At 45.5% G+C, this 142,374-nt stretch overlaps 2 protein-coding genes and 1 long non-coding RNA gene across 7 annotated transcripts in view; 2 read left to right on the forward strand and 1 right to left on the reverse strand.

Moving 5' to 3' along the window:
- The first annotated feature begins 1,173 nt into the window (after window positions 1–1,173).
- On the forward strand, window positions 1,174–110,591 carry Pcnt (pericentrin). 4 transcript variants are annotated; one of them, XM_059243821.1, is made up of 43 exons: window positions 1,174–1,363; window positions 3,428–3,640; window positions 9,047–9,142; window positions 9,612–9,867; window positions 11,624–11,679; window positions 12,122–12,296; window positions 12,876–13,012; window positions 17,416–17,527; window positions 19,876–20,116; window positions 21,123–21,210; window positions 31,403–31,860; window positions 34,234–34,798; window positions 36,265–36,471; window positions 48,763–48,914; window positions 49,391–49,542; window positions 49,800–50,032; window positions 52,224–52,386; window positions 52,968–53,180; window positions 57,192–57,421; window positions 58,143–58,259; window positions 58,369–58,389; window positions 60,969–61,172; window positions 62,489–62,659; window positions 67,107–67,970; window positions 69,557–69,736; window positions 71,149–71,832; window positions 73,033–73,129; window positions 73,424–73,584; window positions 75,007–75,171; window positions 77,694–77,861; window positions 79,538–79,730; window positions 80,761–80,983; window positions 81,156–81,306; window positions 85,515–85,964; window positions 91,404–91,648; window positions 92,809–92,911; window positions 93,186–93,359; window positions 104,565–104,684; window positions 105,398–105,630; window positions 106,571–106,647; window positions 107,395–107,536; window positions 108,461–108,588; window positions 110,181–110,591. In XM_059243821.1, exons 1-43 carry the CDS (start codon window positions 1,307–1,309, stop codon window positions 110,219–110,221), a joined length of 8,916 nt encoding a protein of 2,971 aa, XP_059099804.1. In that variant the 5' UTR covers window positions 1,174–1,306; the 3' UTR covers window positions 110,222–110,591. The 4 variants fall into 4 exon arrangements, with proteins under 4 accessions (XP_059099804.1, XP_059099802.1, XP_059099803.1 ...); XM_059243819.1 differs by lacking the exons at window positions 1,174–1,363; window positions 3,428–3,640; window positions 9,047–9,142; ... (5 more) ...; window positions 19,876–20,116; window positions 21,123–21,210 and adding exons at window positions 27,372–27,587; window positions 86,067–86,195 and having other exon boundaries at window positions 58,366–58,389; XM_059243820.1 differs by lacking the exons at window positions 1,174–1,363; window positions 3,428–3,640; window positions 9,047–9,142; ... (5 more) ...; window positions 19,876–20,116; window positions 21,123–21,210 and adding an exon at window positions 27,372–27,587 and having other exon boundaries at window positions 58,366–58,389.
- On the reverse strand, window positions 64,920–71,907 carry LOC131893711 (uncharacterized). Of its 2 annotated transcripts, XR_009374740.1 has the most exons (4): window positions 71,749–71,878; window positions 71,194–71,298; window positions 65,204–65,290; window positions 64,920–65,026 (listed from the first exon to the last, which is right to left on the reverse strand). It is a non-coding gene; the product is annotated as an uncharacterized LOC131893711 (long non-coding RNA). The 2 variants fall into 2 exon arrangements; XR_009374739.1 differs by lacking the exons at window positions 64,920–65,026; window positions 65,204–65,290 and having other exon boundaries at window positions 71,097–71,298; window positions 71,749–71,907.
- Window positions 110,592–120,738: 10,147 nt separating the features above from the next.
- Dip2a (disco interacting protein 2 homolog A) overlaps window positions 120,739–142,374 on the forward strand; it is an 87,137-nt gene continuing 65,501 nt past the window's right edge. Inside the window, exons 1-2 of the mRNA XM_059243896.1 lie at window positions 120,739–120,900; window positions 142,104–142,175. Of these exons, the coding sequence (XP_059099879.1) occupies window positions 120,810–120,900; window positions 142,104–142,175 (163 nt within the window). The 5' untranslated portion in view covers window positions 120,739–120,809. The remainder of the gene's footprint in view (window positions 120,901–142,103; window positions 142,176–142,374) is intronic.

Consider the following 142,374-nt stretch of genomic DNA (forward strand, 5'->3'; position numbering starts at 1 on the left):
AATTGGCCTCGGTTAAGAAAAAAAAAATTGCATTGCTCAAAGAGACCAACATATCCTGAAGGACAGGTCAGCCCAGAGGGAACAACCCACCCTACCAGCACTTCATCAGTGTGAGAAACACTTCATAAGATTCCTGGAGACTCTGAGAAAGGAAAGTGAAGCAATTTATTAAGTGAGAAGGCAAAAATGGCTGGACGCAGATTAGGTATAAAGTAGTTTTTATAGCCCAAAATGCATTTCCCTGTGTCCGAATTCTTCATTGCTGAATCCTTTAGGGAGGTACAATCTTCCAAGTGTTATCCTCTCTCCAGATTCCCCATCCTATTGATGCAGGACGCAAAGCCTTATCTAACGTATGTACAGGAGCTCAAGATCCCCTCCTTTTTCAAATACATTGGCTTAGTCCCATAACAGCCTGTTACTTTTCAACCTAAAGATGAAAAGTGTTCAGCAAGCAGGCACTAGCTGTTGGCTAGGGAAGACAGGGCTCTTATTTAAAGTGGACCATAATTGATTTATTTTCTTACACCAGGGAGACTGTTTCCAGGTAGAGTCGCAATCAGGAGCCTGAACCCAGTGATGCTGTGCATGAATACACAACGGCCCTCAGTGGCAACTCCGGGCCCACTGGGGACACCAGTCCAAGTTTTAGGTGTTATTCAGTGAATAACTCCGGTTGTACTCGGCTCTTTGGGTCTAGTGTGAAGACAGAGGTCAGTATTCAGGAGGGGCAGAAAAGGTCAAAGCAGGGCCAGGGAGGTAGGAAGAATCTAAGCGAACCGACAGACTGTCTGCACCAGTGGACCAATGCTGAGGAACTGTGGGGCTTAAGGCGACAGGGGATTCGAAAAACGACTTTTGCAAGTTCCGCGGAGAGAGTGGAAGGCGTGAGCCCCAGGCTTGGACGGCCGCTCGCGTGTGAGTCCTCCTCCTGTCGGGAGGGGGCGCTAGGCAGTGCCGCCGCCGGGAAACGGTCTGCGCGAACCTTCCCGCCGGACGGTTGACGAACAGCCCCGAGTCCCGGGAATACTGCATCCCGCTTATTGGTGTTGCTGAAAAGGGTGGGAGCGTCAATGCACCAATTGGAGGCCGGAGAGAGGGCGCTCCGCCCTCGCAGCGTCACGGGAGGGCGCGTGCGCAAGGCGGCACACGGCTCCGGATTGGCGGTGCAGCGGGGCGGTGCTGACAGTTGCGTGTGTGGGGGTGGGGACGCGAGTGGGTGACGGGAGGGAGTGTAAATAGAGCGAAGGAGGGTTCGCGGCTGTCCTGCCCCCTCCGAGCGACTCTCGAGGAGCCCCAGTTGGAGATGGAAGAAGACGAACAGGAGCAGCGGCGCAGGAAAGTGGAAGCTGGGAGAGCCAAGGTAGCGTCCTTCTCTCCGCTTTGCTGTGGAGAGAAATCCTAAGGATGTTCTGGTGCTCACACTGCCGCTTGACAAAAGCGGTGGTGCCGGAGCAGTGGAAGCCGCCGAGTGCTTGCTCTTCCCGCCGCTTCTCCGGAATTCACTTCCTAGCCGCCGCCATCTTGAATCCACCGCCCTCGGTCTCGCCCCGCCCCGCTGCAGCCCCAGCCAATCAGCGTCTGAGACGCACAGGCCTCGTAGGCGGGCCGAGCGCTGTGGGCGTGCCCTGATCGCCTAGCATTTCTGGTTGTTGTCCTTCCGGTGGCCGGGGCGGACCTGTCCGAGGCTTTTTAAAAACTGCCTTCAGACTTCGTTTTCCCGGGAACCAGGAGCTTGTGCTCCCGTGTGGTGTTCTGGAGCTGTGTTTAGTTGTTCGCTCTCTGGCAGGGCCCTGCAGCTGCGATACTTCTGATGGTGCTCTTTTTATCTCCCTCTGCTCCAGATTTCGATTTTGTTTGATACTCTATCCTGGGAGCATCTGTGGCTGTTAAGACAGTTGTTTGAAAAGTGATGGGGACCTAGAGGAAGAGAAGGTGCGAACGTTTTGGAAGTAGATCCCTGGCACCAGCCATGGCTGTGGCACCAGAGGATAGTTCCCCATTCTGTCAGCCCAGGACTAGGTATAACCACCATGAAACGGCTGTGTTGATTTTGTGGTTCGCCTAGTTACCTAGTAGGAGCAATCCTTCATTTGAATCAACCTGCCCCCTTACACACACACACACACACACACACACACACACACACACACACACACGCTAACATACAAAATACATACACAGTGGAAATGATAGCACAGCAGTGTCAGCACGTGACAGCCAGAAGACATAGTGGTCTTTTCCCCTCTGATAGGCGGTAGGGTGTGAAGAGGGATGTAGAGATCCCCTCTTCTTTTTATAAGCCAGACGCATGAGAAATGAGGGAGTACCGAGTTCAGCATTTCAACTTGGGGAACTGGTGTCTACGCTTGAGTGGTTTGTGAACACCAGTAGATAGACTTAAGGGAGAGGGAGACTGAGGAGAAGAACCAAGAGGCCACCGTTCAGTGACCATAGCCAGAGAGCAGGTCTGTGCTGCAGAGGAGAACTTTGTAACAGATCGTTGCATTTGATGGAAGACGGCAGTGGATGAGAACAGGGTTGGTACAGCAGGGTGTGTGGTCCTTCAGATTTCTTTTCACACAGATAAATGACGTTGTTTATTTTCTCTGCCAATGAAATCCTGTGTTTCCGTGTTCATTGACAGGGCACATTTGCTTGTACGGCCATGGCTGTTTCTTGAGGGACTTAGGTGTTCCCCTGTGAAAAGCTCAAGCTTCGGTGCTTGCTTTTTGAGTGGGGTATGAGTGGGAGATGGTGCGTGAATGCAGTCGAAAATCTCGTATTTGAGGCACTGAAAGAAGCTAGGCTGTGCCTCTGACTGGCAGGCGACATTCCCTGATGGTCCCTAGTGCTTTGCTGAGCTGTGTCATGAAAAATAGAACATCTGATTCCATAAAGGAAGATGCTAGAGTGACCTGGCTTGATTAAGTTTTTGCTATTTCTGTACCTTGTCTCAGAATCTATGGCAAGGAAGTTTTGGCTGGGCGATATATTTCTTCGATTAGAGAAGAATGGGGGCAAAGAGGAAATGGGGGCAAGGAGGGAGCTTTATGTAATAGTTTGAAGGTTTACATATTCCTTAATTAAGCTCTCGGTGTATTAAATGGATGCATTTTTAAATTTTCTATAAACTGCCAAGTATTAGAGCAGCTATTCTTCTAACCAGCCTTATTTTTTTCTTTTGTCTGCATCTAGGCATAACTAATCGTCATTAGTAGACTAAGTATAATTTGGAGCTTAATGCCAAGGTCATAGATGTCAATGAAGGCAGTGTTTTATGGGAAAGTGGTCCCTTGGCCTCGCGTGGCCGCGTGGACTGAGCTAGCTCAAACCCCATGCTCCCCACCAGCGTGCTGACTCTGTGGTTTTGTTACTTTTTTCTCGTCTACCTCTGTTTCTACTACTTCTCTAAATTTTTCCGCAGCTTGCTAGCTTCCGACAGAGAAAAACAAAAGGTGACTGTCCGAATTCGAAGAAAAAGACGGCGAAGAGGAAGGGTTCGGCTGTCCCTGCGCCTGTCCAGGAGGAGGGTCCGGTAGCCACTCCACACAGTGAGCGCCCCCACGGAGGGGCTGCTTGTGAAAGCAAGGCATGCAGCAGCACCCTGGAGGGGACCAGAGGGGCCTTTGCAGCTCAGGTAGATTTACTTCTCATTATGTTAATGTGTTGTCTATCTCGTAGTTATCGCTGTAGTTAATTTACTAAACGTGGCCTAAAGTGAACTCAAAGAGGTATTGTTGTTCATAAAAGATGATACGTAGATGAATGGCTTATCTTTAAAGTTTATTTTATTTATTATGGTGTGTATGCGGACACCCATGCCGTGCTGCTGTGCATGAGAATGACTTCGTGGAGTAGGTCCTCTCCTTCCACCTCTGTGAGTTTTGGGGATTGAATGTAAGTTGCTTGGTTTGTACGGCAATGGCTTTACCCAACAATGGCTTTAACTCGACAGCCCCAGTGACTCACCTTTAATATGATTTTGAAGAGTTGGGACAACCGCCGTTTAAAGACAAATGTCAGTTTGGTGCTTTGCTAAGGGACCTTTACAGGGGACAGCTGTTTGTGTGTGTGTGGTGTGGTTCTGTGTGAGTTTTCTGCGTGTGACAATCCTTTACCTACTTTTGGATGCAACATGCGTTGTCTTTCTACTTTACTAACTTCCTGAAGGTAGGATTAGGAGAAAGGGAGTGGTGTGGCAGAGATGGTGTGTAGCCAAAGGAGCTGGCCTCTGGCTGCTTAGGTCTATGAGTTGTGGGGAGCACACCCCGTGACTCCTTCATCCCTCTAGACCTCCAGACTACTCCTAGGTGGGCGGGCATTCCTTGGAACTCCTGTGCAGACTGTAAACGAGGCCTTGAAATCTTGAGGGTCCCCGATATGTGCTGCTCAGGCTAGTAAACTCAACTTTCTCTTAATCAAGTAACAATATGTTTTGACTGCCGTATTTGATCATTGCCAGCACATCAGATATGTGATCTACCTACAGATTTGGAACTTTATTTCTTTTGAGAGCTTTAAGAACTTACTTTGGTGTACCCTCGTGCTCTGGCAAACTGGAGCTCTCTAGGGGTTCCTGCTTGTGCCCGGCTTACCTTCTCTGCATGGTGTGTTCTGTGGGCCTGGCTTGGCTATTAGCTGCCATTCATTGTAATTTTTCCCTAGCCTTTCTCAATGGTAGAGAAACTAGAAGCTGTGTTGACTGGCCCCTGATTACTTACTACCTATGGTACTGTTTTGTATGTCTCCTGTTCAGGCTCTTTGAGGAGAAGCTCCTAATGTATAGCTAACATTTTCTAGTTTTTAAAATGTTTAAATCAGGGCTGGAGAGATGGCTTAGTGGTTTGGAGTACTTGCTGCTCTTGTAGAGGACACAGGATCCTAGCACCTACGTGGTGGCTCACAACCATCTTTAAGTCCAGTTCCAAGGGATATGGCTCCCTTTTCTTTTTCTTTTTTTCTTCTTCTTTTTTTTTTTTTTTTTTTTTTTTTGGTTTTTCGAGACAGGGTTTCTCTGTGTAGCTTTGCGCCTTTCCTGGAACTCACTTGGTAGCCCAGGCTGGCTTCGAACTCACAGAGATCCGCCTGGCTCTGCCTCCCGAGTGCTGGGATTAAAGGCGTGCGCCACCACCTCCCGGCCTGGCTCCCTTTTCTTAATCTTCATAGGCACCAGACACATACATGGTGTATGTACATACATGTAGGGAAAATGCTTGCATACATAAAATAAAGAAATCTAAAAATAAAAAAAAAACCCTTTAAACAGAGAAACTTAAAAAAACATAGCATACTCCTTTAATTCCATCACTTAGGAGGCAGAGACAGGTGGATCTCTGTAAGTTCGAGGCCAGCCTGATCTACATAGCGAGTTCAGAGCCAGAGCTACATAAGAGAGACCCTATCTCAAAACAAAACAAAACACCACAACCAAATAAAGAAAAACAAAATAATCACCACCACCACCACCCCCCACCCCACCCCCCCCACCCCCACCCCCCGACACACACACATCTAAGCACAGGATACTCAGTAGCAGTTGTGTTTAAGGCCAGGCTGAGACATGTAATTAAGACGCCGCCATCTCAACCAAAGCCAATAACAGCAACAAGTTGTGCTAGTAGTGCTGGAGCACACACTGAAAGAATGCTGTGAGCTAACTAAGGAACTGTGCTCAAGTCTGCCCTCTGTCTTCCTAACCCCTTTTTCTGTCCAGAACTGATTGATGTTCTTCTTGTATTGACTCCCTGGTCTCTTCCCATCTGTGATAATCTCCTAGTCTCATGAGACACTCTTAAGGAGCACCAGCAGGTTATTTTGTAGAATACCTATGAAATGTCAGTTTGGATCTGTCCTCATGATTAAGTTCAGCCAGTGTTTCTGTCAAGAACATTCCTGTGTATCTTTTCAGGGACTGTGGGTACTTAACTCTACACCCATCTGCTAGTATTTAAAAAGAGGTTTTATTTTATCATTTTGTGTGTCTTGAGTGTTTTTGCTTGGAATATCTGTTTGCCACATGTATGCAGTGCCCTTGGAGACCAGAAGAGGGCATCTCATCCCCTGGAACTGGAGTTTCAGACAGTCGTGAGCCACTATGTGAGTGCTGGGGATCAAACCTGAGGTACAAAAAAACAAAAAACAAAAACAAACCCAGTGCTCTTAACTGCTGAGCTACTGCTCCAGTGCCTGCCATGCCAGCTCCCCCCCCCCCCCCCAATAAATATGCGGCTTTTATTTCCCTGTGTTCCTGGAAGGCAGTTACAGGTACGTTATTAGACTGCAGGTTGGCGTTTCCTGCTATGGGATTGCCAGTGTTTGCTGCCTGTTGTGGTTCCTTGCCGTGGTTACCTGAAGCCTTTTGTCTTGGTGCCATGCACATGGTGGTGTGTGTTTTCCCTGTCTTTTCATGATCCCTTTAACTCTGTCTAGGTTTTGAGTTTCACAGAATATGGATGAGCCATTCTTCTTTTCTTTTCTCCCTTCCTTCCTTCCTTCCTTCCTTCCTTCCTTCCTTCCTTCTTCTTCTTCCTCTTCCTCTTCTTCTTTCTTCTTTTTGAGACAGGTTTCCTTGTGTAGCCCCCGCTGTCTTAGAACTCACTCTGTAGACCAAGTTGGCCTCGAACTCACAGAGATCTGCCTGCCTCTGCCTCCCGAGGGCTGGAATTAAAGGCATGTGCCACCAAGCCTGGCTGGATGAACCATTCTTGATTGTTGCTGCTGGAATGCTTCTAAACTGTGTTTCCAGATACATAGTCTGTTGTTTTTCTATCCTTTTTCTTTTCCTCCTTCCTTCTCCTGTATTTTTAAAGTTTAATATAGAGTCCATATAGAAAACATGCACTTTTTTTCCTTCTGGGTCTGATTTATTTCACTTAATATTTAACATGATCTCCATTTTTTTTTTTTTGTTTTGTTTGTTTGTTTGTTTGTTTTTCGAGACAGGGTTTCTCTGTGTAGCTTTGCGCCTTTCCTGGAACTCACTTTGGAGACCAGGCTGGCCTCGAACTCACAGAGATCCACCTGCCTCTGCCTCCTGAGTGCTGGGATTAAAGGCGTGCGCCACCACTGCCCGTTGATGCTCTCCATTTTTCTGAAAACAGAATTGTATTCTTTATTGATGAACAAAACTCCACCGTGTGTATATACCACATTTTCTTCGTTCATTTGTTGGTGGACATTTTGACTATTGTAAATAGTACTACCCTAAGTAAGGGTGTCCAGGCACCTCTGTTGTTTGTGTGTTGACCATGGGTCCTATAGGTATGTACCCAGGAGTTGCGTAGCTATAGTTTTCTTTGAAGACCCTCCATACCGATTTTCATGATTACTAATTTATATCCTCACCAACAAAGTAGAAAGGTTCTTCTTCCCTCACATTTTCAAGAGCATTTTTCTTTTGAGATATGGTCTCTCTATGTAGCCCTGGATGTCCTAGAATGCTCTGTGTAGACCAGGCTGTTTTTGAACTCATAGAGATCTGCCTGCTTCTGCCTCTTGAGTGCTAGGATTAAAGATGTGGGCTACTGTCCCAGATTCTATTAATTTTATGTGTAGGAGTGTTTTGCTTTCATGTATGTCTGTGCACCATGCGCATCCTGATGCCTGTGGAGGTTTGGAGAGGGCATTGGATCCCCTGGATCTATGGACGGTTGTGAGTTGCCAGGTGGCTGCTGGGAATTGAACCCACGTGCTCTGCAAGAACAAGTGCTCTTACCTGCTAAGCTATCACTGTAGTCCCTGTTTAGTTTTTTAACTTTTCTTCTAAGCCCAGATCTCTTCTCTTTACTAGATTTCTCATTCGGATTGTTAGATTTCTGGTTGCTTTCCAGTTGGCTTTTAAAAAAAAATCCTTTTTGAGGTAATTCTTTTTCTCATCCTCAGTACTATTTAAAAAAAAAAAAATATGCCGAGGGTAGGGTAGGATGGTGGTGGTGGTATACACCTTTAATCCCAGCACTCTGGAGGCAGAGGCAAGCAAATCTCTATGAGAAACCCTGTCTCAAAAAAACAAAACAAAACAAGATTTTCTGGGGTTGGGAGAGCATGTGTGTGCGTGGCTCAGAGTGTGAGGGTCGGAGGACAGCTTTTCAGGAGTCAATTCTGTCTTTCCACCTTTGGGAGATGGTGTCACTCTTGTTTCTGCTGCTGTGCTGCCCAAGTGAGCTTCCAACAGACTCTCTGCTTCCTGTCCTGCACAGCTGTTGGCATTACAGATGTGAGCTGCTATATCTGCCTTCATAGGTTCCAGGGATAGCACTCTTACCTTCTAAGCCGTGGTGCTGGCGCTCCCAGGTCCTCTTTTATTTTGGTACTGAGTCAGGGTTTGGCTGGCTTTGAGAGTGAGCAGCGCCCCTGCCTCAGCTCCAGAGAGCTGAGATTGCAGGTGTGTACTGTGCTTCGCTTTTCTTCTGATTTGCAGATGGAGTCCAGCTGTACAGCCTGTCCTGGTCCAAGCTCTGTAGCCCAGGGCGGACTTGGACTCAAGATCATCCTGTCTTTCCCTAGAACTCTGTCTGTCTTTCAGTTGGCATGTTTTCACAGTTTGCCCATATTGTAGTATGTGTTAGTGTTTTTCCTCTGTAGCTCTGTAATATTTCATTGTAGTGAAGTCAGCTTTCCATAGCAACAGATTCAACCAAATGTAGATTGAAGTATTTGGGAAATATTGCATTTGTATTGAATGGGTGCACATTTTTTTCTTTCCCAAACAACACAACAAAACTGTTTACATAGCCCTGATATTGTTAGGTGTCACGAGTAACCTAGAGAGACACCTGGAAATGATTTGTCATTTGGAGAATATAGGTAGGTCACATGAAAATACTGAACTATTTTGCCCGTTCCTGAAGATGAGACAACTGTAGGCTGTTTTGTTGATGTATTCATCTATCACAGGCTGTTTCTATACTTTGTCTGTCAGGAATAGTGCTGCTGTGACTATTTATGTACTGTCTTTTTCAGTTCTCTGGTGTATTAATCATTTCTTAGATACTGTTTTCTTGTGTGAATTCTCTAGGCTACGTTCTTTGCTTTGCTTCTCTAGGAACAAGAAGACTGTGAACTGGATGAGACTGACCTGCAGGCACAGAAACTACAGCAGCAAGAACAGCAGCAGGAGCTGCAGGCACAGCCACCCCAGGTGATCTGCCCGCCTGGCTGAGGCCCTCAGCCTTCACAGGGTCGTAGCCTGTGTTCTGCCGTTTGTAACAGGGCACAGTGGGTCCTGGTTGCTGGGGATGGTTGCAGGTGGAAGAGACTTTTTCCAAACTAGACAGGTGGGGGCTGTGGCTAGCTTTCTCCTCTTGTTTTGTTATTTCCATGTTGTCTTTCTGAGTCCATTCCCTAAGCAACTGGAGGGTCATGTGTAGACACCTGGGGCTGGGAGTCTGTCACGGCTGTGATGTATAAGAGATGTATTTTCTGGGCTTGCTGTCAGTCATAGTGTTTTAGCACGGAGATGGGATGGCATCCTTATTGTGTTACATGCTCCCTTTTCTTCTTTGTCTTTTTTGTTTTTGTTTTTTTCTTGCAATTTCTGCTTGGTGTGGCCCTTACCTCCCTGGTTTCTGACCTGGATCTCATCAGGCCTGGTTCCTCTCTGCCTGCAGACAGCCCACAGCCTTGAGCTCGAAGCTCTGCGCCTGAGCCTGAATAACATGCATACAGCACAGCTAGAGCTGACGCAGGCCAACCTGCAGAAGGAAAAGGAGACAGCGCTGAAGGAGCTGCGGGAGATGCTCAATGGCCGGCGGGCACAGGAGCTGGCGCTGCTGCAGAGCAGACAGCAGTGTGAACTGGAGCTGATGCGAGAGCAGCATGCCCGGGAGAAGGAAGCAGTGGTGCTCCGCTGCGGGCAGGAGACAGGTACTGAGCAAGGACAGGACGGACCTGGGTCCCCACTTTCTCGGTTTTTCTGGTTGTAGCCTAGCCTTTACCAGATGAGTCATCTTTCCAGACGACCCCACCCCCCAACGCATACACACACAGTTGAAGCCGCCTGCTGAATTTCCAAATCACTTTTACTTAAGTTCATGCTCCTGTTTTTATCGCTCGGGAGGGAGGTGAGCCATCCAGTGGTTCCTCTGTGTCGGCCAGTCCTTGATAGGGTTGGGACCCAGGCCCCTTCAAGCACAGGGAAACCTGACTGGGTCTGTGTTGCTGGCTGGGCAGTGCTTGGGTTTGGCATGGCTATTCCCCTTAGATGTGATGATGTTGCAGGTCTGCATGCTGGGTCAAATACACTCTTAGTCTGCTGTCTACTGCCCATCGGCCAGCCCTCAGTGGACTTTTTACTTTTAGTTAGTTAATTATATTTTGTATGTATGAGTGTTTTGCCTGCATGTATGTCTGTGAGTCACATGTATGCCTGGTGACTGTGGAGGTCAGAAGAGGTCAGCAATTGTTCCTCTAGAACTGGAATTGCAGGTGTTTCTGAGCTACCATGTGTGTCCTAGGAGTTGAACCCAGGTCCTCTGGAAGAGCAGCCAATGGTCTTAACTGTTGAGCTTTCTCTTCAGCCCCACATTTTTAAAAAAATAAATATCAGCTTTATTGAGAATTAATCCCATGTCACATAGTCTGCATATGTAAGCGGCATGGTTTGGTAGCCTTTGGTGTACCTGCTAAGTTCTGTAGACATCTCCATAGCAGAAGTTGAGAGCATTCATTACTTGGAAAGAGGTCTTACTGCCTACTGGGTGAACTTACTTCTCTGCTTGCTGCTCCAGCTTCCTTGTGACAAACAGAAGCATCATTCCTAGCTGTGGCTCTGCTGGAGAAAGCCTCCTCCCCTGCCTGACTCTCCCCTCAGCGTGAAGGACCAGTTTTCTCTTCCCGATGCCTTCTATGTTTCTTTAGACACTTTGGAACAAAATGAACGAATGGTTGTGTTTTCTTCTCTCTCAGTATAAGATCTTTCATGCTTTTCATTCCAGTTGCAGAGGCCGCTCTTCTCTGTGGCCTCCTGGTTAGGCCTGCTGTCCCTAGGGCAGGAAAGCAGAGGACTCAGTGGTGCTCTGGGGTGTAAACCTTGCTCTCGGAGGATGGATCCCAGCCCGTCAGTCACCCTTAGAGTTGTCTACTGCCCCCTTGTCCTGTCCCATGCCTCCTGTCCCTGCTCTGCCTCTCGGTCCTACCCTCCCTGACCTTTACATCTGGCTCTCCCTAGGAGCCTCATCAGCTCCCGAGGCACTGCTGGAACCTATCGGCTTGTGCTTCTGCTTGAGTTGGGAGCTGTTGGATCATAGGACAGTTTCTCATGTCTTAATATCCAGTACCTTACTTTGACCCTGGCACAGTGGGCACATGAACTAAAACACCCCGGAGTTCTCTTGTCGGATGGTTGGCATGAGTTTGGAGGTGTCGGTGATGGGACCCCAGCAGCTGATCTTCAGCTGTGCTCTCAGGCCCTGAGTGACTGGGAATTTTAATATTCTTTATTTTGATGTGAATACATTTCTTACGTAAACTAACTATCGTCTGGATGTCTTGTTGTCCAGTGTGCAATGGCAACTCTCATGAGTAAATGGCAGGTACTAGATCCCCCTGTCTCCTAGGCAATAAGGTCATGGAGAAGGTTGAGACTCTGTGGTCTGAGCAACTTGTTACGTTTGTTTTGCAGCTGAGCTGAAGGAGAAGTTACGTTCAGAAATGGAGAAAAACGTCCAGATGATAGAGGTGTGTAGTTGATTGGAAATACAGTTCATGTGTACACTATTTTACTTTCACATTCCACTTAACTGCCTCTCACCTTGATGCAGATAAAATCAGTCCAAGGGAATTGGAATGTGCTGGTAGAAAGTGAATTCTTTGTTAACTGTGTTTTTTAGCAGGCTTATTTTTCTGTCTGTGCTGATTCCTGAAATGTGAAGCTTCCCAGCCACTCTTTTACATAGTTGAACCCCTTCCCCATCTTCATGGACTTATATCTGGGGGGTTGGGCGGGGGGAGAGGTAAATATAGCTAGAGGTGTGAGTGTGGTGGATGCACCTAGGTGCTAGCGAAGTTGCCATTGGCCCCTTGTAGGAAGATGGGTTCAGGAACCTTTGAGTGTGATTTTATGAGATACCTAACATTCAGAGATTGGTTGTACCACAATCTACTTTTCCTTTTAAATTAGACTCTGAAGCAAGATTGGGAATCTGAAAGGGAGTTATGTTTGGAAAATCTCCGCAAAGAATTGTCTGCAAAGCACCAGTCGGAAATGGAGGGATTGCAAAACCAGTTTCAGAAAGAATTATCGGAACAGAGGGCTGAGTTGGAGAAGATTTTTCAAGCCAAACAAGAGGCTGAAGGTGAGCGCCTGATTACAGTGAGCATGTTTGCGGGGCTGTCTGCTACGATGCTAGAGTGAACACCCTTGCAATGGTACTTGCCTTTCCCGCCCTTGCCTTCCAGCACAAGCTGCTGAGGACATATGAAGTCACGAGTACCCAGGAGGTGTTATGGCTGCTAGCCACTGCCCAGCCTCTGTTTCATAGATCTCTCTTGCATATTCAGTTACTAAGTTATTACTGAAGCAGTAGAATGGTAGCTGCTCACTTTTGATAGTCCAGATGTTATGTAACATAGTGATTCTTATGAGTTGAGATGGTATCTTCTTGTCTGGGCCTGTGTGCATCTCCCGTCCCTCAATGGGAAGAACAAGCTGGTTCCTGTGGTGGTGTGCGGATGGAGCCTGCTCAGCTTTGCCTCTGTTGTACCATTGCTGTACCCCCCTGTTCAGACCTTCTGGGGTGCCCAGGATGGAATGTGGTGGGCACAGTAGTCTGTGTGTGAACTGTGGGTTTGATATGAAATGCTGATCAGAACTGCTGCTGAAGAAGGAAGCATCGTCTTGTCATAAGCTAGGTGACCTCTGTGCTGCTTTCTAGTTTCCCTGAAGAACCTGGAGACTCAGCACCAGGCAGCTGTCAAGAAGTTACAGGAAGACCTGCAGTCAGAGCATTGCCAGTATTTACAAGATCTAGAGTCGAAATTCAGAGAGAAGGAAAAAGAGAAAGAGTTGGAGGTAGGCGAAAACGTAACTTCTTCTTGGTTGGTTGGTTGGTTGTGGGCATGGGGTATGTGTGTTTGGGCATTTGTAGGTGCAAACATGGGTATGTGTGGCTATTCACGTGTACACAGAGGTTGATGTCAGGTGTTTCTATTGCGCTCTATCTTACTTTCTGAGACAGGATCTCTCACTGAACCTTGAGCTCACTGATTGGCTGAACTGGCTGGCTGGCAAACCGTTAGAGTCTTCCTGTCTCTGTTACCCCAGCACTGGTGTTACAGTACTTGTTGGAGCTCATCTGGGTTTCCTGGTGGCTTTGCCCAGCAGGACTGCATAAAGAGGATGATTGGACCACAGGCCTGAGTGCAGGTGTTTGGAAGGGTCTACACTTGGCTATACCTAGCAAGGGGGAGGTCCTTTGCTCCTCCCCTTGGCATTGCCATAAAAAGCCCTTTGGAATAAAGTTCAGGGCCTGTGGGTTGAGACCCAGGCCCTCCCAAGGCTATCGTGTGTTTTCTGTCTTTCCTCTCATCATCTAGGTATCTTTTTCTAGCTAATATTTCTCACTTCTCTCTACTCAAGAGTACCCTGGGTCATAAAAGTGGTGGCTGGTCTGCCACAAATACTCATATTATACTCAGCTTTTTTTTTTTTTTTTTTGATCAGCTGAGACAGTGAGAAAGATGATTTATATTACACTTGGCCACAAGTGAGAACAGAACTAGTCCAGAATGCCATAGGTCCAGGGCAGAGGGCCAGCGGGACTGTTGTGGGTGTAATAAAGGCAGTCAACTCTCAGGTGGTCTGTGCAGGCAGATGGTGATGTTCCAGGTCCATTGAGACTTACACGGATAGTAGCCCACAGTCCAACAACTTGTGCCAGCGTCCTGGCCTTCAGCATCCCTTGCTTCTGCTCCTTCAACTTCCGTGGGTATGAGCTGGTTCACTTGGACCTCTGCCTCAGCTTCCTTCTCGCACTTCAGCCTGCACATTCTCTTCTTCCTCTACTGCGCTCCATGGTGCAGGAGTTCCAAGGCAGATGGCACTAAGGCCGAGAGTACACCCAACTTTTTACATGGATGCTGCAGATCTGAACTCAGGTCCCCATGCTTGAATAGCTGACCTTTTATATACCAAGCCATTTCCCTACTCCTGGCTATTTGGTTTATTAGAGAAGTTCTAGAAGGGCTTGAAGTTGGGCCACTTAATATTTGATGTCACTGAAACTTAAGTCCTGAATTTGGATGGACTTAATGAGACATAAGGTGTAGAGTCTGCCAGGTCCATGAAATAATGTTCAGTCTTGAATTCAGAAAATACATTACTCTCTACATAGGTTCCTGAGATAAAAATTCTGAACACAAGGAACATAAAGCCACATTCTCTGACTACAGTAAGCAAGAAGTTTCTAAAAACAGGATAACCAAAAACATTTCTCAAGCTCTTTTCCCTAGAGAAATATTACATGTCACACACGAATTTGGGAAGGTCCTACTCAGGCCTCAAGTGTTTTCATTTACCCAACCCAAGACTCAAACTGTCAGTTCAAGCAATTAGGGAAAATAAGCCAGAAGCTGAAGTTTGTAGTGGTGTGTGCAGAGATTTACGGACCTGAGGAGATGAAGTGTTGAGCCCTAAGGGCTTTAGGAGGCCTGTCTGGCCCCCTGGTGCTCCAGGGCCTGTACCTTCCTCATGCAGAGGCCAGTCTTGTGTGTTAAACCTACCTGACCTCACATACCCATTAACAGGGCAGGCCCACCTCACAGTCAGTGCCAATCTTACTGTAACCCAGAGCCTGCAAAGGCCTTGTCTTTCCATATTTGACCATGGGGCCATGGACACATGAAGGTCGTCCTTCAACTCAGCCTTCCTGACCAGCTATTTAGCCCTGGCCTGATTATTGGAAGTATATATCCTGGCTTAGAGAGAAAAACTGACCTGGGCAGGAACAGGAGCACATGTCCCTGAAAGGAAGGCAAAAAACCAGACTCTGTGCAGACATTACTCATTTTTAAAAAATAGAATTGCTGGGCAGTAATGGCGCACACCTTTAATCCCAGTACTCAGGAGGCAGAGGCAGGTAGATCTCTGGGAGTTCGAGGCCAGCCTGGTCTACAGAGCTACACAGAGAAACCCTATCTCAAAAAACCAAAAAAAAAAAGAAAAAAAAAAAAAAAAGAAAAAAAAAAGTGCTAATTAAAATATATCATTTTTACCCTTCCCTTTCTTCCCTCTAACCCCTCCCAAGTCCTCCTAGCCCCCCCTTACTCCCTCTCAAATGTACGGTCTCTTCTTCTTTGGTTATTATTGTTACATACATACATGTATATTTTATTTATCTATCTATCTATCTATCTATCTATCTATCTATCTATTTATTTATTTATTTATTGTGTATACAGTATGCCTGTGTGTCAGAAGAGGGCACCAGATCTCACTATTGATGGTTGTGAGCCACCATGTGGTTGCTGGGAATTGAACTCAGGACCTCTGGAAGAGCAGCCAGTGCTCTTAACCTCTGAGCCATATCTCCTATATTTTATATATATACATAAATATATAAATATAACCTACTGAGTCCATTTGGCGTTGCTTATATTTCAGGGCTGACAACTTGATATTGAATAATTAAGGTCTCAGAATTCTAAAGCTCTCGGTAGTCATTAGTTGCCTATAGTTCTTTGTCTGGTAGTGTGGCCTTCCATGTCCATCAGGGTTGTCATTGTTGGGTCTTGTTTAGGCAGTCATATTCATGAGACATTGAAAGTGAAGCTTCCCTGTCGTTTCTGGGAGACACAGTTTCACAGTGGACTCCTGTTCTTCCCGGCTCTTCCATTCTTTCTGCCCCTCTTCTGCAGTGGTCTCGGAGCCTCCCTCAGGTGTAGAGTTGTGTTGTAGACGTATCTATTGGTGCTGGGTACCCTGCAAATCAGTCATCTGTGTTTGGACCAGTTGTGGTTTCCTGTGATGGTGTCTGCGGGAAGGAGAAGCTTCTTTGAATGGGGGGGATGAGAGAGACACTCACCTGGGAATGTACGGATGAGTCTTTAGAATACGGTTAGGAATCACGCCGGTCTTGTAAAGTGGTGGTAGTGGTAGGTTTTCCTCTAGAGTCCATGACCTCACTAGCCCGGGTAGTTGACTGGGTTTCTGGTACCAGGCGTGTTTTCCCTCCTGTTGAGAAGGTCTTACCTTCAATTAGAGAGCTGCTGGTCACCGCCAAGGTATGAGCACCACTGTTGTACCTTTAGGAGTACCTTGGGGGGCTGGCCATTGTGATTCATAGGTGTCACAGCTGGGTGGGATTGTTGATTGCTTCCCCACGTTGGGAGCTTGTGTGGCGTCTTCTGGAACTCTGAAAGCTAGTTCTCAGGAAGGAGGCTTTCAGGTCAGATCCAGTTGGAACGTTCTGAGTCATGGGTCCAAAGAACATGGTGTCCAACAGTAGTCTCAGTCATTAGTCATTTTCTTTCTATTGTATTGGCAAGTCCTTATGCTGGTGAGGCTGCTAGAGGTGGCCGGCCACTCAGGCTCCTGCTGGGCGCAGCCATCAGCTGGTCGAGGCCTTTGTGTGGAAACTGGAGATGCATATCAGCCTGAACCAGGGCTTCACTCTGGCCTTGGTCCTGGTGACAGCTTCTTTGTTCCCAACACCTGAAGATTAATTCCACAGTTAGGAAATAATTGTGCTGTGTAGATGTGTGAACTCTTTGCAGTGGTTTGTACCCATGTTTAGGTTAGGGGGAACCTACTTCATTAATGTGAAATGGGGACACCTCCTTATTTTGTGTGGGATAGGTATGTGGTTCATGCTGTTTTCTGAAGCGCCTCCAGATAGCTATGGAGTGGAACCCATTGAAATCTTTGCCTTGGAGTTCCACGAGTAGTTTCAAAGTGACCCTGTCGTGCTCTAAGTGGGTACCTGTGGTTTCACAGTGTGTACACATGGGGCATGTGATCTAGAAGTTTACAACCGTAGTCCAGGTCAATAGGCAGGTAAGCATGTTGTTCCTAGGGCATGGCCTGGGTTGAAGTTGCACTGTGAACAAACTTACTTATTTTTAATTTTTATTTTTGAAACAGTGTTGCTTTGTTGGCCAGGCTGGCCCTGAAGTGCTGAGCTCAAGTGATTTTTCTGCTTCAGATTCTTTACTAGCTGGGATGACAGTGTGTGCAGCGCTTTTGTTTTTTAATCTTGGCCTTGTTTGGTGGAAGTTCATACGGCTTTGCTTTGGTTGTTGCTTTTGAGCCTTAGCCGTAGGTTCAGGATCCGAGCTCTTACTCTATGTAGTTCATGCTTCCTTGTGAGCTGTGAAACGCTAAAGTGGCATTTTCAGAGACAGCAACAGTAGTAGAGAGCCACACGTGCTGCCTGTTCATCTCCTTTGCTTCCCTGTGAACGTCTTTCTTCTTCACAGTTAGAGACTCTTCAGACATCCTATGAAGACCTGAAGGCTCAGTCCCAAGAAGAAATCAGGCGCCTATGGTCCCAGCTCGAGTCTGTGAAAACCAACAGAGAGGAACTGAATGGTGAGGAATTTTGTGGAATGTTTAGATCCTTCAAAGCTAAGCTGTGCAGATTTCCATTTCTTTCTTTATCTATCTATTTATCTATCTATCTATCCATTCATTCATTCATTCATTCATTTTTGAGGTGGTGTATTAGAACCTAGGGCCTTGCACATTCTTAGCAAGGACTGTACCACTGGTCAGGTTCTAGCCCTGAAACTGATTTTTGATTGTTGAACCATAGAGTTTCCTAATGCGAGAGAGGAGGAGGGGAGGGGAAAGAGAGAGGAAAGGGGGGAGAGGGAGAGAGAAGGAGGGAGGAAGAACACAAATTTGTGAACTTGCTAGGACATCTTGAAGATGATATATGCTTTGTATACAAATGGAGATTTGGACACTGGAATGCGTTTGCTGCTCTTGCAGAGAACACATCCTTAGTTCCCAGCACCCTCATGGCAGTTCACAACTGTATGTAACTCCAGTTCTAGGGAATCTGATGTCCTCTTCTGGCCTTTATGGGCACTGCATGCACATACATACATGCAGACAAACACTCATAATACATAAAATAAGAATAAATCCTTAAAAAAGGAAAGATTTGTATATAGAGAAATGTTTCATAGTTTTTTTTGCCCTCCAGCACATCAGCTGAGTGGTGATCACATGACTGTGCCCCTGATGGTACAGGTTCCTCTGATAAAGTGTCCCTCATGTGTCAGCCTTACCTTGCGATGTTACTGGGTGATAGGACAGCAGGGTGATTTTTAGCAGGCTTTCAGACTCCGAAACAGGGTCTTTCTGCTCACTAGTACGTGGATCCTGTGAGCTTCCCCAGGGCAGCTGCTGTCAGATTCCTGTGGCTCTAGCTTCAGTTTTGTGAGGTAGCAACTGAGTCTCCAGGGCCCAGCAACTGTGGCTGCTTTTGCTGGAGGCTCCTCCAGTCTCATCCTTCCACAGAGTCGAGCTCCCTTGCAGACTCCGGTCTCAGTTCTCTCCTTTTGTGTCAGGAACGTCTCTGTGTAGCCAGGTGGACATGGCCACTCAGAGAGCAGGCAGAGTCATCTGTGTCTAAGGGTAGAGGTGGCTAGGTCCAGTTCAGGCCCAGAAGCCTTGTCCCAACTGACACTCTTTTCTTAGTGTGCATCTGTAAACAGCCTTTAAGACTGCACATTGCCCTTGAGGATAAATGTTGTTTGGATCAAGGAACAGTTATGAGAAAGGACCAGAAACCGGGACATTTGGCTAATTACCCTTTGTTGTGTGATGGCAAGTGAGGCCAGATTGTAGCCAGCATGTCATTCCCTTAGGGTCCTTCTGCTACTAGAGACTAGAGAAGAGGTGAGCTGATAGGTCTAGCATGTTCTTCCATGGGACTTCATCCTTCAGGGAACTTTGATATAAAAACCTTTGGGGTTATAACTAGTCACTCTACATTGTTTTTAGTGGTTTCCATAGACGAGTTTGTAGCAGGCTTTCTTTTGGGCTACCAACCAGCTCCCAAATTATGACACAGAGACTTATTATTAGTTATGAATGCTCACCTTTATATTATTCTTGTTTCTTGCTAGCCCTTATAACTTAATTTAATCTGTTCCTCTTCATCTGAGCTTTTTACCTTTCTTTGGTTTTGTATGTTCTATTCTGTGTCTGCTGGCTGGCCCTGGGCATCACCCTCTCTTTCCCCCCATTCTCTTCTCTTTCTTCTCCCAGCCTAGATTCTTCCTACTTATTTTCTTTGTCCGCCAGCACCACTTGTTCCTCTACTGCCCACCTGTTGGCTGTTCAGCTTTTATATGACCAGTCAGGTGCCTTAGGCAGGCAAGATGAAACAGCAACACAGCTTTACATAGTTAAACAAATATAACATAAACAAAAGCAGCACACCTTTACATAATTAAACAAATGCATCATAAACAAATGTAACACACCTTTACATAGTTAATATTCCACAACACCAGTTCGTAGCATTTGCTGGTCACAAGCTTACATGTGGTCTTTGCTGCTGTGCAGAAAATTATCACTTTGATAGCCTCAAAATATGAGCTTCAAGAAAGTATGGGATGCTCTGTCTGTGCTCACATCCAGATGTCAGCAGCTGTGCCTTGCTCCAAACCTGTTTGTAGAGTCACTGAGATGGTAACAAGATACAGTTCTTTGTTGCTAGGACCATGTTTCTTGCCACAGCCAGTTGCTCTGATTCCCAGTTGCTTGGCTTTTTAAGGGGTCCTGAAATGCTGAACGAGCCGTGAGGCAGGAGGCTCTTACCTACTCATGAGGGGTAGGCCCTTCTCAGAGTCTGCTCAGGGACGTTGCTGTTTCCTGCTTTGTGTGTTTCACTCAGGGGTGATTATGTATTCCTCCTGTTGAAGGGTCATGGGAGCCGCTGCTGGCCCGAGACTCTCACCTGGAGGAGCTGGAGCATCTGCGGTCAGACTTTGCTCAGCAGCAGCAGCAAGAGAGAGCCCAGCACGAGTCAGAACTGGAGCACCTGAGGGTCTATTTTGAGAAGAAGTTGAGGGATGCTGAGAAGACATACCAAGAAGACCTGACCTTGTTCCAACAGCGGCTGCAGGAGGCCAGGGAGGATTCTCTGGAGTCTACAGAAATCGGGTAAAGGAAATATTATTCCTGTTCAGTGGCTTTCTGAAATGTGGTGGGGCTTTGGGCTAAGTTTGCATCTTCTGGTTGTGATCTCATGCTAACGGAGTACAGCAGAGCTGGGTTTTTGTTGTTGTGTTGGTTTGTTGTTGTTGCCTTGGCTGGCCTGGAACTGCCTGTGCTTCCCTAGTACTGAAATTAAAGGTGTGTACCACCATGCCAAGCCCAGTAGAGCCAACGTGTAGTCCTGTGGTTCAGTCTCACTCTCCCGTGTTATAGTACTGGCTAAGCAGGTTTAGACCTAGCATCATCTGGTCCTTAAATAGATACCTCTGTGTGATTGGGCCCAGGGTCAGGATGGGCAAGAAAAGGGTGCACTAAAGCTTTTATTTAAAAGCAAACAAACAATTTTTTTTCTCTCTCTCTTTTTATTTTTTTTGATTTTCTCGAGACAGGGTTTCTCTGTGTAGTTTTGGTGCCTCTCCTGGATCTCACTCCATAGACCAGGCTGGCCTCGAACTCACAGAGATCCACCTGGCTCTGCCTCCCGAGTGCTGGGATTAAAGGCGTGCGCCACCACCACCCAGCTTAATTAGAAAAATTTTAATGTTTATTTATGTGTTTGAATGTTTTGCCTGCATGTATGTATGTGTACCACGTACCCATGGAAGTCAGAAGAAGGTGTTGGCTCCCTTGGAGCTGGAGCTACAGACGGTTGTGAGCCACCATGTGGGTGCTGGGAATTGAACTCAGGTTCTTTGCAAGAGCAACCAATGCTTTTAACCACTGAGCCATCCCTCTAGCCCCCAAAGCCTTAATTGTTATTTTATTTATTTTTGTTGTTTTTGAGAAAGGGTCTCACTGTGTGGCCCTGGCTGTCCTGGAGGTCACTGTGTAGCCCAGGCTGGCCTTGCACTCACAGAGATTCACCTGCCTCTGCCTCCCGAGTGCTGGAACTCAAGGTATGTACCGCCAAGCCCAGCACACTAAAGCTTTTATACGTGTCTTCTCTCTCTAGTTCATCCTGTGTGTTTCCGGAGGAGACATCTGGCCGAGAAACAAAGGAGCCGCCTGACCCACTAGATCATCAGCTTGAGCAGCCGCAGGTGACAGGCTGTGTGTTGAATCTGAGAGAAGGTTGAGAGTCCTTCGTCTCTGCCTTAGAAATCGGCTGTCTCTCGCCTCATGAAACCTGTTGTTCTGCCCTTGTTGCCTCCTCACACAGAGGAGGACTCGATTTTCCGTCTTCACCACGTCACTCTCACCTCACCTGTGTGTCCTGGCTTGTCTGAGGCTGCTGTGTCCTTCCTCCGCAGTCCTGCTGGCTTAGTCCTGCTCGTTTCCCAGCTGTCACGGGGCTTCCTCTGCCACCCTGCACACCTGTCAGCCTCAGCGTTGACATTCTGACAGGTGTGGAGTTAGCTTGTTGGGTTTTTTTAAACATCTCTTTTGTGCGCCTGTGGAGGTCAGAGGACAATTTTTGTGAGTGTGATTTTGCTCTTCTATGAGCATGTGGGTCCCACAGGTAGAAACCAGGTTGTCAGGCCTGGCAACAAGCATCCCCACCTGCTGAGCCATCTTGCTGTCTTCTGGAACTGTTTTGTTTCTAGTCACGTGTTAAGTATGTTCTCATTAGTCTTTGTTTGTTCCTGAACTGTCACCATGTTTTTATTTCTGTCATTTTGAGCCTCTGGGCTAGCACTATCCGAACATTTCCAAACAGGGCTGATGGGGCCTTCCCTGACTGCAGACCAAGCAGCGGCCTCCAGCACGTACAGCTGTTGAACATTTGCATGCTGTGCGCTGAGGTCGCCTGATTCTCTTCCCTCATGTTCCAACAGCCCCAGAGCCTGCTGTACTGAGCAGTGCAGTCTTCAGCACAGCCCTGTCCTGGCTGCAGGCGTGCTCCGCCTTGTCTGGCACCAGCTTTTGATGTGAATGGCCACAAGTGATTGCTCTCTGTGATGCTGTGTTAGTTGGCTTGAGGCTGCTATGACAAATCATGGACTTGGGACTTAAATATAACATCCAAGATCAAAGTGGTACAGCTTAGTCCTTTGTAGGATGCTGCTTCTTGACTTGCAAATGAAGTGCTTTTCCCAGTTCCTCGTGTGTGTGTGTGTGTGTGTGTGTGTGTGTGTGTGTGTGTGTGTGTGTGTGTGTGTCCGTGTATCCATCCATCCGTTCGTCCGTCCGTCCTGATCTCATTGATCATCATCTCTTCATCTTTTGATTTTCTTGCCTTTATCTCCCAAGTGTTAGGATTACAGGTGTGCATTGTCACACTTGGTTTTATGCAGTTCTGGGGATCAAATCTTATATTATGTTATATATGTTAGATGAGTGCTCAATATAAACTGGGTTACATCCCCAGGTCCTTCATCTCATGTCCTTATAAAGATGTAGTCAGCAGGATTATGGCCTGCTCTAATGTCCTTCTATTTTCGTCACCCTTTACACACCCCGTCTTAAACAGTCCTATCCTGAGGTCCTGGGGATTAGGACTCGATATAGCATATAACTTGGGAGGGAGACACAACTCAACATATAACAGGTTTTTTTCCAGCCCTTGATATCATTTTTGCTATGAATAACTGGTTTCTCCTCGCTCTGGTAAATGTGACAGAGCTCCCCCGTGTTCCATCCTATACCCCATTGGTGTGGCTGCATCCTGTGGCTCTTGTTAATTTTCTGGGGTGTGAGAACCTCACAACCCTGCATGGACTCTTTTTCATGCTAGATGGAAGGTGAGGCCTCTGATTGTCAGGTTCTCCATGGGTATTCTGCCTGGTTGGAGTGTTCATTGGCCTCTGTATTTTCTGTCATCTGTAACTCTTGGGAGCTTCATGACTGACTTCAGAACAAAGCCCAGCATTCTTATGTTTTCTCATTAATCCCATAGCTGTGTGGATTCTATTTTCTGGGTGGATTTTTTGTTGTTTGTTTTCACTTTGCCAGATTTCAGGTAAACTTATTACCATTTTGATCTTATGTGTAGAGGTCAGAGGTCTGTTTGTGAGGGTCAGATCTTTCTTCACCATGTGGGGGTTCAGGGCAAGGTGGTAAGTGCATTTACCTGCTGAGCCATCTCTGGCCTCTCTTTAGTGCTTAAAGATGTCTGCATCCTGCATTGTTTCTATTTTCGGTCTGTCTGGGTCTCTGTTTGGTGTTGAAGGCAGGTGTTCCCTGTGCATGTTGGTGACTGTGACCACTTCCTTCATGTGTACTGTGAATCCCATGTATCCGAGTGAGCTCCGTGTACTAGCTCAGAGGTGCACTAAGGGGACTGGCGGCATTGGTGTCATTCCTGGGTCGTTGGACTCCTCCGTTGAAGGTTCATTTGCCCCCCAGTGGGGGCTTCTGCTACCTTTGTTACCCAGGGAAAGGAGCAGGAGGAAACCACCCCCTGACTCACACACACCCCTCGGCTTCTGTGCCTGGGGACCCTGGTGTGTGCAAGGAAAGAGTGTGCTGTCCACTTGGTAGACTCTGCCCTGAGCCTGCCTTTCCTAGTCTGAGGGCTTCCTGTCCGCCATGAGCGTCCATCCTGGCCTTGGTCCTTCTCTTTCCTGGGAGTCCCAGCTGCAGGGTCTCCATCTGCCAGCGTGACTTGACATTGATTCACTGCTTGATTCACCGCTTTTCTCTGCTTTTGCTTTTCATACGTTTATCAATAACATTTTTCTTAAAATTAAGTGTCAGGAAGGTGTAGAGATACAAATGATGGGTTCTATGTTTAATAAATAAATAAATGCATGTAAGTATGATGTAAAATGTTGACAGGCCACAGTCCTCTGCAGTTTTCCTGACTGGTCCTCCATAGCTGGGTAGTGGACATCACCAAAGTGTGATGCTCCTTGTCTGAGTGACTGTCTCTTGTGTGCACATTTCTTTGGTTATTCATGAAGCTGAGTGTCTTCTCACTTGTGTATCAGCTATTATTCCACTTGTTATGACTGTATTCCATCTCTTTGCTTCTTCTTCTGGTTTGAATATTTCTAGCACTCTTCACCTTTGTCCTCTGATGGGGTGTTTTTCATTCTTTTGCTTACTGGGCCTGACATCTCTTTCCTCAGAGTGGGCCAAGGGATCCTCCGTGACTTCATCCTGCTTGCTTATCCCCTTATTTACCCTCAGTGGACAACACTGTCCCACGTCTACTTATTGTCACAGGGCCAAATCTATCTCATCAGTTTCATGATACTCATTCTCTAACAATGAGAATGTAAGTCTTGTTTTAAAAGGTAATTTGGGCTCAGTAGAAATTCAGGGTGATGACTTTTTAAGTTTTGAGGAAAATAGGTCCAATGGCTACATTTTCAGTATGTGCTGATCCATCCATTCTATCATGATGCAAGAGTGCTCTGAACCTGCAGGGCAGAGCCTGTTCTTAGGGCTGGGGACTTGGCAGCAACTAGAGATCCACTTGGGTTGCCTCTTCCTTTTTGTAGGGACTGTATCCTTGCCCCACATCTGAACAAGTCCAGAATCGGGCTCTGAGAGGGATGTTCAGTGGCAGAGAGGATGCCATAGAAGTTGGAATCAGGAAGTGTGGAGGCCTATCCTACCTCCATGTGGCTCATGGTATGTTTGAAACAGAGAAGTGACAGTTATGGCTCCCAGGGGCAGTCATCAGAGATCTCAGGCCAGAGCAGGTCCTCCCGAGAGACATGGGGGTCGGCTGCAGGAAGGTACTGATTTGAGACTGAGGCTGACACAGGAATGGGACCTGATGTCTGAGGTTGTAGGAAAAATGCCTGTGAGGACAAAAAGTGATTGAAGTGGTGAGCTGAACTTCTGGACAGACAGGCTAATCCTGGGAGGTAAGCAAGAGAGAATAGACTTTCGGAGAACTCTGATCAGGCTGTGGAGGGACTGCTAAAATGGCCCTCCGTGCTCCCTTGAACTGACTTGGGCCAGTGCTCTGAATGATAGGCATCGGAATAGTCATTATTGGGTGACACATCACAGAAGTACAGAGTTTGAGAGAGGCCTAGGCTTAGGATAGGAGACTAGACACAGAGATACCAAGGGCAGGGAGACAACTGAACTTAAGGGTGGAGGGAGGTGCCAACAACAGACAGTAGAGTGGACATCAATAAAGGGAGCCCATTAGATCCTGTAGGCACCTAACTGTGAGGGAAAACCCATGGGTAGGGTGGCTTCTACTTGCTGCCATGGCCTCTTGTGCATGCTGTCCTCGGGCTGTAGCCACTGCTTCTGTGGGTTCTGGAATCTGGTCTGGACAGTGGTGGATGGGAAGGAGTACTGTGGCGTGTCTGTACCAGATCAGTTGTGTGGTCTAGTGAACCTAGCTAGGTTTATGCTTTCCTTTGAACACAGCAGGAAGTGTCTCAAGAGTAGCAACAGAGAACAGGGTGATGGGGCTCACTGACTCACCTGTCCTGTGTGGTCCTTTAGGAGAACTCGACAAGTTTACAAGCAGGACTGGAAGAAGACTGCAGGCATGAAGCCGGTGTGTTGAATTCTTCCCTCGATTTCCAACTCAAGGAGGACAAGTCGCACAGCTTCCACCTGAGGCCCGAGGAAGCTGAACAGAGACTCCCACCTGTGCTTTCCGACCAGCACAGCCAGGGTGCGTCCCATCTGCCCCTCCAGGCTCCTTATTTTCCTGCCAATGCCAGCTCCTGGGGAGTGTCTTGGGAGAAGGCTGCTGCCTTCCTCGTGTTTTATGCCCACTGAGCACCCGGACATGTGGCTGCTTCGGCTGGAGTTAGTGGTATCCATATGAAGACCATGAGCCTGCCACAGTGTAATACAGACCCTTGCTGAGAGGATTCATCCCTGAGCGAGTGCTGTTAGATAGGGCTGAGTTAGGAGAGGGCTGGCCTTAGCGGAGGATACCGGCCTGCTGTGGGCTTGCTCTGTCTACAGAGATGGTTTCTCCAGCCAGGGTTGGGTCTGATGGAGCTGCACACTAGGTATAGGAATTGACGTCTCACTTTCAAGGAGAGACTTGCAGGAGCAGCATGCAGGATTATAAGTGACTGTTCACCTAGGGGAACAGATCTTAGCTTCTGCTATGCTTCTTCTGGCCCAGCACGATGGCTCAGCCGGTCAGACCAAGGTTGTGGGTCACCCAGGGAGCATGAGGGAAGGAGCTCCTGTGGGGTGGCCTGGAGGTAGTAGCATAGAAAGACTCTGGTTATTTTAGAGGTGTGGTCCCATAGGTCTGGATAGCAGTCACTCCCAGTGATTCTAGAGGGGGGCAGCAGAGGCCAGCTGGTGTGAAACACAGTGACTGTCTCCATTGCTGTTCAATGTCTCCATTGCCTCCTGGGTACAGTGGTCCGCCTTGAGGGGAGGTGAGGAAGCCAGGCTGAGGGCCTGGGCTCAGGCAGTGGTGGGATCAGTGTCTATACTGCTGTTGTGTGACATGTTGTGTGACTTGTCCTGGAGCTCCATTCATTGTTGGACAGGGCAGGGTGAGAGGGCACAGTCCCACTTAAGAGCCAGGGACCAGCATGCACCTGTCCCTTACTGCTCTTGTCCTTGCTGTACCAGGGACCTCCACAGCTGCTGTGACATGTTCTGTCACTTGTGCTGCTTTGTCCATGCAGTCCCTGTAGCATGACTTGAGTACTTGGTCTTGCTCCAAACCCAGGGCTTGTGCCTTTGTTTGTATCTTCCGTAGAGGAAGATCCAGGCCTGATTTAGAGGAGTCAGTGTGCCCACCTCGCACACTCACCTCCAAGGTGCCTCAGCTCAGGCTCAGTTCCGATGCTGAAACCTTGAATAACCTGTGCCTGTCCCTGTGTGTCTGATGCTGGGCATAGGGCTCATTCTGGGTGACCAGCAGCAGGTTGCACATCGTGCCTGACCTTAAGAAATACCTTGGGCTACCTACGTGTATGCTGTGTAGACCCCAGGGAATGCCACAACTAAGGGTAGGCCAGGGTTGTACTCTGCAAAGAGGACACTGAAGACCTGGTTCCTCTCCTGTCATGAGTCTGCACCAGATGTTTTTTTTGGTTTTTCGAGACAGGGTTTCTCCGTGTAGCTTTGCGCCTTTCCTGGGACTCACTTGGTAGCCCAGGCTGGCCTTGAACTCGCAGAGATCCACCTGGCTCTGCCTCCGGAGTGCTAGGATTAAAGGCGTGCGCCACCACCGCCCGGCTCTGCACCGGGTGTTTAAAGCTGAGGTGTCCTATTAGATCAAATCTTGAAGGTTGCTGCCATTCTGTTGGTGCCTGTCTGTGGATGACACAGTCAATGATGCTCTTCTCTCTCCCTTGTTCCTCAAGAGCTTGCACAAGTTCATCTCCAGTATGTACAGGACATGGCTTTGGAGGTCGATGCTCAGGTGGCTGCAAGAATCCTGACTTTGGAAGCTGAACACAAGGTTAAACTTTCACTTCTTCAGACTGAGCTCAAGGAAGAAATTGAACTCTTAAAAATAGAAAACAGAAACTTACAGGAGAAACTTCAGCACGAGACCCACCTGAAAGAGGACCTGGAGAGCGTGAGTAGTCACCCTCAGCAAGGCTCTGTTTTCTTTTGGAAGGCTTGTGGTCTGTGTGCACAAGGCGGTCCTCAGGACACCCTGAACTATGTATGGCATTGCTATAGGAGTGTGCGCACCAGATGCTTGAGGAAAGAAATGCAAGTGGGTTTTCCAGAGAGCTTCGTTAAGGTCTGGTACCCAAGGGCAGAGCCAGTTTGGCTCCTTAAGGAAATGGTCAGACATCCTCATGGATCCTAGGAAAGGCACTGGCAATCTTCTGATCTTCATGCCACTGTCTTCAAAGTATGTCCAGATTCTTCACATCCTTCATGGTGATTGTTCAGATACTGAGCCTCCCCCTAGGTATTTGTGAGTTTGAGACAGTCATTGTCGTACCATTATGGGCATGGACAGAATGGGAACTGTCAGCCTCTTCAAAGTTACAAAAGGGCTTCATTATGCAGCCAGTGCAGCTCAAGGAGTGGGAACTGGTATCTCTTTGTCTTTTGCTGCTTGTATGTTAACTAAGCCGTGCTCTCTTCATCATACTTTTAACTTGTCTGAGAACATGTCTGCCCTCAGACCTTCTGCCCTCCTCACGCCTCTGTTCTTTGTGAATGACTTTGGATTTTCATTCTTCATCAGAAAAGAACTTTAGAGGAGTCTTTTTGCCTTCAAGTTTGATCACCAAGTTGCCTTTAATATGAAGGAACTGGTAAGGACTTGGACAAGATAGACCTGAAAGAGCCTTGTGGAAAGCTGTGTGAACCACCCAAGCCAGCAGCTATTCATGTGCTGGCATTCTGTAGTCTGTGGCCTGTGATCTTTCCAGACACTGGACTCAAGACAGGTTCTTAGACAATAGATGCTTGTTTCCCTGTTCACGTTTTTATCTGAAGAATCAGTTCAAGAAAGGAATGTGGCCAGGCATGGTGGCACACGCCCTTAATCCTAGTACTCCTGAGGCGGAGACAGGCAGATCATTGAGTTTAAGGCCAGCTTGGTCTACAGAGTGAGTTTTAGGACAGTCAGGGTTCACAGAGACACCCTGTCTCAAAAAAACAAAACAAACAACAATAATAATAAGTGGGTGTGGAATTCTCCTATGCTAATTTTGTTAAATTTTTGCTTTAAACATTTTGAAGTTCTGTTATACACTTACTTGTTTGTGATTATAGCTTCCTGGAAGATTTAACTTTTTTTTTTTTTTTTTTTTTTGGTTTTTCGAGACAGGGTTTCTCTGTGTAGCTTTGCGCCTTTCCTGGAACTCACTTGGTAGCCCAGGCTGGCCTCGAACTCACAGAGATCCGCCTGGCTCTGCCTCCCGAGTGCTGGGATTAAAGGCGTGTGCCACCACCGCCCGGCAGATTTAACTTTTTATTATTAAAGAAATATCTCCTGATTCTCTTTGCCTTAAAATCAATTTTCTCTCTTTATTGGTATAGTCATGCCAACCTTGATGTTCATTAAAAAAAGGTTCTGGCGTAACAGTCTTGCTAAATTATGGAGTGCTAGGATTACAGGTGTGTGCCACTATGTTGAATAAGCATCGTGTGCTTTTCTTAGCTTTTTGTTTTTATATCTTTTTCATTTAGGTTAGTGAATGTAAAGTGTATTTCATGTAGATTGTATTGTTAAATATTAACTTATTTTGATAATCTCTGCCTTTTAATTATAGTGCTGAGTCTATGAACATTTGATGCAGTTATTTGATGTGGTTAGATTTAGGTCTGCCATTTTATTATTAATTTTCTGTATGTTCCTCTGCTCCTTTTTTCTCACCTTTTGTGTCTCAGTTTCCTCGGTGTTAACGTCCATGTATGTTGTTACCTCAGCAATAACAATGGTATAAGATTTGCTCTGAAAAGGCAGGTATTTGAAAGAAATTAAGGGAGCTGAGTATGGTAGTGTATACCTTTAATCCCAGTATCTAGTACTCCAGAGGCCGAGGGGGGGGCCCTGTGATCAGGAGTTCAAAGCCATTGTTGACTATATAGTAAGTTTGAGGCCAGCCTGGCTTAAATTTTGAGACCCTATCTCAAAGTAAACATAAAAACAGAACAACAACAAAACCCAAAAAAACAAATTGAGAAAACTGAAAGCTATTATGGGAAATAATAGTCTTGGGCTTTCTTAGCATTTCTGGGGCCCTTCATTCCCTCCTGAGGATCTGAGTCCATATGTACATCGTTTTTCCTTATTTTTAGAATTTTCTTTAGCATTTCCTGTTTTTTGGGTCTTTTGCACAAGTTTTCTTTTATTTAAAGTCTTTTTTCCATCTTTATTCTTAATATCTTTGCTGCATTAAAATGTCTTTGGTGACAAGTTTTGTTGTTTTGGTCAGGGTTTTAAGTATTGGTGTAGCAATAATGCCCACACTACCACCACCCGCTCACCATGTCCGAGCGAGGGGCTGTGGATCGAAAAACAGGGACAAGAGACAGCGGGTCATTTGCCTCAGCAGAATGCGAATGCCATTTATTGAAAGAGGGAGGAAACTTTAAATACAGGCTTACAGCACAATGGGAGAACCCCAGAGGGCAGAAGTTCGCTACCGAATGTTCTACATTCTTGCATCTAAGCTGTTAACGCCCAATATGCAGGATACAGCAACAAGGAACTTCCCTTAAGTGTTCAGGAGGGTGGATACCGGCAGGGAATCAGCATAGGGAGGACATCTGGTCAAGGTTGGCAAGCAAGGCAACGGCTTTACTCAATATGGGAGGAGACCAGGGCCCTACATATTGGTTTGCACTCTGTTCTGATGATTCTATTATCTGCCAGCTTGGGACTATTTGGAATTGATTGTATTATCTCTTTAGCACAGGTCCCATTTTCTGGTTTTGTTTGCTTGTTTTATATCCTCTAGTTTTGTGTTACATCTGGATATTGTAGGGGATATCTTGTGAGGTTGGATTCTATGGGCTTTTACAATTTTGTTTTAGCAGGCAGTTATCTTGATGAACTCAGAGTCCACATGCCATCTCTATTTGGGATGAGTGTTTTGACAATTCTTTTAGCTTTAGCCTGCCTGCTCTCAGAGCCTGTTCTACGTCTGCATTAATTAGGGTCAGCCTGAGTTTGGACCATGTCTGGTGTTCTACTCAGGAGTTGGTCTGATTAGATTTGTTTACTCATTACCAGAAAAAAGGAACATTAGGGGGCTGGAGAGGTGGCTCAGAGGTTAAGAGCACTGGCTATTCTTCCAGAGGTCCTGAGTTCAATTCCCAGCAACCACATGGTGGCTCACAACCATCTCTAATGAGATCTGGTGCCCTTGCCTGGCATGCAGGCAGAACACTGTATAAATAAATCTTTTAAAAAAAAAAAAAAAAAAAAAAGGAACATAGGCTTTAGTTTGATGGAGAATCGTGATCACTCTCACATTCTTTTTTGACATTAATTTGCTTCTTATGGTAGAGTTTATTCCATACTTTCTTCTTTAGTGAAATTTAAGGTATCTGCCTATCCTCAGCTTTTTATTTATCTTCCTATTTAAGTGACCTTTAGAATTATTTCATTTATTATAGATCAGATGACTTAAACTTGCCTCTCTTGGGTCCCCCTTGCAAAGGACCTGTCGGTCCCTCTTTGCTCTAGGTGCATGTGATTGCGTGCCTGTGTGCGTGGTTTCAGGAGTTGGATCTTGTGGAGGAAGAAAGCACAGTTTTACTTTTGTTTAATTTTGAGTATTTCCATTCCCATCAACCTAAGATGTATTCCCACTGCTGTGTTTTAAAATAAGTTGTAAAATCTCCATGTTCAGGGGTCCACTGGGAGTCATCGCATTCTCTCATTTCTTTCCTCTTACATAAAACCATGTCGTCTTATAGGTCAGACACAGTCTAGTTGAAGACCATCAGGTAAAACTAAAGACAGCTGAGGAGAAGATTCAACTACTGAAGCAGGAGTTCCAAAAAAAGGAAGCAGAGTGGGAGCATTCACACGAGGACCTAAAGAGAGAAGCTGAAGAGAGATTAACCTCCATGTTTCTTGAGCTAAAAGAAAAGGCCGAGTCTGAGAAACAGTCCATAGTAAACAGATTTGAGCTTCGGGAGTCTAGCATGAGGCACCTGCAGGACCAGCAGGCGGCCCAGATCTTGGACCTGGAGAAATCTCTGATGGAGCAGCAGGGCCGTCTGAGGCAGCTGGAACAAGAACTCACTAGAGATGAAGTTCTGCCCTGTAGCCAGTGTGGCCAGGAGCCCCTTGTGGCCCAGGATGAGGAGCACGTCATGCTCCTCCGTGAGAAGGAAGACTGTGCCCTCCAGCTGATGATGGCCCAGAATAGGTGGGTGATGTTGTGGAGTGGTGGGTTTGGTGTGGAGCCGTTTGCCCAAAGTGCTGGCAGAGGCTCAGAGGGACCCAGGAGGGTGTAGAGTAGATCTTGATTGGGTAGAAAACCTGGAAGGAGGTGGAACAAGGTGTACTATACCCCATTTTTACTACTAAACCAGAAGAGAAGGCTGTGCTCCATAGTAGGTATGCTGGGAGTAGCATGGTCACATTCTCTGTGGAGCTTGAGTGCCTTGCACGGACATGAGTATGCATGTATCCTATGTGTCTTCCTTCTTGTTTGCCGCTTTGTTTTTGAGAAGCAGTCTCCTTTTATTGTCCAAGCTTGTCTTAGAGGTACACTACAGTCCTCTAGCCTCAGCCTCCTAAGTGCTGTAATATAGGTACATCTCATCATATCTAGCTTTTATTTTGAGACATAGCCTTCTTGTGTAGGCTTCAAAGGCCTCATACTCTGTGTAGCCCTGGCTGGCCTCTGACTTCTAATCCTTCCACCAGAGTCTTCTGCCTGCTGTGATTATAGATAGATGCATTGTGCCCATTTATGCTTTTATTCTTTGTTTGCATGTTTTAAAATTTCAGTGACAGATTTTTGTTACAACAAACTGAATTTTGTTTTTTGTTATTTTTAATGTTTTCATGTATTTAGATTCTTAAAAATTATTTTCTGTGTATGGATGGTGTTCTGCCTATATGTATGTCTGTGCACTACTGCCTCTGGAGGCCAGAAGAGGGCATCAGATCCTCAGGAACTGGAGTTACAGACCTTTTTGAGCTGCCATGTGGGTGCAGGGAATTGAACCTGTGTCCTGGAAGAGCAGCCGGTGCCCTTAACTCCTCAGCCATCTCTCCATTCTCTCAGTGACAGACTCTTTTTGTTTGTTTGGTTTTTTGAGACAAGGTTTCTCTGTAGCCCTGGCTGTCCTGGAACTCAGTATTTAGACCATGCTGGCCTCAAATGCACCAAGATCTGCCTACCTCTGCCTCCCAAGTTCTAGGATTAAAGGCATTGCCACCATCCCTAGCATTCAGTAACAGAATCTTAAACCTCACTTATGAGGTCTCATGTGGACATGTCCTTCATTGAGATAAGTGTTTTGTGTGTCTTTTCAACTTAAGCATGTTGTTTTTAAAGGAAACCTTTCCTTCTCAATCACACACTTCCTGAAGTTGCGGATTTAGAACATAAACAAACTGTTCACCTCCACTGTGCCACCTCTTCTGCAGCCCCCAGGCCTCAGGCTGCAGAGGCTGATGTGTACTTGGGGGACTGTTGAATCTGCTGGTGGTTTGGCCCCATTTTGTTCTCCACCTTCCCCAGCTCTCAGCATCAGGGGTGCTAAAGAGTTTGAGATTCGAGTTTAGGTGACCCATTCTTGTCTGGGTCAGATCTCCAACTCCACAGGACCTTCAAGTTCCTGTCTCATAGAATCCTGCAGCAAACTACCCTGTGGAAGACCCATGGCTGAGAAAGTCAAAGCCCTTGGGCCTGGGAGATGGTTTAGTGGGGAAGAGAGCTTGTTGTGAAAGCATTAAAGACCATGAACTTGACTCTCTGGCACTCAGTGTAAAAGCTAGGCATGGCTACACATGCCTGTAACTCCACTGCTTGGGAGTGAAGACTGATAAATCCCCGATGCTCACTGGTCAGCCATCTTAGCTAAGAGTGGGCTGGTTCAGGTTCAGTGGGATACTCTAGTTCAAGGGAATGAGACAGAGATCCATAAAGATACCCAGTGCCCTTCTCTGGCCTCTGCATGTGTGTTTGTGGTACATATGTGGATAGAGACACACACACAACACACATGTGCACGCGCACACGCTCTCTCGAAAGTCACTGCTCGTGTAGGTAAACTTAACAAGCTTACCATGAAACATAGCCTTTTCCTGCCAGGGACCTCGGCACTATCTGATTGGTCACTGTTTTACAGGTGGGATCAGCTCCTCTCCTTCAATTACGGCTTCCTTCTCCCTTGGGCTTTCTGCCCTCCTTCCCCTGGCCCCTTGGACTGCCTTGTGGCCCTGTTAGGTAATAGTCTTCCCTGTCAAGGTACAGAGAAGTCTGGGGTTAAATGCTGTCACAGGTGACCTGTGTTTGAGCCTGCTGTTTGAGATCCTTCCTGTAGGGTTGTGTGTGCAGTTTCCCTATGGGTGCTGCGTCTTCCCACAGTCTTAAGAACTGCTGACTCCATGGCACTTGGCCTTGGAGTTACTCAGGCTTCATATGGCCCCTGGGTTTATCCTAGGGAAGGTTCAAATCCAGAACCCAGGCGTCTCTCTGTGAGAAGTGTATCTTGTGGCTCCGAGGGGCTATGTACAGTGTGGCCATGTGCCCTATTGGCTGTGTTCTCCTTGAGTGTTGCCTCAGGTTTTTGGAAGAGCGCAAAGAGATAATGGAGAAGTTTGCCAAGGAACAAGATGCTTTCCTTCGAGATGCCCAGGAGAAGCATATCCATGAGCTCCAGCTCCTGCAGCAGGGACACCAGCAGCAGCTTCAGGCCCTGAGGATGGAGCTTGAGAGCAAGCACCACTCTGAGCTCGCCCAACAGCTTACCTCCCTGGAGAGCAAGCAGCAGGTACTTCTTGAGACTCACGTGGCTGAACTGCAGGTAAAACACAGCGCTGAAATTCGCGCCTTGGAGATGAGACATTTGTCAAATTTGGATGCGTTGGAATCCTGTTACTTGGCCGACGTTCAGACTATTCGGGATGAGCACAGAAGGGCTTTGGAGCTTTTGCGAGCAGAGCTTGAGGAACAGCTACAGAAAAAGGACTCTTCTCACAAAGAGATTTTGACACGTGAGTTGGAAAAACTGAAACTGAAACATGATGAGGAGCTTCAGTCTGCAAAAGATAGCTTGAGAATCGAAATGCATGCCAGACACACAGAGAAAGTGAAAGGCCTGGCCACTGACTTGCAAGCTCCACAACAGGTGAGATGCCGGGGGCCTTCTTGACTTAGGGCAAGTCTCCCTGTTACTCATGTATTGGCCACATGTTATATGTGATTGGGCATTTGTGGACATGCGTCTCTGTGTCTTGTTTACACATCTGAATGTGTTTGTGAATCACGTACCTATGTCTCTTGGGCCTGTGTCTGCGTCCTTGTGTATATGGGTACATCTCTGTTGGCACATACATGTTTGTGTATGTGTATCTGTACCTCATAGTCGGTTGATAGCAGTGGTGATTTATGGTCTCACTGTAGATGGTAGGTAACAGTCAATTAGGGTTGTTTGGAGCTCAGTTCACATTCACATTGATTGGTCTCCAGAGGTTTCAGGAGCTCCCTGAAGTTGACCTGAGTCCCTTCTAAGAATTTTAGTTTTGAGACCACAGTAGAATGATCTGATTTTTGTGTTGTACATGCAAAGCCTTGGTTCTCTTTATTTTCTGAAATTCAATGGTTTTGGGTGTTCTTTTTTTGTTTGTTTTTTGTTTTTTTGGTTTTTTTTGTTTTTTGTTTTTTTTGGTATGAAGAACAAGGATGTGATGGTCCTTTTGGCTGGTACTTCAAGTTTTCTATGTGAAGAAGGAATTTCTGGCAAACTCACAGTTGGCTTATATGTATTTGCAGGACACAGGAGTCTGTGATCATGAATAAACCATACCTACCAATTTAAAACCCATTTAGTGTGCTTCATACTTCCTTTGCCCTCTCTAGATGGTGGGCTCTGTCTTCCTGAAATGGATTAGGCTGTGGTAATGCATGGAGCAGCTGGGAATGCCTACTGTAGGTGGTGCATCATCCTCGTGTCTAGGTTGACCTAGGGACTGCAGCCATTCTACTTCTCTGGACTGCTTTGGAGAGCTGGTTAAGGCTGCTGGGAGGTCTTCACCTCAGTCTCATACTCTGGAACTGCGACTTTGGTTTCAGTAGATTTTCTGTTCTCCCTTGCCATGAGCCAGTACAAGTTAAGGGACTAGACCTTGTTCTCAGTCCACAGATCTGAACCTGTAGGCCATAGTGATTCATTTGGTTTAAAGAAAATTGAGTTCTGGGCTGGAGAGTGGTTAGTACTTGCTGCTTTTCCAGAGGATCCAAGTTTGGTTCCCGGCACCCAACTCCAGCTCCAGGGGATTCAACACCTCTGGCCTCTGTTGATACCTGCTCTCTATACCTATACCCACATGCAGACACACACTCCATACGTAATTAAAAATGGTAGAAATACATTTTAAAATAAAATTAAATTCTAAGATAATATTTTAAAAGTAGAAACATACAAATCTCACACAAATATTTACTTGAAATCATGACTGAACTTTATTGGTGGCAGAATTTAATTATAGGAAGCATTTGGAATGTTTACCACTCTCTGCAAATCTTATACTCCTTAGGATGGGGAAATCTGGGGTATGCCATGGCTTGACACCTGTGGAAACTCTCTCTGGGCAGGAGGAACTGGCTATGGCTCTGCACCATCAAAGGTACCCGCTAGAGAAGGATGGCAGTGCAGCCTTGGGTAGCATGGGTGCTGAGGTCCTGCTGCACCAAGCTGTGCCTCAGGAGCTGGGAGACACACACGCTGTTGAAATGCAGAAGCCCCAAGCAGAGTTGGCCAAACCTCAGGAGCTGCAGGCATCTCAGGAACAGGCTGCACAGGTAAGCATTCCCATGCATAGTCCCATAGGGTGACACTTTCCAGTGATGCTGCACTCGCTAGGGCAGGTAGTTGATGACCACCGTGGAGCCACACTGGTTGTGGGTGCTGGGGTCTCTGATTGAGCTCAGCTCACCTCAGTGGGGAGTAATGTTTTGGTTTTGATTTGTATGTATTTGTATATGCATGTGTAAATGTTTGTTTGCATTCATATGGATACACTTGAAGAGTGAGTGAGTGTGTGTGTGTGTGTGTGTGTGTGTGTGTGTGTGTGTGTGTACATGTACATGTGGGGAGGCCAGAGGTTGATTGTCGAATGTCTTTCTTGATCACCCCCTTTTATTTATTGAAGTTGAGTCTCTTGTTTGAATCCAGAACTCACTGGTTCAGCTAGTCTAGATGGCCAGGTGGCTCTGAAGATCCTGTCTTTGCCTTCTGCATCCTGGAATTATAGGCAAGCCCTCTTGCTTTTATGTGGTACTGGGGATCTGAACTCACAGTTAGGGCAAGTACTTTACCTGCTGAACCATCTTCCCTTCTTAAAAGCAGTATTTAAATGCCTGCCCACAAAGACAGGACACAGTAGGCATCAATTGAACTGCTGATTCCAAGTGGAAAGAGTAGAGAATGTGATGGAGCAAGCTGCTATACATGGTTGTGACTGTCGACACAGTACACCTGAACACTCTTGGAAATCTGTACACACAGTATGGTTTCTTCTTCAGAATATATCTTATGTGTCTTGTCATATCACATGACGATTTTGAGATGAACTCTAACAAAGCAGTAGGACCCTTCTTGGACTTGTGAAGCTGACAGGAGGGGCCTGGTTGAGGTTCCTGTGATCTTTGTGAAAAAATGTTCATCACCATGGTCTCCCAGTGTGTAATATGCTAAGAAGTCCTGACCCCATCAAGTCCAGTCCTACCTGCTGGGCCTATACACACAGGTCCATGTATAAACACACATGTGTACACAGTGCATACATGTTTGTGTATACGTATACATAGAACACAGTGTATGCACATATTCTGCATTCTGTACCTGTAGGCTCGAAACTCCCCTGGAGTCACCCGAGGACCCTTGAAGCTCACCTGCTTGTGTGTTCTTAGATTTGAAAGGCTGTTGTTTCAGGATCTTCTGGGCTTGGAAAGAGAAGAGTCTGCATTGCGTCAGAAGTCATCGGATGTTTCTGTTAAATGTGCCAGTTTATTGAGATGATTTCTTTTTATAAATACTTTCTCTTGAGATGCTTTTTAAAAACAAGGGTAAAGGCTAGAGAGATAGGTCAGTGGTTAAGGGCCACTGGCTGCTCTTTCAGAAGACCTGAGTTCGATTCTTAGCATGCACATGGAAATTCACAGTGGTCTGTAACTCCAGTTCCAGAGGGACCCAACACCATATTTTGGCCTCCATAGGCATCAGGCACACAACTGATGCACAGACTTATATGCAGGCAAAACTCTGATTACATAGAAAATAAAATTCATTTAAAAATAAAAACCTAAGGAATGCTGAGAGTAGGAGAAATAGTCTTCCACACAGAAGATACCCCAGTTGGTTATCCAGTACCAAGTGGTCAGCCCAGAACACTGACATACAGGTAACAGTATGCAGACTGATTAGGTTATATTTATGCATTTAGGGGTGGGTGTGGGTGTGTGTACATACATACATATATGTATGTAATAACAATGAGTGAAAAAAGAGGCCATGCATTTGAAAGAGAGCAAGGAGGGGTATATGAACGAGTTTGAAGGGTGGAAAGGGAAGGGGGCAGTGATGTAATGATATTATAATCTCAAAAAATAAAATAAATAATTTTTGAAAAACTTTAAAAAAATGTTATTATGAGCCGAGCATAGTGGCACATGCCTTTAATTCCAGCACTCAGTGGATAGACACAGGCAGATCTCTGAGTTTGAGGCCAGCCTAATCTACCTAGTGAGTTCCAGGCCAGCCAGCCATAGAGAGACTCTGCTTCAAAAACAAACAAAAAATTATTATGAAAAGACCAAAACAAGGCAACAATAATGTATTTTTTTAACTGTCAGATAAAGCCCTCAAATTTGCCTGGGTTTGCTAGATTAAAAGCTCACAGTTACTGTGACATGTGGCTTGATTTCTGAAATTAGCATTTGTAATTGTTTATTTACATGAACATTCCCTGATAGGTAATCAGAAGAGAACATAAAAGTAAAAAGAAGACTAGAAGTGAGATGCGCTCCCATTGCTTATTTAAAAATCTAGGCGCTGGTCTCCGGATCCCACTCACGGCGCAGCCCTGAAGGGTTGGCACGAAGTGGCAAGTGGTCTCCAGAAGACCAAGATCTGCGGCAGGGTAGTACTGTGGTTTGAGACCCAGAGAGATTGGATCGGGTTTGGAGGGCAGCCTTGTCTTCATCCAGAGGCTCCAGTCTGCCCACATGCTGTGGTTTCTGGGTTGATTTACACAAGCACCGTCCCTCCTGTCTTGAGGTGCTCTCCTGAGCTGCTGGTGTACTAAGCCAGTGTCTTTGTACTGATTTGCTCTCCTGTTGCCAATAGGTAGCTCTCACCCATCCTCTCTGTTGCAACACATGGAACTGGCTTTCAAAGCGATGTATGAGGTTTGTTTTCCGGTTTTCCTTGCTTGTCTTGGGTGGGAATGCTGTTGAGTGCTGGAGGCATTTGTGGTAGAACTGTCAAGTGGTTGGGGCCATCTGTGGCAGCACTGTTGAGTGCTAGGCAATATCTACAGTGATGCTGTTAGGTGCTTGAGGTATCTGATCATGTCTGGATATGCTGTAGCTTTCTTTGCACCTGTCTCCTTGTCTAGGGATGTGCATAGTTGATGCCTGTTCATGAGGATGCTTGTATACAGCTGATTTCAAAGAAAGGAGCAGTTGGGCTGTGGTGAGGTAGAGGTGCTCCTTTACCATTTTATGTTAACTTAAAAATTATTACGTTTTCTAGGCGGTGGTGGCGTATGCCTTTGATCACAGCACTCGAGAAACAGAGGCAGGCGGATCTCTGTGAGTTGGAGGCCAGCCTGGTCTACAAAGCAAGTTCCAGGGCAGCCAAGGCTGGTTTAAAAATTATTATTACATTTTAGTTGATCTGTGTATGTGTGTGTACAGTAGTTTGGGTGTGGAGGTCAGAGCACAAAGTCCAGAAGCCAGTGCTTGGCTTTCACTCTGGGTTTCAAGGCTTGACTCAATTGTCAGGCTTTATAAAGCACCCTAGTCCACTGAGCCTGCTTGTAAGCCCTTGTGTTAACTTTGTTGTTGTTTGTTTGTTTGTTTTGGAGGGGGATTTCAACATACACAACATTGAACAATTCACTAACAATCCAGTAAACCCCTGATCCTGCTGTGCAGCAGGCTGCATGCTGGCATTGGTGTATCAGCGACCCCAGGGTAGCTTCTCCATGTTTTACTAGCTGGATAGAGCAACAGGAATTCCTCCACCCCATCCCACTTCTAGCTTGAACTTCTGCCTTTCTGGCTCTGCTTGGCTAAATTGGGGTCTGCACAGGGCCTGGTGTGCAGCGAGGCCTTTTCGTTTTCATTCCTGTGAGGGTGATCGGCTCTTTACCCTTTGCCCTGGATCCTCGTGGGCAGGGCTATAAGCAGAACCAGTCTTGTCAGGTGGTCAGACTTGCCTTGGCTGTGAGATGTTTCCTCCAGTGTCTTCTCCAGCTCTGACAGACATTTCAGAGAGCCTCTCAGAGTGCTCCCCAGGATGCCAGGGCCGGTGTCCCAAAATAGCAGGGATGGACGTGCTGTTCTTGCTGTCCTTCATGCTCTGCTGAGCCACAAATATCTTGCACCTGTCTGGAGAGCAGAGTCTCTTCTCTGCAGGCTCATTGACTAGAAAGCCTGTTAGTGGGGCTGGAGCTTTGCAGATTGCCGCCCTTTGGAGTTAGGCGGGTGCTTTCCAGATCACCACCCTTGGGAGTTTGCTTGTGAAAAATAGTCTCTGAAAATGTAAGCTTAAGTTTGTTCCTTCTCTTTTCTTTTCCTCCCTTTCTCCCTCCCTTCCTCCCTTCCTCCCTTCCTCCCTTCCTCCCTCCCTCCCTCCCTCCCTCCCTCCTTCCTTCCTTTCTTCTTGTTGTTTTTTCTATTTTTTTGAGGCAGGGTTTCTGTGTAACCCTGCTGTCCTGGAACTCACTCTGTAGACCAGGCTGGCCTCCATCTCACAGAGATCCACCTGCCTCTGCCTCCTGAGTGCTGGGATTAATGGCGTGCACCACCACTGTCCAGCTTGATTTCTTTTTGCTAGAGCTGTGTATCCCATGAAGATGTCTCCCTGGCTGTTGATACTAAGCAAGGACTGTGGTCCAGAAGTAGCTGCAGAGTGGTGATTGTATAGGGCTGTTTCATATTTTCTTGTATCAAAACCAAACCTGTTTTTTATAGGCTAATCTTAGGAAGTGGAAAGAGAGCTGTAGTCAGTTTTATGTAGTTTGAATGTCTGTATTTCACTATTAGCAATGTTTATCTTCATTTCAAGTGCTGATCTTTGTGCACCGTCTCTCCCTTTTGGTCTTTCCAAAGAGTGTTTGTTCTAGTTTCTAATATGCAATACTTTTCTGTGTGGTTTTTTTTTTTTTTTTAGGTGTTTAGAGAAATCTAAGAGTAACTTTAAAAAAAACATTTCTTGAAAGTTTTATTTTATTTGTGTGTGTGTGTATGTGTATGCCACATGTGTATGTTGCCTGTGGAGCTTCTTGAAGAGGGTGTTGGAGCCTCAGGAACTGGAGTTATGAGTGGTTGCTAGCTGATTGATGGGTGCCGGGAACCGAACTCAGGTCTTCTAGCAGTACAGCAAGTGCTGAGTCGTCTCTCCTGCTCCTAACACATCGTTCTTTACATTGACCATACCAGCAAGTACAGTTGTTTTTTTCCCAGGCTGAAAATAAAAATGGTTGTAAAGAAGGCCAAGGCAGCCCGGTAGGGAGAAGTTGCAGGGGTGGAACTCTTGGTACGTTACCTGGTCAGATTAACTGTCGTGAAACCCTGAGATTCCAGCCACAGACCCGTGAAACTGCTCACCTGTTCTGCACATGTGCAGTTCCCCCAGCTTGTCCTGCTTCATTTCAGGCTTCCCTAGGACAGACAGTGTGTTCTGCATGATGGTTCTGTTCCTGGTGGGAGCGTGGGCTGCCTGCTTTGTGCTGGCTTCCCTCGGAAATCAACGTCCTGTGTACGAGAAGGTGCTCTGTGTGTCTCTAAACTGCCTTCAAGTCCTTCCTGAGACAGAGGGAAAGTGAAGACTGCAATGAGCCATCCTCTAGCCAAGTAGTTCCTGCAGCTCAGCTCGAAGGCCCAATGTTGACCTTTGGTGATCTGGCTTCAGTAGGGCTCCATGCTCTGTTGTTGGCCTTTCCTAATGGGATCCCATGTGAACCACTTTATTTTCTCTGTTCATGGTCAGTGACAAGACAAAGAGCTACAAACTGAATACAGGGGACACAGTCTGCTGGCTCTTCTGTTCTGTTGCCGAAGAAATCCAAAAACAACTTTAAAAGCATCATTTCTTTTCCTTTTTGAAGATTTATTTGTATTTACATTGTATGTATAAATATGTAATTTACAAACTGCTCAGTTTGTATAATGTTACACATACTTTATCTGCTAAGCCATCTTGCCATTTTTTTAATTGACCGTCTTTATAATCTGTAAAAATCTAATGTCTTTTCATACAGTTGATCCTTCAAAACTGAGTGCGTCACATCTCTCTTCTGATAGCTGTCATGCAGGCCTGAACTTGGTGGTACTATGGCAGGGTCAGTGTGCTGGTCTGTGTTGTGTGTGACAGCATGTTCTCATTGCTGTATCTCTTGCCCTTTGCTTGTACGGTGGCTGCTGGGACCAATGGGAGTTCTGTGGTTTTTGAACGCCTGTGGCTACTAAATGTTAGAGCCACCATTCTGTTGGAGGGATTGATGAGATCAGGGCAGTGGTCTGTCGGCAGTGACAGGTCAAAGGGACATTGTCCCAACACGAGACCTGACTTGTGCTGGGACTAGACTGACATGACAGTGACTGCACAGGAAGATGAGGGGCCAACAGGGCAATCAAAGCCTAGGGTGCGGCTCTGGGGACAGTCCGGTCCCAACCCGTGGGACGATATGAGGGAGCAGTGGCCTGTCTCAGAAAGAGGAAAGGAGGGGCAGTTAGCAGAGTTAGAAATCATAAATTGTAAACTCAGAAAGACATTGTAAAGGCAATGTGTAGTGGTCCACCTTGGTAAGTGAGGATCATAACGTGTGTGTGTGTGTGTGTGTGTGTGTGTGTGTGTGTGTGTGTGTGAGAGAGAGAGAGAGAGAGAGAGAGAGAGAGAGAGAGAGAGAGAGAGAGAAAGAGAGAGATAAGGCTAAGCAGGAAGGGCTGTGTGGGAGTACCTGCAGATGTCTGAGAGCCAGTATAGTGTGTGATCCCATGGCAGGTGCATCTGCTCTTCTGCACTGCACAGCTCCGCATGCACTAAGGGCCACCTCATTACCATGTGCACTTGGGTTACACATGTAGCTCAGTGGTTTCCCTAGCTAAGAGAAGGACAGATGTTTCTTTAGGTGAACCACACTCGGAAATTTTTTGTTTTCACTGTGAAATGGTATTACTAGCATCTTTAAAACTGTACGTGTTCAGTTAAAATAACATTGTGGAAAGTAATTATGTTCTATTACCCAGATTCAGTAGCTTATAGCTTATACCTCCACAGTGTTTCTCTATGAGATCATACCTCTTTCCTTTCCTTGAAAGCTACCATCCTGTAGTTTTTTTTGTTTTTTTTTCATTTCTTAATGCATTTCTTTTTTTCTTAATGCACTTCTGAATAATCCGCTTGTGTAACTTTGTTTTTGAATTTTGTACAAGGGACATTTTTATTGCCCCCTCTCCCCCAGTTTATTTACTCTTAGGTAGGTGGGCGTGCATGTGTCACATCATGTATGTGGAGGTCAGGGGACAACATGTGAAAGTTGGTTCTCTGCCATGTGGGAATCGGGTCTTGAACTCAGGTGGTCAGGCTTGCCAGCAAGTGCCGTTAGCCACCGAGCCATTTTGCTGGCTTAGTGGCCTCTGTTGTGCAGCTGAGGACCAGCATGGTCTGTGAAGTGTAGTGCCTCATTTTGTGACGTTATCAAAGTAGGGCCTTTCTACTTTAATCAGTTAAGTTACTGTGATTTTTCCTTTGTGTCTCCCGTCATAAGGGTGCGAAACTTCGCAAGCTCTAACAGTGCTCACTTAGAGTGCTCTGCACGTATCCAACATGATTAGGTCATTCTAGACTCACTACTGAAAGTGCCCGTGCTCTTCCCACACTTCACACCCTACTTGTCTGTTCAGCCCTACTTGTCCTGCTGGTTTTGTGGCTATGAAATGATGTCATGTGCCTTAATTTGCATTTCCTTATTTGCTAATAAGATGAGCATCTCTTCATATGTTTATAGTAAGTTTGTGGTTTTCATATGTGAAATACCTGCTTGTATCTTTTGGTATTTTTTTCTGTTTTTGAAAAGTTTTTTTTCCTTCTTACACACTTTTGTGAATTTTTTTTTTTTTTTTTTTTTTTTTTTTTTTTTTTTTTTGAGACAGGATTTCTGTCCTGGCTGCTCTAGTACTTGCTCTGTAGACCAGGCTGGCCTTGAACTCACAGAGATCCACCTGCCTCTGCCTCCCAAGTTCTGGGATCAAAGGTGTGCACCACCACCGCCAGGTACTTTTGTGGATTAGTTCAGATTTATGATTGTTTTGTTTTGAGTCAGGATCTGGTTTTGTTGTCCCTACTGGCTTTGAATCCATAATCCTCAATGTTCCTCTGTCTCCAAGTGCTGATATTACAGGCATGTGATACCATGCTGGACTTTCTGGGGAAGTGGGCACAGTGCTGAGGCTCATCTTGCCTGATGGACCTTCCCTATTTTATATAGACATTCTCCCTCCATATGGGAGGGCATGAGATAGGGGGGCTGTTTGCCAGGCAGCCAAGGTCTGAGTTCTCATGAGTGCTGCCTTCTGACCTCTCCCATCTCCCTCCCCTTGGGAGCCTCTGGAGTCTTGGGGCTCCATCCCTAGTCATGGTGCTCTGCCCCTCACTCTCATTTGGGCTAGGACTATCCCAGAAGGCCCTGATGGTTGTGATTGAATTGACTTTGACGCGTGGTTTCTTTGTGGGATGGAGGCACTAAGACTTTGGAATGACTGTTTGTAGTAATGTCCCTTACTGAGTTTGTAGAACTCCTGCCCATCTTTTACTAGCTAGATTTGTGCTTAGAAGTGTGGACTAGAGGTTTAGGTGTTTTGTTTCTTTGTTTGAAATAGGATCTTACTTTGCAGTCTATCCTAACTGGGAACCTGACCCTCCTGTCTCTGCCCCTAACATTGCTGACATTACCTGAGCATGTAGGCATACCAGGCTTTTTACTTGGATGCTTGGGATTTGAACTCAGGTCCTTGTAGTGTGCAACAAGCACCTTTACTTACTGAGCCATCTCCTCAACCCTCAATTTAATTTTTTAAGTTACCACATAACTCTTTATAAAAAGTATCAAACTTATTTCAACATCCAGTTTTATTTTTTATATTAAGACTATTTGACAATTTCTGTAACTTAAATTCATTACCAGAGGTGCTGAAAACATTAATAAATGATTAAATACTGAATTGAGTAAAGTTACTGGACCATGCGTGTAGAAAAGCCACGTTTAGTAGTGTAATATCTGTTTACTATTGAAGAAACTCTGTACTTCTGCCATTTTATCAGTTCTCTCAGTTACTACTATACCATAAAGTTGGCCAAGTATAAACAAAGGTTATCAGTTACGGAGTATAACTTAATAAATTTGAAATTGTAATTTTCACTTTGACCCTATATGAGTAAAAAGTACAGAACACCATGACATACCAGTTAAAAATAGATGGGATAAAAACAGAGCAGTATTTATGTCATCAGAAATTATCTGATAAGCCATTTTAACTATTTAGAATTTGTAGTGAGCACCGAAAAGAGAAACAACAACAACAACAACAACAAAAAAAAAAACTGAATCAAAGGTATTAACAGTATTTGGCACCAGGCAGTGATGGCACACCTTTAATCCCAGCACTCATGAGGCAGAGGCAGGAGGAGCTATGAGTTCGAGGCCAGCCTGGTCTACAGAGTGAGTTCCAGAACAGCCAGAGCTACACAGAAATCCTGTCTCGAAAAACCAAATTTAAGAAAACAAAAACAAAAAGCAGCATTTGGCGTTTTCACTGCTAGCTATAAATCACATTCTCCTTAGCAACTCCTTTAAGAAACTGTCAGTGTTGAAGTACAAAGACCAAAAATCATTCTATCCGGTAGGTGCTGTTCTACAGGTTAAGATAATGAAAAGCCTTCATGAAATTAGGTTTAAACATGCAGAGTGTGTTGATAATTGCCATTGGTCTCAAAGGCTCAAACATACTCATCTACTGTTTCTCTTTTAAGCCAAAGTAAACTTTTCATCTCAAAAGGTAATTCTTTTACATTCCTAATATTCTCTATCCAGAAGTAAACCCCATCTTAAACCACCATTTGAATAGGATTCGTAATCTAAAGACTTTTTTTCCACGTGATCTTTTCACTTGAGTAAATAAAGCTCCAGAATGGCAAATTACCGTTAGTTTAAAATAATTTTTACTTCAGGTTGAGGTACAAATATGCTTGGGACTAGTAATATTTTAATTTTTTTTTCAGATTTTAAAGTATTTATACAATATCTTCAGGATGGGATCCAAGTCTAAACACAAAGTTCCTTTATATTTCTCATAGCTTGAAGGTAATCTTTTATAGTATTTTTAGTGCACTTATATTCTGACTGTAACCCACTCACAGGTCAGGTGTAGAATTTCCCGCTTTGGCATCATGTCTGAACACAGATATCTGAGTTCGCAGCACTTTGGGTTTTGAATTTTCACATTAGAGGTGCTCTACCTGCATGATAAATGCTAACTTATAATACCTGTCAGTAGGTACCAACAAACTGCTGTTTCTAACCCTTGAAGTTACTCACTCCTGAGTTAGAACATGCTTCTTTCATGTGGTTAGATTTAATTTTCTTAATAATATTATTATGATTTTCCTCTCCCTGCAGAGCCTGGTCATTTCTTCAATCCTTTTTGGTTGTTTAGCTCTTGCATTTTTTTTTTTTTGGACAGGACCATGTCACATAGTCCAGACTGGCCCAGAACTCCCACAACCCCCTCAGTGCTTGGCCTTTCTTTTTAAAATCCAGTTTTTCTAAGATGTTTGCTTGTACTTCTTTTTTTGACTGATGTTGCTAGAAGGCTCTTAGCCCCCATAACCCAAATGTGAGTGAACAGAATGTGATTAGTAGGTAGACAAAGCTCCAGGAGTATGTCAGCCATTAGTCATGGGTATAGCCACCTCCAGGGCGACTTGTAGGGTCAAACATGGATGTGCCAGGTGTCTGTTGCACACCCGAAGTTGGAGAGCCACAGTTCTGCCTTAAATTGTCCAGCACATAGTTTCATGTGCTGGTAGCATTTGGTGTGTGCTGTTAATTTTCTGTCCCTTGGTCGTTGTTTTCTATCTTGAAACTTAACTTTTCTGTTTTTTAATTCCAGCTACCTATGTATTAGCCTGACTCAGCCAGTGGTTTTATGGAGTCTGGATATTTTTGTGGTCTCTGCACTGACACTGCTTACAGTCAGCTTCTGTGTCGTGAGCTGATACAGAATTACACTCCTTACTCCTCTGCTCTCTGTCCTGCTGTCCTTTCTTCCTTTTTAAGTGTGTGTGTGTGCGTGCAGAAGGCCAAAAGTCTCAAATGTTCTCTTCTATCACTCTACCTATTCTTTTGAGGCAGGATATTTGCTTGAACCTGGGACTCATGTTTTGGAAGATGGAAGCCACCAAGTCCCTGTGATCCTGTTGTCTCTGACTCTCTCGGAGCTGGGTTGTTACATGGGTGCCGAGAACTGAATCCAGTCTTCATGATTGTCCAAATGCTCTTAACTGCTGAGCCATCCTCTCTAGCATAGCCTGTGTAATTTTTGTGCTTTCTAGGCTGTTTACTTCTCGTGGGCCATTGGCCCAACTGTGTCCTGCTGTAGCACTCTTGTGTCGTGGGTAGGTATGCTCCCAGCTTGGTGCTGTGCAGTGTGCAGCTTCTCTACCTGGAGGCCCCTTATCTTTGGCTCCTTGTCTCTTCCTAACCTGGAGTATGTCAGCTGATCTCTGCCCTGACACAGATGTGGATGTGCATTAGGGATGGAGAGGTGCTTCTGTTTGACCAGAGGGCATATCTGCTATGTTCTGCCTGGTGTCTCCACAGGCATGGATGGCAATTGTGGTCTTCTTTATACTTTTCTCTTTCATTTGAGGGTACCCATGTTCATGTCAACAGACCTGTAGTTGGTAGTTTTCCTGTGTCCCGGCCTGTCGACAGTTGGGACAAATCTCTCCCACTCACATCCCCCAAGTAAACACACAGAGGCTTATATTAATTAAAACTGCTCAGCCATTAGCTCAGGCCTACCACTGACTAGCTCTTACACTTAAACTCAGCCCATTTCTGTTCATCTATATGTTGCCACGTGTTCTGTGGCTTTACCTGTGTGCAATTACATGCTGCTCCCTGGACAGCAGGCTGGCATCTCCTGACTCACAGAAAAACCTTCAGTCAGCTACACAGACCCGTGGACTCTTAGAAAGTCTCTGTCACTCACAGCTGGCCCAGGCCAAAGACCCTTGAATTAAGGGTGCTCTGGCTGGTGTCTTTCCCATGGAAGCTAAGCTACATCAGATTACTGGGATCTGGCTCCTGCTTAAGACAACGTAGGAAGCCCATGTAGCCAGCAGTGTGAAAGCGGTCTGCCTACTACCTGTCCTGAACTGCTGAGATGCTGAGCCTCTGTTTTGTTTGGTTTTGGTTTGGTTTTATTTTTTTGAGACAGCATCTCTTTACATAGCCCTAGCTCTCCTAGAACTCATTATGTAGACCAGGCTAGCCCCAGATTCAGAGATACTTCTGCCTCTTGAGCCACCACCCCTAGCTCGCCTCTGTTTTTTGAATTATTATTTGTGAGATGAATTCTATGAATCTGCCCATTCATTTCTCTAGCATCAGGAACAAGTAGAAGTTCTTTACATATACTTCTTTGCTAAGTAATAAATGATGAAGGAAAAACCAATACTTTCGCCTTTAATCAGCCTCATGGTCCTCATTTGTCATTTTCTATTAAATGTAATATGAAAATTGTGATGGCATTTTCTGCAGTTACTTGTTTTAACTGAGCTCTAGCACTTTTTCTCGACAGCTGAAAGGCCAGGTCTTGTCGCTGAGTCGGGAGATAGAAGAGTGCCGAGCTGAGCTGGAGAGGCTGCAGCAGAGGAGGGAGCGGGAGAACCAGGAGGGCGCCACTCTCATCTGCATGCTCAGGGCTGATGCAGACCTGGCTCGGAGCGAAGGGTCGGTGCTTCGCTGTCACATGGCTGCTTAGCTAGCAACATCACCGCTGCCGTTGTCTCCCAGCCCACTGTGCTTGCTGTGGGGTTTCTGAACAGATTGACATCTGGGGTTTAGAGAGAGACACCAGCCATGTCGTTCTTGAGTCTTAAAGACTTAACATTAACTACCTGGATACCTGACACTTTGCCAGCTCTTCACATTTTACCAAACAGTAGGGAAATCCATTATTTAACTGAGGTCCTGTTTTGTTCCCTGTAACCAATCCCCCTCCCCCCCCCCCCCCACAAGAAAAGAGTAGTTTCCTTGTGTAAGCCTTTCCTGTGTTGGCTTAGTGTCAAGGTCAGAGAATGGTGACCTTTGAGACATTGTCTTAGGACTTTGGACCCTACTTGACATTTGTAGTTGGGTGGTTAGCATTTGCGAAGGGTCTGGAGGATTCCCAGGGCCAAGCCGATGACCATTGTTTTCTATCTTAGGAAAGTACTCCGAGATGCTCTGAGGAGACTGCTTGATTTGTTTGGAGAAACACTGAAGGCAGCTGTCACCCTCAAGAGCCGGATCAGTGAGCGCGCAGGGCTCCTCCTGGACCATGTGGATGCTGCAGAGACAAGTGACGCCCGGTTAGCAGGTACGTGCCCAAGATGGGTCTCCTGTTTGGGATGTGTGTGCTGGGAAGGGGTCCTAGCATGTCCCCAGGAGCTGTGCTCGCTGTCAGTTCCCATGCTCTGGGAGGGCAAGGGTCAGGCCTAGGTAAAATTATCTGGTTCTCAGGGTTGGTTGCTATTTTGCTAAGGAAGTGAGTTATCCGCTACCTCTCCCTAAATTCTTCAAGTGGATGATGAGCTCGCTGAGGGAAGATGTGGGTATCTCTTTGTCTGTCTGCAGCCGCAGCCCTTGGCGATATGTGGTCTGACGAGGGTCTACTGGAGGTAGACAGAACTTTGCCTGAAGGGGCAGAGACATCTTCAGTGTCTGAAATTAGCAGTCATGTATGTGAAAGCTTTTTTATGAGCCCCGAGAATACACTGGAATGTGAGCAGCCGATCAGGAAAGTCTACCAGAGCCTCAGCACGGCTGTGGATGGCCTCCTGGAGATGGCCCTGGACTCCTCCAAACAGGTGAGGCCCATACCAGAGACCAGTGGAGAGGTGGGTAGACAGGTGACACCCTGACCGAGCTGGCTGGATGGTTGTTACCGCTGTCACTGTGGTGTTTCTGATTCTCCTTTCTTCCAACCTTCAGGCTACGAAGAGAATCTTCATCTTTCCCATAGATCTGAGTCCATGGCCGCTCCCGCTACCCTTTGTAACACTTAGGTGTTGAGAGGCAGAAACCCCTGACCTTTTCAGGGTGCTGTTTGCTTGCCCTTGTTGATTTTGATGTTTGTTACTACTGAGTGATCTCATCCAGGCTGCTTTAGTTGAAGTCTTTTTCTGAACCAAAATTCTCTCGGAAGTGTCAGTGAGAATGACAGCTAGAATCTTTGTTTATGTGATTGAGTTAAAACAGATCTCTCCTGGGGGTGTGGTTCAGTTGGTAAAGGCTCCGGGTTGATCCTCAGCACTGTGTGGACTGGGCGTGGTGGTGCATGCCTGTGATCCTAGCATGGAGGAGGGGGTGGGAACAGGGATTAGGAGTTCCAAGTCATCTTCTGTTTAAGAGAGTTTGAGGCCAGCCTAGGCTAAATGAGATCCTGTCTCAAAAGCAGCACAGGGCCAGGTGGGGCAGCACATACTTTTAATCTCAGCACTTAGGAGGCCAGCCTGGTCTGATAGCAAGTTCCAGGCCAGTCAGGGCTGTAGTGAAACCCTGTCTTTAAAAAAAAAAAAAAAAGTTTGCAAATCTACTTTTTAGGCTTTACTGTCTACTAATGTTTTATATTTGGAGATTATCACTAAGAAATGGTCTTTTTTGTTAATTTTTTAGAATGTTTTTAGGTAATTGGAAAAGATATTAACTAGAAACATCAGCTGGGCAGTGGCGCATGCCTTTAATCCCAGCACTTGGGGGACAGAAGCAGGCAGATCTCTGTGAATTCGAGGCCAGCCTGGTCTACAAAGTGAGTTTTAGGACAGCCAGAGCTGTTACACAGAGAAACCCTATCTTGAAAAACCCCCAAAATAAGTAAATAAATAAATATGCAGATATGGAAACAATGAATGAGATTCTTTTTCTGAAGTTAGCAGTTAACAAAGTAAGTGGTTTTGTGTGAAACATTGCTGTAGAGTGAGTGTTTCCTCCCAGGTGTTGAAAACTGGAGTTTCCAGTTCTTGCTTCTTCCTCACCCACCAAATCTTAAGTTCTGTAGTGGGACCTACTGTCCTGTCTCAGGAACCAACATGTCTGGAATCTTACTATAATCAGGTGCTTTGGATGGCCTCTGTGTGCTTCTGTAAGGAAGCCACCCATTCTGAGAGCATCTAACGGCCCAGAGGACCACACTTTGCAGTGAGAGTATCCTAGCAAGCACCACAGGGCTGCTAAGGACCTACTGTTTCATTAAGTCTTGTTTGTTGGATCTCTGAGTTCAAGGACAGCCAGAGCTACAGAGAGACCCTGTCTTGAAAAACAAAATAAAAACCAAAAAAGTCTTGCCTTGTGGAGCATGTGTCTTTGGGGAAGGATTTTGGGAGATGTTAAAGGATCTATCACTCCCTGTCATGGGAGCAGAGCCTTGCGGGAGGTACAGGAGCTCTCTGAAGCTGATGCAAGGTTGGTAGCTGAAGGCCATGGGTGGAGTTGCAGTCAGACAGGCCTCTCTTGCGGAACTACGTTTGACCTTGGCTGCAGGAAGGGGCAGAACCAGGAGGAAGCAGCCTGTTGGAGGATAGGAGGATAGACAAATTACAAGTGGCCTCTGGACCATTTTCAAGGAAGAAGCAAAGGACCTTAGAGGCCAGTGGACATCTTGAGCCCCAAGAAAGGCCAGAGTTGTGCTATTAGTGAGGAGCTAAGGGAGTACCTGGGCCTGGATGCTCTGTTTTCTGCTGGGGGCAGTGGCGTGTAGGTGTTTTGTGTTTAGAGGTCCATTTAGTCCTGTGGATGGCCTGGAAGTTCCAGCTGAGACACAAATGCTGGGAGGGGATGGTAAAGGCAGCTGATGAGGAGCTGTTAACCAGGTAGAGACTGTTGCCATGGCAATGTCACTCAGCACTGGCTCTGCTGGTGATGACCCTGGGGTCTTGGTGTACTAGAATTCTACTGATATTAACTTAAGTTCCCCACCCACCCACTCTGTTCCTCTCTCCTCCTCTTCATACCCTCTGGATTTTTTATATGTAGTTATGACGTTCAAACGTATTTCAACAGCTAGAGGAAGCACGCCAGCTCCACTGTTGTGTTGAGAAGGAGTTCCATCATAGGAATGAGGAGATAGCGCAGGCTGTGCAGAAGCAGCAGGAGCTGTTGGAACGCCTGAGGCAGGAGAGTGCGGCCAAGGATGGGCTGGCACTGGAGCTGCACACAGCAGAGGGTGAGTGGCACACTGTGTGACTGGAGGGAGGCATCCTGCTTCACCCATGCTGGCCTGGAAGTAGATAGGTCTGTCCTGCGGAAAGCATGGGAGCAGGGTCTTTAACAGCAGATTGTCTAGACAGACCTTGTCAGGGCGAGGTACCAGCTTTGTCCCTCAGTCAAAGTTTTATTTGCTAAGTATCATTGGCTCAGGGAACCTGAGTTGGTGATGAGTCTGTTTGTGGACTTAGAGGGCCCTGGAACGCCTGCTGTCACTTGGCACTGGGCTTTTCTGTTCTGTGGATCAGTGTCTTTTAGACATCAGATGGTGCCCTGTTCTGCCTATGACCATCCTGTCACAGAGCTTTGGTGTCTGCACAGATAAATGGGCTCGCTGGTGTGCAGTTATCTTCAGGGCTCTGGCCTTGTCTGAAGAACCAGCCCCCTTCACTGAGGGTTATTAACCCTGTGCCTCCTCACTAGGAGTGACCTGCTCTGATCTTCTAGTGCTCAGACCACATCAACATTTTGTACAGGCCCCGGCAGTCTCTCATCTGTCCCCATAGGTTGGCATATCTCTGCACTTGGCCTGTCTTTTAGGTCTCCTGGAAGGATTCAAGGTAGAGAAAGCTGATCTGCAGGAGGCACTGGGCAAAAAGGAGGAGTCGGAACAGCAGCTGATCCTGGAGCTCGAGAACCTGCGGAAGCAGCTGCAGCAAGCAGCCCAGGAACTGGTTTCTCTGAGGGAAGAAAATTCTGCCTTGTGGAACCAGAAGGAAACTTTCACTAATGAAGCAAAAGAAAGAGAAGCTGGTGAGAGATGGTGATGGTGGATGTTTGAGCGGGATGGGGTGCATCAGCTGATGGAAGGCTGAGGGGATGGGGTGGGGGATGGGGTGTAGCAGCTGATCCCAGTGTCCATGTAAATAAACTTGGTCTTTCCAGAGGTGGAAATATGAAAAGCTAGGAGGCATGTCTGTGGGATTCCATGGTTGTGTGGAATGTTTTATGGGAAAGACAGGCCACAGGAGGGACAACTGGTAGGATGCAGCATCCAGTTGCTCTGTAGTGGTCCAGAGGGAGATGGTCTTAAAGGCTGACATTGCTGATGAGCTAGTTGTGCCTCCTGGGGAAGGTAATACCTTAGGGCAGCAGGTTAATGTATCAAGCTCTGGAAAATGAACTGTCCTAAAATCGTACTGAAGTAAAGTGTCTGGTACCAGTTCTGTGCACTAGCTGGCCTGAAGCCACTATAGCGGAGTTGCCGAGATAAACAGCTTCAGGGAGGAGTTTCTTTTGCTCATGGTCTTGGAGGTTTCAGACATGACTACTTGGCTTTAGGCCTGCAGAGAGGCAGCGTGCGTGTCATGGTAGAAATGAGTAATAGGAAAGCTACTCATCTGTCTCACTGCAGTCAGGGAGGAAAGGGAGAGCTCTCACGTTTATAACACAGCTCTCACCCCAGTCTGTTAGGCTGTGACTGTAGCAAAGGATTCATCCACTGGCGATGTCAGAGCCTCATGATACAGCCCCTCCCAGAGGCCCCAATTCAGAAAACAGCTTTTTGGGACCATGCCTTTTTTTTTTTTTTTTTTGGTTTTTTTTTTTTTTGTTTTGTTTTTCGAGACAGGGTTTCTCTGTGTAGCTTTGCGCCTTTCCTGGAACTCACTTGGTAGCCCAGGCTGGCCTCGAACTCACAGAGATCTGCTTGGCTCTGCCTCCCGAGTGCTGGGATTAAAGGCGTGCACCACCACCGCCCGGCTTGGGACCATGCCTTTTAACATAGGAGATTTTGAGGAAACATCCGAGATTTTCAAACCATAATATACTTTCCAAATCAGATCTTTACTTTCTGGAGGCACAGGGTCTTACTGTGTTGTGGCTAGTCCTTCAGCCACCCTCCTGTCTCAGTGTCCTGAGTGCTGGGATTATAGCATGCCACCAAGTTCATCCAATTTTATATATTTAGCTGTAAATGTTTAAAATGAAAATGGATTAAACAAGAAACATACACTGCTGCATTAGCAGGTTATTTTTGACTTGTCAGCAACATTTCCACTTCTGTGTGTGCCTTGCCCTCTATATTTTCTTTTCCTGTATGTTTTTTTCTATTCCTTTATTTTCGTTTTCCTTCTGTGGAACATAGTGGGCAAGCGTGACCCTTGGGCCCATTCTCCTCCTTGATACTCGAGGTCATAAGCATCACTCTGTCCTCTTCACAGGTTTTCGGTAACCCCTCTGGTGCTTCCCTCTGTCCCCATCGTGTGTGTAAGATGAGTTTTCTGCTCTCAGCCCATTCTGTTAAATGTCTTACTTTCTGTTAGAGAGGGCTCCTTTTCTATTCTGGAACAGTTTTCAAGGCCTGGCCCCTTCTTGTGCTTACTCTGTGCCTGAATCCTGTCCCTGGACACCTTGATGTAGTAGATAGAGTCTCAGAGCCCAGGGACTATTAAATTATTCTCAGCCTACTGATGTAGCCCACGTGCCTATCCTGAGCTGCTTTGGGAATCTTTGGGGCTGTCACTGCCTTTCCCCTAATTTTTGTCTCCAGCAGTCACACAGTGTGTCCTGATGTTCTGGGCAGCACTGTGGCTGGGTAGTGCCTGTGGGTTCCAGGCAGAGACCCAGGATGAGGCTGGGCCAGTACAAGAACATCTCTTTGGCCTTCTGGCCCCAGGAAATCTCTTCTCCGTTGGGCTTTGTCACTGCAAGGTCTCTGTGGTCTTCCCGGCTGGGATTCACATGGGATTGTTTACACAGCTTTAGTTTTCAGTCTTGTCTCTTTACCCTTCCACCCTGGGGCTGTTGTTCTGAATTGTTCATATCCAGTTGGCCTCTCTTGCCCTGAGCCAACATTGTATCTGTGGCTTCCTTGGCCACAGGCTTCCTGGGATGACCTCAAGCCACCTGGGGTCCTGCAAATATGGAACAACTTCCCAGGAACCTTGAGAATTCCATTCTGCCTCACTTTTCTTGGGTATTACTTCATTTCTTTAGGTGTATGTTGTGGCTACTTTGGGGATAGTGTCATCTTTACTGTCTGTTTTCCTCTAAAATGAACTCCTGAACCCCCTGGGTACTGGGCTTTATGTCCACTTGAGGGCAGTCAGTAGTGTCATGGATGTGCAGGGCCTCAATGCTGCCTGGAGTGCTGCTGGCTTTTGCTTGGTCCGGGTTCTAGGTCTGGGTTCTTGGTCTGGGTTCTAGGTCCGGGTTCTTGGTCCAGGTTCTTGGTCCGGGTTCTTGGTCTGGGTTCTTTCCTTCCCTGTGATGGTTTGTTTCCTGTTGTAGGCACTCCCATCTCTGCAATACACAAGGACACAGGTTTGTAAAGAGTGTGAGCTCTGCATGATCTACTGTATGTTTGCATCAGATTTTTCCAATTACTTACTAAGAGGAAAAAAGAGCTTTTGTGACAAATTACTGAATGATATTATAGTCTTAATAATCATTCATTAAAAATGGCAACATTGTCCCATTTTGATGTTCCATTGATAATTTACTCTTTTCTCTATTGCAGAATGACTTCTGCAATTTTAAGTCCTGTTTGTGCTGTTTTGCAAGAATTGATGCTTTGTAGCCATTAGGGCATTTGTTGGGTCAGGTCCCTGGGCAGGGCTACTGGCAGGTGACCTGGGAGGGTCTGGGCCTGCCTGTGGCTTTATGCCTTGTTTGACTTCCCATCAGGTCCCCAGCTCCCCAGCTCCACAGCCATGCCCCACCCTCAGTGAAGTGAAATGGAAGGTGGTGTCATCAGACTTTAAAGGGGCCTGTGTATTTCTTCACGATGAGGCAGTGCCAGCTGGCCAAGCTTAGACACCCCCCCCCCTTCCCCCCTTAATTCAAGTTTGTGAACGGCGTTGTTATAACTGCATGTTTACGGACAGTGTACTGTAACCGCTACCTGCTACCTTCCCAGCATGGAAATTTGTTGAGAATGTTACGTTCATGGGGCTAGTTTATCAGAAAAGATCGACAGTTTGGAGTGCTGGTGAAATGAAAGTAAGAATTTATGAAAGTCATGTTTCTGCCTTTTGATCACTCAGGATTTGTCACCAGCTCTGTGAGTGGTTCTCCAGAGCCACTGTTTCCCCTTCCCACTAGTCTGTCAGTAGGGTAGAGGCTTTACCTCATGCTGAATTCATGTTGGAGAATGCAAATGCAGACAGATTTTCAGAATATTATGATGTGCCACTGATTTACCAGGACACACACACTTTTTTTTTTTTTTTTTTTTTTTTTTAAACAGGGGTGGTTGAGACAGGGTCTGTCTATGTAGCCCTGGCTGTCCTAGAACTCTATGTAGACCAGGCTGGCCTTGAACTTACGGGGCTTCACCTGCTTCTGCCTCCCAAGTGCTGGGATTAAAGGTGTGCACCACCACCCCTGACTTCAGGACACACTCATATTAGGCTTCTAAATTTTAGCCAGTTTTCACTTAAAAGATGTGATTTTTGTTTTCAGAAGTAATTTGCATTTTCAGAGAATGTCTTACAGAGTTGTGGGTATGTTAGGATGTGGGCTTACAGTCTGACAGGAGACAGGCTGGCTCAGGTCCTTTGTCACAGCTCTGCAGAGGGGAAGGTATTGGAGATAGGTGATGCTTGGCTTTTTCCATGGGGGCCATGCTTGAATCTCACTCTCAGGGCAGCCGGATGTGGTGACTGCTCTTTCCTAAGTTGTCTCTGCCATTCCCCTTCCGGTTCCTATGAGCAGTCTGCCAAGGTCGGGCGCTGACAATCACCATTCCTGTTTCATGAGCCCTGCCTGGTGCAGTCCATGCTCTGAGGTAGGACTCCATGTCTGTTTTCTTGGCATCCTTAGCTCTGCAGAAGGAAGTGGAATCTCTAACCAGAGACCAGTGGGAGGCCAGAAAGCAGTCTGAGAAGGACCGTGCCAACCTGCTCTCTCAGATGCGAGTCTTGGAGTCTGAGTTGGAGGACCAGCTTGTACAGCACCGGGGCTGTGCCCAGCTGACTGAAGAAGTGGCCACCCTGAAGCAGCAGCTGGCTGCACTGGACAAGCATTTACGTAGCCAGCGTCAGTTCATGGATGTAAGAAGTTTTTTTGTTTACATCACTTAAACTTACTCGAGCACGGGTAGCTTCTCTGCCGTCATGCTGCAGGCTGGTGTGTGATACTCATCTGAATGGCCTTGTGCCTTGACCACGGTGGGTACTTGGATCTTGCCTGCATGTTGTGAAGGTGATTCTGAGTGAGTATTCTGGCATCTTCTTTTTTTTTTTTTTTTTTTTTTTTTTTTTTGGTGTTTTGAGACAGGGTTTCTCTGTGTAGCTTTGCGCCTTTCCTGGGACTCACTTGGTAGCCCAGGCTGGCCTCGAACTCACAGAGATCCGCCTGGCTCTGCCTCCCGAGTGCTGAGATTAAAGGCGTGCACCACCACCGCCCGGCTCTGGCATCTTCTTGACCCATATTTCTTCCCTTGGTCTTGGGAGAAATCTCTGGCAGTCCAGCTGTGTTCTCGCATCCTCGGAGGTGTCTGTAGTCTGTTTTTCTACAGAGAGCAAAGCTGTCTGTGATTAACTGTGGCTTCCTACCCAACAGCTTCAAAATGCCATGGTTTTGTCAGAGATCTCCTTTGCAATTTATCATTAGATGTCTTCTCTTAGCTCCATTTTGAAAAACTGACCATGGCGAAGGGGATGTTACGGGGTCAGCAGACACATCTGATGTGTGTGTGTGGTTGGAGCCTCAGTCCTTGGCTTTGTCACGTTTCCCCAAAGTACGGTTCTCACATGTGGCTTCTTGTTCCAGGAGCAGGCTGCTGAACGTGAGCATGAGCGTGAAGAGTTCCAGCAGGAGATCCAAAGGCTGGAGGGGCAGCTCCGCCAGGCAGCCCGGCCACGGCCTCCTGGGCCCCGTGACAGCCAGGTAGGTCAGCCTGTGGTGTCTGGTCAGTGTCTGTGGGTGACCGATAACTGCAACATTTTAAAGTGTTGTTTTCCTTTCCATTTTGCCTTCCGTGGATGTGGAACAGCAGTGTGCACAGCTAGATGAGGAGGTAGGATGACCGCGTCTCCTTTGCTTTGGTCCCTCTGTCACCTGATGGCTTGCAGCTTCTAGCACAGCTTTCCCTCACCCTGCGTGGCGCTCTGGGGCTCTATGCACCACCCTGTTGCCTACCCTTTGTGCTTTCACTTGGGGCTGTGGAGGTCTGCAACCCCTCGACTGAGGTAGCTGCAGCTGATTTGCTTATGCTCTTTTCAAAAGTAAACCTATTTTAAGGAAAGAGTGGCTTCCCATGAAATTGGGAGGAGTAAGACCTAGATCTCTGTTGAGCTAGAGTCCTGATTTCCAGCCTTGTATTGAGTGAGATACATGCAGTGAGACTGTGCAGCCTTCAGTACCGCGTGCCTCCTGATACCTTTCCGTAGTGTTGTATGTTAACTATAAAACAAGGACTGCAGTAGATGGTCCAGAAAAGAGGCTGACATCATACATAGTTCCCTTTAGGAATGAGGATTATTAGATTGAGCAGGCTTCAAGGCCATGATTGGGTCTCCAAGTGGGGTAGAGAGCCTTAGACAGAAATACATGGAGATAATATATGGAGACTAAGCATGATGGGACCTCAGACGGGAGGAGAAGCTTTCCTTTAAAGCATGGAGAGGACCTTCAGTAGGAGTGAGAATAAAGGGCTGGAAAAATGATTCAGTAGTGGAGCACTGGCTGCTTCTCCAGAGAACACAGGTTCTATTCCCAGCATCCATATGATGGCTCACAACTAACTGTTCCTTCCAGCTCCAGGGATCTGATGCCCTCTTCTGGCCTCTGGGCACTGTGTGCATGTGGTACACAGACATACATAGGCAGGCACAACATCTATAAAATAATTAAATTTAAAATTCCTTTTTCTTTTTCTTTTTTTTTTTTTTTTTTTTTTGTGAAACATAGCCCTGGCTGTCCTAGAACTTACTATGTAGACCAGGCTTGTTTCAAACTCACAGAGATCCCTCTGCCTCTGCCTCCTGAGCCCTGAGATTAAAAGCATGAGCCATCACTGCCTGGCCTTTCTTTCTTTCTATTTTTCTTTTAACTTTTTCTTTTTTTAAAATTGATTTTTATCCTTATATGCATTGGTGTTTTGCCTGCATGTGTGTCTGTGTGAGGGTGTTGGATTTCCAGGAACTGGAGTTGTGAACAGTTGTGAGCTCTCATGTGGGTGCTGGGAATTGAGTCTGGGTCCTCTAGAAGAGCAGTCAGTGCTCTTAACTGATGAGCTCTCTCCCCGCTTTTTTTGGAGAGTGAAATTAGGAGTTGGAAAGATGCCTCAGTGGTTAAGAGCACTTGTACATGGTGGCTCATAACCATCTGTAACTCCAGTTCCAGAGGGCCAACACCCTCTTCTGACACTGGCACACCTGTGGTGTACTTACATACATGTGGGCAAAACATGCATATATACATTAAAAAAAAATCTGAAAAACTTAAAAAAGGGGGCTGGAGAGATGGCTCAGAGGTTAAGAACACTGGCTGTTCTTCCAGAGGTCCTGAGTTCAATTCCCAGCACCCACATGGTGGCTCACAACTATCTGTAATGAGATCTGGTGCCCTTTTCTGGCCTGCAGGGACACATGCAAACAGAACACTGTATATGTAATAAATAAATAAATCTTTAAAAAAAACTTAAAAAAAAAAAAAAGAGATCAAGAATAAGCAGGTGGGGAGCCTTCCTGAGAGGGATGAGGTGGGCAGAAGAGCCTTTTAGGCTGAGCAGCCTCGCTGAAGAGTCTCTAGAGCCTCTTGAACAAAGGAAACAGTTGGTTCTGTACAGCTTTGTAGGGGTGGCACAAATTTTACATCACATGATGCAGTTCGATGTGGTGCGTAGGACAAAAAGCATAGAAGAACCAGGTTTTATAACTGGAGAGATGCCAGGTTATAGCACTGACTACTTTCTGACCTCCAGAGAGAGCTAGCTGTAGGGAGGAGGTGGAGGGAGCCTGATGCAGGCTATGGGATGGAGCTAGAAGGTTCAGGCTCCTGGTCTAGCATTATGTAACTGAAATTGTATGTCACCTCTTAAGACTGGTTCTTCACTCTTCTCCTAGTTCCTTTCAAGTTGTTGCACCTTTTTTATTTTAACTGCTACAGCAGTATTCCATTTTTTTTTAAGTACAGGTTTTTTGTTTGTTTGTTTTTAAAGATTTAATTATTTTATGTATATGGTACTCTATCTGCATATACACCTGCATTCCAGAAGAGGGCATCAGATCCCATTATAAATGGCTGTGAGCCACCATGTGGTTGTTGGGAATTGAACTCAGGACCTCTGGAAGAGCTGCCAATGGTCTTAACTGCTGAGCCATTTCTACAGCCCCTGAAGTATTCCGTTCTTTTCAGTCAAAATAAGTTCTGTTTTACTGATGTCTTTGGGGTTATAGTCTGTTCAGTGGGGGGTGTCTTTTTTTGTCCTCCTTAAACAACTGTGTGGATCTGCCTGCAGGTTGCACAGTACCCTGAGATTTGAAACAACCGAGCACTCCTTAGTTGATTTGTTATAGACTGTTTTATTTGGGAAAAAAAAAAAATCTTTTTAACTGTCTGTTACATTCCTCCTACATTTGCTTTTGTGTTTAGGTGGAATTATTACAAGAAAAATTGAGAGAAAAATTAGATGGATTTAATGAATTGGTCATAAAGAAAGATTTTGCAGATCAACAATTGCTAATCCAAGAACAAGAAATTAAACGTCTTGAGGAGACAAATGTCAACATACAAAGACAAATGGCCCAGCTCCAGGAAGAACTGGAAAAACAGAAAAAAAACATGGAAGAATTAAAAGTAAAGTTCTGTGCGTCCTAGTCGGGGCACCACTGAGCTGGGCGTGGAGGACTGTGGGTGGGTCTTGCAGCTGTGGGGTCAGGTCGTGGGGAATAGAAGTGTAGGGTCTCTTGGGCATGTGGCATGAGATTCAAGATGGGACTTGTATTTTGGGGACCCTCTAGTAGGCCTAGACAAATGCCCCTGGTGGCTTCAGGGCCCTAGGCAAGCTTTGTCAAGATAGAGCTGTGTCATTGCCTAGAATCAGATGTGTCTTTTTTTTTAAGCCTCTAGTTCAGGACTTTAGTAGTTTTCATTTTTTTTTCCTGTCATCAGAAATTAAAAAGTTGCTTGAAAAGTAAGACTCAATGAGAAATATTATTCAGCAGTCAGTAGCTTGAATGAGACACGAATCCTAATTGAAGGGTGGCAGTGGAGTTCTTAGCAGTTTGTCTGGGGAGCTTGAACTCCCCGGGACACTGGCACCTGCCTGTCACCTCTCCTTGTTTTCTTGGTTCCTCTGTTTAACCTGTGCCTGCAGGATTCCTGCCCTGCTCCCTCACTTCCTGCAGCTCACTTCAGGGCTGTTGCAACCTAGTCTTTGACTTGACATTCACTGCGCTTATTAGCTCTTAAGGGATAGAAAATTCCCATTGTTCTTCCCATATTGGACTACTTACTTGACATTGTATGCCAGATTCTTTATTCCCTAATATTTTGTGAGCATTTATACCACAGTAAATTTCTCTCAAACTCTTCTTTTAAAAAAAAATTACTGCAGTGTTTTATGTGTATGGGTGTTTTGCCTACACGTACGTCTGCACACCACATGCATGTAGTGTTCTCGAGGACCAGAAGGGAGTCAATGCTTGGATCCCCTGGAACTGGAATTAGACAGTTGTGAGCTGTCATATGGATGGTGGGAATTGATTCCCGCTGAGCCATCTCTTACCCCCTTGGAAACTTGCATGCATTAGTGGTCAGCATTTGGATATGTTGTCCAGCATGTCCTATTTTCGTCACTTTCCTAGCATTTTTAAGATTGGTACTAGCCTGGCGGACACTTAGCACTCTGTTCAGTGATTACTAGGAACCTCTCACAGTAGAGTCAGAGGCACTCCTCTGGCTTTCCTCACCTGGTGGATCTAGCTTGAGCTCGGGGAGGTTCTGTCCAGCAAACGTGGTCTGGAGATCACTGAGTGCAGGGATGTGCAGACGGACCCACTTATGCAGGATTCCGCAGTATGGCTTAGATCTTTATGACAATTGATTCTTTAAGTCCCTGGTTCCTTAATTGTTTCCTAAAATAAATATCCATTCTCTTCGCCCCCCAATAGGATAAAGAGGTACTAAAGCAAGAGCACGCAAGTGACTTACTGCTACCACCTGTATCACAGTGTAGGATGGATGAGGCTGGGTGTCCTATACTTCCTCAGGGCGGCTCTTCTAGGGATCCTGAAACCCCAGCAGAGGTAACAGAGAGGACACTCCTGCAGCATGAGAATGAGGTAAGTAGCATGAGCTGTATGGGACTGCCCAACTGCATCCCCATGTCCCCTCATGGCCCTGAGCACTCCTGCATAAAGGTTGGCCATCCAAAAGCAGGTAGCAGCATTGTGACTAAGTATGTGCTTTGTAACCTCATGAATTTTATGTCATTAGAGGATAATAATACCTTCTCTTTGAGATCTTCCAAAACTACTTTAATAATTATTGAATCAGTTACACTATTAGATAATTTCCAACACTTCTTTACTTAGATGAAAGGGGTTTGGACTTGAAAGAACAGCTAGAAAAGATTAAAGATGACTCAGTAGCTGGTGTGATGGCATGCCTTTAATCCCAGCACCCAGGAGGCAGGCAGCTCTTTTGAGTTCAAGACCACCCTGGTCTATAGAGTGAGTTCTAGGCCAGCCAGGGCTACCCAGAGAAACCCTGTGTTGAAAAACAACAACAAAACCCCACAGATGACTTAGTAAGACTGAAGAAATGCTCCATCTGAACTTAAAACTAGATATACAGAACAGAACGGTGTTGCTGAACACAGCCTCCAAGGACTGAATAGGACAAGGTGGGCTTAAAGGTAAACTATGAGAGATCTACCTGGAGACATAAATGTAGGTTGGTTGTGTAAGTGCTGAGGCCACCACACAGTACCTCCAAGCCTTCCCTCCAAAGTAGAAGAGGGAACCCGTGTAGCAGAGAGCTAAAGAGCTCTGCTCTGGGTGCTGGTTGGAACGGCTTTCTTAGGATTCTAAGTGGAGAAGCCAGTGGCCCTACCCCAGCTCCCCTTATGTTTTCATAAGGTGTGCTCAAGTCTTGAGTTCTGCATTTAGGGGAAGGCTCGGCCATCCCTGGGGTAATTACTAGGAAAGAGATAGCATCACTTGGGCCTCATAGGCACACCCTTTCCACTGATGAGTGAAAAAAACAAAAATCATGTTGTCTTTCTCATTTACATTGGAGAAAAACCAACTTTGCTGTAGAAGCAGAAGAGCTGCTCTCTGGCAGAAACCACATGGAGAGGAAGCATGACTTAGCAGTGGGAGCTTTGATCATGCTATTTGTCTTTAATTCCAGGGCACAGGTATCACAGTGAACTGTGACAGAGAGGCACTGGTGGGGTTTGTGCTGCTCGCTGTAAATGGGCTGTGTAGGGACAGTGATGGGTAGTGTTTATATGACTGTGAGTGAATATTACAGAATCACTGGTAGACGGTGTTTGTACACCTTCATTGTATGGGTGGCTAGTATTTGTACCAATGTGAATCATACTGTAAAGACACTGGTAAGTAAATGGGTTTGTGCCCAGGCCTCACAAAGATGTGAAACACGTATCAATTGATTCACAATTGCCTGTAACTTGATCAGATCAAGTGGATCTAATAGCACCTTCATGCGAGTACTCATTCACATGTGGCGTGTACACATACACGTGAATAAAATAATCAATCTTCCCCGTTTTCTTCTGAAAGTGTTTAACGTGATATGATTTCTTCTTTGTCTTAATAATAAAGGCCATTGAAGGTCATTTAATTTGTGCAGTTTAGATTTTTTTTTAAAGCCCTGGCTGGCCTTGAACTCAGAAATCTGCTTGCCTTTGCCTAATAAATGTTGGGATTAAAGATATATACCATACTTAGCTAATTTGGGGGAGATTTTTGATAATTCAATATCTTTAGTTGAAATACAGGTTGGATTTCTGCTTTATCTCGTGATAGTTTGGGTATGTTGTATTTTTAAAGAAGATATATATTTTGTTGAAGTTGTCAAACTTCTTGGCATAAGCAACTCTATAATCTTTGATTAGTAACTCTATTAGCTGATCCTTTATTTATTACTACATATCTGTTAATCTGTGTTACATATCTGTAAATCTGTGTTAATAACTCTTGTTTCAGTCTCTTTTAATGTATAAAAAGAGAACATTGTAATTTTCCTTACTTTTGGGCTTTCTGCATAGGAGTTGATACTCATGAGTTCTTCTGCACTAAGAGTGTACTGCTCAGACATGGAAGAGACTCCCAGCTTGCACATACATTTCCATAGTTCCAACATGGTTTTAGTAGTAGGTCAGTCAGTTCCAAATGTGATTGTCACCAGGTTCTTGTGTGTAAGAGAGTTTCAGAAATGTTATCTTTTCAATATTTCTTTGAGTTGATACAGTCATGTCATTTTTCTCCCTTAGCCTGTTAATATAGTGGACTGCATGGTGACATTTTCAAGCATGGAATCAGGCTCACATCCCAAGCTTATCTGCTTATGGTACATGCCTCTCTGTGCAGACGTTTACTGAAGTTATTCATCTGTCTCCACCAGGGATATTAGCCTTCTTTTGACCTCTTTGATTGAATTTTTTCCTCCTTTTCTGTTTTCTGGAAAAGATAGTCCATGATTGGTGGTATTAATCCTTAAATGTGAAGTGGAATTTTTGTTTTATGTTTTGTTTTGTTGTTTTTGTTTTTGAGACAAGATCTTTCTGTGTAGTCCTGGCTATCCTGGAGCCCACTATGTAGACCAGGCTGGCCTTGAACTCACAGAGCTTTACTCACCTCTGCCTCGGATTAAAGATGTGCACCATCATGCCCAGCTGTGAAGTAGAATTTTTCAGTGAAGCTGCCTTTCTTTCCATCTCCTTCCTAGTTATAGAACAAGTAAAATTAATTTCCTATTGAGAAATTTAGAGCCATTCTTCCTTGAGGTTTTTTTTTTTTTTTTTTTTTTTTTTTTTTTTTTTTTTTTGGTCTGCCCTATTTTCTCTTTGCCTAGTGTTCCAATTACAAATACACTGTATATTTTTCATGATGTGGATAATTTAAGACATGCATATGGTTTTGCTTTTTTTTTTTTTTTTTTTTTTTGGGACATGCTCAGAATCATCCTTAAAAATCTTTCGTTGGTCTATGCCTATGTGCAGCACACAGAAAAGGCAAACAGGATAGAGCTTTATGTGCATGAGAGGGTGTCTTAGTTACTTTTCTATTGTTGTGATTAAATGACTAAAGCAACTTTTAGAAGAAAGCATTTATTTGGGGCTCACAGTATCAGCGGGTTAGGGTCCATGACCATTATGGCAGGAGCATGGCGGTAGGCAGGCAGGCATGGTGCTAGAGCAGTAGCTGAGAGTTTTCACTTTGATGCACAAGCAGCGGGCAGAGAGAGCCAGCTGGGAATGGCATGACTTGAAACCTCCAAGCCTGCCCCCAGTGACATACTTCCTCCAACAAGGTCACACCTCCTGATCCTTCCCAAACAGTTCTACTAATTGGGACCAGACATTGAAACGTGAGTCTGTGGGGGCCATTCTCATTCAGACCACCACAGAGGGTCTTGTCTTTTGCAGGATTTGCTTACTAACTGTATAGCATGACATTCATGTGCACTGTGTATGCGGTATATGACTGACACCATCGAAACCAAAACCAAAATCAGTAGGCTTTTTTTGGTGGGGGAGTGGGTTGGGGAAGGAATGGTGGGGGGGGCATTGTTTTTTGTTTGTTTGGTTTTGGGTTTGTTTGGTTTTTTTTCGGGTTTTTTTTAGACCTCACTATGTCAACCATGCTGTCCTCTGCCTCCCAAGTCCTAGAATGAGAGGTGTGCACTCCGACTCCCACTAGCTTTTCTTTGTTTTCATTTGTTTTATAGGCCTGGTTTGTACTTGTGTTTGAACTATGAAGTAGAGCTAGTGAGACCATATATTGTTATTGGACCCTTGACATTTTGGAAGCAAAATATGAGACATTGTTTGAAAATTGTTAGAACACAAATTGGTTAGAATTTTTGTGGTTTTGGTCATTGCATGTTATGGTATCTTCAGAGAATGGAGTTGAGCCATTTACTGTTTTTGAGGGTTTAAGAAGCTATTTTATATCTAAGTTCTTTTAAAGTTATTGGGGATAAGTTAAAGAGCACAGTGTGAGTGCTCTCTTTCATGCCATACAGTCAGCAGTGTTAGAGCCGGCTGCCCTGTACGCAGTGCTCACTCGGGCCGGGGAGGGAGGGGTGTGCTTCCTTCAGCTCATCATTGCAAATCCTCTGGCCTGTGTTCTCACCTCAGTTGTTAGCATGACACCTAGAGTCCAAATGCAGTTTCAGGAAACTCCCACAAGTGAGTTCACGGTTAACAGGGTAAGGTGTCTCAGGAGTGTAGTAGGAGGTGTGTCAGTGTCACAAGTAGGCACAGAAGAGTAAAAGGCAATAACCACCCTTAGCTGAAGAGAAGCCAGAGTTAGAGTTTCTGAGTTCAAACCCAGAGCTTTAGGGTAGGGAACCTGTTGAGCTATGCTGAGGTTTGTGGGCATCCTTTCTCTGTACCTGCAGAGTGGTGTAGTGTGTTCCGACTTACAAAGCTACCTGAGGCTGGTGCTGGGTTACTCCTGTCTCTGCTTCTCTACTTCTGCACACTGGGAAGCTACTTCATTTGTTACTATCTCATGACACGTGCTTCCTCTTTAGGGTGTGCACAGTAGAAACTCTGAGATTGAAGAGCTGAAAACCATCATCGAAAATTTGCAGGAGAACCAAGAACAATTGCAGAAGGATAAAGCGGAAGAAATTGAGCAGCTCCATGAAGTCATTGAGAAGCTGCAGAGTGAGCTGAGCCTCATGGGGCCCAAGGTGCATGAACTCAGTGATCACCAGGCTAGCAATCTCCACAATGAGCTGTCCTGCCTCCATGCAGAAGGCCAGCGTGGACAGGCACTACGAAACGAGCTGGAAGCTGCACAGGCAGCCAAGGAGGTCTTTGGGCAGCTGCTGGCAGACCAGGCCCATGGACACAGCCAAGCCCTGGAGGCGCTGCAACAGCGTCTGCAAGATGCAGAGGAGGCTGCTGCTAGACGCTTGGCTGAACTGGAACGTTGTGTGGCCCTCAGAGAGGCTGAGCTTGAAGGCATGGCCTCTCGGATCCAAGAGTTTGAAGCCACCCTGAAGGCAAAGGAAGCAATCATTGTGCAGAGAGATTTAGAAATCGACACCATCAACAAGTGGAAAGCAAGCCATTCCCTTGAGCTGGAGAGCATCCTTTTGGCTTTGACACAGTTCTGTCATGCTCTGGAGCAGCAGACCTTTGCCACCCCAGATGAGCTTCCTGAGCTACAGCAGCTGCGAAGGCAGTGTGCTGGCCTCAGCCACCAGCTGCAAGTGCTGCACCGGCGTTTCCTGAGGTGCCAGGTGGAGTCGGACCAGCAGCAGGCTCAGGTGGCATCTGTTGGCTGCTCATACCCTTGTGCGGACGCACAGGCTGAACACGGTGGTCAGTGGGAACAGGACGATGTCAGCATGGGACTGGCCTTGGCACCCCACAGCTCAGCTCCACAGGTAGGCCTCGGTCATTGGGGGCTACAGTAGGTAGCCTTCTGTTTCTGAGCTGGAGGTAGGGGGTGCCCTGGGGCCAGGCGGGGATGCTAGGTTACTGTCCTCGTCCTCCAGTGCTTCAGTCTTTTTAATGACTTCTTTCTATTCTGGACACTGGGCTGCTGCTGCCATTAGTGGCTCCTGACAGGGCAGAGGAGAGCCTGGAGTTTGGGCCCATCGGTTCCCCTAGTGAGTCATACTGGGGCCATCATTTGTGAAACTTTAAAATTATTAGCATTTTAAGTCACTTAAGCTTTTTAAAGCAGCTCTTTTAAAGTTTTGGGTGCTGTGTATAGTGATACAGAGGTCTCTTGGTATTAATTTCATAGGGTTTTTTTGTGCTCCAATCAAATGGTTTATTTTTAATACTCCTACCCCATGAACACCATTTTAAGCTCATTTTATTTTGGAACAGAATGCCCTACCTAAGCTACCTTTTGTCTGTCTGTCTGTCTGTCTGTCTGTCTGTCTATCTATCTATCTATCTATCTATCTATCTTTAGAGATTTATTTATTATATATACAGTGTTCTGTCTGCATATATGCCTGCAAGCCAGAAGAGGGCACCAGATCTCATTACAGATGGTTGTGAGCCACCATGTGGGTGCTGGGAATTGAACTCAGGACCTCTGGAAGAGCAGCCAGTGCTCTTAACCTCTGAGCCTCTCTCTAGCCCTATTTATTATTTGTTTAAATGAACAGTTGAACACACAGGGTGCTCAGGACACTGGTAGAAGGAACCAAGGCCAGTCCAAGGACCTTGGCTATTGCTCTGCCCATACCACTGACATCCTCTTTGTTCTTTTCTTTCTTTCTTTCTTTCTTTCTTTCTTTCTTTCTTTCTTTCTTTCTTTCTTTCTTCCTTTTTTTTTTTTTTTTTTTTTTTAAAGATTTACTTATTTTATACATGAGTGTTCTATATGCATGCATGCCTGTATGCCAGAAGAGGGCAACAGATCCCACTAGAGATGGTTATGGGTTATGAGCCACCATGTGGTTGCTGGGGAATTGAACTCAGGACCTCTGGAAGATCAGCCAGTGCTCTCAACTGATGAGCCATCTCTCTAGCCTCCTGAGCTACCTTTTAAATGGTGGTGCATGCCTTTAGTCCCAGCACTTGGGAGGCAGATCTCCCCATTCGAGGCCAACCTGTCTACAGAGTAAGTTCCAGGATCGCCTGGTCTACACAGAGAAGCCCTGTCTTTAAAGAAAGAGAGAGAGAGAGAGAGAGAGAGAGAGAGAGAGAGAGAGAGAGAGAGAAATGTTCCAGTTTGACTTTGAGTAGAACTTTCTGGATTAACTGCCTGACTGCTTCTATTTGATCCCCCCCGACCTGCTCTACTCTGTGGCTCCTACCACAGATGTCCTCCTAGCTGAGTCCTCAGCCCGGTGTGCCTCTTGCCCAGCTGTGGGTCGTGAGCAGCGGCAGAAGCATTTTCCCTTTGATGCTTCTGCTGTTGCTCTGCAACACTGGTGCTCGGGGTCTGAGGAACAGTCCCTGACTAACCCAGCCCTAGCTTAGGAATCTCTCTGTGTTTCCTCTGGTCAAGGATAATATACAGTCTGCCAAAGTCCTTGTGACACTAAAGGATGCCAGTCTCCCCAAGGCCGAAAGTGTGATGTCAGTGCTCGCCATCTGCCAGAGGCGGCTGGAGGCAGAGATGCTTTTAGTGAAAAACGCAATGCACTTGAGCGTGGAGGATGACAGCGAGGCGCTTGAAGGGACGCAGGTGCGTGGGCCTATTGGAGGTATTGGTGAATGCTGGCTTGGGGCAAGGTGCGCTGGGCCTGCCTGTCCTGTGTCGGGCTAGGCTCAGCACATGGGGGTGCGTCACCGCAGAGGTTCTGTCCAGTGTGGAACCTCCTCTGAGTCCATACGTCCTATTAGTGCTAATACTCCTTGTTCCTTCTGAAGTCTCTTACAAGCTTTATTTAAAGACACATGTTTCCTGCAGTCTGGGCAGGTATGTTTTGTTCCTGTGAAGATCAGATTGCCCCACCTTCATCCTTGAGATTTTTACCATGATCCATTTCCAGTGTCCCTGCCAGTGTCTCTCCAACTTTGAAAGTCTTGACATTTGATTTCGAGCCTTCTTCCGCCCCCTGCTGCCCCCTCCCAATCTTTTTTACTCTATGAAAGGTCAGTTTCTACTCTGGGAAAGAAGGGTCCCTTGGGGGAACCTGGGATTGTTTCAGGGTTTAATGAGGAAGCAGGTGGCAGTGCTTTCCAGGCCCCGTGTATCCAGCAGCCCTTGCCTCGGATCTGCCTTCAGGTAGAGGGGCTGCTCCCTGTCCTAGACATGTAGTGTATGTCACCATCAATCCCTCTCTTAGAACAAGGTCTTCCTGGTGAGTGGTACCCGAGGCCTACTCACGGATGCTTACAAAACAGGCCATGACTCCTTAGCCACTGGTAGGACTCAAGTGACTCCTGAAGCTGGTTGGTCTCGTATGTGGCACTGGAAACCTTGAAGACTGTGATGGCGCCTCTGATGGGAGTGTTGTGCACATTGCTGGAAGGTGGAGCCCAGAACCCTTGACCACTCCTGCCTGTGTTACGTGCACATTGTGTCTTAGAGCATGAAAGGTTTAGAGTTACACATTTGGCTGGACCCAGGCTCAGAGCAGGGCCTGGGCCTGGGCTGTGATTCTGAGAGATGTTTGTATCCGCCTCAAGAGTCCTTGGAACACTCAGGGAACACACTCTGTGCAGAAACTCTCACCAGCTTGCTACAGCAGACTCTCCCTGTGCTCTTACGGTGCCTCTTCTGTGTGACTGTAAGGTGGCTCGGCTCTGTGGTACCACAGACAATGCCAGGAGCGTGCTGACAAGGAAACTCCACGTTCTAGTCCCTTTTCCTCCAATCAAAACAAAAGAAAAAGAAAAAAAGGATGAAACCTGGAGTCCTTAGTAAATCATCACAGTCCTTGGTTATGATGCTTGTCTTTTAAGCAAAAACAAAACTTAAATTTTAATTCTGTTTTTCATGACATTAAATAAACTTGACATCTTAAGTGTCTGGAGGGTTCGTCATGGATCCTACCCATAGGTGCTCATTGTCTGAAAATAGTTCAGAAACACCAGAGAAATAATGGTATTGTAACTCAGTCACTTCACTTTGCATATTCTCTTCACTCCTAGGCTAAGGAAAAGCAACTGGAAGATGGTCAGCTGGGCAGTGCCAACCTCATAGTCCAGATGAAACAGCTGCAGGAGAAACTGAACCACTTGGTGCATTCCATGGCCTCCAGGGACAGCGGCATAGAAAATCCTAAGTTACATCAGCCAAACCTGTCAGAAAATGGTTCAAGTAATAATTGTCATAATGATGAAGGAAGCCATGTATCACCTCCTATTGATGTATGTAATACTGCTAGAACCACGTGGGATGTCATTGATGCTATTAAAAATCAGGATTTGTTGGTCCAAATTGAAATGCCAGGTTTTCCCACTCAAGAACCGTTAACACCACAAGGTGGACCTCTTTCCTCACAAATCAGTGTGCACAGTGACTCCCTCGACACTGAGGAGGCTGAGCCCCAGAAGGACCCAGTGAGGGCCCTGGACCTGTCTTCCTGGAGCTCCCCTGAGGTCCTCCGGAAGGACTCAAGCCTCGAGCCCCAGCACAGCCTCCCTCTGACCCCCCGCACTGGTCCAGTGAGCCTGCACAGTGTGGACACCTCCTCCCAAGACTGGACAGACCCACTGCTGCTGGCCGATGCGTCAGGGCTGCTTTGTTACCCGGGCAAGTCAGCAACAGGACAGGCCCCACTGTGGGTGCTGGCTCCTTCGGCTGAGAACCACCATGTGGAGAGGCCAGCTACGGTAGGTGTCTCCCCACACTCCTGTTGCAGCATTTGTGGGTGGTCAGTGTTTTCGTAGCCATGCATCACAGCAAGTCTATTATTGGCTCATCTGACTGTAGGTGCCTCATAGTTGCTGAGGAGCCTGGTTTTCCAGAAGAAACCAGTCCTACATCTGACTGTTTGTAGGGACATTTAGATCATTTTAGTCATATCTGCAACATGAGGGTTGTCATGCTCAGAAATTTACGGGGTGTGTCTTAACTCATGTTGAATCTGAGTAGCACAGTAATACACATTCTGGTGTAATTTACAAAAGGACTCATTATCTGAAATGTTTTAGGTTGTTTTGTGTGTATGCGTGAATGTGGGGCCCAGAGGTCAATGTCATGGTTTCCTCACCACATTTGCTTTCTACCTTATTTTGATACGGTGTCTCTCACCGAACCAGAACTTTCTGTTTGGGCTAGACTGGCTGGCCAGCAAGCCGCAGGAATCTTCCTGTCTCTACTTCCAAATGCTGAGATTATAGATCTATTCCACCCTACCTGGGTTTTCATGTGAATGCTGGAGATGGGATCTCACACACACTGCTCCATAGCCACAGCCCTAGATTTATTTATAGTAATATTCCATGTGCTTAATGCATGGCTATACATGTGATACTGATTCATTTTAAGAACACTTCAATTTATTACTTTTTAGTTTGATTACATTTTTTCCATTTTGAGATTTTTTAGATGAAAATACTTTGGCGGGGGGATACATGTTATCTAAGATACCCATATGCTATCATTTATGCTCAAATTTTAAGAATCTGGGGTATTTGCTAGTGGCTACTTATAAAGATTATTTTTTAAAGTTTTTTTAAATTACATTTTATTTATTGTGTTTATGTGTGTGTGTTTGCGTGTGGCACATAGAGGTCAGGGAACATCTTGTGGGAAATGTTTTCTCTCTTTACCATGTGGGCCCCACAGTTCACACTCAGGCTGCAAGTGTGACCTTCACTCACTGTGCCAATTCTTCGTCCCTTAAAAACATTCCCAGTGCCGATTGAGTTGCTGGCAGCACGTGTTCCAGCATGTCCATCATGTTCGCGTGTTCTGAATGTTTTGAGCTGGGTTCTCTGTGGGAAGCTGATATGTTCTGACTTTAGGAAGTTTCCATCTGTTGTTATTTACTGTTTTGTGACCATCTAAAAATCTGCCTGTCTGAATAGGAGAAGGATGTCGAAGACTTTATCGTAACATCTTTTGATTCTCAAGAATTGTTAACATCCCCTCATGAATCAGCAAGAAGTGATGGGAGTGGGAAAAGTGAGTCAGTCGTCTTTTTCTCTTCTTTGTGTGTGTGTGTGTGTGTGTGTGTGTGTGTGTGTGTGTGTGTGTGTGTAAGGAGCCGAGATAACCCTGAGGTTCAAGTTTAAGTCACAGACAGCACATCAAATGTGCAAAATAAGGTTTTCTTCCTCCTCTTCCTCCTGTTGTGTTTTATGAAAGTTGTTTAGCGCCTTTGCCTGGTGCGCATAGGTGTTTTATGTGGTGTGAGTGCTGTAACTGTAGTTGGAAATGGATGTTGTGGCTTCAGCTCCTGACCCTGTGTGCTCCTAGACCATGGCCCAAGCAGTGCTCTGATGCTGACTTTGGGCTCAGGAGGAGCCGAGACTCCCACCACCGATCTTGCGGCTGCTGCTACTCTTCCTTTCTCTAGAAGGTTCGTCCAGTCACCAGGAGCAATGAAGGAGAAGGAAATCCACGCAAAGCACATGAAGGTAAGCTCCAAGAGCTGCTGTCCCAGAGCATTGTCAGCCCACAGCGCGATGGAAAACCTGCCCTTCCTTGGCTAGCCTATACCTATACCTATCCAGGTCAGCCTTAGCCCACTGGTGGGCACACTCAGCCTGAGGCACCGCAGTACCAGAAGTCCCGCCTAAAGGCCATCTTCTGTGGGCCTATGCCAGTCCCACAGGTGGTGGTGTCCCCTGAGGTAGGGGCCTTGGAGCGTCTTACTTTGAGGGTCTCAGAACTGGCTTGTCCTTGTGTCTGTACTCTGGGGAAGAGTACTGTTTTCTTTAGAGAGAGATGCTGCTTGCTACCATTGAACAGGTTTGCCATTTGGGTCAACATGGCTAGGTCAGTAAATGGTATCATGCCAATATGGTGTCGTAGTCAAATAATAGTATCCCAAAACAATGTTTTTTGTTTTGTTTTGTTTTGTTTTTGTAACTTTTGTAACATGGTCTCTGCATAGTCCAGTCTGGCCTCTAACTTAACCTGTCTAATGCTGAGATTGTACATTGAGCCATCACACCTATCTGATTCAGTTGTTTTTGTGATGGTGTTTTGCATGCCAGAAGAGGGCATCATGCCCTATTCTAGACGACTGTAAGCTGCCTGCATGTTGTTTGTATGCCACTGTGTGCCTCTTGTCCATGGTGGCCAAAAGAGGGTGTCAGACCCCCTGGAGTTAAAGTTGCAGAGGGTTGTGAGGTACCCTGTGGGTCCTGGGAATTGAACCTGTGTCTTCCAGTAGATCAGCCAGCACTCTTAACTGCTGAGACAGCTCTCTAATCCCACCAGTAAATGCCACCATTTTAATGTTATTAAGAATTCTGAAATTATGTTAAAATAAAACAATTTCTTTCAGAATGGAAACCAAGGGACTGGAGGCATTATTCAGAAATTCCACAGTGGCAGGAGGGTCTGAAGGTGACCCTCACACTCACATAAACCAGGACAGGGTACCTTGTTCCTGTCATCTCAGCAGTGGGTAGTCAATGACAGGAGGTCCCTGGGGTTCTCAGGCCAGCCAGTGTAGCTGACATTCCTGCTGAGCTCCAGGTTCCGGGAGAGGTTCTGTTCTGAATAGTAAGGGGAGGAGTGATTGAGAACACACTTGACATCAACCTCTGGTCTCTGTACACATATGTATGGGACGGACACACACACACACACAACACACACACACACACACGCACGCACGCACGCACGCACGTGTGCATGCATGCAAATTGGAATAACTGATCTATGTTTTATTTCTTTGTGAGAGGTTTTTAGTGTTTTCTGTTTAAGCAACCTAACAGTAAAATAATTTTTTAGCTTAAGTTCACGAGTTGAGGTGGTGGTGGTTCCGTGTGTGGATGATGGTTTGGGCTGATGTGTCCCCTCTTCTCAATGTGTGTTTCCTGCTGTAGGCTTTGCTGCAGTTGGTCTTTGATGAGAGCCATCAGATATTGGCCTTGTCAGAGAGCCAGGACCTCCCGAATTCGCTGAGCAAGGGTGAACCACGTGACCCCCTGGATGGCCTTCCAAGGGACAGGCAAGCCCTTTTGGAGGTGACAACTGACAGAGGAGAGAAGGTAGGAAATTGCTGGTCCAGTGAGTGAGAAGGAGCCAAGTCTAGCGACAGAACTACATACAGGCCTAGGACCTGCTCATAGCGTGGTTGTGCTGCATGTCTTCGATCAGCATACCTGCTCCTGGCCATAGCCCCAGGAAGCACAAAATACCCCAGCAGGACAGCTCCATGTAGCTTTGGGCCTTTCCAGACCAGGGCCCAGCAGGTGCAGCAGCAGGAAGACAAGGAAAGAGTGCCTGTTACGTTAGTCATGTTTCCATAGCTGTGATCAAGGACGGCAAGCAAGGCAAGCTCCAGAGGAAGAGTTTAGTTTGGCTTATGGTTCCAGAGGGTAAGAGTCCTTTTTCAGGAAGCAGCCGAGGGTGGCAGGAGCAGGCAGCCGAGAGCTCAAGTCTCAACCACAGGCATAGAGCAGGAAGTAAACTGTAAGTGGGTAAAGCAAGCCTGTCCCCAGCAAGGCCACACTTCCTGCACCTCCCCAAACAACGCCACACACACACACACACACACACACACACACACACACACACAGCCCATACCCCCCTACACACACACATCCCCGCACCCCCGGACCAAATGTTCAAATGCCTCAGACTATGGAAGACACTTCACATTCAAACCACTACACCCAGGTTTTGCTCTATCTCACTTCACTACTTCTGCCAATATTAAAAACAAGACAAAAAAAATTTATGTGGGGAGGGATGCCACATCATCTGTATGGAGGTCAGAGTGTATGTGGGAGTTGATTTTCTCCTTCTACCGTGTGTTTCCTGAGGATTGAACTTAAGTCATCAGGATTGGCCACAAGAGCCTTTGCCTGTGGAGCCATCTTGCTCGCCCCCTAATTATTAGTATTTTTTAAAATTAATTTATTTTACACACATGAGTATTTTGTCTGCATGTATGTTTGTACACTGCATGCGTGCCTCATGCCTGCAGAGGCCAGAAAAGGTGCTGGATCTAGTGGTGCTGGAGTTAGACAGTTATGAGCTTCCACGTGAGTCCCATGGAAGAGCATCCGCTGCACTTTACCGCTGAGCCATCTCTGCAGTCACTAACACCAGTACTAAGATTTTATTATTATTATTATTATTATTATTATTATTATTATTATTATTATTATTATTTGGGAATTTTATACATGTTTTGATCATTTTCACCCCACTTCAATGAATCTTTTTCAGATTCATTCTATCTTTCTTTCCTACATACCCAACTGTATGTGTATGTATTTATCCTTCAAGACAAATTTTCTCCACCTTAATATTCTTGGATGTATGGTTGTTTTAGTTAGGGTTTCTATTCCTGTGAAGAGAGATCATGACCACAGAAACTCTTGTAAGGAAAACACTTACTTGGGGCTGGCTTACCGCTTCAGAGGTTCAGTCCATTATTGTCATGGTGGGAAGTTGGTGACACACAGGCAGGCATGGTGCTGGAGAAGGAGCCTAGAATTCTGCATCTAGATCAGCAGGCAGGAAGAGAAAGAGCCACTGGGTCTGACTTGGAACCTCAAAGCCAAGCCGCCACACCTACTCCAACAAGGCCGAATACCCTAATCCTTTCAAATAACGCCTCTGGGGGCCCTTTTCGTTCAGAGACCACAGTGGTCTCCACTGGTGAGTTGTCAGCTTACCAGGGGCTGTGTTCTTAGAGAACTGTCAGTATTTTGGGGAAAGCGTTGCCTCTCACACCCTGAGTTATGCTGGGCAGTCTGATTTCTGCTACTCTCCATCTACTCAGCTGCCATGGTAAACACCACAGACTGAATGGTTTAAAGTTTCTGACCTGTGTGGAGGCTCCAGGCTGACTCTGGTGAGAGTTCAGGACTCAGTTTGCAGTTGCTTCCTCCTCCTGCAGCAGAGAGAGGATGTAGAGATAACCGTGTGTAGTTGAAGTTCTCCTGTGTCCGCCCAGTCCGCAGCCGCTCAGACCCAAGTAAACACACAGAAGCTTATATTAAAACTGCTTGACCATTAGCTCAGGCTAACTACTGACTAGCTCTTACATGTAAACTCAGCCCATTTTTGTTAATCTATATGTTGCCATGTGTTCTGTGGCTTTACCTGTGTGCCATTACATGCTGCTCCCTTGACAGTGGGCTGGCATCTCCCGACTCAGCCATCCTCTTCCCAGAATTCTTTTTTGTCTGCTTATCCCACCTATACTTCCTGCCTGGCCACTGGCCAATCAGCATTTTATTTTTCAACCAGTCAGAGCAACATATATTCACAGCATACAGAAAAAAATCCACAGCAACCACAGTGTTATCAATGAAGCCCCACGTTGTGATCACGGTTAGTCATAGTGTGCTGTTCCTCACTTTGGGGACTAGGACTGAACGTGTGAATTGGTGGGACACATTCAGTTCTTAGCACTTGCCGTGCACACTGGTGAGAGCACAAGGACTGTGTGTGTGGCGGGATGAGGGTTTAAAGCAGGCGCCTTGTACGTGGGCAAGCCTCTGCCACGAAGCCTGCACCCCAGCCCAGCACTGAGTCTCTTGTTTCTCATTTATAGGAGTCTTCGGAAGCACAACTTACGTGGAATGAGGAGCTTTTGCGGGCCATACAAGAAGTGTTTGCCAGGGAGCAGGAGAATGCTGAGCTGCAGCCGAGAGCCTACGGCTTAGACCTAGGGGATTATAACGCCCTGTTCAAGAGGCTGGAGAAGGTTATTCAAGAGCAGGTGAGCAGCAGCCTTGAATCTAGGCTTTGATTTACTGTAGCGTGAATCTTAAAAGGTCTTATTAATAAAAAAACAAACCCGGAGCCAGGGATTGGGGTGAACGCTGAAAGATCAGAGAAACAGAACAAGCCACAGCTAACCTCACCTTGCCAACTTCTCAGCTGATCTTGTTTCCTCAAACTGGAAGCCTCTGAGTCCTTACCCGAATGGATCTCAGCTGAACTGCTGCTCAAAAGCCTAAAAGCTTAAAAAGCCTCTAGTTCCTGGTCCTCACGCCTTATACCTTTCTGCTTCCTGCCATCACTTCTGGGATTAAAGGCATGTGTCTTTCCCAAGCAAGGACACGAGATCTCAGGTGCTGGGATTAAAAGTGTGTGCCACCACACTTGGCTCTGTTCCTAGTGTCCCCTTGAATCACAGAAATCCGGACGATCTCTGCCTCCCAAGGATAGGATTAAAGGCGTGTGTGCCACCATTTTCTGACCTCTATGTCTAATCTAGTGGCTGTTCTGTTCTCTGACCCTCAGATAAGTTTATTAGGATACACAATATATCAACCATAATTGACCACCTTCTGGAGGGTATAAGGTGGCAGGGGAGGGGGGCGGTCTATCTTTTAGGAAAATTTTGGTTTACATGTTTTTCTAAACTTTGGAATGTGGTGACCACTGGCTGAGGAAAACCTGTGTAATATGCTTTCACGTGTAAGTGTGGTGCTTGACAAAATCTCAATTGTTTTACCAATAAAGACTTGGGAGTCTGATGCTGGCGTGGAATCCTGCTAGCTCAGGTGGGGAAAGCACTTTCCTCTTCTCCAACATCCCAGGAAAAGACTCCTCCAACTCAGTGTCCGTTCTTCTACTTCCTGTGTCTCTCTCTCCGTCCTCCTGACTCTCTCTTACTCGCTATTGCTTTTTTCTTCTTCACTTCCTGTCAGCTGGTTGTTTGCTCCACCTCTTGACCTGTGGTTGATCCTCTTTACAATATTCAAGCAGAAAATTCTTGGATTCAAAAGTGTGTGCTAGGGCTGGGCCACACCATAGCTAGAAGGAGGTTTTTCCAATAAATAACACAATTTCAGGATTCACAGTATGATCAGATATCCTGTAACAGTTGGCACTAATGTGCTTGGTGGGTTTTTCTCTTAGTCTTTCTCCCCTGGACATAACTGACCAAAAAATAAAATAAAATAAAATATAAAATAAAATAAAATAAAATAATAAAAAAAATAAAAAAATAAAATAAAATAAAACAAAAATAAAATAAAACAAAAATAAAATAAAACAAAAATAAAACAGGCTCTCTGGGCTCACTTGCGTTGCTCAGCATGCTGCTCATGGGCCAGAGGACATTAGCATGGTAGGACGCTGGACATCCTGTTTGTGTCACTGCCTCCAGATGAGAAGTCTAGACTTGAAGTTGAGGTGCTGATGCAGCACTACACTGGGTCCAGAATGGTCAGGAAAGGGCCTTGGAGGTGAGGCCCTGGGCCACTGTGCACCTGTTACACCCTTAAGTGGTCGTCAGATTTGTTAACAACAGCGCTGGAAGCTTGGGTTTGGAAGGATGGAGCCGTGCAGGATGAGCCGTGCAGGATGAGACGTGCCTGGCTTCCTCCTAGCCTGGGTGTTTGTCATCCAGCATTTACACCTCATCTGTTCTTCCCCATCGTCTAGGGAGACCTGCAGAAGGTCCAGGGACAACTATGTCTGCCGGACAGGAGCAGCCTGCTGTCTGAGATTCAGGCTCTGCGTGCTCAGCTCCGCATGACACACCTACAGAACCAAGAGAAGCTGCAGCAGTTGTGTGCAGCACTGACGAGCACAGAGGCCCGTGGGAGCCAGCGGGAGCACCAGCTACGAAGACAAGGTGGGTGCCGCTGTCATCTCGTGCAGCTCACCCTCACCTGCCCTGCCCACTCTACTTAGGATGCTTGAGGCAAGGGGCATTGCCAGGCCCTCAGATGCAAAGGCCCAGTGGCCCTGAGTGGGCGCAAGTGTTTAGATCTGTCAGTGGAATTCCGGATCTTGGTATATGTAGGTTTTCACAGTTAATAGATGTTGTTAAGGAATTTTTTATAGACAGCATCTGTGAACAAACGGAACATCTCTCTAGCCATTGTATTGCTCAGGCCTTAGCCTGACAACCTTCCTGACATTCAGTTGTTTACCCTTTTGTGTGGGTCAGTATCTCTGATGTTGTCTGGTTTCTTTCAAGTAATCATCCTCATGCTGGGTCATGTGCATGTCTGGGCTGTACTCAATGTTTTGTCTGTTTACATGCGTCCTGGTCTGCAGTCTTGGACTCTTTTTTTTTTTCTGAGACAGGGTTTCTCTGTGTAGCTTTGTGCCTTTCCTGGATCTCGCTCTGTAGACCAGGCTGACCTCAAACTCACAGAGACCCACCTGCCTCTGCCTCCCAAGTGCTGGGATTAAAAGCGTGTGCCACCACCGCCTGGCTTGGACTCTTTTTTGATTCTCATGTTGGCAAAGCACTGGCCTTGTAAGAACCCGTGTTACCTTCTGTGTTTCAGAGGACTCTGCAGAACCAGGCTAGTTTCTTCCTGAGTTCTGGGAGAATTTTACAGTGAAGTCATGTGGGCCTTGACTTGTCTCTGTTGTAGGTATATGTGTGAGGTTGGCTGGTGCTCTAGGTCTCAGGGACATGTCCTGACCAGGAGATTAGTACCTAAGGAAAAAATGGGCTCAGAAGACAAAGGGACGTGTCTCTGAGTGGCTCTGGCTCCCTTAGAGACAGTGGCTTCCAGCTCACAGAAATACCATTTCTCCCTCACAGGAACCCATCTCCACCAAATCACCATCATGTATAGTTTAACTTGGTTCATGTGGTGCATTATGGATTTCTGGCTAATGCTGTCTAATGTTTTCATCTTTCTCAGTTGAACTATTGGCATACAAAGTTGAGCAGGAAAAGTGCATAGCCCATGACTTACAGAAAACCTTGAACCAAGAACAAGAGAAGGCGAGTGATGTCCGCAAGCTCCTGATGGTGGAACAGAGTGCAGTACAGGATCTGAAATCGGAGCTGCATGCGTGCAAGCAGGAGAACACAAGGCTGTTGGAGTCCCTGGACCAGGTGCAGCAGGAGGTCCTGCGGCTCAGGTATGGCCATGTGGTGTGACTGTGGGTAGAAGTCACACAGTGGAACAACTTCTGCTTCGGCTGGCCGGTGCTGTGGGAGCTGTGGGGTTTAGATGTGAGACTAACGAGAGGGGTCCCTGCCAGAACGTTCCCCTTACATAGGGCTGGTTGCTACCCGTTGTTTCCCTTCCAGAGCCATGCTGGACGGGAAGGAGAATGAGCTGAAGGTTGTACTTGAGGAGCTGGAGTGTGAGCGAGGAAAGGAGCGAGCTCTGCAGGCCCAGCAGGAGGAGCAGACGCTGCGGCACCTGCAGAGGGAGGGCCAGAGCTCCAGGGCCCTGGAGGTGACTGCTTTCTTACTCTTCTTTATGGCACCACAGCTGGAAGGAATTTAAGACAAAATAAGGCTATATTGTTATTTATTTATTTTTGGTTTTGCGAGACAGTTTTTCTGTGTAGTTTTGGTATCTGTCCTGGATCTCCCTCTGTAGACCAGGCTGGCTTTGAACTCACAGAGATCTGCCTGCCTCTGCCTCCCGAGTGCTGGGATTAAAGGCGTGTGCAACCGCTGCCCTTGTTATTTATTTTATTTTTGAGATTATGATAAAACTTATGTCATTTCCCTGTTCCCTTCCATTGAAACCCTCCCATATAGCCCAGTTTGCTCTCTTTCAAATCCGTGGTCTGAATTCAACCTGTTCATTCTGTATACTGTTACTTGTATGGATGTTTTTAGGGCTGGCCATTTGGTATTGGATAACCAGTTAAGTTCCATGGGGAAAGCTTTTTCCGCCTCTGGCATTCCTTAGTTGCCTGTAGTCCTGTATGTAGGCTTGGGGCCTCAGGGTCTTTCCCTATCCACTTTGGCATGTCTGTTGGTGTCCTTGCTCAGCTCACGTTCAGGCAATCATGTTGGTGAGACTTCTTCAGTCATGCTGGTAGCTTCTGAGATTGCTTGGAGACACCGTCTCACAGTAAACTCTGATCTCTGGCTCTTACAGTCTTTCTGCCCCCTTACCCAATGTTTCCTGAGCCTTAGGTGTGGGAGTTGTTTTAAAGACGTATCCAATGGGACTGGATTCCACAGCTCTGCATTGTGATTGTTTTCTGTAATGGTCTCCATCCGTTGCAAATGGAAGTTTCCTTGAGAGGTGAAGGCTACACTTACCTGTGGGTAGAAGGACATATTTAGAGCATAGTTGAGGGTTATGCTACTTAATAAAGTCGTGGGTATAGATTCTCCTCCAAGATCCATGACTTCACCAGTCCTGGGTTATTGGCTCGGTTTCCAGTACCAGGCATGATTTCCCTTTGTGAGTGGGTCTAAGTCCAATTAGAAGAAAGCTCTTGGTTACCACTACTGCACCCTTGGAGTTATTGTGCCAAACTGGTTGTCATTGTGGTTCATAGTCACTATAGCTGGCTAGGACTATCTGTTGCTTCCCTCCTTTGGAGGCTGGCATGGTACCTTCTGAATGGTGAACACTAGTCCTCAAGGAGAAGACATTCAGATCAGCTCCAATCAGTGGCCTCTGGGCCATGTGTCTGCAGTGCATGGTGTTTTAGCAATAGGAACTTACCTTTGTCCCTTTGGGGAACAACCAAGGGCTATAGCAATAGCCTGTAATGTTTTGGGAGTCTCTTGGACAACCCTGACTGTCTTAGTTAGGGTTACTATTGCTGTGGTGAAACACCATGACCAAAAAGCAACTTGGGGGAGGAAATGGTTTGTTTGGCGTACACATCCATGTTCATCATCGAAGGAAGCCATAGCAGAAACTCAAAGCCATGGCGGGGACCTGGAAGTAGACGGTAGAGGCCACGGAGGAGTGCTGCTGTTAGCTTGCTTCCCATGGCTTGCTCAGCCTGCTTTCTCTTTTTTTTTTATCTTTTCCCCAGAGCTGAGGACCGAACCCAGGGCCTTGCGCTTGCTAGGCAAGCGCTCTACCACTGAGCTAAAATAAATCTCCAACTCCTGTCAGCCTGCTTTCTTATAGCACCTGGGACCACTAGCCTGGGGTCACACCACCCACAGTGGTCTGGGCCCTCCCACAGCAATCACTAATTAAGAAAATGCCCTATGGGCTTGTCTACAGCCTAATCTTAAGGAAGTATTTTCTCAGTTGAGGTTCCCTCCTCTCTCAGATGACTTTAGCTTGTGTCAAGTTCACAAACTAGCTAGCACTCTGACCAACAACTCAAAAAAGGGCTTGTCATGCCTGGGGTTGGGTTTTTTGTGAGGTAGTCATTGGCTGTTAAAGGGAGTATTGTCAACCAAGTGAGAAAATTTTGTTTAAACTATCTATGGATGTTTACATACAGACTTACATGTATAAGAGGTTTTTCATTTGTTTGTTTTTTTTTTGGTACATAGTAGTTTGATTCCTTATAACTTTCTAGACATCCTTTCTGTGTTTCACCTTCCTTCTGTATTTTCTCCCTTCCCCTTCATAATTACAGCCCGCCCCCTCCATTTCCCCTGTCAGATCCCTTGTGGCCTCCTGTCCCACTCTCCCCCTCCACCCCCCACATGATCCCCTTTCCTTTGCTGGTTTCTGAAGTTACTCCAGGGTGCGTGCTCACCTCTGGCTATTTGGAGCTAGGAGCTTCAAATGAGAAAGAACCTGTGGGTTGTGGTTCTTGTTACCTCAGTATGTATGGTCTTTTCTGGGTCCATCTATGCCTACAAAGTGGATCTGATCCTTCTTTACAGCTGCATAGTATTTCATAGTGTAGATGTACCACATTTTCATTATCTGTTAGTCAATTGAAGGACGTTTAGGTTGTTTCCATTTCCTGCTCTTGTTAATATGGCAGCGTGAATGTGCCTGAGCAGTATATGTGGAGTGGGATGTTGAGTCCTGTGGGCATGTGCCGCAGAGTGGGGTAGCTGGGTCATGTGCTAGGACTATTTTTAGCCTTTTGAGACTTTGCCACACTGATTTTCATAATGGCTGGACTACCAAAAAAAGTTTTCAAGTTGAGTTTATTGGGTTTTCCAATTCCATCTTTATTTCGGCTTGGGTCTTCTTCAGTGTTTCTGTCCCCTTATTGAAGTCTTTTCTCAAGTCCTGGATTATCTTCATTTCCACCAGCCTCTGGGTGTCACTCAGCCATTTCTTCTCATTTCACTGAGTTGTGTCTTCTTTAAACTCCTGGAATTCTTTTAAGAAGTTAATGCTTGTCTTTTAAAGTCTGTGTTCTGGGGTTCATCCAGATAATTCTCATCTCTCCATTTCTGGTGGGTTTGGAGAGGAGATGTTGGCTTGATCTTTCATGTTGTTATTGCTATGATGAGATCTAGGCATGTGGACTTGTTAGTCCTAAATCTGATGTGGACAAAACAGGTTGGGGCAGAAGAGAGGACGTGTAAGCACCGGGCCTAGAGGTTGGAGATGGCTTGAGTGAAATGGAGTCAGGGACTGGGCTGGTGTACAGGATGTGCCTCCTGGTCTAACCTGGGAGTGTGGGGTACATCTAGCTGGGTAGACAGGTTGGATGTGGTATGGAAGGGGTTTGGGAATAGGGCCCTATTAGAAGCCTAGAGATTGGTGGCCATGCAGGGTAGTCAGACTAGTTCAGGACATTGTAGGTGGGACCTGAGTTATCCCTGGCAGGCTGGAGAGAAATTTGTTTGTAGAGAGGCTGAAAGAGACTCACTGGGCTAGACCCTAGAGAAAGATGTGTGAGAAAGATGTGTGAGACCTTCCTGGGTGGAGAGGATGCAGTGTAGAAGGGACCTCTGGGTGGTGGTGGCAGGTAAGGCAGCTCCAGGTAGAATCCTAGAAATAGCTTGCTGCTCAGGCAGGGGTGGCCAGACTAGGCCAGGACACTGGAAGTAGGACCAACGCTGTATTTGAAGTAAAATAGCACCTGGCAGTGGCAGAGGTGGATATCTGTGGTGCCTTGTTGGTTGTTGATTACTCCTAGCTATGGTCTTTGAGCATTTCCATTGATTTTTACTTACTTAGTTTTTAAAGTGTTTTATTTTAATTTTTGAAAATTTCATACAATATGTTTTGATTAGATTCCCCCCCCACACACACACACACACACACAAATGGAGTCCAATTTGTTTTGGTCAGCTACTTCCGAGAATGATGCCAGCCCTGGAGTGTGGCTGATGTACCCAGTGTCACACAACCTCCTTGTGGCTATCTGGATGATGCACAGTGTCTAAGGATCTCAGAGCAGATAAGTGTTAAGCATGTGGGGTCTGTGAGCCACAGGTTCAGCAGGTGCCCCATAGCTCAGTCTTCTGCTACAGTGTATGACTTTAAACAACACATGTCGGGTGTGTCTTTGAGCATCCTGGCGTTTGGGGATTTCTAAGAAAGGGAGAATGGGCCCCCTCTTGATCAAGATGTGTGCACGTGCTTACTCAATACTTCAACCACACAGTATTTCATTTATGCAGTCCTGTGCACGGATTTACCCATAGGATAACTTTGGAAAGTTCTGATTTCTGAATGAAAGTATAAATAAGAAAACCATCTAGATCCTTTTCCTCTTGGTATTAATTGTCACAATCTTGTTTTCTCCATCAACATAGGAGTTAAAAATGTCTTTGGAGAAGCAGCGTGCTCAAAATAACCAACTGTGCGTTGCTTTAAAACACGAGCGTGCGGCCAAGGACAACCTGCAGAAGGAGCTGCAGATCGAGTCCTCCCGCTGCGAAGCCTTGCTGGCCCAGGAGAAGGGCCAGCTTTGTGAGCTGCAGAAGAGCCTAGAGGCTGAGAGGAGCCGCTCGCTCGAGCTTTCAGAGGCCTTGCAGCATGAGCGGCTTTTGACGGAGCAGCTGAGCCGCAACGCGCAGGAGGCCTGTGCCCGCCAGGAGACACAAGTGCAGCATGCCTTACTGCGGAAGCTCAAAGCAGAGAAGGCTCGTGCACTGGAGCTGGAAACCATGCTTGAGAAGGTGCAGAAACAGGCTGCACACATACAGCAGCAACTGGAATCTCAGGCTCAGGAGCGCTGTGTAGAGCTCAGGAAAGAGAAGGAGGTAAGTGGCAACCTGAGATCAGCCGTGGATGCCTTGCAGACCCACAAGCAGGAGCTGGGATACTGTCTGGAGAGAGAGAGGGAGAAATCAACTTGGTTACAGGCAGAATTAGAACAGTTATCCACCAGAGTGAAAGAGCAAGAAGGACTCAAGGATGCAAGGAGGATGGAGAGGAGGTCCAGCCGAGCAGACGTGGAAAAGAAGAAGTTGCAGAAAGACAAGGAGAAGCTGGTGAGAGCAATCCTCCAGCAGATCATAAGTCTTTACAGGTCCTAAGTGACCGGAGGTCATGACAAGTCACTGGGACTTACTCCTGTCCCCGCTCCGTTCCTTTTTATGCTGACACCACGCCGTGTGGCTCACTCTAGCTTTGTGATAGGCTTTGGAGTTAGAAGTGTGACTGCTCTGTTGTTCTAAGTATTGCTGGGCTCTTTGGGTGCCCTGCAAGTCTTGAATTTGAAAATGATCTCTCTCATTCTTTTTTTATTTTGTTTTTTAATTTTCATCAAATTTTTAGGTTAGCATACAAAATAATGAGTGTCATCCTGGTATTTTCATTCACATGTGTCATTCGTTATATTTTGTTCTTGTTCATTGTCTTTCACAGCTCTGCTGCTCGCTGGTTGGTTCCTTTCCCCTCTAAGGTCCCCCCCCACCCCCATACACAGTCTGCTTTCATAGCACGTGCATCCCATTATCTTCTTTACTCACCTCCTTTAATATCACTTCCTCTCCTTTTGTGATCCCACTTGTAGTTTCTTAGACACTTACATAGAAATACATACATGTATATACACACACAGCCATATATATAAAATTTAAATTTTTCTCAGTGTGGCTTATTTCACTTAATATAATGAAGTCCAGTTTCATCCATTTCAGTTTCCTGCATTTCATTTTTCTTCATGACTGTACAATTCTGTTGTGTATGTGGAACACATTTTATGTATCCATTCTTCTGTTGATGTATGTCTAGGCTGGTTCCATTTCTGTGCTTGTGAAGAGTGAAGTATTTTTCACTGTCTAATTTTTGCAATTCTTTATTAGTTCTAGATGTTAATCCCTGCCTGTGTGTGGTTAGCAGGTTTTCCCTCCGTTTTCTAGCCGTGTTCTGTACTCCGTTACAGCCTTTGACCGCAGAGGTTCCTTTCATGTAATCACATTGTCTGGTTTATGACTGTGGCTCTGTGGTGTAGTCTGAGGTCAGGAATTATGATCTCTCCGGCACTGTCCTTTCTGCTAAGGGTCGCCATGACTATTTGTGCTTCCATATGAATTTTAGGATTTTTTTTTCAGTTGTGTAAAGAATGTTGTTGGGTTTTGATGGGGATTATATTGAATCTGTAGACCACTGTCCACAATGGCAATTCTATCAGTCCATGAGCATGAAGAGTTCTTCCGTCTTATAACGTCCACTTACTGTCTTCATTGTCTTAAGGTTTTTATTGTAGAGGTCTTTAACTTCCTTCTTTATGTTTATTTCTAGGTTGTTGTGTTTTTGTTTGTTTTGGGAGGGTTTGTTTTGCATTTTTGAAGGTATCACCCCCTCCATTTCTTTTTTGGCAAGTTCTTTATTGATAGAAAAGTTACTGAGTTTTGTGTTTGTTTGTTTTGTTTTGTTTAAATGACTCACATTTTTATTTTGATTGCATTGGTGTTTTGCTTGTATGTCTGTGAGTGTGTCTGATCCCCTGTAACTAAAGTTAGTAGACAGTTGGGAGCTGTCATGTGGTTGCTGGGCATTGAACCCGGGTCCTCTGGAAAAGTAGCCAGTGTTCTTAACTACTGAGCCATCTCTCCAGCCCTGTTTTGTTTTGTTTTTTTTTTTTTTTGTATCCTGCCAGTGTTTCATGTCTGCAGGTTCATCTTTTACTCTGTGATAGAATATTACAGTGATTGGTTTACACCGGATGACCAGCTGTTCATTCCTGTTAGAGTTCCACTTGGTCGTGGTGAACAATTCTGTTCATCTGCTGTATTCAGTTTGTTGTTCTCTTGTTAGAATGTTTGCATCTGTGTTCAGAAGGGTTATTTGTAGCTAGAGTTTTCCTGCCTGGCCCACAGTTAGGACAAATCTCTCTCACCTGCCAGTCCCACAGCTGCTCAGACCCAACCAAGTAAACACAGAGACTTATATTGGTTACAAACTGTATGGCCGTGGCAGGCTTCTTGCTAACTGTTCTTGCAGCTTAAATTAATCCATTTCCATTAATCTATACCTTGCCACATGGCTCATGGCTTACCGGCATCTTCACATGCTATTTGTCATTGTGGTGGCTGGCAGTGTCTCTCTGACTCAGCCTTCCACTTCCACTTCAGCTTTATTCTCCTCCTTGTCCCGCCTATACTTCCTGCGTAGCCACTGGCCAATCAGTGATTTATTTATTGACCAATCAGCAACACACTTGACATACAGACCATCCCACAGATATTAGCCTATAGTTTTATGTTATCTCTGGGTTTAGATCAGAGTAGCAATGCCTTTCTGGGCTGCACTGGGAAGTATTCTCCCTTTTATTTTATTTATTTTCTCTGAAATAGAGTCTCTCTGTGTAGCCCTGGCTATCCTGGAACTTGCTATTTAGACCAGAACCAGTGGCTTTGTCTTTAGCAGTTACGGAAGGAACATTTGTTTCTAAAAACAAAGCTGCACATTTCTAAATGTTCAGAAGAATAAATCAGTCTAATAACATTAGCTTTGTAAATGCCCATCAGGGATGTGCTTAATATTCTACTGTGAGAGGGTTCCCATACATCAACTCCCCTGATCTAAATTGGGCCATCGGTGATGTAGAGATGCATTATGTCAGAACAATTTAGGAAATCTGTGAAAAGTGATGACACTCCAGTGGGGCTCCATGTTTGTTGAGAAGTCACTTGCCTTTCCCCGTGCCTAGCCCAGGGAATCCCTGATCTGTCTGTCTCTATGAGTGTTTAAGACACTTTGTGTTAGTGGAACCTCCCAGTATGTACACTCTTGTGACTGGCCTGTGTGTCCGGATGACTTTAAGGTTTCCAGTGAACATATACCACATTAAAGTTTATTTTCTCAGTGCGTGTATGTGCATGCATGTACATTCAGGCTGTGCTGAGCACGTGGAAGTCAAAAGAATAAATTCGAGGATTTGGTTCTCTCCTTCTACCTGTATGTGGGTTCTGAGGATTGAACTCAGGGTGTCAGGCTTTTTGGCAAGCACCTTTACCCTCTGAGCCAGTGGTCCTCAACCTTCCTAACGCTAAGACCCTTTAATACAGTTCCTCATGCTGTTGACCCCCCCCACCATAAAATGATTATGCTGCTACTTCATAACTGTAATTTTGCTACTGTTATAAATTGTAATGTTAGTATCTGATATGCAGGTTATCTCTGATATGTGTCTTTGTGAAAGGGTTGTTCACCCTCCCCACCAAGGAGTCGTGACCCACGGGTTGAGAACCACTACTCTAATCCACTGGTCCTTTTTTTGCTGCTTAAAAAAATTCTCCAGGGGGCTGGAGAGATGGCTCAGTGGTTAAGATCACTGGTTGCTCTTCCAGAGCACCTGGGTTCAATTCCTAGCACCCACATGGCAGCTCACAATTGTCTGTAACTCTAGTTCCAGAGGATCTGACACCTTCACACCAATTCACATAAAGTAAAGTTAAAAAAAGAGCCAATAAGGACATTAAAAAAAAATTCTTCAGGTACATACTTTAATACTCAGACTCTAAATTTGTATGAAAACTTTTCTTAGTAGAAAGTCCAACTTCAGCAACAAATACTGCCCTCCAAAATAGTATAGTATTTTTGTCACTGCACATAGTAGAAAACACAAATGGCCTTAGAGGTATGGCTCAGAGGTGTAGGCAGGTGGACCATTGTGAAGTAGTCAGGCCAGACGGGTGTGTGTGTGTGTGTGTGTGTGTGTGTGTGGTGGTGTGTGTGCCCTGAAGGATGCAGCATGTGTCGGGAGCCAGGACTGTATGCTGCCTTTGCCTTCCCCTGCCCCTCCCCTCCAACAAGCATCTTCAACCAGTGCAGTTCCTGAAAGGTCTTCACATTCAAGAACCAGCCCCCCAAGCCATTTCCATTCTCCAGCAAACCTTTTGTTTCATTTTGATCTTTTTTTTTTTTTTTCTGTAAAAATGAAAGATGTCTCAGTTGCTTAGAACTAATTAAAACAAAGAGGATGTTTCCTGATGTAGTAGCAGCATTTCATGGCGGCATATCTCAATCTGATGTGCCTCCTGCTGGAGGTATCTACCTTGCACAGGATCAGTGTGGTTGGATCATAGCCCCATTTCCTAGCCTGGCCCGGACATTACAGCCCAGGACCCTCTTTTCTAAACAATGTCTACTTCGCTTTACTCACCTGGGAGATTAAGAATGATGGATCTCTGCTTGCTAATGGAGCAGAAACACTGAAGTAATGTCAGAAAGCTGGTTTCCTGTGAGCTGTGCTGGGTGTGACGCTGTAACCTGTCTCCCCGAAGCCTTCTGTGGGCTCGGGTCTGATTCTGAACTCTCTCTCCAGCAAAGCAAGCTCATCTCTGTGTTTCTGTCTTGGGATCTTGCAATTCCACTCACACCTTTTGCACAAAAGGTCCTCTGGTACCCCTGAGAATCTGCCATGCTGTGTGATATATTAGATAAAAACGCTTCACCGCTGTGGCTTTTCTGAGGCCTTTTTTGGCCTTCCCCGAGGCACCTCTTACCCTACCTGGTAACTCGACACCACCTCATCAGGGAGGGTCCAGGAATTGGTTGCCCTTTACCCTGTACCCAGTCAGAGTCTAGCAGCTCTACAATACCATGGCACTGGTCACTTCCATTTTATGAAGCTAGGTTGATGACCAATTAGGTCAGGCTCGAGGCCACAGGGCCACCCCTGGCAGGCATGATTTGTCATATGCATGTTGTTGTCCTCCTCTGCTGACGTGTGTGTTGGGACGTGCATAGACATAAACGAGGTTCAGCCTGTGTCAGCCTCTGTGTCAGCAGGCTCCTCTGCTGATTACCCAAGGGCTTCCCTTGGACTTGGCCGAAACCTAAGCTGAGACTGCGGTGTAGACTATGCTGTGCGGGTTGCCTGACTCTGTTGACGGTGGTGAGTGGATTCATTGTCGGGATCTTGGTAGAGGGCCAATAAACAGAGTGTAGACACCTTTTTTTAAAGGTGCTGTGGTTGGTCTGTGTTGGGTTTTTCCTGTGAGGTGCTACATGACCCTGCTGGTCTTTGGCCAGATAATTGTTGAGGGCCTGTTTTGTTTTGAGATGAGGTCTTGCTGTGTTGCTCTAGTTGGCTTTAGTTAGACTTACTGTGTACACCCAGGCCAGCCACCACCTCCTGATCCCCCTGCTTCTACCTCCCAAGTAGGCATGCCCCACTAAGCCCAACAGCAAAGTTTCTTTTGGAAAACTCTTAACGGTCTTTTCCATTGTTCTTGCCATTGTAACAGCGAGAATTAGAGTTGCAGCGCCAGCGCGATGAGCATAAAATCGAGCAGCTTCAGGAGATGGTGAGAGAGCTGAGGTGGAAAGAGAAGGCGACTGAGGGGGACGGCCCTTGCCGGAGCTCCCCCCGCCTGGGTTCTCTGGAGCTGGACCGTGTTCAGGAGCAGCAACAGGAGCTGGAGAAGATACGGCAGCAGCTCCTGTGTGCGGCTGGGCTCCTCATAAGCTTCACCGACCGCACTGTGGACAGGTACGCACGCGCACATGGTAGTCAGTGGCCACCAGTACCCACCCCCATCCATTCCATGACAGTTTATATTATCAAGAAAATTCTGAAGTTTAGCTAATGGCATGCGCCTGTAATTCCCACACTAGGGAGCTAGAGACAAGAGTACCACCACAAGTTCAAGACTGACCTCGTCTGCACAGTTCCAAGCCAACAAGGTCTATATAGCAAAACTATTTAAGTGGAAAAAAAAGAAGTGTTTGGCAGCTTTGATTTCAGGACCGTGTCTTAATGGTCCCCTGCACAATTTCTTATTCCATGAGTTTAGTTGAATTATGGGCAAGATCTTCTAAGGAATGCAAATAAAACCATATTTTCACATTGTAATGTTACAAAAAATCTTGTTATTCATAGACTTCAAGGTATGCTGAGATTGGTTTTTCACATGCACCTAGATGTGGAGAGTCCAGGCCTGGATGCTCCCTCAGCTTGTCCTCCTGCCATGTCCATGCCCATCAAGGTGGGGTGCTGTTATCAGCTCGGATAGCTTCCTGTCCGGACCTGGATTTGATTCATTGGACACCATGATTTCCAGGCAGTTTCATTTAGACATCACTTCAATTTTTTTATTATTATATTTATTTATTTTGTGCATGTGTATCTGTGTGGGTGAGCGCATAGGGGTGAAAGGACAGCTTGTTAAAGTCTCTTGTCTCCTTCCACCAAGTGGATGAACAAACTCAGATGGTCAGGCCTGGCAGCAAGTGCTTTTATATGTTGAGACATCTTACTACCCAGGAGTACACTGTCGTTAGTGATCAACCCAGCAGGAAGCAGTGGGATGTTGGGATGTGGGCAGTTGGCTACTCCTGCCAGCTCAAGTTTGAGGGTTTCTGAATTTCACAGATGTGTCTCTTTGCTGGTATAGTGAGTCTTCCATCACACCACTCTTGTCAGAAGAGTGCCTCCTAAGCCACTGTTATAGACAAAGATTCTGAATGAAGTGACTCACCAGCATGACAAATCGACCACATTGAAGTGTAAACCTGGATCCCTTGCTTTCTCAGAGGAAATGCTGCACAAATGCATCTTCTTTGTGCCATTAGCAGAGAATTCTTGAACAGCTTAGGAGTGTAATCATTTGGGTATACATAAACCTTTTAAACACCTGTTTGATTTCTTAGGACAATTAAAGATTGGACGTCATCAAATGAGAAGGCAGTGTCGTCCTTAATGCATACTCTTGAGGAACTGAAGTCTGAACTGAGCATGCCTACCTCCTCCAAGGTACAGTGGGCTTCTCCATGCTGTACATTTGCTCTGCCTAGATAGTGAGCTAAAACTAAGCTCCCAGCACATGGAGTCTTTGGGGAATTGGTCACGGCTTCTTTGGAGCTTGTTTGCTAACCAGCGGTCCCTTACTCCCTTGTTGTGTGGACATGTGAGTGGCCATCTGCCCTGTGTGTCCTTGTGGGTGTACTATGTACTGTATTCTGTATCTTAACATCTAATCCTGACATCTTGGGGTCTCAGCTGTACCATTTGTTTACTCCTTTCCAAGAAAAAGATGGCGGCAGAGCTACAAGTCCAGCTGGTGAATGAGCTGCTGAGAGACAATGATGCCCTTTCAAAAGCCGTCAGCGCAGCAACCCGAGAGAAAGCAGAGCTGTGCAGGACCATCTCCCGGCTCGAGAAGACCCTGAAGCACCACACCCAGAAGGGCTGCCTTCTCAGTGTAGGGAGTTCTGTCTCTTCCCAACATCGCATCTGCCCACTGTCTCTATACCATAGTGCTGGGTCAGATCTGTCCATTCTGCTCCTCAGGGAACTGGGCTTCTTCCTAGACCTGGGCCTCTGTGCCGTTTTTTCTGGTGGTTGGCCTATGGGCTCCATCCTTTCTAGTATGCAACCTGACTCAGAATTCCAGGATCTTGCTATGCTGCCCAGGCTTGTCTCACACTCCTAGGCTTAAGTATTCCTCCTCACTCAGTTCCCCAGGTACACACTGCCACACCTGGCTGATGGGTTTCATTTTGTTTTGTTTGATTAATTTTTTTTTTTTTTTTTTTTTTTTTTTGAGGGGAGGCAGGGGCTTGAGACAGAATCCCAGGTAATACCTAGGAGGGCTTCAGATTCCTGATATAACTGCAACTGACCTTGAACTTCTGATCCTCCTGCCTCAACATTCCAACTGCTGGGAATACAATGATGTGCCATCATGCCCAGTGTTCAGTGTTTTAGGATGTGTGTGTGTGCGTGTGTGTGTGCGCGCGCGCGCGCGCTTGTGCGACCAGTTCAGTTGAGACCAGAAGTCAACATTAGGTGTCTCATTTGCTCTCCACCTTATCTGTTGAAACCAAGCCTCTAGTCGGATCTGGAGCCACAGTTTCAGTTAAACTGGCTAGCCAGCAAGCCCCAGAAACTCTCTACCTCCCCAGTGCTGAGATTACAGATGTGCACTGCTGTGCTTGTTTTTCACTCACAGCTAGGAATGCACACTCAGGTTCTCCTGGTTGTGTGGTAAGCACTTCACCCAGCTGAGTCGTCTACCCAGCACTTCAGTGTTTGATTTGATATCATAGCATCAGATTTTCTACTTCCGGCACATGCATGCGTTGTCCCGTGTAGACCTGGCTACTACATAGTATTTGTCTGTGCCACGAAAGGGAACGTAGACTGAGACTGCGGTAACCTGATCAGCTTAGGGTTTCATTGGTTCTTTACTAATGGTGCAGATATAGTTGTTTCCTATTTGAGGTTTTCTAGCTGGTGATTTACTTAACTTTTTATAATGAAAACTTAAATTTTAAAAATTTCTTACAGTAAAGTTTGCTGTTTTGGTATGGTATTATGTAAGTTTTCACACATGCATAGAATTCTTATCTTTCCAATAAACACATTTGCAAAATGTAGGCCAAGGCCAGCCCTCAAAAGAACAAGACTACCTGGGCCACTCTGGAGCCAGAAAGTACTGACCTGTGACCTTCTTAAACATGTCAGGACCGGAGTGTGTCACCTTCTGATTGGGTCTCTCTCACATCTCTCTGTGGGTCTGATACTTGCCCAGACTGTTGATGTACCAAAAATTGGTTTGTTTTTTGTTTTGTTTTGTTTGTTTGTTTTTTTATTGCTGAGAGTTTGTGTAATGGGTGGTCCACTGATGGACATGTGAACTGTTTTCAGTTCTGAGTGTTATAAGTACTTACGTAGTTTTATGTAGACATAGGTTTCATTTCTCTGATAAAAATACCCAGGAGTGAACTCACCCTTCCTCAATGACACTGTGGTACTCACTTTCCAAGGAAGTAAAGGGTCTAGTGATGTGAGTTTCACATGGATTGTTGTCTGGGTTTCCTGTCTGGACCAACATGTGTGACATGGTATCTCACTGGAGTTTCAATGTCCCCGTCCTTGATGACTTAGTGTATTCTGCACCTTTTCTGTCTTGTGTGTATCTTTTTGGTGAAATGACTCTTAAGAGCTTTTGCCTATTTTTTGGGTTGGATTTTTGTTTTCTTGCCTGAGTCTTGAGAGTTTTTAGATATGACTCTGATGCAGGAATTTTGGGTGTGGTAAGACCATTCTCAGCCCAGTTGTGCTTATTCTGGAAACTCAATTAACTATCAAAAGTGAACCCAAGGCAGTGCTGTCCAGTTTGTTGTCCAAGCCAGTGAAGATTTAGGACACAGTTGTGGGAGTAAACAAAGTGCTAGCAAGCTACCCTCCCTCCCCCTTGTCCATCTCATGAGCTGCCTACCCTCCCCTTGTCCATCTCATGGCTCTTGCTGGTTGTTGACCTTGACTGTCTACTAGCTGTTTGTTCCTTCCTCCAACCTTGGAGATGTCTCAAGGCCGTTAATATACTAAACCCTCCTCATTCTTAGAACTACTAAGAAGTAGGTACAGTTGTTCATAGTTAACTTTGATGATGGCATGGTCTGGGATCTCTTTCTTGAAGTAGATGGAGGCAGATGCCACCTTTACTTACAGTTTATTTATTATTTTTATGTGTTTGGGTGTTTTGCCTGCCTGTATGTCTGTGCACCACTTTTATGCTTGGTGACCTTGAGGCCAGAAGAGGTCATTAGATCCCCTGCAACTGGAATTATAGACAGTTGTAAGCTGCCACATGGGTGCTGGGAAATCCTGTGTTTTTAACTGCTGAGCCATTGCTCCAGCTCCCCTTTCTTACAGTTTAATCTATTACAGTTAGCTACATTAGATGTAGTAATATTGTGCGTTGGTTCCTCAGAGAAGGGAGTTTGGGAAGACCAGCTGGCCTGCATCCCTTACCCAGAACCCTTTCCTTCCTCTTACGTGTTGAATCTGGTTATCTCATGTGCTGCCATAAGCATTCTTATTCATCATCCCCACCGCCCCCAGTGTTTTAGGCTTCTAGTTCTATAACATAAAGAACTCTAATCTTTCTTATAGCCTGTTCTCATTTCAACGTATGTGAGCAACTTGCATTTTTTTACCATGGGCCCCTTTACCTTACTGCCCACAGAGAGCTAGCGTCGTGTCAGCTCCTTTCTCAGATATGTGAAATGGTCTCCTGGTCTGTGCTGTATGCTTCTTTGAATGATTTCCTTTGTAAGGCTAAAGTTTCTGAATTTTGAGTCCAATATATTAATTTGTTTTTTTCTGAAAAATTTTAGTTTTAGGTCTGTGATTCACCGAGTTAGCTGTCAGTGAAGTGGTGGTGAGTGGAACGTAACAACACAGCCTGCTTGCAGTCAGGCCTGGAGCAGGCTGAGTTCACAAGTTCAGACTCTCCTAACTGTGTGTGTTGGAACTGGCTCCTGGCAGAGAGTATGGTAGCAGCACAGGTCATGGGAGTATTACCATAGCAACCAGAATTGATGGGAACTCTCGGGTACAAACTGTCCTGTTGTGCCTGCTGAAGTAGCTTTATGTTATGTGTGTGCACACAGAGCCAGTGAAAGGCTACCACAGAGTGTGCAGAGCTCTGGACAGACAGACAGATAGACCTGTTGGATTGCACAGTGAAAGAGGAAGTTCGAGAAGACTGCCCTCAGGATTTGTAGGAAATGTACTTGTTAGTGGTTCACTGTGTGTGAGCTTCTGCCTTAGGTAGGGAACTCACCAAGCCTCTCACTTCTCCAGCCCCAATACTCAGCCTGAGACTTAGCCTCCAAGACCCCATGTTTCAGCTGCAGACTAAAATACATTCCTGCTGCTATTTCTGCTCTCCAAGATTCATTGTTTCTGAGACCTGTGACTCCAGCCGCCAAGGCTTTCTGCTCTTTTTCCAAGTTCTGTTCTTCTTCAAGTTGTTTGGCAGTTCTAGTTCAGTTTAAATTTCTATATAAAACTAGAGTCTTGCTCGTTTTCTGTTTTAATTTAGATTACATTAGATCTATAGATGAGTGTGTAAAGAATTGTGTGAGACTGTAAGATACAATTATTTTGTAAAGCAGTCTGACAGTTTCTCAAGGTCTCTCAATAATTCCACTTTCAGGTATTTACCCATGAGAAAAAACTGAAAATGTGAGTACTTTAAAACTTGTACATAAAGCTTTACAATATCATTCTTTATCCAAAGGGTAGAAGTAGTTCAAATGTCCATCAGCTGATGAACAGATAAAGATTTATCAGAGCTAAGGTTATAACTCAGGGGTAGTTTGCCTATCAAATACGAGGTCCTGTATTGCATGACTTTTCCTGGAGAGATGTCAACAAATATCTGCTCGATCCTAGATAGAAGAGATTTTGACAGACCGAAGAAACAGTTCTGAACAAGTCTAGCTTGGTGACCAGTGAGTTTATTGGGGTTAGTTATGGCAGCATGGCTGGTGACTCAAAAAGCAGCTGCCTCTCCAGGAAGCTCACCACCAAAGCTGTGTCCCTGGAACTCCTTGCACACTTAGAGACAGTTCTACTTACTGACAGTGTGAGCTCCTCTCCCCAGCCGTTGTTTACTGATTGTTATGACCTTGGGAAGGGACTTGTGAATCTTGTAACTTTCTGAACTTCCTGAGTCTTCTAAGTTGCTGTAACACTTTTTCTAACTGGGAGGGAATGCTAGAATTTGGAAGAAATGGCTACACAGTATATTCTGCCCCTTCTTCCTACTCTTACATTCTTATGTCCCTTCTCCCAGAGTTCTTCAGCATTGGCAGGAGTAATGCAGATGTGTGAATTTTTTTTTCATTCATTGCTGTGTTTTGGGTCCACTATGCCACATCAGCAGCCACTTGTTCTTGGGAGCTGACCAGTTATGAATCTCTGCAGTTCCCACCCACTGCAAAAAAAAATTTTCCTTCATGACTGAGGCTGGCAAGAATGATCTATGGGAATTTACATAAATGTTGAAGGCAAGTTGACAGGCACATCATGTCTGTTTAACACAATAATGACAGTGACCTTCCTTCTCAGTGGGGCCTTTGACTTCAGCCACAGATTTTTGCCCTAACTAGATATGCATGCCTTCCCGTGGAACTGGCTTTAAATCCAACTGGAAAGCAGTTGGCTGTACACACAACAGTCGTGCCACTTTTGCACTAACAAGCACATCTTGCTTGGCATGTTGGTAGCGTGCAAGATCTGTAACTGGGCGGGACTAAGCACCAATTCTCCCCCAGCATCCTTTATAGCATCTCTGGCACTCCAGAAGCTAGTCAGCAGGAAGAGGCAGTTCAATGCCAGTCTAGTATTTCCATGTCCTACAACCAGAGTAGAGGGTGTCTTCATGAATAGGGTCTTACCTTCTAGTTCTGGCATACAACCAGATGTAATGGCAGTAGCCTGTATGGGTTTTTGCCTTCAAGGCCAACAACTCATAGGGAAATAGCCCACTACTAAGGCTGGGATTTTCATTCAACAACTTTCGGCTTATGGTAGTTCCTTGTTCAACTTACAACTTACTGCTATTTTTCTATCCTTCTAGATGCTTTTCCAAAACTGCATAATAGTAAAGGTTAGCATTATACAATGAAACTTTTTAACAAGAGGCAGGATCTCTGAAGGCCTGTGGCTGTCTATGCCAGATTAAATAAATGCCAATTATTTTTGAGGGCAAAGAGGATACTGAAAGACAAACATTAGCAAGGAAAGATTCCATCACTTGTGTCAGTTATTTATCAAAAAAGCCATGTTTGGCATAACAGCGTTGAGGGCAGGCTCTACCTTATTTAGCTCTGAACGCCAGACTTGTGTGTCTCTTGTTGCGGTGCCTAGATTTCCAGTGCATTGTCAAGTAGTAATGGCCCTGGTCTGTCCTGTCTTGGTCCCTAGTCAGTCTTTCTCTGTTAAAAAGAATGTTAGCTGTGGATGGTTTTTTGAATGCCCTTTATTGATTTAAGAGTGATCCTTTTTGTTTGTTTCTTCCTTTAAAAAAGTATTTCCCCTCTTTTTTATTTAGGTTCCATGACAGCTGGTTTTCGTATGGCTGTGTTGTATTCTCTTTGGTTGCTCCTCCCGAACTTCTCCTACACCCTCCTCTCCCACCTGCCTTCCCTTCATCCCGCTTCCCTCCCAGCTTAAACCTTCCTTCCCACAGCATCCCCCTTTTCTGTCTTTTTACCTACACTCTGTGTCTTCCCTTGTTTAAGGCAACTTCCCCCTGTGTTCCTTCCTGATTTCCTGACTTCCACAGGTACTCTCTGTTAAACAAATAGAACTAAAGAGTTGGGGCTAGAATCCACCACGAGACAATATACTGTACTTGTCCTCTGGCCTGGGTTACCTCACTCAGTACAATTTTTTCCAGTTCCAGCCATTTCCCCGCAAACTACATAATTTCACTTTTCTTTAAAGCCGAATAAAATTCCATTGTGTGTATATGTCCCACACTTCTGTTATCTGCTCCTCAGCGGGTGGTCACCTGGCCATTTGCCAGCTGTTGTGACTAGAGCAGCGGTGAATGTGGATGTGCAGGTATCTGTAGTATATGATGCCCAGGAATGTAGAGCTGGGGCAAATGGTATTTTTAGCTTTTTAAAAAGCCTCCACACTAGCCAGGTGGTGGTGGTCACGCCTTTGATCTCAGCCTGGGGAGGCAGAGGCACGTGGATCTCCAAATTCAAGGCCAGCCTGGTCTACAGAGTGAGTTCTAGGACAGCCAGAGCTACACAGAGAAATCCTGTCTCAAAAAAACCAAACCAAACAAAAAACCCCTCCACACTGATGTTCAAAGTAACTGTACTAGTGCACACTCCTGCCACCATCGTGTAAGGGTTCCCATTTTCCTACATCCAGTATTTGTTGTTTTTGTTATTCTTGATGATAGTCACTTGGATTGGGGTGAGATAGAATCTTAAATGGTTTTTATCTGCATTTCCCTGAGGCTAAGGATGTGGAACAGTTTTAAAAGTGTTTCCTAGCCATTTCTATTTCTTCTTTGGGAATTTTTTGTTTAGTTCCTAGCCAATCAGTGTTTTGTTTTCTTGGTGTTTAGTTTTTGGGGTTCTGTGTCTCTTCTGGACTCTGATCTTCTTGGATCTGCAGCTGGCAGATATTCTTCTTTCTCTTCACTTGATTGACAGTTTCCGTTGTAATACAGAAATGTTGATTTCATGAGATCCTCTTTGTCTGTTGTTCGTTTTGTTTTGTTCTTTTTCCTGTGCCAGTGAGAACAGCATTACTTATACCTGTGTGTTGAAGTGTTCTCCTGCTTGCTCCTCTAGCAGCTTTAGAGTATCAGGTCTTATGTGGAGGTCTTTGATGCATTTGGAATTAAGTTTCAGGCAAAGTGAGAGATAGTGACTTAGTTTTATTCTTCTACGTGCTGATATTATTCCAGATTAACCAGTACCATTTGTTGAAGATGCTGTCATTTCTCCATTGTATACTTTTGGAATCTTTGTAAACAAAACAAAACAAGCCAAGTAGCTACCATAGTTGTAGTCACATGGCCTTGTATCTGGGTCCTCTGTTCTGTTCCATCGATCTGAGTATCTGGTTTTGTCCCAGTGCTACTGTTACAGAAATAATATGGCTTCCCAGTGAGGAATCAGAGATGGAGGAAAAGCTCTTTATTAGTGCTTGTCTTGCTGGGGCTAAGGCTCAAAGAGAAGCTGGCCCTGAATACAAGATTTTACTAAGTTATATACATTTTAGGTTTATGCAGTCCACAAACATAAACACACCATCCTTAAGCCTCTGTCAGGTCTAGGCCCAGGTTATATATACCTTGAAAAATGTAAATAGAGTTTGGCTGCTTTAGCAGATAGGAGATTTACACAGCATAATTAAGTACACCAGTGTTGTTTTTTTGAATAGTTGTTATCTGGTCATCTTGACCACATGGCAGAATTATGTTTTTTCTTATAAGAGCTCATAGGATTTAATTGTAGACCAGGACTTAGTTGTGCTGCCCTTGAGCTACCCTTTAGAGGTATGTCTTTTGTTATGGGAACAGGGCCTAATGGCTGTAATGTTGTATGTCAGGGCTGTTTCCGTTGTTACAGGAGTGGAGCCTAATAGTTGGTTAATCCTGGTGAATAAACATTTACATCCTAGCACCCTAAACTTCTGTTATTGCTAACAGGCCTGGTTAGAATACTACTTATCTTCGGGGGATTTTGAAAGCAGCATTCTGTCGCTAAACTGTACTTTGAATCACTTCATGTCTCCTAAGCAAGTCTATTAGTAAAGCCTTTATACTCTTCCACATCACTGTTACTTTTATTGCTGTGATTCTGTAATATAATTGGAAGTCAGGTGTGGTGATACTTCCTGCTATCTTCTTGTTGTTCAAGGTTGAAATTGTTCTCTCCTGAATCTGTGAAGAGTGACACTGGGATTGTGATTGCAGCTGCATTGACTCTAGATTGCTTTTGGTAGGATGGCCAGTTTCACAGCAGAATGAGACATGAAATGAAAGGGGGAGCATGTGACTAGTCCCAAAGTATGGAGAAGAAAGATTTTTATTGCAGATGTAAGGGGAAAACAGGCAGATGGAGGAGTCCAGGCTGAACATGGCCAGCAGACTAAACTAGACCATGAGAGGAGAGAGAGAGAGAGGAAGACCAAGAGAGGAGCTGTTGCCCAAGAGAGTGGTGTAGCCAAAATGGCCAAGTTATATATGGATCAGGTGGGGGTGGGAGAGGTGGGGGGGGTGTCTAGGGTGGGGGGCGGGGTGAAGAGTGATGGGAGGAGCCACAGGTACTGAGTAAGACTTGTCGTGGGTTTGAGACCTAGCAACAATATTAATTCTTAGAATCCACAACTTTGTGTTAGGTCTCGAGTCTACTATTGTCAGAGACATATTTTGAGTAATTTAAACTCCTTTAAGCTGACCCAGTGTTTGTTCTTTCTTGCTGAGTGTCTCAGGCAAGTGTAGCTAGAATTTTCCTGCCTGGCCCACAGTCAGGACAAATCTCTCTCACCTGCCAGTCCCATAGCCACTCAGACCCGACCAAGTAAACACAGAGACTTATATTGGTTACAAACTGTATGGCCGTGGCAGGCTTCTTGCTAACTGTTCTTACAGCTTAAAGTAATCCATTTCTATAAATCTATACCTTGCCACGTGGCTCGTGGCTTACCGGCATCTTCACATGCTGTTTGTCATCGTGGCAGCTGGCAGTGTCTCTCTGACTCAGCCTTCCACTTCCCAGCTTTATTCTCCTCCTTGTCCCGCCTATACTTCCTGCCTGGCCACTGGCCAATCAGTGATTTGTGTATTGATCAATCAGCAACACACTTGACATACAGACCATCCCACAGCAGGCAAGTAGCCAGCTTGGGATGGAGGAGTGCTCTACACTGTCCATCCAACAAACAAAGGTAGTGTTGCTTAATTTGTCCACAACCATACTGAATTTATTCCTGCTCTGTTCTGTCAGTAGTAGAGCTGTGGATAATTCTGTTTCTTCTTTCAGTTGCTGCTCTTGGGTTTTGTTGGTAGAGGAAAAGTAAAGGAAAGTCTGTTCTTTCCTTTGTGCCTGACCACCCCAGACCCAGTCTTGGTGGATGTGAGGAACTGGGAAGTGCCTGGGAGCTGATGAGAGCATCAGTCCAGAGCCCTCTCACTTTTCTGCAGTGTGTGTTCTAAGGCTCCTTGTTTAAAGTGCCCCCTTAACTTGGGTTACTCCTCAAAGTTACATCTATTGGACAGTGATGAAACCCATTGAGCTTTTGTGGGTTCTGGCCACAGGTTAGCACAGAGATGAGGAAATGGTATCTTTACTGAGTAAAGAGTACCTCCTTTATGTTCAGGGTGACTTGCTTTGCCAGAGCAGTTCTTTCTAGTAGCGACTGTGACATTTCATACAGATCATTCTGTCTTTTCCTTTTCCTCATCCAGGCCTGCCATGGCCTCTGCCTCTCCCCCTGGAGAGCCATGTGTTGGCATGATGATGACTAGCTGCCTTTGATTCCTGTCCCTTGATGCCTGAGCAGGTCCCAGGCATCAACTTTGGGGGCACCTCTGTCCCATCACCTTGGAGTCACCTTCCAAGTCTGTGCTCCCATGGTAGAAACTTGGAGGCCCTTGGCATATGGTGGCTATACAGGTTCCCCCATTGCTCAACGAACAAAGCGAAAGTAATTTGGCAAGGTGACTCCTCTTTTTGTAAAAAGGATGTGTGTGCCAGAATCCAAACTGGGCTAGCAAACACTTTAGCCAAAATGGTATCTATCTTTTATTCCTGATGTAGGTGGTAACTGTGTCTCATCCCATTGGTGGGAGTTCATCTTCACAATCTGACACAATTGGCTAATTGGTATGCAAAGTGGAAGGGGAGGGCCCTTGTTGGGCTAACTACTTTTGATAGAAAAAAACAACCAAATAAAATTTCTCACATTGTTCCTCCATTCAGTTAGGCTTTTCTTGTGTGGTTTGATGGAGCTAGAACAGAACTGTGGGTTTGTTTTTGTTAGCAATCGGCATTTCTAGAATGAGGAACTGTTAAGATGATTTAAGATTTAAAGCTTTGAATGAGTAGGTATTTTGCAAATATTTCTGGCTTGTTCTTATTAACATGTACATTTTGTGCAATGATATTTCAGTAAGTGAATGGTAATTACCCCACAAGTGTTAACATTATAACGTGACTTGAGCACTACTGAAAAGGATGTCCAGTTTGACAAGGGACAGCACAGGGCATGTGATCATCGGCTGGCAAAGCCTCACTGGATCCTGGCCCTGAGACATTTTCCCAGTCCCTACGCTCATCTGTGATAGGCTGCCCCACAGTAGTGCTGGCTAGCTGCGGTAGAATGAGGTGTTGGGTGTGACCTGCTTCTTTGAGATTGGCAGGGCAGCTGCTGTCGTCTCCTCCGTTATTCTCCTCTGAATCTTTCCCAGGATGTTATTTAAGAACAAGTCAGTAGGCCGGGCGGTGGTGGCACACGCCTTTAATCCCAGCACTCGGGAGGCAGAGGCAGGCGGATCTCTGTGAGTTCGAGGCCAGCCTGGGCTACCAAGTGAGTCCCAGGAAAGGCGCAAAGCTACACAGAGAAACCCTGTCTCAAAAAAAAAAAAAAAAAAAAAAAAAAGAACAAGTCAGTAGACACTGGCTGGGGAGATGGCTCAGGAGAGGTGCTTGCTTCGCAACCGTGAGGTCCTGAGCTCTGTCCCCAGCCAGATGTGAGCTGGGCATGGTGGCACACCTTTAATCCCAGCACTCGGGAGGTAGAGGCAGGCAGTTTTGAGGCCAGCCATTCTACATACCGTGTTCCAGGCTAGCAAGAGCTGCAAAGTGAGACCGTATCTCAAAACTAGCAAACCAAAAGACAGGTTATAGTGGCACATGTACTTGGAATCCCTGTGCTGGGGAAACAGAGACTGGTAGATCTCTGGGGCTACCTGGCCAATTAGCCTAGCCTAATTTGTAACTAGCCCAGACCCCAGCGAGAGATCCTATCCTTTAAAAATAGCTGCAGCTCCTGAGGAACAACACTGAAGGTTTACTTCTGACCTACAACCCCTGAAAAGAAAAGCTCTATATTGCCAGCTGTGTTTTTTTTACAGAGGCAAAGCAAGTCTTCATGGAAGCAAGATGGGACGGTTTTGCAGAGTTCTCTACGGCACTCAGATCCCGAGTGGCACACGTCGACCACAAGTGTGGAAACAAACACCTGCAATACCAAGGTAAGCCTTGCAGGGTTGGGTCCAGAGTGCCAGCCATGTCTTAAACCAGGGCTCGTTAACTGCAGGAGAAGGGTTGTCTTAACTACAGGGTTCTTGTTGTTTGCTTCGTGCGTCTGTTGACACGTACATCAAACAGACTTCAGACAGGAGAAGACCCGCTGCCCTAGTTGTCAGATCACTGTGAGAAAGGAAGCTAGCACAAAGTGGATCTAAAGCTTGGTTTGCTTGTGTGCAGATACCATGTTTTCTCTAATGGCTGAACGAATGTGGAATGCTCAAGTCATCAGGAGGTGATTTCTATAGGTTAAGAAACCCTTTCCTGTAGTTTGCTCCTGAGGGCAAAGTGCTTGTCAGGGTTTGGATCCAAGCTCTGTAGTTTCACGGTTTTCCCCATCACCCATATCGTCTGTAGAACTCATCGTGATATCCTCTTCCCCCCAACCCACATAGCCGGTATAGACTGTACTTGTACTAGATAGTGGTCTTCATGGGGGCTCATTTGAGAGTGTTCTGGAGAAGATACTTCTTTCTAGATTGTATCTGGGACTCTTCAAGAGGAGGTTACAGATGTGCATGGGTGACTGATAATTTGTGAATTATAAGCCAGTTTGATTTCTTTTTGTAATGAACAACTAACTATACCAGTATACTGAACAGGATCTATCAGGACTGTGTTTTTGTTTCCTCTGATTGTCAATCTGTCTTCATTTTAGATGGAAAAACTGTACCTTCACTATCTGAGAGCAGAGAGCTTTAGAAAAGCTCTAATTTATCAAAAGAAGTATCTCCTGCTGCTGATTGGCGGATTCCAGGACTCTGAACAGGAAACGCTCTCCATGATTGCTCATTTGGGGGTCTTTCCTTCCAAAGCAGATAAGAAAATTACTACATCACGTCCTTTTACAAAGTTCCGCACTGCTGTGCGGGTAGTCATCGCAGTATTGAGGTAAATGCCCTGCCTCCAAGCCAGGTGGCAGTGAATATATGCTTGCTTCTCTGGTGGCCTTATTCCTTGAAACTACAGTGTTTTCTCTTTCAAAATCAGTGGCACTCGTGGCCTTAAATATCACATTTGTCTTTAAGAAGTCATGATGTAAGGGCTGGAGAGATGGCTCCCGGAACCCTCATGGTCATTTACAACCATTTGTCACCCTAGTTCATGGGGATCCCGTGCTTTCTTCTGACCTCCATGGCATCAGGCATGCATATGGTGCACATACATATATGCAGGCAAAATATACATACAAAAAAGCGAATTTGTGCTGTGCATGTGTATGGTGCCACAGGCCTGTCATCCCAGCATGCAGGTGGCAGAGACAGGGATCAAAAGTCCTAGGCTAGCCTGAACTATTTATGAGACCCAGCATCAGAATGCCTGAAGAAAGTTTCCAGGGCCTGGTAGTCCTTTTTGGAATAATCTGTGGTTTGCCACACCACAGAGGAAAGTTCCAGTCACACCACTTGTTAGGAGAGCCATGCTAAAAGGAGTGTGAAGCACCCATGGACCGTCACCCTGCCTGTGCCTTCCCTACACTATTAGTGCTGGTCTGTTGATGGCCCAACCAGGCAGAAGCAGTGTTTTCCCAGTTTCTGGTGATGCACACGGGCTTGCGTTTTCTAATGTGTTAGGCTGCAGGTAAGCTGTGGTGGGTGTTTGCAGGACCAGCTGGTTGTCAAGGGTGGGGTGGTGGGGTGGTGGGGGACTCCTTTAGATGGTGATGGAGCATAGCAGTTCCTACATGATAGGAAGTACAGCTAGCTGTCAGCTGACTCAGCGGTGGGCAGAGAGGGTAAGATCTGGTGGTTGGGTGACACCAGGAGTGCCACTGCTTCCTGCATTCCTGTCGTCTCTTGTTTTAAATGTCTCTTGTCACCTTTCTGTATAGGTTGCGATTTTTGGTTAAGAAATGGCAAGAAGTGGATCGGAAAGGAGCACTGCTACATGGCAGAAGCACCCGCCAAGGTGGGCCTCGGGTGTCACCGCCCTTCCTGCTGCTGGTGGCATTTTCTTGAGCGTTTTGGTTTAGGGGTGTGATAAAGCCCAGTAAGAAAGCCAGGAAACACAGTGCAGCCCCCTAGAGCACTGAGAACAGCACTGACGGCCAAGGTCGGCCAGGGAGCGCGAGCTGAGCAGTGATTCTGGAGAGTGCTGAGCACACTGGTCCTTGTTGCTCCAGAGTCACCTAGAGTTCTGCTTTATGCTGCTGTGCCTACCTGTGTGTGCACCCACGGTTGTTTTAGCCATCTCTAGAGCTGCTGCTGCCTACTCATAGGAAGTGTAGCAGTGGCTTCCTGGACTCTCGGGTCAGTGACAGCAAGATGCTTTGCTGGCTCTTTGTCTAGTCTCTAGGGGTGGCAGATGTGAGTGGCCTTCCTACTTGGAGGACACGGAGGGTGTAGGCTCTCTACCCTCTGGGCCACTAAGCCACCACTGGCTGCCATCCTGACAGTGGCTTCAGTTCAGGTCAGCAGGCATGCTTGCCTCTTTTTTTCCGGAGCCGTGGGCTGCCATGCAGTGCTGGCAGTCAGGGCCAGTGTTATCCAAGTTAATGTAGGTCACCAAAACTTAAAATATCACAACTTGGTATGTTTTGAAATCACCATGCAGACTCTTAAAGTTGTTTGTATAAGCTTAGATTTTAGTAGGTGGCTCCTCCTAAAATGTGCATTTCTTTTTCTAACGATATGTTGTTTGATCATTCTTGAGAAGGACATCGAATGTCCCGGAGACAGCATTCTCCATCAGAAAACAGAGCGTCTCTGCCAACCAGAGAAGTTTCCTCAGGTCATATCAAGGACTCTAGACACAGCCCCAGATCCTCGGCAGCAATCTCGCTGGGCAAAGTGGAAAGGTCAGTTGGGATGCTCCAGGTTTTTACCTAGACATCATGCCAATAAGATCCAGGACCCCGTATGGCTGCCCAGAGAAGTGTCGTTTGGAAGTACTGTCTTTGGCAGGCTCAGGAAGGCAGCAGAGAGTCTTGAAGAGCCTGGGGACCTTGTTCTGTTCAAGAAGGACTAAGATCACCTGTGTTCAGGAAGAGCTTTGGGAACTTGTCTCATGGAAAGGGAAAGGGACACAGTGTCCCTGGGGACACTGGGGCCTGGGAGGAAGGATGCTCAGGATGAGAGACAAGGGTGGGTTTTGCTCAAGGAAGTGTAGGCTGATAGGTAGACCATCTTGGTCACCCTGTGAAGGGTGCTGAGGCATAATACAATTGGGGTGACGGGTATAATCTCAAAATTTATTGAATGAAATAATACACAATTGTTGCCACTTATTCTGACTGCAAAGTGAGATATAGAAGTTGATTTGTTTGGTTTCATTTGGTGCTTGTTTTATTTTGAGACAGAGTCTCTTTATGTAACCTAACTGTCCTGGAACTTACTGTGCAGACCAGCCTTGAACTCAGATGTTCTGCCCTCTTACTTTTGTATCCCAAATCCTGGGACTATGGGAGTGCACCGCTGTACTCAGCCTTAAAAGTTGTTTGTTTGTTTGTTTAAGTACTACGCAGGGCTAGAGTAGATTTCAGTTGGTACAGAGCTTGCCTAGCGTTCATGAGCCTCTGGAGTCCAGGCAAATAAAAACACTTTTTCTTTGTGGTAAATAATGGGCATGAAGAGACTAGCCCTAGAGGAAACCCATCCCAGATCTGGTCAGCTGATCCTAGGCCCTCATCTGTGCACTTTTGACTGTAATACCACCTATTAATTTAATGTTTTTGTTGTGTTTTTTCCTTTCTTTTCTCCTTGATATGGTTCTTTGTTTGCAGATCACCTTCATCACCAAATTCAAGGTTAGAAAGATCTCTGAATGCTTCTCAAGATCCAGAACATTCCTTGACAGAATATATTCATCATTTAGAAATGATCCAGCAAAGACTTGGGGGGTTACCACCAGGTAAAAAAGTACTTGTTAAAAATAGTATTACTGTACCTTAGAAACATAACAACATAGACAAAAACTGCTAGTAAATTGATAAGAGTAGTACTCCTGAGTCATCCTAGCGCCAGATAGGCTCTGTCAGGAGGGTTGCCAACAGTGTGAAACCAGACTGGTCTACACAGTGAGTACTGGGCTACCCAGGGCTACAGAGCTATATGCTGCCTCTAAACAGAAGTCTGCTAGTGTCCGCTGAGGCATTTTTAGTTGGAGTGAATAGACTCATTACGCATGCACTTAGCGGTATGTGGTGTGTAGGTCTGGTTCAGTCAGTAGCTGGGTCTTTCTGTCCTCTTACACGGACAGGGAATGTGGGGATAATTGTGTTAATTACTGTCTCATCATGTGATCATTGAGAAGAAGCAGTCGGCAGGGAAGGCATGGCAGCAGAAAAGGCTCCTTGTTGTTCAGAGACAGGTGGATCAGAAAGCGGACAGGCAGCTAGCTGGTGGACTCTAATACCTCAAGGCCTGCCCCAGTGACCCACTTCCTCCTCCAGCACAGCTCAACCTCTAGATTCCAGACTCCCAAATCAGTACCACCAACTGAGAACCAAGTGTTTAAACACTTGCTCCTGTGGGAGACTTTTCATACTGAAACTGTAACAAACTCATAACCTGGCTCCTGGTCAGTCTTCTCATAATGCAAAGTGACGTCCAACTTCAAAAGTGTCCATGGTCCTAAGAGTTTGAAAAGTCCAAACCCTCCTCTTACTGGGCTTGTCCATTAAGCTCTGCTTCCAGCACTCTGGACTTCTCTAGCCCATGGCTCCATACTCTTCCAAATTGTTCAGGCAAAGAATTTGACCACAGGCCTTACCAACCACATGGCCATGGTTATCACAGCAAGGGCCCCACTCTCTGGAGTCTTTTTTTTTTTTTTTTTGGTTTTTTGAGACAGGGTTTCTCTGTGTAGCTTTGCGCCTCTCCTGGAACTCACTCTGTAGCCCAGGCTGGCCTCGAACTCACAGAGATCCGCCTGGCTCTGCCTCCGGAGTGCTGGGATTAAAGGCATGCGCCACCACCGCCCGGCATCTGACCAAATATCTTGACAAGAGGCAACTCAGGAACGATTTGTTTTGGCTCTCTGTTTGAGAAAAGAGTCCGTCACAGTAGGTGTGCCTGCTGGCTGGAGCAGCTTGAGGTGGGGGCAGGAGTGTGTGGCTGCTGGCAGGTTTGTGCAGATTAGGAAGCAGAGAAAGGACAGGAAGTGAAGACGGACTGTCAGAGCTCACTTCCTGCTTCCAGTAAACTACTTCCTTCAACAAGGCTTCAGACCCTAAATGGTGCACCGCCTCCTCAAACTGCCACCACCTGAAGACTGAGTGTTAAAACACATGGTCTTGTGAAGGATATTTTACATTCCAGTCATTACCAATTACTATTTGGCCTGTATGTAATTTATGTAATAGTTTCTTAAACCTAACCTTCCAATTTCATTATAACTCAGTATTTTCACCAAAGCTCTGAGGTGGTGGTGTTTTGAAGTTAGTAAAAACTAAAAATTCTTAACAGGTTTTGTAACAAATTTCTATTCTGCTTTAATTTTAGATTCTACTCAGAAATCCTGCCATCAGAAGAGTAAACAATGAATAAAGTCTTGTGGCTCTTAACCTGTGACAGTTGTATCTGAGGAAAGATAGCTTTCCTAAGGAAAGCTCATGGTATGGTCTGGGACACTCTGCAGGAGTCATGCTACCAGCCCCTAGGAGGGCCGAGCGTTTCCAAATCTGCACACTGCTATAAGGAGCACTTTCGCTCCTCCCTCCTGCCAGTGAGCAATGGCTGTGTTGTACTCTGTGCCTATGATAGAGCATCTGCCTCCAGGTCAGAAGTGGAGAGCGGTTCCAGTTGTTTATTTTCTTAACGTGTAAGGATGGAAAGTTCATTTGTAAACGAACAAATAGGAAGGAAAGAATAAATTTTGGAAGGAAAGAATAAATTTTAAGTACTGTTCTCTTATGGATGGTCTTGTGTTGTGTTTTTTTAGTCCATTCAGTTAATTCTTTTTGATGTCAAACTTGTTTCTCGTGGCTACAGCTATTATATAACTCACTCATATTTATACCGTGCAGTGATTCTGGCTCAGGACCTTCACCCAGAATTGGATATAAGGTCAAGTGTATGTGTAAGTGTGTCACACAGACATCCACATATATATAGATTCAGTATACATGGCAAAGTCTTTCGAAACAGTAAATATAGTTAACGGATAATATTGTTTAAAACTTTTTCATACTATAAGAGGGGCAAAATTCATCATGATCAATTAGTTTGCCCAGAAATACTTTAATCAAATACATGATGTCTTATCAGTCAGATCCCAGGCTAGAAAACAAAGCAGTTCTGTTTTTCAAGGGGAATTTAATGTAAGTGTTTGGTTACTCTGATATTAGAGAAGCTTCGACAAATGGACAAGGTAAAGCAACCCAGAGATGAACCACCATCCTGAAGCTCGACGAACAGTGACACTGTTCCTAGGACTCTTAAGTCCCCTATGGTAAAAGACAAGGTGTAATGAGGCACATCAGCGCGCACGCGCGCGCGCACACACACACACACACACACACACACACACACACACACACCCCTACCCCTGTGAATGAACAGTTTTTTTTCATCTTTTCCCTCCTGTCCTCCACTTGAGTGCCTGGGCACTGAAGCACATAGAGCCTACCCTCTGGCCACTCGGGATTTGTTCTCATTTTCCTCCCTCATTTAATCAATGAAATATACTTTAATGTGATTGCCTGATGTGAGGTATTTTCCATTAGAAGACACTTCATCTTCTGAGAGGCTGGTGAGGTTCGTGTTCAGTAATCTAGGGTGCCCAGGTGTTACACAGATCTCTTCAGGACTAGGGTCAGCTCTGAGATCTGGCAATGACTGACTAGTTTTTAAGGCTAGTGTGCTACCAACACATAGAAGAGGAAATGTAGGTGGAGTTTTTCATCAGGACCACCAGTCAGCTCTGTCCCACCAGCTGCACCCAAATAACCACACAAAGACCTGTTGTTAATTATAAATGCTCAGCTGATAGCTTAGGCTTGTTACTAACTAGCTCTTACATCTTAACTCATATTTTTTACCTACGCTCTATCACGTGACGGTACCTTTTTTCAACATGGCATGTTCATCTTCTCTCTCCATCTCCTGGTGACTCCACCTCCTTCTACCCCATGCTCTTTTTGTCCACAAGTCCCACCTAACTTTTTTCTGCCTAGCTATTTGCTAGTCAGCTCCTTATTAGCCAATGAGAGTAATACCAAAAGATTGTTGTTCCACAGCAAGGTGAGCAGTGGGAAGCAAAAGTTCCTCCAGCATTATTCCTGTCTTTAGTCTCCAGGTTCCCAGGTTTGTGTTCCTGTGGGAGCAAGGACAGCATGAATTGTTCACTCAAAGCATAGACTACCTGCCGTTATTTCAGCACTCCACACCAACAGGGTGCCGTCTTCACCTCTGCCTTTTCACCACCCACAGGACCAAGTGGCCACCACACCACCATGAGTCAGTCATTCTTGGCATTTTAACCAGTCCTAAGTCTCTTGAGTAAATACCACACTGAAAGGAGTTTTCTTCCACTATCAGGACAGACAGTAACAGTCCTCCAAGGCAATTTGATAGGCATGTTACACTCATTTAATAAAAAAAGAGCAATTGCTTCTCCACTGGGGCCTGTGACCTCCTTGGTCACAGATTTCTGTCGAGCCTTATGATGCCAGATGTGAATCCCCTCCTTTGGAGAAGGCTTTAATCCAATCAGAAAGTTGTTTGTTGTACCTATAACTGTTATGCCACCATTTCCTCAGCAGTCCAATCTTACCTGGCATGTTGGTAGTGTAGTGTACAGTACATACAACCCAGTAGTTGTAAGCCTGCCATTAACGATAGTTCTACCTCAGCAGACTGTGTGGTAGTTTGAATGTAACTGCCCCCTATAATTCATAGGGAGTAGAGCTATTAGGAGGAAGTGTGTCACTGTGGGGGCGGGCTTTGAGGTCTCCTGTTCTCAAGATACACCCCAGTGTCATGGTCTACTTCCTGTTGCCTGCATATCAGCATGTAGCAGCTCCTCCAGCACCATGTCTGCCTACACACTGCCATGCTCCCCGCTGCTGTGGGGTGGTCTGTATGGCAAGTGTGTTGCTGATTGGTCAATAAATAAATCACTGATTGGCTAGTGGCCATGCAGGAAGTATAGGCGGGACAAGGAGGAGAATAAAGCTGGGAAGTGGAAGGCTGAGTCAGAGAGACACTGCCAGCCGCCACGATGACAAACAGCATGTGAAGATGCCGGTAAGCCACGAGCCATGTGGCAAGGTATAGATTAATGGAAATGGATTAATTTAAGCTATAAGAACAGTTAGCAAGAAGCCTGCCACGACCATACAGTTTGTAAGCAATATAAGTCTCTGTGTTTACTTGGTCGGGTCTGAGCGGCTGTGGGACTGGCAGGTGAGAGAGATTTGTCCTGACTGTGGGCCAGACAGGAAAACTCAAGCTACACCCTGCCATAATGATGATGGACTAAACCTCTGAAACTGTAAGCTGCCATCTCAGTTAAATGTTTTCCTGTATAAGAATTGCTGTGGTCATGGTGTCCCTTCACAGCAATAGAAACCCTAACTAAGACAGCCTGCATGGTATCTTGCAAGCACTATTTAAAAGTCAGCTGAGCATAGAGGGACCTTCCAGTACAGTCCCGGCTTGATTTCCCTATGTACTACAACCAAAGCATATGGTGTCTTCAACAGTAGGGATTTACTAATCTAGGCCTGCTAGGCAGCCAGCTTCAGAGGTGGTAGCCTTTATCCAGGGGCCTCTGGATATATCAGTGGTTCATCCCCAGCTACTGGGATTGTTATTTAACAACTGTGTGGCTTCTGGAGGAGTATAGATGCCATCTTCCAAATCCTCTAACTTCTGTTTGTTTAGATACTCTTATAAATCTGTAAGACGTTCAGAAACCAGTACTATATCATCTATGTAATGAAGAGCCGCTGCTATCCATTCCAGGCAAGTGCCAGCTGGTCTCAGAAGTTGACAGTTAAGAGATTGCTGAAGAAAACTGTTAGCAAAGTCCAATACAGCATGAAAAGATAGCATTGCTTGTATCAGTGGTCTCCTCAGAAGAGCAATGGTAGGGACAAAGGCATGTATGGGAGGCACGATCTTACTTAGCTCTCTATCATCCATAATAATTTTCTGTAAACCATTGCCTTCTCATGCTGGGGCACTGCTGTGAGCTACATTTCATCTCCCCACCCTCAGGGGAGCCAGCTGCAGCTGCTTAGCAGGAGGCTGTGGCTGAACCTGAAGCTGCTGCCGCCCTCAACCCCACTGGACTGCCGAGAGAGAGGTCCTCAAGCCGGATAAATAGTCTACCCTCTGCATTCATGCTTCCCCACTCCCAGCTTAATCTGGTTTATCCTCCTCCAGGATATCTGCCCACCAATGATACGAGCTTAATCTTTTTTACCTTTGCACTTTTTTTTTTAATCATTTATGCTGTTCGTGAATTGTTCTCACAGTAAAGCCTCATAGGCGCTCACTAGCATAGCATTTGGCTTTGCATCTCTGTCCTTGCCACAGTAATTCCAGTTTGCCAGGCATGGCAGCATATGCCCAATCCCAGCATTTGGGAGACAGAGGCAGGCAGATCTCTGTGAGTTCAAGGTTTGCCTGGTCTACAGAGTGAGTTCCAGAACTACATAGACCCTGTCTTAAAAACAAACAAAAACCAAACAAAAAATTCCAGCTCAACACAAATCTTGTCATATTTGACTTTGAGTGACCCAGATAAGACCCCTTTGCTTCCGTTCTTTTCTTCTGTTGGATGCTTTAGCTCTCTGTGAATTGACTTATATGCTGGTTTCAGTCACTCAGATCCACCAGAGCATCTCCTTCATAGAGGTCATGCCCTACCCTGGGGTATGAAAAGGCCACTAAGGTACCTTACCAGTCCAGGGATATCCACTGAATCAACTTCCCCTCTCCTGTGAACACTGTCCTGGAGCATGAATCTTAAAGAGTCTTATTAATAAAATCAAACCTGAGGCCAGTTATTGGGGTGAATGCTGGCAGATCAGAGAAGCAGAACAAGCCACAGCTTCCTCACCTCCACAGTTCCTCAGCTGATCTTATTTCCTCAGACTGGGAGCTTCTGTGTCCTCATCCCAATGGCTCTCAGTTGAACTGCTGCTCAAAAGCCTGAAGCTTAACCAGCCAAATGCTTCTAGTTTCTGGTTTTCAAGCCTTATATACCTTTCTGCTTTCTGCCGTCACTCCCTGGGATTAAAGGCTCACTTTCTGGGATTAAAGGCGTGAGTCACCATGCCTGGCTATTTCCAGTGTGGCCTTGAACTCACAGAGATCCATGCCTCCAGAAGGCTAGGATTAAAGGTGTGAATGCCACCATTTTCTAGCCTCTGTATCTAGTGGCTGTTCCGTTCTCTGACCCCAGATAAGTTTATTAGGGTGCACAATATTTTGGGGAACACAATACCACCACACTGTCCCCTCAGGCCCAGTGAGCTAGCTGGGCATCAAACACTCCCATTCTCCATTCCCTTTGAATGCCTGTCCCCTCTCCACTGTCTTCCAGTCCCTGATTGTAGGTGGATTTTGCTTTGAGCCACCACCTCACAAAGTGACACGGAGACTTATTATTAACTATAAAAGCCTGGCCTATAGCTTAAGCTTGTCCCACTAGCTCTTACAACAAAATAACCCATTTCTAGTCATCTACGTGTTGCCACGTGACTTGTGGCTTTTACCTCTCCTCCTGCATGTCTTGCTCCCTCTGTGTCTGGCTGGCATCTCTCTGTCCAGAAGTCTCTGCTATACCTCCTGCCTAGCTATTGGTCATTTAGCTTTTTATTGAAACCAATCAAAATGACATATCATTAACACAGTGTAATTAAATATCTCAACACCCGGCATTCATGGAGACCTCAGCCAGTGATAACCAAGTGTCCCTAATGGCCTATGTGAGCCAAACCATCAGGATTTCTATTTTCTCATAATCTGTCTTTAGGAGAGATATGTAGTTCTAGTACTCAATTCCTTTACTTTCACATCACTCAGACAAATCTCATCTGCCCCCTTGTTTTGCAAGCTGGGCTGTGATATGGTCTTTCACTTCCTGCTGACAATGTCTCCCAACTCAAGCAGCACAGATAGTCTACTCCCTATCAGGGTTTCATACACTGAGCTTTGCTGAATCGTGGGTTTTTCCTCTCTGTATTAAAGGTCAAACTGGAGAGCATCTTCTCTTGCTTTAGCCTCGTTTTTCTTCTCTTCACTACCTGATTTTTCCTGCGAGTTCCGAATGTTTGGATCCCAGTTAGCTGCTCTCTAACACAGATATAATTTGTGCTGTCTCCCTTTTGGTATCCCAGCCGTAAAGAGCAAGCTAGCACCTCTATATTCATCTCTTATCCAATTGTCCTAAAGTTCTTGTCTGTGGCATGTCAAGATCTTGGCTACACCTGAGTGGAGGTTTCTAAGAAGTCCTCAGGCTATTTAACAGGCAGTGCCAGACTGTGTCTCCTGCTCCTTCTGATGGTAGGGAGTGCAAGGTGTGGTAAATTTGTTACTTTGTGGTGCCCTGGAACACCCCTGATCACTAGCCCTATGATCAGTTAGGATACAGCAAGCCTTTCAGTTCTTGCAGGGTTTATGTCTGAAACAACTGTGTATCACTAGCTTCCAGCACCTTCTCCATGTTACCCATCTGACTGATCAACCCTAATGTTAAAGTTCTTCACAAGTGAAGGGTTTCATTGCCAGGGTATTGAGGTTCATCTTGGAAGATTCCTTATATGACAATGAACTCTACTGCCCAGTTTTACATTCTAGCTTGCTTCATTAAACATTATCATTACCCAACCTCATACAGTCCTCAGATTCTACCAGTATACACATGTTGGCTGTGTATTATGATTTGTGGGTTGAACTGTACCCCCACCCCAACCAAAGGGGTTAAATTAAATTAAATCCTAATATCAAATGCCTATGAATATGACCTTATTTGAAATTGGGTCTTTGCAGATGACCAAGTTAACATGAACTAATTAGAGTGTTCTCATTTTAGGTATGACTGGTGTCTACTGACAATTGGACACATGGCCACATAAGATCACCATGTGGACATGAGGGCAGAGATTGGGGTAAAACATCTACAAGGCAAGAAACATAAAATATTAGCAGTAGCCACTAGAGGTTGGGAGATAGCTATGGGACAGATTATCCTTTGCAGGCTCAGATGGAACTAACCCTGTCCAACACCTAGATCTTAAGACTTCTGGCATCCAGAATTCTGGTATGGTAAACCATGTTGAGCTGGCTCAGTTTCCAGTAGCTAGTGATTGAATGCACAGCTTTTTGGAGGGAGAGGTGGGACTACAGAGCCCTTTTTAATCTCATTATCTTTATCTGAATCATGCTCAGAAGTAATCATAATTTTGTGTCTAGTGTCTAGTAGGTGGCTGTATTAGGAAGGTTTATCTAGAGGAACAGAACCAGTAGACGGTATATTGAAAGAGGATTTACTAGAATGGCTTATACAATACAATACACTTATTTGGGCAGCCAAACTGGCTGTCTGCATGCTGGAGAGACCAAGACCCAAGAGCTGCTCAGTCCATGAAGCTAGATGCCTCAGCGTTCTGATCTGGTGCTAAAGGCCTGGAGGATTCCAGGACAGTCACTGGTCATAGGTCCATTTTGGAAGAAGGACCTAGTTCTGATGTCAGTGGTGGACAAGAAGGGCTGCAGCAGCAACAACAGCATGTCTGGGCCACCACTGTAAGGTGGAGCCCACTCTGGAGCAAGATTTTCCTCTCCTGAAAATGCCCTATAGAGTCATCCAGAGGTGTGTCTCTCAGTTGATTCCAGATCCTGCCAAGTTGATAATCGAAATTAATCATCACTGTGGCTAAAGGTAGGAGGAGGAGTGCTAGGCTTAATTAGGAAACGAGTCTGCGGACAGGCTACAAAGGTATCCAGGCAGTTTAAGGGGTCAAAATCTTTGAAAATATATCCACGAGTATTTCCCGTGTGTTACAGGACCAGCTTTTCCCAACCAAGGTTCCAAACTTGGTTTTAGAGAATTGTTTCATTTCAGCATTTCACCCCATGTTTGGGGTTACTCAGGGATTTCCGTCTTGGCCTTTAATCATCCTGCTGTAAAAGACTGTTCGGTTTGGTTGGTTGTTGTTTTGGCATGCAATTTCATAGGGTTTTGGCTCTCAATTGCCTGTTGTTTGCTATCAGCTGCCCATTGTTTTTATTAAAAGGTCCAGTGGTACTGACGAATCCCATTACCTTCCTTATAGTCACTGTATATGCCTGACATTTCGCCTGCTGTGTCTCCAGTTTCACTGGTTCACCTTACATCTGTCTATCCCGATGACTGAGTCCACCTCAAACCCATGTCATTGCTGGCTTTAACTGAAGTGGCATGATCTCTCCAGAAAGGGATGCTGAGATAGAGTTTGGGATAGATGATATTTATCTGGTATCAACACCTGTGAAAAGAAGAAGACAGATTTGGGAGAGGAAGGGGTAAATAAAGTACATGTTTTCTAGGCAAAATTTTGTTCAGCCTGTTGAGGAGCTGTGGAGAAGGACTGACAGAGGGACCCATCTCTCTGTAGAGCCTTAAAGCAGTGGCTAAACACTAAAAAATAGGATAAATGGGGGGCTGGAGAGATGGCTCAGCAGTTAAGAGTGCTTGCTGCTCTTGAAGAAGTCCCAGGTTTGGTTCCTAACACCCACATGGTGGCTAAGAACAGTCTTACATTTTGGCGTCGCACGCCCTCTCTGGTCTCCTTGGGCACTGCATGCATGTGGTGCACAGACATGCATGCAGGCAAAACACTTACACATAAAGTAAGCCTTAAAAAAAAATCATTGTTAAATTCTTTAAACATTGTTAAATGCTGTTTACAATGTCCATCTTTGTGTTGAACTTTTAAGTCTTTATTGTAAACAGTTTTTGTTTCTATATGAATGAGTAAAAATTGAGGTCTTTGAAGGACAAGTAGATCTCTTCCTCATGCCTGGCAGCCTGGAGTGAGGGACTGTCAACTGGGCAGCCCCCCTCCCTAGCAACCTGCTGGCAAGCCTTCAAGTCTGGCTGTTTTGCATACATTACAATCACTAGGAAAATACTCCAGCGGTGAGATAATCTAGAGCAATTGACTCCAGGATACCTGATCTAGGAAGCCTTGCTCCAGTCACCTTAATCACAACCGCTCCAGACAGTCTGCACCGGCTCCGAAAGGCCAAATCCCTTGCTTTTCACAAGCTTCAATGACCTTCAGCAGCTATACTCACTCAAGACAACAGAGGAGCACTTCCTTAGGAAGAAACCGGTGATTGGAGAAATGTGAAACAATTGACCAATTTTCATGCAAAGCTTGTGGCTGGTTCCTATAGGAGCCAGTGATCGGTGTAAATAAATAGTCTATCGTTTGCATACCACACATCCTGGCTGCTGTATAACCAGATTAGTCAGCTGGCCATACCTTCCTATGCCATTTCCTGATGATGTAATATTAGGTCCAGTAAAAGCCTCCAAAAATGGTCTTTTTGTTGCCTACCTGGGATTTTTAATGTCTGTAGAGAGGGCTGGATGATATGGTAGAAAGTGGCAAGAGGGTGGCCAAAGAGTGCTGGAAAGAAGTGTGTGTGCGGTGGGAGAGGGGCAGGATTGAGGAAAGCAGTGAGAGACAGCAGGCATCTCTGACTGGGAGAGTTTCTGGGAGCTGCCAAGACGTAAAGACAAACAGTCTTCATACTCAAGGCTTGGTAACAACACTAGTAGCTATAAAGGCCAAGGGTCCTAAAGCCCAAGGTTTAGAGAGTTCTAACACCAGCTGGTGCTGACCTCTGTTGTTGCTATGATGACTTGATTAGGTGCTGGCCACTGGCGATTGGAACCCAGAGCATCTAACCTCTTTTTTTTTTTTTTTGAGACAGGGTTTCTCTGTGTAGCTTTGGGCCTTTCCTGGGACTCACTTGGTAGTCCAGGCTGGCCTTGAACTCACAGAGATCCGCCTGGCTCTGCCTCCCAAGAGTGCTGGGATTAAAGGCGTGCGCCACCCCCCCCCACCCCACCCCCCGCGAGCATCTAACCTCTAACCCGGGCACCTAGAGTCACGTCTCAGGCTTTGAAGCCTTGAGCTTTTAAGTTTCCAGTTCTCAGGGCTTGAAGCCCCAAGTCTGTCAGCCTGGCTCATAAATCTTCAACACTGTAGGGCCCGCTGCTTCCACAAGAAGAGAGCCTACTCACCTACTTGCAATTGCCACCTGAGGGGAACTAAAGGATCTGGCTAGATCTTTGTAACAAAAGTACAGCTCTTGAGACGTTTAGTTTGGACTCAAAGACCAGACTTTTGTTCTCCTACCCTACTCATTTAGGCGATGAGGTCTGCACCAGGGTAGGACCTCTGGCAAAGAACTGGAATGATACCCACTGCAGGCCACCAGTCTGTCCTTGCACCATTTATATATGCCCTCAGCTCTGGGCACAGCTCTTTCAAAAATTCCACTAAGGTTCCAACATGTCATGCCTATGCTTCCACGTCCCAAGGTCATCTCAAGGTCCGAGACACTGCTGGAGATCCTTCTTGGTCAGTGTCAGAGTACTTCCAGGGTTATTGTGAAAAGCCATAAGCAAACACACTTTAAGACAGGAGAAAAATGCCAGAAGGAGTTTGCTGACATCATATAGCAGGAACGCCGATAGAGTTAAGCGTGCCAGCAGGATTCCTTAGGAAGACCCAGCAGGAGGGTCACCTGGGCGACATTGAAATCAGTTTACTGTAGGGATCGCGCGTATCCGGAGCCGCTTCTGTCCCTCTCCCCCGCCCACCGCTCCTCTGGCGCCCCCTAGAGGAGTAAAGCTCCCCATTTCTCCGACGTGGCTTATTGGCCAATGGAAGCGAGTTTTTAGAGTTGCTGGGCGGGGCCCGGCCCGACGTACCCGCGCCAGCGTTGCCCCGCCCCTCAGCCGCGCACGCGCGTCTCCGGCGCGCTCCAGCGTCGGAGCCGCCCGCGCTCGTGCCCGCGTCTGCGAGAGGCAGCCCCGGCCGCGCCCCGCCTGCTGCGGGCTGCGGGCAGCCGCTGCGGGTCTGCAGGCCCCGGGGGGTGGGAACGTCTCAGCCACTGGCCATGGCCGACCGCGGATGCCCTCTGGAGGCGGCGCCGCTGCCCGCCGAGGTGCTCGAGAGCCTGGCGGAGCTGGAGCTGGAGCTGTCGGAAGGTGAGAGCAGCGGGACCCTCGCCCGAGACCCCGCCCAGGGACCCCCCTCTTCGGGAGCGTCACCCCGGGAACCTGCAGGGTACCCTCACCCGGGATCCCTGCCGGCCTTCCCTCGGCATCCCATGCCTGGGGGAACTCGCGCCGGTGGGCCGCTCGCTGGACACCCCGCCAGCTTCTGCAGACTGGCGGGTGCCCGGCCTCCGAAGGACACCCGGAGGGACGGACTGGGAGGTGGGCCTAGGCGGACTCTTCCGAAAGGCCGTCTTACTGCCCAAGCTGTGGTCTGTGCTTTCGAAGCGGCAAGGCCATGGTCTGTGCTTCCCGAGTCTTCCTTGCAGCCTGTGGGCAGGCAGGAAGCCGGGGATGCAGAAGCCCAGCCCCACCCCTAGAACTCCAGACTGCCTCGTGAGCCTCAGTTTCTTCATCTATAAAACGAGGCTATAAGAACACTCGCTCTGTGGCTTACGAGGCTAAAGTGCGTTAGTATAGCAGATGTAAAACGCGTTAACACTGAAGAGGAGGTTCGTTCCTTTATGGAATTTTGATACATTTATTTTACACTTTAGGGGGCAAGCAAGGGCCACGGTGTAGGGAGGTCCGAGGTCAGTTTGCACAGAGCTGGTTCTCTCTTCCCACCGTATGGGTTCCGGGAATAAAGTCAGGTTGTCAGATTAGAGGGGAAGTGCCCGCCGAGCCACCTCATCAGCCCTCTACATGAAAAATTTAAAAGTTAATAAGTCAAATAAGTGGTTGTTCAACACGGAATAGGGCAATAAGACAGCTTCAGAGTTGGTGAGTGGCACCCTCGATTTGGATGCTATACCTCTCAGGAAAAAGAGTTAAGTTCTCCATAAACTGCCCCCCCTCCCCAAGCCATGGAGGAAATGCATGATTCTTAACTCTGCTTTTGAGACTTAAATGCATTTTGACCTTTTAGAATCTGTTTTTCCATAATACTGTTCTTTAACTTTAGATTGGTCTGCTTTGCTGAAGTTGGTTTAGTGAATTTTTGACCTACACCCCCCCATCTCCCTCCTGCCTTTCCTCCCCCCTCCCACCTTTCTATGGGTATTTTCTCTGCATGTTTGTCTGGACATCACATGCATGCCTGGTGAAGCTAGAAGAGGGTGTCAGATCCGTGTGGGTGCTAGGAATTGAACCCAGGTCCTCTGGAAGAGCGGCCAGTGCCCTTAACCACCGAGCCATCTCTCCAGCCCCACTTTGAGAATTCTTGATTCTTCTTGGAGGTGTGGTTAGGAATGTTTCTGAAAAAAAAAAAAATCTATTGTACTGGATTTGCTATGGCTCCTCTGGGAAAATCACATAGTTGTAGTTTGGCTTTCACATGTCAAATGTGTTTTTGCAGATTGCTCCTAATTTCTGCTCCAGAATATCTGTTATTTCAATTCCATGGGGTTATGTGTTTGAGTGCTTGCTAGGAGTTGACAGTGAACTAAATTATTTCCTCAAAGTAAAAACTTCATAACTTGTGACAGAACCCGACTATATCAGCTGAGGAAGTATCTATTAAGTCAATTCAATCTACTTATGTTGTTGCTATTTTAGACATATATAAGGGTATATATGTAAGTTAAGGGTATAAGATTGTGTGCCCTGGAGAGAATTTGAAAAAGAAAATAGCTTAAGTGGAGAAAGGAGGCAGACAATGGAGTGTTCATAGAAGGAGATTGCAAAGTGCACTGGCAGCCCCAGAGTTGGTATAGTCACAGCCACCACCCCCCCAAGACTGGCACACTTCATTTTGCCAGGTAGGTTAGTGATTATCTTGGCAGAGTCACGCTTGCCCTGCTCACAGAGAGCTCCCTTCCACACCGTAATATTGGATTGTATAGTTTGTGGTTGTTGTTGATAGAGACTGTTTTAAGCAGACTTTTGGGGTTTACACATAGAAGCTGGTGGCATCTGGCAAGTCAGTGATTTATAACATGTCTGAACTTGGGTTTGGCCAGCTGTAAAAAGGAGGTGAACGTTTTATTGACATTTCAAGGTTCTTGTAAAGATTTACTCAACGTATGAAAGTATTTTGAAACTGAAGGTGTTTTATTTATTTAAAGGAATGTGTTGTTAATGAGTCATAGTCCAAAAACTAGTGTATTTCATTATTTTTCTAACTTTAACTTTTTGGCATATGAAATAGTTTGATTGTGACCTTTTCATACATATTTGTTATACTTTGCTTATATTCACCCCGTTATTCTCTTTTGTCCCCCAACCTCTGTTTCCTTTTCTCTTCCCCTTCTGTATCCAGTGCCACATAAATATGTATATGTAGAGAATTAGATCTGGAGTCCACATATAAGAGAAAACTTAAACAACACTTGTCTTTCTTTGTGGCCTCTCTTATTCCTGCTCCTAACTTGTTTTCTTCACTTAGTCCCTTTCTCCTTTCATATCTCGTGTGTGTGTGTGTGTGTGTGTGTGTGTGTGTGTGTGTGTGTACATATGTATTTCACATTTGCCATTATTTTTACATTTTGCTCAACCAGAGGTTGTAGAAATGGGAGTCTATCTGTCGTGGGGCTTCCTTTTTCCCATATTCAGGGCAGAGAGATAGACTTCTGGTTTTGAATGGAGTAATGTCAATTTCATAATTCTCACATTTGTCTAAGTGAGAAATTCCTTAATATTTGCATGTGTCCTTGCTGGGTACGTTGGAGGGGATGGGAAGAACTCAATACAGACACAGTGCTGCCTTGGTGGGAAGCAGTAGTGAGAAACAGTACCTGGACCGTCCATAAACCCTGTGTTTCTCCCTCAGCCACACAAACAGGGAATAGTGTCACCTGGATAATCTGGAAAATCCTGTGTGTCCCTCCTCAACTGTATATCATCAGTGACTAGACAGAAGCAATTCTCTGTCTTTATTCACAAAACATGGCCTCATTCTCCAACATTATCACTGGTTCTTATCATCTACCGTTCTGCTTGGGGTTGGCCCTCAGAGAAGGTTCTGGTCTTAAACTATGCCGACTTCCTCTTATAGGGCAGGTATACTGAACTGCTGCTTTGGAGTCCCCAAAACATAATAAGGCACATTTATTTTCTTGCTCCTCCTCCTCCTTCCTCTGCAAAAGTTTCCCTTCTGCATTCAAGATTATTGTTATGTGCATATATATGTTTGTGAATGTTGTGTGTGTGGGGGGGATGGGGGTGGGGATGAATATACACATACCATGCTCTGCACTTGGGAACCAGTTCTCTCATGCCACCATGGGTTTCAGGGGCTGAACTCAGATCATCAGGCTTGGTTGGAAAGCGCTTTTGCCTGCTGAGCCATCTTGTCAGCCCTGAAACTTGAACTTGTTAAAATAAATCTTAACTCCTTTTAAATTGCTTTAGATATTTGTCACAGCAGCAGCAGCAACAGCAAAAATGGGTGAGCAGCAGTTAAGAGCACTTGTTGCTCTTGCAGAGGACCCTGGTTCGTTTTCCAGCACCTACCTGGTGTCTCACAACTCTCTGTAACTTCAGTTTCAGGGGATCTAACATTCTCTTCTGACCTTCGCAAGCACCAGGCATACATGTGGTGCACACACATACATGAAGGCAAGACACTCATAAATTAAAAAAGAGTAACCGAGAAAGAGTGGAACAAAAAGCAGAAAACATTTCTCCTAAAACAATTATATACACTTTAGCCACTGTCCTAAAGAAAGGCATGGTTTTGTTTTGTTTTGTTTTGTTTTTTTGCCTTCTCTTATTTGGTAGAGAGAAGAAGGGGCTATGGGAAGTTACTGTAAACTGGTAGACAGCTTGGGTGACAAGAGAGACATCCCAAGTAGGTGGGTTAGTTAGGTCATGGTTACAAGAGGAATGGGGTAAATGGAGCCTTATAGTGAGCAGATGTTTAACTACCAATGAGGTTGAAAAAGTAATAAAAAGTCTCCCAACTGAATAAAACCCAAGACCAGATGGATTCGCTGCAGAACTCTACCGGAACTTTAAAGAACTGATACCAATACTACTCAAGTTATTCTATAAAGTAGAAAAGGAAGGGAAGTGTCCAAACTCTTTTTTAAAAAAATTACTCGTATTTTATGTACATTGATGTTTTGCCTGCAGGTATGTCTGTATGAGGGCATCAGATCCTCTGGAACAGGAGTTGCAGACATTTGTGAGCTGCCATATGATATGGGTGCTGGGAATTAAACCCGGGTCCTCTGGAAGAGCAGCCAGTGCTCTTAACTGCTGATCCATCTCTCCAACCTGCTTCCAAACTCTTATAAAGTTAGTATTACCTTGATACCAAAACCATGTAAAGCCATCACCCAATCAAGAAAATTACAGACCCACCTCCCTGATGCAAAAAGATACAAAATCCTCAATAAAATTCTCAAAAATGAAATTCAACTTCACATCAAAAAGATCATTTATTGTGACTAAATTTGCTTTATTCTAGCATTGAAGAGATAGTTCAGTGTACATGAATCAATAAATGTAATTCAACACATTAATGGACTAAAAGACAGATATCACATAATCATTTCCATAGATGCAGAAAAAAAAAACTTAAAACAAAAATCCAACAATTCTTCCTGATGAAAGTCAGGGAGAGCCTATGGATGGAGGGGTCCTACTTCAGTATAATGAAGTTTGTATGCAGCAAGTCCACAGCAGACATCACGCTAAATGGACAAAAACTCAAAGCATCCCTGCTAAGATCAAGAACAAGGCAAGAGTGTCTGCTCTCTTCACTTCAATATAGTGCTTGAAGTCCAGCTAGGACAATATTATAAGGGATAGAAGTAGGAAAAGAAGAAGTTGATTATCCTCCTTTTTCAGAAGAAATGGTTCTTTATGTAAGAAACCCAAATGACTCCACCAAGAAACCCTTAAGAGCTCATAAAGACATAAAGTGTCAGAGTGCAAAAACAGCATACGAACATCAGTAGCCCTCCCATAAACCAATGAAAGACTGGGATCAGGGGAGCAAACCTATCCACAGTAGACACACACACACACACACACACACACACACACACACACACACACACACACACGCACACACACACACAATGAGGTACCCAGGAATAAATCTGGCCAATGAAACAGAAGACCTCTACAATGAAAAATTGGAGATGCTAAAGAAAAAAAAGTGAGAAAAACACTAGAAAATGGAAAGCCAGCCTATGCTTATGGATTGGAAGAAGGAATATTGTGAAAAAGACTCTTCTCCTACCAAAAGTAATCTACAACCTCAATGCAGTTCTAATAAAAATTCCTACGCTGTTCTTCACAGACATGGAAAAAAGTTCCAGCACTTATATGGAGGCACAAAAGAACAAAGATAGCCAACGCAACCCTGAGTGAAAAGAATGCTATAGGAAGTCTGGATTTCAAAATGCAGACAAATGAAACTAGATCCTTATCCTACACAAAACTGAACTCCAAATGGATCAAGGACCTCAACATAAGTTTTGATACTGTCGGGGCTGGAGAGATGGCTTAGTGGTTAAGAGCACTAGCTGCTCTTCCAGAGGACTTAGGTTCAATTTCCAGCACCCACATGGCAGCTCACAACTGTCTGTAACTCCTGTTCCAGGGGATCCGACACCCTCACACAGACATAGATGCAGGCAAAATACCAATGTACATAAAATACAAATAGAAAAGGTTTTTTAAAAAATATCTGACACTGCAAAATTGTTGTGGGGGAATAGGGAGTACACTTTAACTTAGAGGCACGGGCAGGGGCTCTCTGATGAAAGCTACTGGACTACTCCAGCAGCACAGGAAATAAGACCAACAGTCAACAAGTGGGACCTCACGAAGCACAGATGAAACAACTGTGAGTGAAAGAGGAGACAGCCCACAGAATGGAAGGGAACCTTTGCCAGCTGTCCACTCCACAGAGGAGTTGTGTCTAGAATTTAAAAAGAATTAAAAAGCTAAACATTAAGAATATAAGCAACCCAATTTTAAAAAAGGGCTAAGGAACTGAACAGAGGATTCTCACGAGAAGAAACGCAAATGTCTAGGTGACACTTAAGCGTTCAGCATCTTTAGACATTTGGAAATGAAAATTAAAACTACGTTATGATCCCGTCATCTCACCCCAGTCAGAATGGCCATCATCAGAAACACAAGTGACAGTAAATGCCAGTGTGGGTGGGGCGGGTTGGGGTGGGAGATGACACCCTTATACAATTGTGATGGGATGTAAACTAGTACAACCATTTTGAAAATCAATGTGTAGGTTTATTGTCATATAACCCAGCTATACCACTCCTGGGCATGCACCCTGGTGGGTTTTATGCCTGCTCCAGAGATCCGTGCTCATCCATGTTCACTGCTGCTCTATTCACAACAGTTAGGAAATGGAACCAACTTAAATGTTCAATTCCCAGAAAAATGTAGTGCATACCACACAATGGCATATTACTCAGGTGTAAGGAGAAGTAAAATAACACAATTTGCAGATAAATGGATGAAACTTGAAAAGAACTATATAGAGTGAGGTGGTAACTCAGTTCCAGAAAAAGAAATGCCGTGTGTTCTCTCTCATATACGGTCCTAGCTTCAAATCTTTAACTTGGTGCACGATTGGAAGCCAGGAGACTAGAAAGCATTTTCTGGAGAAGGTACACTTTAAGGAAGGGAGGATAATAGGTTATAGGTAAAATTAGAGTAGAGAGGTGGAATACTGGGTGTGGAAAGGCTTAAGCAAGGATGGGTGTGGGAATATGGGGGAAACCAGGGAGCAGAAGGGAGGGCTAATCCAGAGGAAGTGTGTATAAAAGTCCATGTGGAAGCCCACTGTCTAATACTTCAATTAAAAAAATAGTTGGGAAGCTAGTAGAATCCATGCAATGAAAGAAGAGGAGAGAACATTGGTTAAAAGATGAAGTGCGGATCAGAGTGGGTGGATGAAGAACAGGAGCAGTGGGTGGGTTAACCAAAACTAAAGATGTATGAAAAACCCTCTGGGAACCCATTAGTTAGTAAGTTAATTTCAAAATACAGCTCTTAAAAAAGTTTGAATAGAATTTCCCTACATGTGTGGACAGCATTAATCCCCAAATACGTGGATTATTAAATGAAATCATGGTGTAAGGCATGGGATACCTCCCCACTAGTTATTGATCAAGAACGCCCCAGAGGTCTCCAAAATGGCACAGGTTATTTCCATTGTCCTTGGTTGCCCATTGTAACTACATGGTAAGACCACATTGCTGAAGACACTATATACTTTGGTTGTAGGACATAGAGAAGTCAATTTCAAACTGACCAGGGAACTTTCTCCCCACTGGCTGGCTTTCATAGTTCCAGAAGGTCCTATGCAGCCTGCCGAGGAGGAAAGAGACACCAGTGGTCTTACCCAGTGCTGGACCTTGCAACACCAACTGGCCAGTCAAGATGTGTCTGTTGGTGTAATAGTGGCATGATTGGTATAGTGTAACAGTTGGATGTGGAGTGTACACATCTCCTCCGCAGGAGATTCCTCGCTTGGGACTGTAATCCTGATCAAAAAAGCCCATGGCTGATGAGGTCACAGGTCCTAGTAGAACCAACCTGTTACTGTTAATTTGCTAAGTGGTCATACTCTTAAAGTCCTCTCAATATTCATGTTTATAGCCGTAGATCCACCGCTCTTAGCCGGTCCTCTTTGTAGTGGGGAGCAGTCAGTGGAGAGATGCATAGCTGGTCAGAGTACTGAGAATAGAAGACTGAGTTCCCCACACTAAATGGGACATCCACATCACAACTCCCACCCCCACCTTCTCCCATAAGGCTTGAGGAGGCAGAAAGAGTTTAGGAACTAAAAGACGAGAGGGAGTGCTTTGCAGTGCTGTCCTCTGGACATGGCCATGGCACTCATGAACCGTGCAAGTCCTGCCAGTCAGAATTCTGGCATAGAGGGGGTAGGTGATTTCCAGGCCACACCCCCTACTGAAGGCTGTTGGCAGTTGGCAGTTTCTAGGGGAGAAAGGTCACTCTTTTTGAAGATGTGTACTGATAGGATTCCTATGATCCTGTTGGTGACTCCACACCAGTGTACACCAAGGCAACAGCAATTGAACTTATTGGGTTATTAAAAAAAATGAAGTTGGAGTGGAGATTGGGGGGAGTATGATTATAATTCATTATATACATGTATGATCCTCAAGAAATAAGAAAAATAAAAAAAATTTGTTTGAAAACCAGTGACAACTGTTGAACACCCATCCAGTAATTTTGTATAATTATCTTCTTCCTTTTTTAAAATTTATTTGTTTGTTTGTTTGTTTGTTTGTTTGAGACAGGATAGGTCTCACCGTGTAGCCCTGGCTGGCCTGAAATTCACTGTCTAGAACGGACAGGCCTCCAGTTCCGGGAGATTGACCTGTCTCTGCCTCTGGGATTAAAGGTGTGTGTCACCACACCTGGCCTCATTTGCGAAAGTAAAACGAGAAAAACCAGCTGGGAAGTGGTGTTCCCAGATGAGGGTGGCTGCTTGGACTGAGTAGTGGCTGCAGAGGAGGCAGGCAGATTCGGACCTTCAGTGACTTCTTATGGTGTGCAGAGTCGGAGAGTGAGAAATGAAGACTCAAGGCCTAGGCTTTTTGACTTGCAGTGCTGCATATATAATCATGAGATGGATGGGGAGAGTCGCAGATGGCAGAATTTGAGGGTAAATGTATGAGAAGATGTGAGCGTTTCAAGAAAGGACCTGTCTGAACAGAACCCTGGGGGAAATGTTTGAATTACAATGTGCCCGTCGGAATTCTAAGGAGAGGTTTGAGCCACAGACGGGTGTTTCATTCACTGTTGATGTGAACTATGTGCTGAGGGATGGGCCCTGACATGGATGTGCCTTTTGAGGGACAGTGATATTAATAAAAGGGAATGGAGGTTTTAGGTCATGATAAGTGTTAAGAGAGATAATGGAGAACAGTTGGGTGAGGGTGAATGTGTCTGTTTAGGATCAGCAGGTCTCAGTTTCCTTGAGGCTAAACAAGAAAGGCATTAAGAGTGATGTTTAAACGAAAATGAGAAACCATGAGGAGTTTTTTGTTTAGGACTCTGCAGATGGGGAGTCCCTGTGTAGGCCAGGCCTGTTCCATAGGAGGACCATGTTCATGGAGCACAGGAAGACAGGGAGGGCCGGAAGCTCTCTACAGTCCCTCTAACCTTCTCGGGGCTGGCATTTACTTTAAGAGGAGGGGAGTAGCAGAGGAGGGTTTTCCTTTAGTAAGTGCTTGTATAGAAGAAACGCTATTCCCATGTTGAGACTGGCCAAACAGGAAGAGGCTGGAGGTCAAGAGTCGGGGTTAGGTTAAGGCTGACACACCTAGTCAACTTGATGGTTTTGCTGTTTTGAGAGTACTTCGGTTACTGTCTCCAGTATATGTTAGTTGAATGTTCTTTGTGTACAACCTGCCAGTAAGGTTAAGAATTTGCCATCCTCCTGTTATGTCACTTGTGGTTGGTGGTTTTGAAGGTGTTTGTACCTAGACTGGCTCCCGTATGCTAGTTACAAAACTTTCTACTGAAGAGTGACTAGTAGGATTGAGACCGTCTAGCCACCATTCAGCTTGCCGAGTCTCCCTGTGTGACTTGTAGTACCCTCTTTTCTCCCTTTTCTTTAGGAGCACCCATGTTTATCTTCCCCACATAGCAGCACTTGGACTTGGAAGAGACTTGTAGTACTGTTATGATGGTGTTGGCCAGGCCTGTCAATGGCCTTGGTTTCTCGAGTCAGGCCCTTGCTGGCAGAGAGGAAGGAATGCCTTGTTCCAGGGGCCCCTCTCTTTCAGGAGAACCCTGTTGTCTGTCCAGGCCAGGCCATCAGCCCAGGTGGTAGAGTGTGGATCGGGCTGTGCACTCTGAAGGCTTCTGTTGACTCTTAGGCTCCTCTTTGTCCTGAAGGTCAAACTTCGGTTCTGTAGAGAGAGGTGAACCTCACCTAGGTCTTAGAAGCTTGAAAAGAGACTCAGGGATAGGGTGCTAATCTACTGGGGTGTCACGAGCCAAATGAAGCATCCTCATGGAAACCGCATGAGGGACTAGATCCCCCTTGTGCCTGTTGCCTGGCACCCCGTTCCTGCAGTGTATCCTCAGTGAGCAGTGGCCATGTGTCGTTGCTGTGTTCCCTCCTCTCATCCGGACAGCGCTTCATCCTACAGTGTAGCTGGGACTTGCAGGTACACCCTCCAACATCTAGCTCCCTGAGTGTATTTTGGAACAAATAGAAGGTGAACGGTCTACTGAGCTGGCCCCAGCATTTTCCCACAGTCCACTCACAGTGGGCTGGAGAGAGCACCCAGCAGCACAGACATTCTGAGACAGATGGGCTCAGGAAGAGAGGGAACTGAACTTACTATCATGGGCCAGGCCGAGGTGACAGCTGTTGGCATGAAGTAGAGATGTCAACTGTGGACACAACATTGGGGGAAGAAGGACTATGGCACCCTGGGTTTTTCTTGAAGCCTCACTTTTACTGTATAGGTTGATGATGGAAATGTGAAGATGATATAAACCATTAATTATAGAGTTGCTTAGGGGTCAGCAAGGTAGTTTATTGGATAGAGGTGCTTGCCACCTGATGTCTTGAGTTCGCATGTGGAAGGAAAGGTCAGAGAATTGACCTGCATGTGCATGTCATGTACATGTAGCTAGAGTTTTCCTGCCTGGCCCATGGTCAGGGCAAATCTCTCACCTGCCAGTCTCACAGCCGCTCAGACCCGACCAAGTAAACACAGAGACTTATATTGGTTACAAACTGTATGGCCGTGGCAGGCTTCTTGCTAACTGTTCTTACAACTTAAATTAATCCATTTCTATTCATCTATACCTTGCCACATGGCTCGTGGCTTACCGGCATCTTCACATGCTGTTTGTCATCGTGGCAGCTGGCCTTGTCTTTCTGACTCAGCCTTCCACTTCCCAGCTTTATTCTCCTCCTTGTCCCACCTATACTTCCTGCCTAGCCAACGGCCAATCAGTGTTTTATTGACCAATCAGCAACACATTTGCCATACAGAATATCCTACAGCACTTCCCCTATTTTTTTTTTTTTTCAAAAAGGAAGGTTTTAACCTTAACAAAGTAAAATTACATATAATTTGGGAATTTGGGCGTAGCTTCTCTTACTACTTCCTGGTGGAGGGGGGCGCTGTATCTTATGGGGACACAAAGAAAATTTTAGGATTATGGAATAGTCCATGAGGCTGTATTGTCTGAGCCAGCTGCCTTCAAACGGTTCTGGATGTTGGATCATCTGGGCCATGGTGTCATCGGAGACCTTTCAGGGGGTCTTGGCTGGTCAAACCTGATGTATCTTAATCTGGAACAAATCCATAGCCTCTGGCTTTCTGTGGGAACAAAAGCAGAGTCTCCTTTCCAAAGCAACATATCCTTATATTCAAATTTTGAAGTCAAGATATCTTTAAAATATGCATATTGGTTTAACTCAGCTTCCTTTACAATCAAATATCTCTCTGCAGTTAAGAATCCCAAAGACAACACAATCCAGATTCTCTGTGTAATATTCATCTTTACGTGACTTATTTTTTATATTAACTTTACTGTCTTTTTAAAGACTTTATTTTTTAAAACTATGTATTTGTTTATATAACTGTATATATCACCTTTTTTGTCTCTTTCAAGCCTATGTATACTTTACACACATTGTAAACTATTACATCTGAATCTGTCTTATTGTGAATCTATTGCTTTAAACTGCAGCAGCTGTGGCTGCTGGCTCCGCCCACCTCAGCTTCCCAACATGGCTACGTTTACCACCAGCTCTGGGAGCTATCTTGGGTCTATGCTTTTATCCAAGCAGTGTGTAGCCCAGAAACCTCTTTTTTTTTGTTTTGTACTAGCAAAGGCTAAATCTACCATGCAGCTTAATGTACCACTTGCAGAGGCCTCATTCCTGCCATACGGCAGGTCGAGTGCACACGCTAGGAACCCACACGCCAGAAACCCATCAGTAGCTCAAACCGGCAGCTGCCGCTCATTTGAGAGAGACAATTAGGAAGCTGTTTTTAGCTCCGTTTTAGAATCTTTTTTCTCAGTTTTTAGGTGGAAACTCTTGTCACCACGTTGGACGCCATTTGTAGCTAGAGTTTTCCTGCATGGCCCATGGTCAGGGCAAATCTCTCTCACCTGCCAGTCCCACAGCCGCTCAGACCCGACCAAGTAAACACAGAGACTTATATTGGTTACAAACTGTATGGCTGTGGCAGGCTTCTTGCTAACTGTTCTTACAACTTAAATTAATCCATTTCTATTCATCTATACCTTGCCACATGGCTCGTGGCTTACCGGCATCTTCACATGCTGTTTGTCATCGTGGCGGCTGGCAGTGTCTCTCTGACTCAGCCTTCCACTTCCCAGCTTTATTCTCCTCCTTGTCCCACCTATACTTCCTGCCTAGCCAACGGCCAATCAGTGTTTTATTGACCAATCAGCAACACATTTGCCATACAGAACATCTCACAGCCTGTACACACATACCTAATAAATAAATAAATGTTTGAAAGTATGATTTTAGGTGGAGAGATGGCTCAGAGGTTAAGAGCACGTGCTGTGTTTGCAGAAGACCCAGGTTCAGTTCCCAGCATTCACATAGCTGCATACAACCATCAATAACTCCAGTTCCAGGAGATCTTGTGCCCCCTTCTGGTCTCTGTGGGAACCAGGCACATACAACAGTGCATTTACATACATGCAGGCAAAATAACCACACATATAACATAAAAATAAATCTTTTTTTTAAGTATGGTTTTAAAAAGGTTTGGTAGAGTGAATATGATAGCATTAGTCTAGAGAAGTTTGCCTGAGGCATGTCAAGGAAGGACGTGCCCCCTTTCTAAGAGCACAGGGAAACTAAAACTCCACCTGTCTGCATCTGTATGTCCACACTTACATCTGAGTCTATGTCTGTGTTTAAATTGGGTGCCCACTTTGGTATACTTAGGACCTGTCCCTGGATTCAGTTATTGGGTCTTAATTGCTGGAATCTGGAATCAGTGTTATGTTATTTGGAGAAGTAACCTTGTGGATATGGATAAGGGTCCTGACTTGAGTTATGCAGGGTTTCTGGTGGGTGCTGAATCCCATTACAAGTATCTTTGGAAGAAAGAGACAGAGGGAAGGTTAGACACACACAAAGGATGGGGGAGGCCATTTAAGTGCCAAAGTAGGTTGCGGTGATGCAGGCACAAGTCAGAGAACATCAGCATCCACTGAAGGTGGAGGAGTCAGAGAGAGAATTCCCTCCAGAGTCTTCAGAGGGAAGGAAGCCTTGCTGCACCTGCTTTTGGCTCATTATAACTAATTTTGGATCTCAGACGTCTAGAACCATGAGATGACAATAAATTTCCTTTGTTGTTTGTCTCCAGCTTCATGGTAATTTGTTACAGTAGTCACAGGAAACTAATCCAGTCACCTCACTTTGTGACATTTCGGAGAACTGTTGTATCTTTTCACTGCTTAGATTATTCACTATATTAGAGGTCTGAAGGATTTTATTTTTTCCAGTATGATTAGTGTCCTCTGTGTCCAGGCTGTTTCATGGCTGTGAAGGTAACTCCTATGTGATTTTTTTCTTTTTAAGAAGCTCTGATGTCTTACCTTTCACATTTCACTGTGAATGGAAGTGAGTTCTGTGTATGGTATGAAAGGATTTCATTTCTGCCCCCACATGGGTGTCCAGTCGTTGGACACTCATGGAAATGAAATGGCCACATTTCCCTGTGCTGGGACCACTTCTTCTCTTGCCCCCACTTGTCTATATTCGTAGCTACTGTACTCTATCTATACTGTAGCATATACTGTATTCAGAACATTAAATCTGTCCTTCTGTTTTACTTTGATTTTTAAGTCGATACAACCAATTTGGACCCTTTGTGTTTCCACATAACAGTTTAGAATCAGCTTGTCAGTTTTCACAGAAAATACCCTCAAGAATTTTGATAGAATTACTTGGAATGACTCTAAAGACCTACTTAGAGCCTTGTTATTTTGGGGGTGGTACAGGATTAAACCTAGGACCTTGCATATACTACACTGGCAAGAGCTCTACCACTCAGTTGTATCTCCAGCTCTTCTCAGTTTTTCTTCTGAGGTAGAGGCTCACTAAGTTGCCCGGGTTAGCCTTGACCTCACCACGTAGCTTAGGCAGGCATTGAACTTGTGGTCCTCTTACTTCGGCTTCTCAAATAGCTGGTACTAAAAACATCACCCATCTTTGCAGTTTTGATGGCGTATCTGTATGCTTCCTTGATCATCTTTAATTTATCTTAGTGATGTTTTTGATTTATGGTTTTACATACACCAGTCATTAAATTCATTCTTGGATTTAAAGTGATGTCTTTCAGCTCCAGGTTTAGGTATTTACATTCATTATCTTGCTTTTTAATTAATTCATAAAACATACTGATCACGGTTATTTCTAAATTCCATGTGTTTTAGCTGCAGTTTCATACTGCCGCATATGCCTAGTCATTTCTAGGCATATGCTAGACCTTGTAGCTGTGGTACGAATTTTTACGACTAGTTAGTGTCATGTTCTCTCCATAGCAGGTTTACTTTTGCCATGGCAGGTGGGTGAGCACATGCGGGCCAAGATCTCACTATCTGCTCGTGGGTAAAGTGGGGTAAAGCTGGCACCGGACCTGTGGAAGCGCCTTTGTTTTCTTTTTTTCAGAATGTTATATTTGTTTCTGTATCTGTGTGTGTATGTGTGTGTGTGTGCGTGTGTGTGTGTGTGTGTGTGTGTGTGTGTGTGTGTGTGTGTGTGTGTTGCATGTATGTGGAGCTCAGGGGGATAACTTGTAGAGGTCTTCATCCACTATGTGAGTTCCAGGGATCAAAGTCAGGTCACCAGGCTTGATGGCAAGTGCCTTCCCCCACTGAACCATTTTGCTGGCTTGGATCCTCTGTTTTCCATTCATGTCTGAAGTATACATTACTTCACAGATGATCTGTGTACTTCCCAGGGCTCCTTTTCTTTGGTGAGCTCAGAGCATTGTGTACCTCTGTTACAGTTCTGCCTGGCCCAGTGACCTGTTTTCTACTTTTCTGTGACAGACTCTTACAACAGAAAATTAGCCTCTGACTCTTCACTTCTTTTCTAGTTTTATGTCGTCAGATTTAAAAAAAAAAATGCAGAAATGCAATCTTCCTAGTTGTTTAAAGGAGGGAGGTTTTTTTTGGGGTGGTGGTGGCAATAATTCTGCTATTACCATAAGTGGAATCCCCTGTGTGAATATTCATTTGGTGAATATGTTTTCCATGTCTTTAAAAACCTTGAGATAAAAGAAGATGCTTGTTAAACTTAACATGTACAAAGTCTTTTCATTAAAAATGGATGAGCTAGATCTGCAAGCGCTTCAGAAGCATACTTAATATTCACTTTTTAGTGTTGACCATAAATAACTTAAACTGTGCGGTAAGGTGGTTTCTGTTTCTGTGTCCTATGACTTTATATTTAGAAACAACCCTCAGGCCACCCTTTTACAATCTCATCCCCCAACCCAAAAAACCTGCAACTATGAAGGTTTTCTCTATCCTTATCATTTTTTTTTTTTTAGTGTCACAAAGATATGTCCTTTTGAAAATGGCTTCTATCATTTGGTATAATATCTTAGAGATTTATCCATCTTTTTTTTTTTTTTTAGCTGTCTGTAATTCATTCCTTTTTATTGATGAGTTGTTTTCTATAGTGTATATACCAAAGACACCAATTACCAAAATCAGGAATGAAAGAGGCCATGTTGCTGTGGAGGTTCTTTATGCTAAAGAACTCCGTGTACGTTCAATAGCTTTGGTAAAATGAATCAATTTCTGATAACCAATAACTGCTCAGACTCCGTGAAATGAAGCGCATAACTTGACTAGTCCCATAGCTATTAAAGAAGTTGCATTTATAATTTAAGCATCTTCTGGAAAATAAATCTTCTATACCATAGGGCAAGCATAGTTTTAAAAAGAAGAAGAAACGTGGGGCTGAGTGGGTGGCTCAGTGGTTAAGCACACTTGTTGGCTGCTGTTGTGGAAGGTCTGGATTTGGTTCCCAGCACCCACATGGTGACTCATGAGTGTCCTTAACTAGTTCCAGGGGATGCAGTGCCCTACTCTGGCTTCTGCAGGCGTCAAGCACACACATAGCTCACATACATACATGCAGGCAAGCATTCATACGCATAAAGTCAAAGTAAATTTTAAAAAGAAAGAATGATAATTCCATACAGTTTTCCACAAATAATTTTTAACTTTTTATTTTGAAAGAAATTTAGGTTCATAAGAAGCTTCTCAGAAATAATACATAGGATTTATCTAGTTTTCTTCAATAACATCTGTGTAACCAAAGCATTGCCAAATCATCTGCCATACATTCTTACATACAAAAGGTCATGAGGATATATGTTAAAAATTAAGGAGTTCAGATGTGTATGAAATAAAAATAGAAATCTGTCTCACACTCTGTCTGAAGCCAAATAAGCAGGATTAATGTGTTGTTCTTCTCTGCAATATTCTCTACACATGGCGCATAATTCACATTGACGTGTGTGTGTGTGTGTGTGTGTGTGTGTGTGTGTGTGTGTGTGTGTATATTATGTCAGTGATCATCTGTATTCTGTTTTCATATGTAACCGGCTGCCATTATTTTCATATGTCTAACATGATGGACATTGGTCCCATGCACACACCATGGCACAGCCACATAGAACAGGTAGGACTCCATAATATGTATATGTATGTATGTAAACACATTCATATATGCTTACTTTTTTTAGAGCAGGACCATTCTATATTGTTATTCAGCTTGCTCTTTTACTTGATAGGCAGTCATGAATCATGTGATATCCATCATCAGTATGGCAAGTACCAGGCGTTTTTCATAACCAACAGATTCTGTAGTAAAGATGTATGACAGGATATTGATTTCTTTTTCTGATAGACAGTTAGGCTGTCCAGTTATTTGCTATTACCCACAGCATTTACTACCTACCTTTGTAAAGTAATTCAATGCTTTTGGTGACAACTTTCTCGAAATATGTTGGTGAGTTAGTGCCTTAACGGGCTTTGGGATCCTAAGAATATTTCTGTAGAAGTGGTGACCAGCTGAAGTTTCATGTTGTCCCTACCTGGAAGTCTGGAAGAGCAGCTACCTGCCCTGCAACCACCAGAGAAGTCTGTCCAGTGGTAGGCCGGGATTCTTTGCAAAGCCCACAGATGCCTGGATGTTCAGGCATAAACTGCCCTATCTGCCTCCTGACAGGGCCTCCCAGTTTTGTGCAGTGGTCGGGGAACAAGGCTCTGTTGTTTGTCTCCTTGTTTGTGTTTTATTGTTCTCTGTGAAAGAGAATTGGACTTGGGTTTAGAAAGCTCGTATTTGAGCCCCTTCTTTCCTAGTGTACCAGCTTTGTGCCAGGATTCCATTATACTCCACTAAAAGCCCACCCTGCTCTCTGTGGCTGTGCCATGGTGTGTGCATGGGACCGATGTCCATCACGTTTGGCGTGTGAAAATAATCGCCTCTGGTTGCACATGAAAACAGAATACAGATGATCACTGACATAATGGTTTGACTGCGCCTATTTCAGCCAATCATTCAGTTGGTTTGAAAGTGATAACGTATTCAGTGGCAACCAGACCTCGAATTTTGCAGTTTGATCTTTTTCCCATGCTAATGATCAGCATTTAGAGTATCCTGTTGAAAGCTACTGTGCTGGAAGCCCAGGCTAAGGTATAGTGCTTGGAAGTCTCTGTATTAAATGAATTTTTGAATCAGGATCAAGTAACAGAGTGGGTTCGTGGGATGTATCCCCACTGTCACGTGAGAGCACCGTGGATGGTCACATGAGATCGCCTTATCTTATGGTGAGCATCAAGTGGGTGCCAGACTGTAGTGGGATTTGCTCTGCCCGTGACCCTGTGCTTCTTGCTGTTGCACATGACCTCTTAAAAGGTCACGAGCCCCTTCCTCCTGCTGCCTGCTTCCTGGTCTGATTGAACGGTGAGGTGGATTAGCTCCTGGTCAGAACAGAGGATGACTTGAGCTGTTTACTCAGTTCTGTATTCATGAGTGTATATCCTCAATTTATATCTTAATAAATCCCTATTACGCATTAATTAGACTCACGTGGATTGATCTTAACACCCGACATTTTTAATGTCTCTTTGTGCCATCTGGTACCTTCACCATCATAACCTTCATTTGAGACAGGACCCTGGGCATGATGATGTATGCCTTTAATCCAGTATTCAGGAGGCAGAGGCACATGGTTCAAGGCCAACCTCATCTGCATAGTGAGTTCCAGGGCTGCATAGTGAAACCCTATCTTAATTTTTTTAAATTTTGATTAAATTAGTCACATTTGAATGTATCCTAGAGTAAATATAATTTTAATATGTTTAAAAATACTCAGGCTTTAACTCTGTACATAAGTTGAAATTTTAATAAGTGAAATCATGCAGTATTACCTTGAACCCAATGAGAATAGTCCCCATGACCCTATGTGTGCTGTGATGGTGGTGGTCATGGGGATCGGGGTTTGAGTAGCCAGCAAGCCGATAGTACCTGTCTAGAAGGTACTGTGGATGTGTTCAGGTTCCAGTGCCGTCCACTGACGGGTGAGATGAGGATGGCATCTCTCCAAGCATCCTAAGGTCAGAGCAGTGAAGCAGATTTGCTCATCCATTGAGGATGGGCTGGTGTTAAAAATGGAGCACTTAGTGCAATAAACAATGGGAGAAACATTATTTGTGGGACAATGCCAACTCAGCTCAATTGAAAACATACAAACACAAAGAAATATGTGTGCACACGTGCGCACGTGTGCGCACACACCTGACAGGAGATATTCTATTATGCACACACTTAAGTGCTACAGAGCAGTTGCTTGTGAGGGTTGGGGCAGAACCTCATGAGGACAGGGAGATGGGTAAAGGGACATATATGGACACAGGACTGCCTAGTTGCCCAGGCTGTTGTCCAATAGGCTGTAGACAAAGGGCAGGCTAGTGGGAAGGGCTTTGTTGTAGCCCAGCTTGTGCTCTAGCAACTGCCCGTCTGTCCCATAGGACTGACCTTCCCTGGTTATAGGCCTTTCTTGTACAGGAGAATGTATTAATGTACACCTGGAACTTTAGTGAGGCTTACTGTATAGGTATATGTGTGTACACACACACACACACACACACACACACACACACACACACACACATATATATATTATGCCAGCCACTCCAAAGTGTGTTTCCACACCTGACAAACCCTAGTCAAGATGAACTCTTCTGAAGGAAGTACTTGGTTGGGCACTCAGCAGCAGTAGCTTTTGAGACTCAGCAGCCTTCTACTTTTTTGTTTGGAAGAAAGTGGAAGATGAAGGAGGAGGGCTTAGAACCCCCCCCCCCCCATGGTATAGTGAAAACTGTATTAACATACATTTGAACTAAAATCTAGTAATAAGAATCGTTGCAGTATACATTTCTGGTCTAAAATCTTCATAAAAACACTGAAGATCACTGTTAGCACTCCTATTTTGTGTGGGAATCAGGTAGCACCTGAAGACCAAGATGTGAAGTACATTTCCTACTTCATTGCCAGGTGAATTTCACCTGTGCTTGGCTGTCTTTATGGTGATTTGTCGGGACAGCAGGCCTTTTCCTGAGTCCTCCTCTAAGGCACTCTGGCTGGGGAGGGCTGGGGAGGGCTACGGTCCCTTTTACTGTTGTTCTGACACTTGAACCCGAGTAGATATCACCTAAGGGTCTTGTAAATACAGTGTGGATTCTGCTGAATCGAGGGGTGACCTCAGAGTCTGCCTTTTGTTAAGATTTAATACAAAATTACGTGTACTTATCTGTATGAGTGTGTGCTACACGTGTGTGCCCGTGGAGGCTAAAAGAGGGTATTGGATCCCGTGGAGCAGGAGTTGCAGGCAGTTCTGAGCTGCGTAACATGGTTTCTGGGAACCAGACTAGGGTCCTCTGGAAGAGCAGGAAGTACTCTTAGCTGCTGAGACGTCTCTCCAGCCTCAGAGTCTCCTGAGACAAGTTTCCAGGAGATGTTGATCACCTTTTTCAAAAAGTTAAAGTGTTATTTACATCCAGTAAGACTGTTTCCCAGTGTGTGTTCTGTAAGCCTTTGACAGGTGAGCACAGTCATGTCATTACTGCTAGAGCCAAGTCATCCAAGTCTTACACCGGATTCCTTGTCCCCTCTGGCAGTGCCCTCCCTGTCTCCTGGCACCTACCGTCTAGTTGGCTTCTGTGGTTTTGTCTTTTCCAGCGTGTCGTCTTAGAGAAGAATGTATATATAGTGTATAGCCTTTGAGTCAGGCTTCCTTCGCTCAACAGCTTTTACATGAGATCTGCCTGAAGCGCTACACGTCAGTAGTCTGCTCCTTTTACCGCCTTCCATGGTATGGGTTCATCCCGGCTTACTTATCTAGTGACCCTCTTGAGAGGCGTTAGTGTATAGTTTTTATATTATAACTCAAAAAAATCTTTGTGTGTCTGGGAGTGGGGCACAGTGCATGTGTAGAGGTCAGAGGTCAATCCCGTGAATCAGCTCCCACGTGTCTTCTTTGAGATAGGGCCTCTTGTTGCTTACTGCTGTACACACCAGACTAGCTAGTGTGTGAGCTTGCAGGGACTGTCCTGTCTCCCATTCCCATTTCATCATAGGAATGCTGGGGTCGCAGATGTGCACCACTACATCAGCTGGGTTCTGGGAATCCAAATTCAGGTTCTTGTCAATGTTCAGAAAGAATTTTACTCACTGAGCCGTCTCTCCAGACGAAGATTCTTTTTTTTTTTTTTTTAAATTAAAAATCTTAGAACTGGCTAGAGAGATACTCTAATTGGTAAAATGCTTGTTGCACAAGCCTGAGTTACTGAGTTTGATCCCTAGAACACACATTAAAGAGACAGGTATAGTACATGCTTAAAGTTCCAGTGCTGGGGAGGCAGAGAAGAAGATATCCCCTGGGGTCCCTGGGGCTCACTGGCCAGTCAACCAAGCCTTCTTGGTTAGTTCCAGGCTACTGAGAGACAGACCCTGTCTCAAAAAACAAGGTGATGGATGGTTAGAGGCACCTAAGGTGGACCTTTGGCCTCCATGTGTACATGCATGTATAAACATGCACACACATACACACACGTGTGCACCCTTACACGTACACACAAATAGTTCTGGGACTTTACAGTAATGAAATTCTCTTGTCCCATTGTTGTTTTAGGTGACATCACTCAGAAAGGCTATGAGAAGAAAAGGGCGAAGCTGCTGGCTCGTTACATCCCCCTCATTCAAGGTAAGGCCAGTGCCTGCTTTTGTTTTAGTAACAAATGTCCTGTCCTATAAAACATGGTATAAAGATTGATTTTAGTGGGCTGGGGATGTGGCTTGGTGGTAGAACACTTGCCTAGCGTGTGATACATCTTGGGTACAATTCCCAGCACTGCAAACTACTAATAATAAATAAGCACTGATTTTGGATTTTAAAAATTGGT

Source organism: Peromyscus eremicus, chromosome 16_21 (assembly GCF_949786415.1).
Source record: "Peromyscus eremicus chromosome 16_21, PerEre_H2_v1, whole genome shotgun sequence".
NCBI classification, from domain to species: domain Eukaryota; kingdom Metazoa; phylum Chordata; class Mammalia; order Rodentia; family Cricetidae; genus Peromyscus; species Peromyscus eremicus.

Excerpts from the sequence above, each read along its gene's own strand:
- Pcnt (XM_059243821.1), top strand. The coding sequence starts at position 1,307 with ATGGAAGAAGACGAACAGGAGCAGCGGCGCAGGAAAGTGGAAGCTGGG. Across the intron at positions 3,641-9,046 it reads GAGGGGCCTTTGCAGCTCAG|GAACAAGAAGACTGTGAACT; the intron begins GTAGATTTACTT and ends TTGCTTCTCTAG. Across the intron at positions 85,965-91,403 it reads AGCTCAGGAAAGAGAAGGAG|CGAGAATTAGAGTTGCAGCG; the intron begins GTAAGTGGCAAC and ends CCATTGTAACAG.